Raw genomic sequence first — 144,179 nt, 5'->3', positions numbered from 1 at the left:
TTCAATCGGCAGATTAGGGGTTAATAATTGAAGTTAGGTGTCGGCGATGTTAGGGAGGGCAAATTAGGGGTTAATACTATTTATTATAGGGTTAGTGAGGCGGGAGTGAGGCAGATTAGGGGTTAATAACTTTATTATAGTATCGGTGCGTTCCGCTCGGCAGATTAGGGGTTAATAAGTGTAGGCAGGTGGAGGCGATGTTGTGGGGGGCAGGTTAGGGGTTAATAAATATAATATAGGGGTCGGCGGTGTTAGGGGCAGCAGATTAGGGGTACATAGGGATAATGAAGGTAGCGGCGGTTTACGGAGCGGCAGATTAGGGGTTAAAAAAAATATGCAGGTGTACGATAGCGGGGGCGGCAGATTAGGGGTTAATAAGTGTAAGGTTAGGGGTGTTTAGACTCGGGGTTCATGTTAGAGTGTTAGGTGCAGACGTAGGAAGTGTTTCCCCATAGAAAACAATGGGGCTGCGTTAGGAGCTGAACGCTGCTTTTTTGCAGGTGTTACAGCTCAAACTGCCCCATTGTTTTCTATGGGGGAATCGTGCACGAGCACGTTTTTGAAGCTGGCCGCGTCCGTAAGCACCGCTGGTATCTAGAGTTGCAGTGGCGTTAAATTATGCTCTACGCTCCCTTTTTGGAGCCTAACGCACTGAAAACCCAGCCATTCTGTGAACTCTAAATACCAGCGGTATTTAAAAGGTGAGGGGGAAAAAAAGCACGCGTAGCTAATGCACCCCTTTGGCTGCAGATCTCTAAATCTAGGCGCAAGGGTTTATTTTATCGGTAAGCATTTAGTTTTAAATAGGATTAATTTATTTAATTATTTTAAATTTATTTCATTTAATTTAAATTATATTTAAGTTAGGGGGGGTTAGACTTAGGTTTAGGGGTTAATAAATTTAATATAGTAGCGGCGACGTTGGGGTCAGAAGATTAGGGGTTAATAAATGTAGGTAGGTGTCGGCGATGTTAGGGACGGCAGATTAGGGGTTAATATATTTATTAAAGTGGCGGCGTTGTCCGGTCGGCAGATTAGGGGTTAAACATTTTAGTTAAGTGTTTCCGATGTGGGGGGGGGGGCTCAGTTTAGGGGTTAATAGGTAGTTTATGGGTGTTAGTGCACTTTTAGCACTTTAGTTAAGAGCTTTATGTTCCGGCGTTAGCCCATAAAACTCTTAACTACTGACTGTAAAATGCGGTATGAGTCTTGCCAGGAGAGGGTCTACCGCTCACTTTTTTAGGCGATCGTAATACCGGCGTTAGGCAAATCCCATTAAAAAGATAGGATACGCAATTGATGTAAGGGGATTTGCGGTAAGCTAAGCAGTAGACCCTTTCCTGCCTGACTCGTAATACCAGCGGGCATTAAAAAGCAACGTTGGAACCCCTCAATGCTGCTTTTTTAGGCTAACGCAATACTCGTAATCTAGCCGATAGGGTTTCCATAGTGCCGCTTTAAGGAAGGACATTTATGAAAAATACAACTGTCAGGGGCCTTTTAAAGAAATGTTTTAGAATAAGTTCCATTATAAGAACTGTGACAGATGTATTTTTTATTTGTGTCCTTTAAAGCGGCAATACGGTGACCCTATACCCACCAAATGTAGAATGTAGAGTACTATGTTTAGAAGAGAGTACAGTACTAGAGTCTGCCATTTTGGAACTCAGGTATTCTCACAGCCTGAGGTAGAAGCTGTGCACCCTCACAGATCAGTAATATCGTCTATTTTTAAATCATTTTTAGTTACAACTGTATAATGTGCTTCAGGTTGGGGTGCATGATACAAAGCAGGAGCTGCACATTTTTGCAGGGGCTGTATTGCTGTATAATTAAAATATTTTTTTGTATGACTGCAAAACCATGTAAAAAATGCAAAAATGTACAGCTCCTGCTTTTTATCATGCACCCTAACCTTAAGCACATTATACAGCTGTTACAAAATAGGCAATATTACTGATCTATGAGTGTGCACAGCTTCTGTCAAAGGCTCTGAGAAGACCTGAGCTTGAAGGTGGAAGCCCTCAGTACAAAGAGGCGGAGCTTCAGTAAATGGCACCTTTAAGCTATTAAAACAGGAAAACTAGTTTGAAAATAGCTACAGGAACAAGATGAAATGAAATAACATAAGGCTGGATTACGAGTTTGCACATTAAATTCACTAGAAGTAAGCCTTTTGCCCGTGTATTACAAGTTGAAATTTAAAAGGTTTCACACGAGTGCTAACTTGACACGCAAAAATATTGATCTTGGAATATTGCTACCGCGTTAACATATTCCCCCATAGACTTTAATGGAGCCTGAAAAGTGGAAAAACACCTAAAACCCTACTCGCAGGCAAACCTAATCAAGTTTAATAAAAGTGCATTTACCCAACATGAAATATGAATATTTCACATTCTAATGTTTTTCACATAGCCGAATATATGTATAGATATTTACAGATATATTTATTTAAAAATACTAAGAACATATTCCCCTATGGTAAGAACATTAGAATATGAAATATTTCTACTACATACATAGTTAAACTTTGTATTTAATATAAATATTGCATAACAATGTTTTTACATGTTTTCAGCTACTTGAATGCAAAGGGCTCCAGTGCACTTATATATGTCTTTATATGTATACATATGCATTAATGTGTTTATATGTGTATATATGTCTGTAAATGCACACACACATATATATATATATATATAAATAAAGGCAAAGTTCAGTATCTGTACTCTCATATATGTGTGTATTCTTTCCAAGCAATTTACTGTCCTTTTTTAGTAGTGCCATCTTCCCCCATTTCTCTTTCACAACATAGTGCCCTAAAACATTGCGGCTTGAACCCTAGTTGGTGGCGGATAAGTCACGCAAGTCATCCGGCATTCAGAGATAAAATACAGCAGCGTGTGGACCATTTTTAGCCCAAGGCAGCTCATCTCATCAGGCCTTTTTTAGTCGAATGTATCACCCACTGTCAGTCCCTTCGGGATCCATCCCTCATTCATCTTAATAAAGGTGAAGTATTCTAGACTTTTTGGACCTAGGCGACTTCTCTTCTCAGTGACAATACCTCCTGCTGCACTGAAGGTCCTTTCTGACAGGACACTTGAAGCGGGGCAGGCCAGAAGTTCTATCGCAAATTGGGATAGCTCAGGCCACAGGTCAAGCCTGCACACCCAGTAGTCAAGGGGTTCATCGCTCCTCAGAGTGTCGATATCTGCAGTTAAGGCAAGGTAGTCTGCTACCTGTCGGTCGAGTCGTTCTCTGAGGGTGGACCCCAAAGGGCTGTGGCGATGCGTAGGACTTAAAAAGCTCCACATGTCCTCCATCAACAACACATCTGTAAAGCATCCTGTCCTTGCCGGTGTGGTCGTGGGAGGAGGAGGATTACTTTCGCCTGTTAGATTCCCGTTGTGCTGTGACATCACCCTTATACGCTGTGTAAAGCATACTTTTTAATTTATTTTGGAACTGCTGCATCCTTTCCGACTTGTGGTAATTCGGTAACATTTCAGGCATTTTCTGCTTATACCGGGGGTCTAGTAGCGTGGACACCCAGTACAAGTCGTTCTCCTTCAGCCTTTTTATACGAGGGTCCCTCAACAGGAACGATGGCATGAATGACCCCATTTGCTCAAGGTTGGATGCCGAGCTACTCATGTCTCATTCCTCATCCTCAGTGATCTCACTGAAGCTATGTTCTTCCCCCCCAGCCACGTACAACACCACGGATACCAGATAGGTGACAACGAGCACCCTGGGATGCCTGTTGTGGTTGGTCTTCCTCCTCCTCCTCAAAGCCACATTCCTCCTCTGACTCCTCTTCCTCACAATCCTCTTCCAGCATTGCCGCAGGTCCAGCAAGCAATGCTGATAAGGCTGTTTCTGGTGGTGATGGTGAACACAACTCTTCCTCTTCCTCTTCATGCTCATCTACGGCCTGATCCAGCACTCTTCACAGGGCACGCTCCAGGAAGAAAACAAATGGTATGATGTCGCTGATGGTGCCTTCGGTGCCTTCGGTGCGACTGACTAGGTTTGTCACCTCCTCAAAAGGACACATGAGCCTACAGGCATTGCGCATGAGCGTCCAGTAATTTGGTAAAAAAATTCCCAGCTCCGCAGAGGCTGACCTAGCACCCCGGTCATACAAATAGTCGTTAACGGCTTTTTCTTGTTGGATCAGGCGGTTGAATATTAGGAGTGTTGAATTCCAACGTGTCGGGCTGTCGCAAATCAAGCGCCTCACTGGCATGTTGTTTCGCCGCTGGATATCTGAAAAGTGCGCCATGGCCATGTAGGAATGCCTGAAATGGCCACACACCTTCCTGGCCTGCTTCAGGACGTCCTGTAAGCCTGGGTACTTATGCACAAAGTGCTGTACGATCAGATTACACACATGTGCCATGCACGGCACATGTGTCAACTTGCCCAAATTCAATGCCACCAACAAATTTCTTCCGTTGTCACAAACCACTTTGCTGATGTCCAGTTGGTGCGGAGTCAGCCACTGATCCACCTGTGCGTTCAGGGTGGACAGGAGTGCTGGTCTGGTGTGACTCTGCTTTCAGGCAAGTCAACCCCAAGACGGCGTGACACTGCCGTATCCGGGATGTGGAATAGTACCTGGGGAGCTGGGGGGGTGCCGTTGATGTGGAGCAAGACACAGCAGCAGAAGAGGACTGAGCCGAGGAGGTTATGGAAGAGGATGGAGTAGGAGGAGTAGAGGAGGTGGCAGCAGGCCTGCCTGCAAGTCGTGGCGGTGTCACCAACTCCTCTGCAGAGCCATGCTTGGCAGCCGTCAGCAGGTTTGCCCAATGCGCAGTGTAGGTGATATACCTGCCCTGATCATGCTTTGCAGACCAGGTATCAGTGGTCAGATGGACCCTTGCCCCAACACTGTGTGCCAGACATGCCATTACTTCCTTTTGCACAATCGAGTACAGGTTGGGGATTGCCTTTTGTGCAAAGAAATTTTGGCCGGGTACCTTCCACTGCGGTGTCCCAATAGCTACAAATTTTTGGAATGCCTCAGACTCCACCAGCTTGTATGGTAAAAGCTGGCGGGCTAAGAGTTCAGACAAGCCAGCTGTCAGGGGTGACTTTGTGACATTGGCTTCTTATGCTCAAACATGTCCTTGACAGACACCTGACTGTGGGCTTTGAGTTTGTGTGCTGCTTGTACTCATGTGTTGATCCCATAGGCGTTTGTGATGTGCGATCATGTGCCTTCGCAAAGCAGTTGTACCTAGGTGGGTGTTGGAGTTCCCACGACTCAGTTTCTTTTGGCACAGGTTGCAAATGGCATTGCTGTTGTCAGAGGCAGACACACAAAAAAATGCCACACTGCTGAGCTCTGCAATGACGGCATTCTGGTGGTGGCAACAGCATGCGTTGATTGGCGTGCTGTCTGGCTGACCCCGGGTGCCGATGCATGCTGTCTGACTGTGCCACTAGCTCCTGGCGATGGCCTCCACCTGCTTCCAACTCGTCTCCTCCTCCTCTCTGTCTCCCCATCTGAACTTTCCCCCTCTTCTTCTTCTCTTCTAGTGGGTACCCACGTGACGTGACATCCACGGACGCATCGTCATCATCAACCGCTTCACTTGTATCTGACAACTCAGCAAAGGAAGCAGCAGCGGGTACAACATCATCATCATCATCACACCGTACTTCCATGTGTGTAATGCTGCCTGACTGAGACATATCCCTGTTATCTACATCCTCTGGCAATAATGGTTGCGCATCACTCATTTCTTCCAACTGATGTATAAATAACTCCTCTGACAGATCAAGTGAAGCGGCTGTGGTACTAGTGTTGGTGGTGGCGGCAGGCGGGCGAGTGGTAACTTGAGAGGTGCCTGAATCTAAGCTGGAGGAGGATGGTGCATCAAGGTTCTGAGCGGAAGCTGTAGAAGATTGGTTGTCCTGTGTTAGCCAGTCAACTATGTCCTCAGAACTTTTCGAGTTCAGGGTACGTGGCCTCTGAACACTGGGCATTATTCTAGGGCCAAAGGGAATCACAGCACCACGACCACGACGGCCCCTGCGGGGTGGCCTGCCTCTACCTGTCATTTTTTTTTCGATTAGTGGTACTATGCGTGCAAGCTACTGTGACAACAGATATGAGTGGCACTGTGCACTGGCAGAAGTTGGCAGAGTAGACGCTGTAGGCCTGACACACACGCTTGCAGACAACTAACTGCTATTCAATCTATTACAGTCAAAATTGTATTTTTATTTTAAATGTACACTACTGTTACACCAGATATGAGTTGCACTGGTGTGACACTGTGCCCTGGCAGGCCCTGAAACGCACACGTGTGAAGGAAACTGACTGCTATTATTTCACAGTCAAAAAAGTGTGTTTTTTTTTAAATGTACACTACTGTTACACCAGATATGAGTGGTGGCACTGGGCAAGTGGGCACAGTATACGCTGTGAGCCTGACACGTACGCTGGCAGGCAGGCAACTGCAATTAGATTACACAGGAAAAAAAAAGCAGACTGATGTTCTAGCCCTAAAAGGGCTTTTTGGGGTGCTGTCCTTACAGCAGAGATCAGGTGAATCCTTCAGGACTGTAGTGGATACTGAATACACTAGCCTAGCTATCGATTTCCCTATTAAATCAGCAGCAGCTACACTGTCCCTCCTCTCACTAAGAATGCAGCTTCAGAATGAATCTAAAATGAATGCTGTTCAGGAGGTGGGAGGGTCTGCTGCTGATTGGCTGGAATGTGTTCCTATATACAAACGGGTAGATTACGAGTTTTGCGTTAACAGGGGTGCAGTGCTAACGAGCAGTTTATGCTCACCGCTCACTTACAGACAACGCTGGTATTAGGGTTTTTTACAAACCCGGCGTTACCCGCAAAATAGTGAGCGTAGAGCAAAATTTTGCTTCACATCTCACCTCAATACCAGCGCTGCTTATGTTAGGATTCCGATAGGAATCAACGGGGGAGAGCTGGCTGAAAAAAAATCTAACACCTACAAAAAAGCAGCGTAAAGCTCCTAACGCAGCCCTATTGGGGAAATATTTTTTATGTCTACACCTAGCACCCTAACATGAACCCCAAGTCTAAACACCCCTAATCTTACACTTATTAACCCCTAATCTGCTGCCCCCAAGGTTGCCACCACTATAATAAAGTTATTAACCCCTAAACCTAACCCTAACACTCCCTAACTTAAATATAATTTAAATAAATCTAAATAAAATTACAACAATTAATTATATTATTGCTATTTAAAACTAAATTCTTACCTATAAAATAAACCCTAAGATAGCTACAATATTTACATTGTAGCTATCTTAGGGTTTATTTATATTTTACAAGCAAGTTTGTATTTATATTAACTAGGTATAATAGTTATTAAATAGTTATTAACTATTTAATAACTACTTAGTTAAAATAAAGACAAATTTACCTGTAAAATAAAACCTAACCTAAGTTACAATTACACCTAACACCACTACACTACAATTAAATTAATTACCTAAATTAAATACAATTAATTACAATTAAATAAATTTATCTAAAGTACGAACAAAAACAAACACTAAATTACAGAAAATAACGAAATTACAAGATTTTTAAACTAATTACACCTACTCTAATCCCCCTAACAAAATAAAAAATCCCCCCAAAATTAAAAAAAAGCCCTACCCTACACTAAATTACAAATAGCCCTTAAAAGGGCCTTTTGCGGGGCATTGCCCCAAAGTAATCAGCTCATTTACCTGTAAAAAAAAAATTACAATCCCCCCCAACATTAAAACCCACCACCACACAACCAACCCTACTCTAAAACCCACCCAATACCCCCTTAAAAAAAACTAACACTAACCCCCTGAAGATCACCTTACCAGGAGACGTCTTCACCCAACCAGGCAGAAGTGGTCCTCCAGACGGGCAGAAGTCTTCATCCAACCAGGCAGAAGTGGTCCTCCAGACAGCAGAAGTCTTCATCCAGATGGCATCTTCTTCATCAATCCTGCACGGAGCGGGTCCATCTTCAAGACATCCGATGCAGAGCATCCTCTTCATCCGATGGCCGACGACTGAATGAAGGTTCCTTTAAGTGACGTCATCCAAGATGGCGTCCCTTCAATTCCGATTGGCTGATAGAATTCTATCAGCCAATCGGAATTAAGGTAGAAAAAATCCTATTGGCTGTATGAAGACTTCTGCCCGTCTGGAGGACCACTTCTGCCCGGATGGGTGAAGATGTCTCCCGGTAAGGTGATCTTCAGGGGGTTAGTGTTAGGTTTTTTTAAGGGGGGGATTGGGTGGGTTTTGGAGTAGGGTTGGTTGTGTGGGTGGTGGGTTTTAATGTTGGGGGGGAATTGTAATTTTTTTTAACAGGTAAAAGAGCTGATTACTTTGGGGTAATGCCCCGCAAAAGGCCCTTTTAAGGGCTATTTGTGATTTAGTGTAGGGTAGGGCTTTTTTTATTTTGGGGGGCTTTTGTATTTTGTTAGGGGGATTAGAGTAGGTGTAATTAGTTTAAAAATCTTGTAATTTCTTTATTATTTTCTGTAATTTAGTGGTTTTTTTCGTACTTTAGATAATTTTATTTAATTGTAATTAATTGTATTTAATTAAGGTAATTCATTTAATTGTAGTGAAGTGTTAGGTGTAATTGTAACTTAGGTTAGGTTTTATTTTACAGGTAAATTTGTCTTTATTTTAAGTAGGTGGTTATTAAATAGTTAATAACTATTTAATAACTATTGTTCCTAGTTAAAATAAATACAAAATTGCCTGTAAAATAAAAATAAACCCTAAGCTAGCTACAATGTAACTATTAGTTATATTGTAGCTATCTTAGGGTTTATTTTACAGGTATTTAGTTTTAAATAGGAATAATTTATTTAATTGCAGTAATTTTATTTATATTTATTTAAATTATATTTAAGTAAGGGGGTGTTAGGGTTAGGGTTAGACTTAGGTTTAGGGGTTAATAACTTTATTATAGTGGCAATGACATTGGGGGCGGCAGATTAGGGGTTAATAAACGTAGATAGGTGGCGGCGATGTTAGGGCCGGCAGATTAGGGGTTAATAATATTTAACTAGTGTTTGCGATGCGGGAGTATGGCGGTTTAGGGGTTAATATATTTATTATAGTGGCAGCGATGTCCGGTTCGGCAGATTAGGGGTTAAAAAGTTTATTTTAGTGTTTGCAATGTGGGAGGGCCTCGGTTTAGGGGTTAATAGGTAGTTTATGGGTGTTAGTGTACTTTTTAGCACTTTAGTTAAGAGTTTTATGCTACGGCGTTGTAGTGTAAAACTCTTAACTACTGACTTTAAAATGCGGTACCATTCTTGACAGGAGAGGGTCTACCGCTCACTTTTGGTCAATACCGGCGATATGCAAGTCCCATTGAAAATATAGGATACGCAATTGACGTAAGTGGATTTGCTGTATTTCCGAGTCTGGCCAAAAAAAATAGCGGTACACCTGTACCTGCAAGACTCGTAATACCAGCGGGCATTAAAAAGCAGCATTGGCACCGGCCAACGCTGCTTTTTAAGGCTAACGCAAGACTCATAATCTAGCCGAAAGAGATTTAAAACAGAATATATAACTGTACAATATGAAAATAGCTTAGACTATTTAGTAAGTCTCTTGAATTAAAACAATTCTGTGAATCGAAATATCCTGATATGGAATTTATGAAATGACTACTCACAAGATATATCCTCAATCATATGAGGTAAGTATGAGGCTCCAGAGGTGGAACATAGGAAGTCCGGTCCTTCTCCGATCCAGAAAATACTTATTTCCACTTCATTTCCCTGTGGTTTTATTATCCTTGATTTGTCTTTATAATGGACTTCTTTCTCTGTTTATTAATTTATCAATAATTATTGAGGTTAACGAATGTAAGGAGGAATTTTATAGAAATCTTGTGTTTTATAATAAATTGTGTTTCAATGGTATAACACTATTGCGATTTGTTTTTCTGCTTTATTTACACACTATTCGACGAGGAAATACTGGATAAACGGGAGAACTAATCAAACTCCAGGAATCTACCATACCCCAGGAATCACTGGAGGGAAAATCCAATAAAAAAGGAGAAAGACCTAACATACCCCAAGAAACAGAGAAAGAAATCCATTATAATGACAAATCAAGGATAATAAAACCACAGGGAAAAGAAGTGGAAATAAGTATTTTCTGGATCGTAGAAGGACCGGACCCCCTATGTCCCCCCCTCTGGAGCCTCATACTTACCTCATATGATTGAGGATATATCTTGTGAGTAGTCATTTCATAAATTCCGTATCAGGATATTTCAATTCACAGAATTGTTTTAATTCAAGAGACTTACTAAATTGTCTAAGCTATTTTCATCTTGTACAGTTATATATTCTGTTTTAAATCACTTTGTATATAGAATCATCCCTCTCTAACGTATTGGAAAGTAAGTCCATACTAGCATTATACTGGTATATACAAAAAATACATACTCACATTCCAGGGCCTCTAGTTATCAACGTGTCTACTTACCTGCCATCGCCGGCCCCAATACGCCCGCCTAAGCTCGCCTCACATCGCCGCTGCGGACCTGAATAAGCTCGCCAAAGTTATCAATAAAGCTGTCCAAAAGCCGCGCACCAAGTACAGGGCGATGACTGTGATAGTTATCACTCATCCGATCTCGCTGCTCTTCGTCTTTTTCGCAGCTTTATTGATAAGCTGTCACTAAGCACCCACACTAAACTACACTGTTCTACCCCCTATACCGGAGCCCCCCGCAAGTAAATAAAGTTATTAACCCCTAAACCGCCACTCCTAGCCCCTGCCGCAACTATAATAAATGTATTAACCCCTAAACCGCCGCTCCTAGACCCCGCCGCAACTATAATGTATTAACCCCTAAACCACCGCTCCCGGAGCCCACCGCCACCTACATTATACCTAGTAACCCCTATCCTGCCCCCCCTATACTGCCACCACCTATAATAAATTTATTAACCCCTATCCTGACGATCCCGGACCCCGCCGCAACTAAATAAATTGTTTAACCCCTAATCCGCCGCTCCCGGACCCCGCCGCAACCTATATTAAACTTATTAACCCCTAATCTGCCCCCCCCACACCGTCGCCACCTATATTAAATTTATTAACCCCTAATTTGCCCCCCTACACCGTCGCCACCTATAATAAATTTGTTAACCCCTATCCTGCCCCCCCTATACCGCCGCCACTATAATAACATTATTAACCCCTAAACCTAAGTCTAACCCTAACCCTAACAGCCCCCTAACTTAAATATTAATTAAATACATCTAACTATTATAACTCTTATTAACTAAATTATTCCTATTTAAAACTAAATACTTACCTTTAAAATAAACCCTAATATAGCTACAATATAAATAATAATTATATTGTAGCTATTTTAGGATTTATTTTTATTTTACAGGCAAATTTCAATTTATTTTAACTAGGTACAATAGCTATTAAAAAGTTATTAACTATTTAATAGCTACCTAGTTAAAATAAAGAGAAATTTACCTGTAAAATAAAACTAACCTAAGTTACAATTACACCTATCACTACACTATCATTAAATAAATTATTCCTATTTAAAACTAAATACTTACCTGTAAAATAAACCCTAAGATAGCTACAATGTAATTAATAATTACATTGTAGCTATTTTAGGATTTATATTTATTTTACAGTTAACTTTGTATTTATTTTTAGCTAGTTAGAATAGTTATTAAATAGTTATTAACTATTTAATAACTACCTAGCTAAAAGAAATACAAAATTACCTGTAAAATAAATCCTAACCTAAGTTACAATTAAACCGAACTTTACAATATCATTAAATTAATTAAATAAATTACCTACAAATACCTACAATTAAATACAATTAAATAAACTAACTAAAGTACAAAAAATTAAAAAAAACTAAGTTACAAAAAATAAAAAATAAAAAGTTAAAAACATTTAAAATATATTACAACAATTTTAAGCTACTTACACCTAATCTAAGCCCCCTAATAAAATAACAAAGCCCCCCAAATAAGAAAAATGCCCTACCCTATTCTACGTTAAAAAGTTAACAGCTTTATTACCTTACCAGGGCCTTTTGCGGGGCATGCCCCAAAGAAATCTTCTCTTTTGCCTGTAAAATAAAAATACAACCCCCCCCTCGACATTAAAACCCACCACCCACATACCCCTACTCTAACCCAAACCCCCCTTAAATAAACCTAACACTACACCCCTGAAGATCATCCTACCTTTAGCCGTCTTCAGCCAGCCGACCACCGATGGAACAGAAGAGGACATCCGCAGCGGCAGAAGTCATCATCCAACCGGCGCTGAAGAAGTCTTCCATCCGATTGAAGTCATCATCCAAGGGGCGCTGAAGAAGTCTTCCATCCGATTGAAGTCATCATCCAAGGGGCGCTGAAGAAGTCTTCCATCCGATTGAAGTCATCATCCAGACTTCTTCAGCACCCCTTGGATGATGACTTCAATCGGATGGAAGACTTCTTCAGTTTACACACACACACACACATATATATATATATATATATATATATATATATATACACAAATAGATATTTAGACATGTGTATGTATCTCTGTTAAAGCCATTTGCAGTCTTTTGTTTTCTTACACCTGAGACCCCATATATTTGAGTCCTTATAACTTAATTATACTTTTTTAAAAAAATATTTTTATTTGACAGTGTTATTATAAGTGTTTACTTTAAACTTTTAATAAGCGCGCTACTTCGGATGCATGCAAAAAAAAAACAACGTGAAAAATCCCTTATAGTGCGCATGTAACAGTGCACCACTCATAATCTAGCCCATAAGGAGTAGTTACCATTCTAGGGTAGTTGTGCCCGGCAGTTTATTGTCCCTTTAATTTTCCTGTTTTATATCTATTATTTTACTAAAACCTAACCACCTCACCTTGCACCTTATACCCCCTGCCAAAAATCTTAAATTTTCCTTTCAAAAATGTTTTTGTGGCCTAACAAAGAAGATAATCTCGCAAGAGCATTAGATATTGCATATATGAAGTGTATCTAGGTTTACAGGTGAGGTATTTTTAGTGATTTAAATCTTTATGCATGAATATATATTAAAGGGATATGAAACCCAAATTTTTTTCTTTCATGATTCAGATAGAGCATGCAATTTTAAGCAACTTTTTAATTTACTCCTATTATCACATTTTCTTCCTTCTCTTGGTATCTTTATTTGAAAAGCAGGAATGTAAGCTTAGGAGCTGGCCCATTTTTAGTTCAGTACCTGGGTAGGGCTTGCTGATTGGTGTAAATTAGAAAGTTGCTAAAAAATACATGCTCTCTTTGAATCATGAAAGGAAAAAGATGGGTTTCATATCCCTTTAATACCAGGATGGAGAATAACCTGTGTATTTATTTCTAGAGCATTTGTGCAATTCAAGAAGTTGTTTTCCTAATTATTCAGTGCTATTGGTGTGAAAGCATGCTAATGTTAGATAGCTTATTAGTTTTTTATTATGAATAATAAATAATGTATATCAGAAGTATGATCAAAACAGTACACACATTAATTTATATTCTCTATTAGTTTAATGAATTGATAAAAACACTTTATTACAAATATTGTCAGTTGCAGTAGAAAACATTACTAATGTTGCATTAGGAGGGTCAATTTTGCAAACCTTTCCAGGATTATTGTGTAATATTGATGAACCTTTCATTAATTTGTTAAGAAGGACCAACAAACATCTGCATAATCTGTATTCTCTGTTAGGAGCCTGCATATTTATGAGTTATTTATCTGATGTTCTTATTCAACTGGTCTGCATTTCAGCCTCAAGTGACTTCAAATAGTCAAGCTATATGTTTTGCATCAATTTAAAAAGCAAATGATGTCCCCTTGTGGCATGACGCGTAGCCAAAACCAAAGAAAATATTTAATCTAGGACATTAATACTCGCCTTCTCCACATAGTGATAACTTGGTTATTTGCCACATGGGACAATTTGTTTAAACAGAGGCATGTTTTGCAATGATATCAAACCTGTGTTGCTTAAATTTAACTCTGTAAAGAAAATGATGGCTTGTTCATCAAGCAAATCATACAGGATGTATAATTTGAAAGATGTTTTGGACTATCAATGTTTTTCAGTCTGTGGTATAGATGAAGTGTTGAGTCTTTTCAAGTGAGAGATACCATTTTGACTCTTTTTTAAAAAGACATTAAGCTCAACATTCACAAGTGGTGTGCTATTGTGAGCCTAGTGCAGGATGCGATAAGCAGTATCGCTGGACTGCGTTAACATTAGCACACCAGGTCATGGTAAATCAGATTTTCCCGAGAAGGTTTAGCACAGCCAACATCACTCTAGCACACCCATTACATTCAATGGATATCACAACCTTGCTAAATATTGATGTTAGGGGTTGCATTTGAGCAAAAGTATTATATTCATATATACACATTTTTAGTAAAAAAATAAATATAACATTTATATTGATAAACATGTTTTAAAGTGTTAAAAGGGATATGGTTTATTGCAAGGTGATATCTTTGTTGCAAACCAGCAAGATTATAAATAAAATATTTGTGGACTTTTCTCGGTACAATCCAAGATTAAGTATTTTTCATCCCTGATTATTTTCTGGATTTATGAGGTAAGTAAAACCATTAGACGAATAGATAAAATATCATTCCATGTATATATGAAATCAAAATCAGACACATCAAAAGTCGGGAACTCATTAAAGTGAAGGTAAAGTTTGAACATTTTAAACACACTAATGAATATGTTAATATTTTCATAATCTAATCGCATACGGCTAGATTTAGAGTTTGGCGGTAGCCGTGAAAACCAGCGTTAGAGGCTCCTAACGCTGGTTTTAGGCTACCGCCGGTATTTGGAGTCAGTGATTAAAGGGTCTAACGCTCACTTTTCAGCCGCGACTTTTCCATACCGCAGATCCCCTTACGTCAATTGCGTATCCTATCTTTTCAATGGGATCTTTCTAACTCCGGTATTTAGAGTCGTTTCTGAAGTGAGCGTTAGAGCTCTAACGACAAAACTCCAGCCGCCGGAAAAAAGCAGGAGTTAAGAGCTTTCTGGGCTAACGCTGGTTCATAAAGCTCTTAACTACTGTACCCTAAAGTACACTAACACCCATAACCTACCTATGTACCCCTAAACCGAGGTCCCCCCACATCGCCGCCACTCGATTAAAATTTTTTAACCCCTAATCTGCCGACCGCCACCTACGTTATACTTATGTACCCCTAATCTGCTGCCCCTAACCCCGCCGACCCCTGTATTACATTTATTAACCCCTAACCTGCCCCCCACAACGTCGCCGCCAGCTACTTACAATAATTAACCCCTAATCTGCCGACCGCAAAGCGCCGCCACCTACGTTATCCTTATGTACCCCTAATCTGCTGCCCCTAACACCGCCGACCCCTATATTATATTTATTAACCCCTAATCTGCCCCCCTCAACGTTGCCGACACCTGCCTACACTTATTAACCCCTAATCTGCCGAGCGGACCTGAGCGCTACTATAATAAAGTTATTAACCCCTAATCCGCCTCACTAACCCTATCATAAATAGTATTAACCCCTAATCTGCCCTCCCTAACATCGCCGACACCTAACTTCAATTATTAACCACTAATCTGACGACCGGAGCTCACCGCTACTATAATAAATGGATTAACCCCTAAAGCTAAGTCTAACCCTAACACCCCCCTAACTTAAATATAATTTAAATCTAACGAAATTAATTAACTCTTATTAAATAAATTATTCCTATTTAAAGCTAAATACTTACCTGTAAAATACATCCTAATATAGCTACAATATAAATTATAATTATATTGTAGCTATTTTAGGATTAATATTTATTTAACAGGCAACTTGGTAATTATTTTAACCAGGTACAATAGCTATTAAATAGTTAAGAACTATTTAATAGCTAAAATAGTTAAAATAATTACAAATTTACCTGTAAAATAAATCCTAACCTAAGTTATAATTAAACCTAACACTACCCTATCAATAAATTAATTAAATAAAATACCTACAATTACCTACAATTAACCTAACACTACACTATCAATAAATTAATTAAATACAATTGCTACAAATAACTACAATTACATAAACTAACTAAAGTACAAAAAATAAAAAAGAACTAAGTTACAAAAAATAAAAAAATATTTACCAACATTAGAAAAATATTACAACAATTTTAAACTAATTACACCTACTCTAAGCCCCCTAATAAAATAACAAAGACCCCCAAAATAAAAAATTCCCTACCCTATTCTAAATTAATAAATGTAAAAGCTCTTTTACCTTACCAGCTCTGAACAGGGCCCTTTGCGGGGCATGCCCCAAGAAAATCAGCTCTTTTGCCTGTAAAAAAAACCATACAATACCCCCCCCCAACATTACAACCCACCACCCACATACCCCTAATCTAACCCAAACCCCCCTTAAATAAACCTAACACTAAGCCCCTGAAGATCTTCCTACCTTGTCTTCACCATCCAGGTATCACCGATCCGTCCTGGCATCCGGTGCTGAAGAGGTCCAGAAGAGGGTCCAAAGTCTTCCTCCTATCCGGCAAGAAGAGGACATCCGGACCGGCAAACATCTTCTCCAAGCGGCATCTTCGATCTTCTTCCATCCGGTGCGGAGCGGGTCCATCTTGAAGCAGCCGACGCGGATCCATCCTCTTCTTCCGTTGTCTCCCGACGAATGACGGTTCCTTTAAGGGACCTCATCCAAGATGGAGTCCCTCGAATTCCGATTGGCTGATAGGATTCTATCAGCCAATCGGAATTAAGGTAGGAATATTCTGATTGGCTGATGGAATCAGCCAATCAGAATCAAGCTCAATCCTATTGGCTGATCCAATCAGCCAATCAGATTGACCTCGCATTCTATTGGCTGTTCCGATCAGCCAATAGAATGCGAGCTCAATCTGATTGGCTGATTGGATCAGCCAATCGGATTGAACTTGATTCTGATTGGCTGATTCCATCAGCCAATCAGAATATTCCTACCTTAATTCCGATTGGCTGATAGAATCCTATCAGCCAATCGGAATTCGAGGGACGCCATCTTGGATGACGTCCCTTAAAGGAACCGTCATTCGTCGGGAGACAACGGAAGAAGAGGATGGATCCGCGTCGGCTGCTTCAAGATGGACCCGCTCCGCACCGGATGGAAGAAGATCGAAGATGCCGCTTAGAGAAGATGTTTGCCGGTCCGGATGTCCTCTTCTTGCCGGATAGGAGGAAGACTTTGGACCCTCTTCTGGACCTCTTCAGCACCGGATGCCAGGACGGATCGGTGATACCTGGATGGTGAAGACAAGGTAGGAAGATCTTCAGGGGCTTAGTGTTAGGTTTATTTAAGGGGGGTTTGGGTTAGATTAGGGGTATGTGGGTGGTGGGTTGTAATGTTGGGGGGGGGGTATTGTATGTTTTTTTTTACAGGCAAAAGAGCTGATTTTCTTGGGGCATGCCCCGCAAAGGGCCCTGTTCAGGGCTGGTAAGGTAAAAGAGCTTTTACATTTATTAATTTAGAATAGGGTAGGGAATTTTTTATTTTGGGGGTCTTTGTTATTTTATTAGGGGGCTTAGAGTAGGTGTAATTAGTTTAAAATTGTTGTAATATTTTTCTAATGTTGGTAAATATTTTTTTATTTTTTGTAACTTAGTTCTTTTTTATTTTTTGTACTTTAGTTAGTTTATGTAATTGTAGTTATTTGTAGCAATTGTATTTAATTTATTTATTGATAGTGTAGTGTTAGGTTAATTGTAGGTAATTGTAGGTATTTTATTTAATTAATTTATTGATAGGGTAGTGTTAGGTTTAATTACAACTTAGGTTAGGATTTATTTTACAGGTAATTTTGTTATTATTTTAACTAGTTAACTATTAAATAGTTCTTAACTATTTAATAGCTATTGTACCTGGTTAAAATAATTACCAAGTTGCCTGTAAAATAAATATTAATCCTAAAATAGCTACAATATAATTATAATTTATATTGTAGCTATATTAGGATGTATTTTACAGGTAAGTATTTAGCTTTAAATAGGAATAATTTATTTAATAAGAGTTAATTAATTTCGTTAGATGTAAATTATATTTAACTTAGGGGGGTGTTAGTTTTAGGGTTAGACTTAGCTTCAGGGGTTAATACATTTATTAGAATAGCGATGAGCTCCGGTCGTCAGATTAGGGGTTAATAATTGAAGTTAGGTGTCAGCGATGTTAGGGAGGGCAGATTAGGGGTTAATACTATTTATGATAGGGTTAGTGAGGCGGATTAGGGGTTAATAACTTTATTATAGTAGCGCTCAGGTCCGCTCGGCAGATTAGGGGTTAATTATTGTAAGTAGCTGGCAGCGACTTTGTGGGGGGCAGGTTAGGGGTTAATAAATATAATATAGGGGTCGGCGGTGTTAGGGGCAGCAGATTAGGGGTACATAGGGATAATGTAAGTTGCGGCGGTTTACGGAGCGGAAGATTAGGGGTTAATAATATAATGCAGGGGTCAGCGATAGCGGGGGCGGCCGATTAGGGGTTAATACGTGTAAGGGTAGGGGTGTTTAGACTCGGGGTACATGTTAGAGTGTTAGGTGCAGACGTAGGAAGTGTTTCCCCATAGGAAACAATGGGGCTGCGTTAGGAGCTGAACGCTGCTTTTTTGCAGGTGTTAGGTTTTTTTTCAGCTCAAACAGCCCCATTGTTTCCTATGGGAGAATCGTGCACGAGCACGTTTTTGAGGCTGGCCGCGTCCGTAAGCAACTCTGGTATCGAGAGTTGCATTTGCGGTAAAAATGCTCTACGCTCCTTTTTTGGAGCCTAACGCAGCATTTGTTTGAACTCTCGATACCAGAGTTAATTTTATGGTGCGGCCAGAAAAAAGCCCGCGGAGCGTTAACAGCCCATCTACCGCCAAACTCCAAATCTAGGCCTAAGTTTTTATCTCTGTTTCTTTTATATTTAGTAAGTAAAACAACAAATTTATATTTCCTTACCGTTTCTATTTTGACTCCTCCCAACCCCTATTTCCTTTTTTTCTGGTCTGATGTATATAGCGGTCTCACAAAAGCGCGTTCACAAGGCTCCATTTAACTGCACCTGCGCAAATCGGCAATTTCACTACCTACTGCCCATGTGCTAATAGGCAAATCCTCTCTCAAGCAGGCATAATACAAATATGCATGCGCGAAACGGGAGCGCAGGTTCCAACATAAACCCCCCAAAAATACACCGAATGCGCAGATCATCTAGGAGGCAGATGACGTGGAGTGACGGCCGTCTAATGGCCAGATTTTCAATTGGCTAATAAAAAAACGTGACAGAGACAGAAAAAAATAAATAAATAACTGGTTGAATTTGCGGACCTTTAATAAGTGATTGAAAAACGGCGATAACTTTATTTACAGTCAAATTGAAAAAAAGTGGTGAATGAAAGTCATACTGATTTCAAAGAATGAATAATATTCTAGATCAACATCAGGGTAACTTTACCTTCACTTTAAGGGGGGTAGTTATCAACGTGTCAACTTTCCTGCCTTCGCCGGCCCAATACGCCCGCCTAAGCTCGCCTACCATCGCCGCCGCGGACCTGAAAAAATTCGCCTAAGTTATGAATAAATCTGTCAAAAAGCCGCGCACCAAGTACGGGGCGATGAGCAGCGGATTGTGAGAGTTATCACTCATCCGATCTCGCTGCTCTTCGGCTTTTTTACAGCTTTCTTACTAGCCTGTCACTAAGCACCCACACTAAACTACACTGTTCTACCCCTATACCGGCACCACCGGAGCCCCCGCAGCTCAATAAAGTTACTAACCCCTAAACCGCCGCTCCTAGACTCTGCCGCAACTCTTATAAATGTATTAACCCCTAAACCGCCGCTCCCGGACACCGCCGCAACCTACATTATACCTAGTAACCCCTATCCTGCCCCCCCTATACCGCCGCCCTCTATAATAAAGTTATTAACCCCTATCCTGCCGATCCCACACCTCACCGCAACTAAATAAATAGTTTAACCCCTAAACCGCCGCTCCCGGAACCTGACACAACCTATATTAAACTTATTAACCCCTAATCTGCCCCCCCTACACCGTCGCCACCTAATACATTTATTAACCCCTATCCTGCCCCCCCTACACCGCCGCCACTGTAATAAATTTATTAACCCCTAAACCTAAGTCTAACACCCCCCCTAACTTAAATATTAATTAAATAAATCTAAAATATTTTTCTATTATTAACTAAATTAATCCTATTTAAAACTAAATACTTACCTTTAAAATAAACCCTAATATAGATACAATATAAATAATAATTATATTGTAGCTATCTTAGGATTTATTTTTATTTTATAGGTAACTTTCAATTTATTTTAACTAGGTACAATAGCTATTAAATAGTTATTAACTATTTAATATTTACCTAGCTAAAATAAAGAGAAATTTACCTGTAAAATAACAACTAACCTAAGTTACAATTACACCTAACACTACACTATCATTAAATAAATTATTCCTATTTAAAACTAAATACTTACCTGTAAAATAAACCCTAAGATAGCTACAATATAATTAATTATTAGATTGTAGCTATTTTAGGATTTATATTTATTTTACAGGTAACTTTGTATTTATTTTAGCTAGTTAGAATAGTTATTAAATAGTTATTAACTATTTAATAACTACCTAGCTAAAAGAAATACAAAATTACCTGTAAAATAAATCCTAACCTAAGTTACAATTAAACCTAACACTACACTATCATTATATTAATTAAATAAATTAACTACAAATAACTACAATTAAATACAATTACATAAACTAACTAAAGTACAAAAAATAAAAAAAGCTAAGTTACAAAAAATAAAAAAAATAAGTTACAAACATTTAACAAATATTACAACAATTTTAAGCTAATTACACCTAATCTAAGCCCCCTAATAAAATAACAAAGCCCCCCAAAATAAAAAAAATTCCCTACCCTATTCTACATTAAAAAAGTTCAAAGCTCTTTTACCTTACCAGCCCTTAAAAGGGCCTTTTGTGGGGCATGCCCCAAACAAAACTGCTCTTTTGCCTGTAAAAGAAAAATACAACCCCCCCAACATTAAAACCCACCACCCACATACCCCTAATCTAACCCAAACCCCCCTTAAAAAAACCTAACACTAATCCCCTGAAGATCATCCTACCTTGAGTCGTCTTCACTCAGCCGAGCCACCGATGGAACTGAAGAGGAGATCCGGAGCGGCAGAAGTGATCCTCCAAGGCGCGCTGAAGAAATCTTCCATCCGATGAAGTGATCCTCCAAGCGGCGCTGAAGAAGTCTTCCGTCCGGGCGATGTCATCTTCCAGGCGGCGCTGAAGAAGTCTTCCATCCTTCTTCCCCGACGGACTACCGACGAATGAAGGCTCCTTTAAGGGACGTCATCCAAGATGGCGTCCCTTTAATTCCGATTGGCTGATAGGATCAGCCAATCGGAATTAAGGTAGGAAAAATCTGATTGGCTGATTGAATCAGCCAATCAGATTGAGCTTGCATTCTATTGGCTGATTGGTACAGCCAATAGAATGCAAGCTCAATCTGATTGGCTGATTGGATCAGCCAATCGGATTGAACTTCAATCTGATTGGCTGATTCAATCAGCCAATCAGATTTTTCCTACCTTAATTCCGATTGGCTGATAGAATCCTATCAGCCAATCGGAATTGAAGGGACGCCATCTTGGATGACGTCCCTTAAAGGAGCCTTCATTCGTCGGTAGTCCGTCGGGAAAGAAGGATGTTCCGCGTCGGCGGAATGAAGATGGATCCTGAATAAGAAGATTGAAGACCCCGCTTGGAAGATGACATCGCCCGGATGGAAGACTTCTTCAGCGCCGCCTGGAAGATGACATCGCCCGGACGGAAGACTTCTTCAGCGCCGCTTGGAGGATCACTTCATCGGATGGAAGACTTCTTCAGCGCCGCCTGGAGGATCACTTCATCGGATGGAAGATTTCTTCAGCGCACCTTGGAGGATCACTTCTGCCGCTCCGGATCTCCTCTTCAGTTCCATCGGTGGCTCGGCTAAGTGAAGACGACTCAAGGTAGGATGATCTTCAGGGGATTAGTGTTAGGTTTTTTTAAGGGGGGTTTGGGTTAGATTAGGGGTATGTGAGTGGTGGGTTTTAATGTTGGGGGGGGTTGTATTTTTCTTTTACAGGCAAAAGAGCAGTTTTCTATGGGGCATGCCCCACAAAAGGCCCTTTTAAGGGCTGGTAAGGTAAAAGAGCTTTGAACTTTTTTAATGTAGAATAGGGTAGGGAATTTTTTTATTTTGGGGAGCTTTATTTTATTAGGGGGCTTAGATTAGGTATAATTAGCTTAAAATTGTTGTAATATTTGTTAAATGTTTGTAACTTATTTTTTATTTTTTGTAACTTAGCTTTTTTTATTTTTTGTGCTTTAGTTAGTTTATGTAATTGTATTTAATTGTAGTTATTTGTAGTCAATTTAACTTAGGTTAGGATTTATTTTACAGGTAATTTTGTATTTCTTTTAGCTAGGTAGTTATTAAATAGTTAATAACTATTTAATAACTATTCTAACTAGCTAAAATAAATACAAAGTTACCTGTAAAATAAATATAAATCCTAAAATAGCTACAATGTAATTATTAATTATATTGTAGCTATCTTAGGGTTTATTTTACAGGTAAGTATTTAGTTTTAAATAGGAATAATTTATTTAATGATAGTGTAGTGTTAGGTGTAATTGTAACTTAGGTTAGTTGTTATTTTACAGGTAAATTTCTCTTTATTTTAGCTAGGTAGCTATTAAATAGTTAATAACTATTTAATAGCTATTGTACTTAGTTAAAATAAATTGAAAGTTACCTATAAAATAAAAATAAATCCTAAGATAGCTACAATATAATTATTATTTATATTGTAGCTATATCAGGGTTTATTTTAAAGGTAAGTATTTAGTTTTAAATAGGATTAATTTAGTTAATAATAGAAATATTATTTAGATTTATGTAATTAATATTTAAGTTAGGGGGTTGTTAGGGTTAGTGTTAGACTTAGGTTTAGGGGTTAATAATTTTATTACAGTGGCGGCGGTGTAGTGGGAGGCAGGATAGGGGTTAATAAATGTATTATAGGTGGAGACGGTGTAGGGGGGGCAGATTAGGGGTTAATAAGTTTAATATAGGTTGCGGCGGTGTCCGGGAGCGGCAGTTTAGGGGTTAAACTATTTATTTAGTTGCGGCAAGGTGCGGGATCGGCAGGATAGGGGTTAATAACTTTATTATAAAGGGCGGCAGTATAGGGGGGCAGGATAGGGGTTACTAGGTATAATGTAGGTTGCGGCGGTGTCCGGGAGCGGTGGTTTAGGGGTTAATACATTTATTATAGTTGTGGCGGGGTCTAGGAGCGGCAGTTTAGGGGGTAATAACTTTATTTAGTTGCGGCGGTGTATGGGGGACAGCTTAGGGGTGTTTAGACTCGGGGTACATGTTAGGGTGTTAGGTGCAGACATTTCCCATAGAAATCAATGGGATGTCTGGCAGCAGCGAACTTGTACTTTCGCTATGGTCAGACTCCCATTGATTCCTATGGGATCCGCCACCTCCAGGGCGGCGGATTGAAAACCAGGTACGCTGGGCCGTAAAAGTGCAGAGCGTACCTGCTAGTTTTTTTATAACTAGCAAAAGTAGTCAGATTGTGCCGCACTTGTGTGCGGAACATCTGGAGTGACGTAAGAATCGATCTGTGTCGGACTGAGTCCGGCGGATCGAAGCTTACGTCACAAAATTCTACTTTTGCCGGTCTCTAGCCTTTGATAACTAAGGCGAATCAGCCTCGCAACAAATACGCTGCGGAATTCCAGCGTATTTGAGGTTGACGGCTTGATAACTACCCCCCTAAGTCTTAATCCCCGTGGTATAATTTTAAGTTTTACATATGTTTCCATAGTCCAAATGTCCCATTGGAGCTTATGTTCTTTTATGAGGAGTTTTTCCATTTCCTAAAACAAGGAAGATAATGAGTAATTGGACTTGTCTGTTGAGAATATTTTTTCAATTTCAGTGCAGTCCCACTCCTTGGTAGGCATAAGGGAATAAAATTGTGTGACTTCCATGGAATTATAGGTCAGCTCTTAGGTAGGTTGGAAAAGTAATGTGCAACTAGGCATACACCAAAATAATACAAATTCAAAATAAGGGTTAACAGTTCCTACCTAAAATAGTATCCTGGACAATATATTGTAGCAGATAAGGATACAATTATATGGTCAGAGTCACTTTGTAAGGAGACCCAGTGAGAGAGAAACTCGTTATACTTGTGGACAAAACAGTGTTTCATTGAAAAAAAAACCCTATACATGCCAAAATATTAATTCAGAGTGCCAAGGGATAAGGGATCAGAACTCAGTCCTTTCTTGAGCTTCACACAGAGTTTCTGATGGCACTAGCGGTAGTAAACTACAGAAATGTATTCCAGTGACCACACTGACCTACACTCACCACAATCCGGCCCAAGATCAGTCCTCCTTGGAATGAATCCTCTCGGATCTCACTCGTAAAGCATTCTCAGTCGGAGGTTGGCGTCCCGCTCTGCAGGAGGGGGGGTGTCCCAAAACGTAAAGCGTCACTCGGCTCTTTTTGTTAGCTAAGTACTAAGCATCAGAAGAAGGGAATCACTCACATTGAATTCCAGAGCTTGACTAATACCTTTTCTACAGCCCAGTAAACAATATATTCACGGTAAGAGAAAAGTGCAGATTGCAGTCAGCAAATTTAAAAGCAAAAAAGTCTTTATTCAATGGCATAGTAAAAAGACATCCATGGAGCACAAATGGAGTATCAGCAAAAACAAACAGTCTGCTAACATGTTTCAGCCCTCAGGCCGTAATCATAGCTATTAGACAATACACATGTGCACCTTTAAAAGCAAAAGGATAAACCCTGATTGGGTAAAAACAAAGGGGAGGATTTGTGATGCAATAGTACTCATATCGAGTTACAATATCAAGGCTCTATGCCCTCCTATGCCTGTTACACAAAGGGGAACAAAGTTTAATACCCACTGTGTACAATCAATAATTTGTTAATAGAAAGTAATATAGCAAATATATATTTGTGTACTGATGTTTTTATGTACATATATATATATATTTTTACATACATGTATACACACGTGTAGGTATATATATGCATATAACTGATATAGAATGTACATAAAATATGTGTGTCTGTATATATGTGTAACAAAGGTCTACATTCCATTGAAGGATGTGATTATTGACACAGGTAGATAAAAGTAACATCAAAGAAACAAGGTCTTTACATATGCAAAGTACTTCACCCTTTCCAAGAAAGTCAGTTTGTCCAAAGTAAAGAAATATTTCAGGATATAAGCAGGACAGCTGAGAGGGATAAGGGTAGTTGGGATGGAAGGTTGGTAGGTATACACACACTGACACTCTACACACACATGCATTCACATACACAAACACACACATGCAACCGCACAGTCATTCTAGATAGGAAGAAAGTGTTTTGGTATAAACACACACATACACACACACACACACAGAAACACCCACCCTGTAATAACTGTTAGATAGGATACATTGTGTGTTTGGGAGTATGACTGAAAACAGAATTTATGCTTACCTGATAAATTACTTTCTCCAACAGTGTGTCCGGTCCACGGCGTCATCCTTACTTGTGGGAATATCTCTTCCCCAACAGGAAATGGCAAAGAGCTGGCCATATAGTCCCTCCTAGGCTCCGCCCACCCCAGTCATTCGACCGACGGACAGGAGGAAAAATATAGGAGAAACCATATGGTACCGTGGTGACTGTAGTTAGAGAAAATAATTCATCAGACCTGATTAAAAAACCAGGGCGGGCCGTGGACCGGACACACCGTTGGAGAAAGTAATTTATCAGGTAAGCATAAATTCTGTTTTCTCCAACATTGGTGTGTCCGGTCCACGGCGTCATCCTTACTTGTGGGAACCAATACCAAAGCTTTAGGACACGGATGAAGGGAGGGAGCAAATCAGGTTACCTAAACGGAAAGCACCACGGCTTGCAAAACCTTTCTCCCAAAAATAGCCTCCGAAGAAGCAAAAGTATCAAATTTGTAAAATTTGGCAAAAGTGTGCAGTGAAGACCAAGTCGCTGCCTTACATATCTGATCAACAGAAGCCTCGTTCTTGAAGGCCCATGTGGAAGCCACAGCCCTAGTGGAGTGAGCTGTGATTCTTTCAGGAGGCTGCCGTCCGGCAGTCTCGTAAGCCAATCGGATGATGCTTTTAGGCCAAAAGGAAAGAGAGGTAGAAGTCGCTTTTTGACCTCTCCTTTTACCAGAATAGACGACAAACAGAGAAGATGTTTGTCTGAAATCTTTTATAGCTTCTAAATAGAATTTTAGAGCACGGACTACGTCCAAATTGTGAAACAAACGTTCCTTCTTTGAAACTGGATTCGGACACAAAGAAGGTACAACTATCTCCTGGTTAATATTTTTGTTAGAAACAACCTTTGGAAGAAAACCAGGCTTAGTACGCAAAACCACCTTATCTGCATGGAACACCAGATAGGGCGGAGCACACTGCAGAGCAGATAACTCTGAAACTCTTCTAGCAGAAGAAATAGCAACCAAAAACAAAACTTTCCAAGATAACAACTTAATATCTATGGAATGTAGAGGTTCAAACGGAACCCCTTGAAGAACTGAAAGAACTAAATTTAAACTCCAGGGAGGAGTCAAAGGTCTGTAAACAGGCTTGATCCTAACCAGAGCCTGAACAAATGCTTGAACATCTGGCATAGCTGCCAGTCGTTTGTGTAGTAAGACAGATAAAGCAGAAATCTGTCCCTTTAGAGAACTCGCAGATAATCCTTTATCCAAACCTTCTTGCAGAAAGGAAAGAATCTTAGGAATTTTTATCTTATTCCAAGGTAATCCCTTGGATTCACACCAGCAGATATATCTTTTCCATATCTTATGGTAAATCTTTCTAGTTACTGGTTTTCTGGCCTGAACCAGAGTATCAATCACAGAATCTGAAAACCAACGCTTTGATAGAATCAAGCGTTCAATCTCCAAGCCGTCAGCTGGAGGGAGACCAGATTTGGATGTTCGAATGGACCCTGAACAAGAAGGTCCCGTCTCAAAGGTAGCTTCCATGGTGGTACCGATGACATATTCACCAGGTCTGCATACCAAGTCCTGCGTGGCCACGCAGGGGCTATCAAGATCACCGAGGCCCTCTCCTGTTTGATCCTGGCTACCAGCCTGGGAATGAGAGGAAACGGTGGAAACACATAAGCTAGGTTGAAGGTCCAAGGCGCTACTAGTGCATCCACTAGAGTCGCCTTGGGATCCCTGGATCTGGACCCATAGCAAGGAACCTTGAAGTTCTGACGAGACGCCATCAGATCCATGTCTGGAATGCCCCATAATTGAGTCAATTGGGCAAAAATCTCCGGGTGGAGTTCCCACTCCCCGGATGGAATGTCTGACGACTCAGATAATCCGCTTCCCAGTTTTCCACACCTGGGATGTGGATCGCAGATAGATGGCAGGAGTGATTCTCCGCCCATTGTATTATTTTGGTTACTTCTTTCATCGCCAGGGAACTCCTTGTTCCCCCCTGATGATTGATATACGCAACAGTCGTCATGTTGTCTGATTGGAATCTTATGAATCTGGCCTTTGCAAGCTGAGGCCAAGCCCTGAGAGCATTGAATATCGCTCTTAGTTCCAGAATGTTTATCGGGAGAAGAGACTCTTCCCGAGACCATAGTCCCTGAGCTTTCAGGGATTCCCAGACCGCACCCCAGCCCACTAGACTGGCGTCGGTCGTGACAATGACCCACTCTGGTCTGCGGAAGCTCATTCCCTGGGATAGGTGGTCCAGGGATATCCACCAACGGAGTGAATCTCTGGTCTTCTGATCTACTTGAATCACTGGAGACAAGTTTGTATAGTCCCCATTCCACTGTTTCAGCATGCATAGTTGTAATGGTCTTAGATGAATTTGCGCAAAAGGAACTATGTCCATTGCTGCAACCATCAACCCTACTACTTCCATGCACTAAGCTATGGAAGGACGTGGAACAGAATGAAGAACTTGACAAGCGCTTAGAAGTTTTGACTTTCTGACATCTGTCAGAAAGATCCTCATTTCTAAGGAATCTATTATTGTTCCCAAGAAGGGAACTCTTATTGACGGAGACAGAGAACTTTTTTCTATGTTCACCTTCCATCCGTGAGATCTGAGAAAGGCCAGACCTATGTCTGTATGAGCCTTTGATTTTGAAAGGGACGACGCTTGTATTAGAATGTCGTCCAAGTATGGTACTACTGCAATGCCCCTCGGTCTTAGAACCGCTAGAAGGGACCCGAGTACCTTTGTGAAAATTCTTGGAGCAGTGGCTAATCCGAATGGGAGGGCCACAAACTGGTAATGTTTGTCCAGAAAGGCGAACCTTAGGAACTGATGATGTTCTTTGTGGATAGGAATATGTAGGTACGCATCCTTTAGATCCACGGTAGTCATAAATTGACCTTCCTGGATAGTGGGTAGAATCGTTCGAATGGTTTCCATTTTGAACGATGGTACCCTGAGAAATTTGTTTAGGATTTTTAAATCCAGAATTGGTCTGAAAGTTCCCTCTTTTTTGGGAACCACGAACAGATTTGAGTAAAATCCCATTCCTTGTTCCGTCATTGGAACTGGGTGTATCACTCCCATCTTTAACAGGTCTTCTACACAATGTAAGAACGCCTGTCTCTTTATTTGGTTTGAGGATAAGTGAGACATGTGGAACCTTCCCCTTGGGGGTAGTTCCTTGAATTCCAGAAGATAACCCTGAGAAACTATTTCTAGTGCCCAGGGATCCTGAACATCTCTTGCCCAAGCCTGAGCAAAGAGAGAGAGTCTGCCCCCCACTAGATCCGGTCCCGAATCGGGGGCTACTCCTTCATGCTGTTTTGTTAGCGGTAGCAGGCTTCTTGGTCTGCTTACCCTTGTTCCAGCCTTGCATCGGTTTCCAGGCTGTTTTGGACTGTGAGGCATTACCCTCTTGCTTAGAGGATGCAGAATTAGAGGCCGGTCCGTTCCTGAAATTACGAAAGGAACGAAAATTAGACTTATTCTTGGCCTTGAAAGGCCTATCTTGTGGGAGGGCGTGACCCTTTCCCCCAGTGATGTCTGAGATAATCTCTTTCAATTCTGGTCCAAAGAGAGTTTTACCCTTGAAGGGGATGTTAAGCAATTTTGTCTTGGATGATACATCCGCTGACCAAGACTTTAGCCAAAGCGCTCTGCGCGCCACAATTGCAAACCCTGAATTTTTCGCCGCTAATCTAGCTAATTGCAAAGCGGCATCTAAAATAAAAGAGTTAGCCAACTTAAGTGCGTGAACTCTGTCCATAACCTTCTCATATGGAGTCTCTCTACTGAGCGACTTTTCTAGTTCCTCGAACCAGAACCACGCTGCTGTAGTGACAGGAACAATGCACGAAATGGGTTGTAGAAGGTAACCTTGCTGCACAAAAATCTTTTTAAGCAAACCTTCCAATTTTTTATCCATAGGATCTGTGAAAGCACAACTATCCTCGATAGGAATAGTAGTGCGCTTGTTTAGAGTAGAAACTGCCCCCTCGACCTTAGGGACTGTCTGCCATAAGTCCTTTCTGGGGTCGACCATAGGAAATAATTTCTTAAATATAGGAGGGGGAACAAAAGGTATGCCGGGCTTCTCCCACTCCTTATTCACTATGTCCGCCACCCGCTTGGGTATAGGAAAAGCGTCGGGGTGCACCGGAACCTCTAGGAACTTGTCCATCTTGCATAATTTCTCTGGAATGACCAAGTTGTCACAATCATCCAGAGTAGATAATACCTCCTTAAGCAGTGCGCGGAGATGTTCTAATTTAAATTTAAATGTCACAACATCAGGTTCAGCCTGTTGAGAAATTTTTCCTGAATCTGAAATTTCCCCATCTGACAAAACCTCCCTCATGGCCCCTTCAGATTGGTGTGAGGGTATGACAGAACAATTATCATCAGCGCCCTCCTGCTCTTCGGTGTTTAAAACAGAGCAATCGCGCTTTCTCTGATATGCAGGCATTTTGGATAAAATATTTGCTATGGAGTTATCCATTACAGCCGTCAATTGTTGCATGGTAATAAGCATTGGCGCGCTAGAAGTACTAGGGGCCTCCTGCGTGGGCAAAACTGGCGTAGACACAGAAGGAGATGATGTAGAACCATGTCTACTCCCTTCATCTAAGGAATCATCTTGGGCAATTTCATTATCTGTGGCAGTACTGTCCTTACTTTGTTTGGACGCTTTGACACAATTATCACACAATTTTGAAGGGGGAGACACATTGGCTTTCATACATATAGAACATAGCTTATCTGAAGGCACAGACATGTTAAACAGGCTTAAACTTGTCAATAAGGCACAAAAACCATTTTAAAACAAAACCGTTACTGTCTCTTTAAATTTTAAACAGAGCACACTTTATTACTGAATATGTGAAAAAATATGAAGGAATTGTTCAAAATTTACCAAAATTTCACCACAGTGTCTTAAAGCATTAAAAGTATTGCACACCAATTTTCAGAGCTTTAACCCTTAAAATAACGAAACCGGAGTCGGTTACAGATTTAACCCCTATACAGTCCCAGCTACAGCCTTTGCTGTTACTTTACCAAGCCCAGAGGGGAATACGATACCAAATGACGCCTTTTAGGAACTTTTCCAACTACTTTCAGGTCCTCACACATGCATCTGCATGTCTTGCTCTCAAAAACAACTGCGCAGTAATGGCGCGAAAATGAGGCTCAGCCTACAACTGGGAAGGCCCTTCCTGACTGGAAAAGGTGTCTAACATAGTGCCTGATGTTAAAAAACGTTCCCCAAGTTTATAAGTGTGAAATATCAGCATAAACATGTATAAAATGTCCAAATAAAGCAATCGATTTAGCCCATAAAAGTGTCTACCAGTTTTATAGCCCATATTAAGCCCTTTATTCTGTTTGAGACTAAGAAAATGGCTTACCGGTCCCCATGAGGGGAAATGACAGCCTTCCAGCATTACACAGTCTTGTTAGAAATATGGCTAGTCATACCTTAAGCAGAAAAGTCTGCTAACTGTTTCCCCCAACTGAAGTTACTTCATCTCAACAGTCCTATGTGGAAACAGCAATCGATTTTAGTTACTGTCTGCTAAAATCATCTTCCTCTCATAAACAGAAATCTTCATCCTTTTCTGTTTCAGAGTAAATAGTACATACCAGCACTATTTTAAAATAACAAACTCTTGATAGTAGAATAAAAAAACTAAAACTAAACACCACATACTCTTAACCATCTCCGTGGAGATGTTGCCTGTGCAACGGCAAAGAGAATGACTGGGGTGGGCGGAGCCTAGGAGGGACTATATGGCCAGCTTTGCTGGGACTCTTTGCCATTTCCTGTTGGGGAAGAGATATTCCCACAAGTAAGGATGACGCCGTGGACCGGACACACCAATGTTGGAGAAAACCTTTTCATGTAACTGTCTCTGTAACCTTTCTGAAATTTGGGCAGATTCTAATTAAAGCTCTCTCTTTGGTAAAGAACTAAGTGTCTGAAAATCATTTAGCCTAGAATTACTATGAGTACAGTATAGTGGCTATATTTCGGTAGAACTACACATACGATATTTACCTGGGATTGTTGGTAAAAGTGAATAGTGTACTAGTGTGTAGTGAGGTGACACTAGGGGTTACTACATGTATTATACAGCGCAGAGGATATTATCCAGAGCATATCCAAAATGTATTTATTAAATGTGATCCTGGTGGATTCAAGGGATAATTGTGCAACAATTTGAACACATAAATACATATGTACACAATGTACACAAATAAAAACATAGTGATATCATACCCAAAACAATCTCTCCCAGAAGTAATCATGCCCACATCTGATATACGTCAGCGACATATTAACGTAAACATACAAGAACCAGGAAAAAAAGCAGAAACTTTGTACTAACTTTCTGGCTAATCATCATCAATGTTGCATCTTGTTCTAAAACATCATGCAAAGCAAAGGTCATGCAAAGCAACTGTAACTAAGGACGCCCCAAGTAACAACCAATCAAAACAACCATCTTCACCCTAATAAGAATATTAACTCGTCAGGTCACGGTTAGGATCCTATATATTGTCAGCTGATCGAGACTGCGAAAGAACTCATTATTGTAACGAACATTCAACCTCCAATAACCACCGGCAAAGAAGCCATGGTGACAAAGGTCTTCAATAGGACGCCGCCCTCAAATGAGCTTATAACAGTAGTGTCCATAAGCACAGCTAATGCTGTGCATAACGATAGCGAACTAGCTCAAAGGACAATCGATAGCCAACATTCATCAAAAGGATGACTGATAGAATTTCCTCATTTACAACGCATACAAATGCATAAACTCCACATAACAACAGCTGATTGCCACCGCACTAATCCGTGGCAGACATTCAGATTCTTATGTATATAAACAAGGCAACCATGGCAACAGAAGTGTTCTGATAGGTCGTTACTGAAAGGTGGGCGTGTATGAGGAGTGTCCACAAGCAGTATAGAGCGTAAGGCACACATCGCAACTTCAAAAGACCAACAGCTTCAAAAGGCAACCGTACCATAACACAGTTCACTCATTAGAAATGCCATAAAAAACATACTAATCCCAGCTGATTAATACTATAATGAACCATCATAAAAGAAACATAACAAAAAACATCTCCACCCTCAAATATAAACAAATAAGGTAACTATAGCGACAGAAGGTTATTATACGGTCGCAACCAAACAGTGGATATATGAAAATAGTATCCTCAAAATAATATAAAATAAAACATAAAACTTGCAAAGCAGCTCAAAAGGTAATAATACATAAATAAAGTGACACCACCTAGGACACCATGCAAACAAAGATTCAAATACTCTAAACATTGGTGTAATATCTATTGTGTAAAAGTAGTCAAGGCGACCGGATAGCTTATATCCCATGAAACACAACATTACAACAGCATTGCAACATGTAATGGGCATTAAGTGTGCTGTCAGATGTCAGCCCCACAAACCTAACCTCCATGCCTGGGCAAGATAATAATAAGGATACATCTTATTCACATCTGTAAGTAAAAATAAGCATGATCTCACGAGCACATTAAACCACATCACCGCAATGGAAATGTGTAGCCACATCATCGCATCAATCAATATATATAATGAATGTGTAATTAATAATCAGCTCCTATAAATAGCCACCAGGGACACAAAGCAAACCTCAAGGCACAAACAGCCAAATATATCAAAGGGGGGCAAAGAAACTCCTGGAGAGATTGAAAAATGGGTAACAACTATAGATATAGAACTGGTGATAAAACATGTGTGTTAAAATATTTACAAGTTAACATAATATAAAAAAATAAAAACAAACTAGCACATAGAGGACTGACAAAGACCAAATCTAAATGGGTGACATAATGTTTGACGTAAACATATTAACTAGATCATAAATAGCTCCTAGGGCTAGAGAAAAAACCACCAGAGAATAAAGAGGCATAGAGAAGAACAAAGCATCTAAAACCTCACATCATGAAAAAATCTTATTATAGAGAGAAATCTCATTATAAACATGGTTTCATAGACCAAATAGTTTCATTAATGAAAAAGTGACTTAAAGAGTATATAGACCCTCACAGAAGTCAAGAGAGGCTTCCAAATCTATCTCAAAAAAAGACTCTCATGTAAATGGATAGTGAACTCTCAAAAATTGGACAATGGGCTCCCAGAAAAACTAGCATATAATCATGCATGAACAGTGAACTTTCAAAGAAAGAAGGACCATGAGCTCTCATAAATTATCATAGATAGCATTGCCATCCTGTGTGTGTATTGAGACCTCTAGGGAGTAAAGTCCCAAGTTCATATATCCATCTTGATTCCTTGTGTAAAAGCATATTTCCTGTAACCTCCTCTTTTAGGGATTGGTACATGGTCAATAAATCTGAATCTCCGATCATTGACAGAGTGTCCCGCCTCCAAGAAGTGTCTCGCCACCGGCTGGTCTGCCTTACCACTTCGTATCGCCAATCGGATGCTCGATCTGTGATTGGCCATCCTTGTTCTAGCATCATCAGTTGTTTTGCCTGTGTAAAATTTACCGCAAGGGCAATTCAGGAGATACACCACATATTTAGTAGTGCAGGTAAGAAAGAATTTGATTTCATAGGATTTGTTGCTCTCCGGATGATGAAAATGTGTACCCGTTAACATCCCACTGCACGTCACACAACTAATACAGCAGGGACATCCTATATATGCATTGGAGCCCTTTGTAGTCAAAAACATCAAAAATAATTTGTATTCAATAGTAATAATGGTTTTTACTATGTATTTACTGTATGTATTTCGCATTCCAATTTACATACATATGTACACATATGCACACAGAAATACATATGTACACACATATATACTGTACTTTCCAATGTTCTTCACATAGGGTAATATGTTCTAAGTATATATATATATATATATATATATATATATATATATATATATATATATATACTTCGTAGTTGGGTGTTCCAAGCACTCCCTGTTTTGTTTGTATGCCTGGGTGCTCTCTAGGAAATGTACAATGCAGTTCAGGAGTTCAGATAATCTTAGTTAGCTTTAATAGTATACACTTATGAACAAAATATAAAAGCTAACTAAGATTATAAACGGTCTTGAGAAATGTCCCTATGAGGACCCGAAACGTTGACCCAAGGGCATATTTATCACGCTCTGTATGGAACTTGATGCCCAGTGTTTGGCTCGCTGGAAACAGAAGTAATGAAGCAGCGGTCTAAAGACCTGCTGTGAGGTGGCGGACAGAAATCAACCCGATCGAATATGATCGGGTTAATTGACACCCCCTGCTAGCAGCCAATTGGCCGCAAATCTGCAGGGGGCGGCATTGCATCAGCAGTTCACCAGAACTGCTGGTGCAATGATAAATGCCGACAGCATATGCTGTTGGCATTTATCAATGTGCAGCGGACATTATCCGCAATATCGGATCATGTCTGCTCGCACCATATTAAATAGGCCCCCTAATCTCATTTTGGATATTATAAGAATTAATAAAGTTGTGAATATTTAAAAATGTAGTTCCTGGGAGGGCCTTGTATTCTCCTGAACTGCATATTATATATATATATATATATATATATATATATATATATATATATATATATATATATATATATACTGTATATATACACACATATAGATATATATATATATTTTTTTAATTTTAAATTTTTTATTGTGTCAAGTTGAAACATATATTACACAATATCAGGTTGAAACATACTTTACACAGTATCTATGCAATTTGATCAATGTACATTAAAACAAACAATAGTTCAGTTATGGATTAGAGTGTTTCTTGAGATAAGATTTTTCTCGTAATACGGAGCTGGTAGAAAGCGCTCGTCAGTGGTCTTTGCATAACTCTTCCTTTTGATGAAGCACTCTGCATCGCATAAGTAACAACGTATCTTAATTTAACTTTCAACAATTCAAACAAAAAACATGTTCAGAATATTTCTTTATGGCTATGGGTATGAATAAGAAGGTCTAAAATGTTATGTGTGTATGTGCATTAGGACCTAATGATGAGCATGTAAAGCATCGGTGGGTTTCAGGGAATAAAGATATTCCTCCCAGAGCAAACGGATGGACAAGAAATCCTCTGTTTTATGCAGTTTTGTATAATGGTATTGTTCTAGGTCTATGGCAGTGGATACTCTTTCGCACCAGAATTGTATGGTTGGTAAGGTAGATTGTTTCCAGTAATACGGGATATATCTTTTGGCCGTATTGATCATTATAGTGAGGAGTTTAAGTCGTAGTGAACAAGATATATGTGGGGTAAAATTAAAAATATAGATCCATGGGGTAAATGGAAGAGAAATTCCTATCACTAGTTTTATTTCCTCTCTAATATCTGACCAGTATGTTTGTGCAATCGGGCATGACCACCATAGGTGGGTGAAGGTACCTCATTGTGTGCAACCTCTCCAACAGTTTGGAGTTTGGGAATAGCCTTCCTAATCTGTCTGGGGTATAATGCCACCTGCAGAGAAGTTTCATGTTCATTTCTGCGATATTCATGTAGGAGGCAGAGGAACTCATTTATTTATATATTATTTTCCATGTTTTAGGTGTTTGTTGCTCCTCAAGCTCTCTTTCCCAGCTAGTGGTATAGGATGGGGGATGGAGTGAGCGTTGTGCAAGTAGCAATTTATATGATATGGATAGGATGCCTGTTGTCGGAAAAGGTAGATAGCATAAGGATTCGAATGGAGTTAGAGGCCGGGTCAGTTTGTGTTTCTCTGTATGTGTGGCAAAGTAGTGTGTGAGCTGATGGTATGCAAGCCAATTATTTAGGGTGGGTCCCATTATTTCGGTCACTTCCTCTCTGGGTTTTAATTTACTGTTTTGTAAAAGTGAGTGATGGGATATCGCCTGAGTAAGTGTAAAATTATCAGTATAGCGGGGTAAAAGTTGAAACTGGGTTGTAGAATTATCTATGAAAGGTGTTAAGGGTGAGTAAGATGTGGAGATAGATTTATGTCCTCCCAAGATTTTCCCCCATACGTTAAACGTTCTATGCTTTTTCTTTCGCGTTTTGGTGTGAGCCAACACCTCCCTCCCAATTGAACCTCCTTTGCGTGTTCATGTTCCAAGCCTATCCACTCCTTGTGGTGAGCATGTCTACACCAGTCAACTATTCTGGTCATGAAGGTAGCATAACGGTACCATAATACATTGGGGACTCCTAGTCCTCCCTCAAGTTTAGGGCGGTACATAGTTTGTGTAGCAATCTGAGGGCGCTTTTGACCCCAAATATATGTATTAATACGTTTCTGTAAGGAATAGATAGTAGGATCAGGGACAGGGATGGGCAATGCCTGTAGGATATACAGAATTTTAGGGAGTATTACCATTTTGATGGCATTCCCTCTCCCTAGCCAGGAGATTGGTTTATTGGCCCATGATTGTAGTGTAGCACTAATGTGGTTTTTCAAAGGGCCAAAATTTAGTGGAGCTAACTCTTGAAGACGTGGTGAGATTTGAATCCCTAGGTATTTAAGTGCTGTTGATTGATGTTTAAATTTATGTGAGAGTAATATACGTAAATCTTCAGAAGGTGTTTCTAGATTAATGAATTCTGATTTTTTATTATTGATACGGAAATTGGACAACGTCCCATATCTCTGAAACAGAAGCATTAGTGAGGGGATAGAGGTGAGAATGTTCGTAAGTGTAAGTATAATATCATCCGCATATAGGGATACCTTATACTCCTGCTGACCTATGGTGACACCAGTAATCAAAGGTGTGGCTCTAATGTATGCTGCAAGGATTTCCATTGCTAGAATAAAAAATAGCGTTGGGGAAAGCGGACAACCCTGTCTAGTACCATTGTTTATATGAAAAGGGAGAGAGAAGGAGTCGTTTGGTTTTATTTTAGCCGTGGGGTTATTGTATAATGTAAAAATCATGTGAATACATTGATTGTCAAACCCAAATTTTCTCAAAGTCTGAATCAGGAAAGGCCAGCTAAGATGATCAAATGCCTTTTCGGCGTCTAGTGATAAGACTATAGAGGGGATATGGTTAGTTGTAGCATATTCAATAATATTAGTATTTTAATAGTATTATCTTGGGCCTCCCTGCGAGGAGTGAAACCTACTTGGTTAGTGTGTATAATGTCAGGGATAATTTTATTCAATCGAGTAGCTAGAATCTTCTCATAAAGTTTAATATCTAAATTTAGCAGTGAGATGGGGCGGAAATTAGAGGGTATTGTAGCTGGTTTACCCGGTTTTGGCAGTATCACCACATGCGCTTCTAGCATGGAAGGAGGGAATTGTTCCCCATCTTTTATGGAGTTGAAAAGTCCTGTTAAATGAGGTACTATGGTGTCCTTAAATGTCTGATAGTATCTTGCGGAGAATCCATCGTGGCCTGGACTTTTCCCCAATTTCAGCTCTTGGATTGCAAGTGTAACTTCTTGTGGGGTAATATGTGAGTTAAGGTCCTTTAATTGTATGTTATCAATGGATGAGAGCTGGCACCCCTGGAGAAATTGTAGGGTATCTTGCAAGAGTTGATCTGCGGGAATTTCATGGTGTATATTATATAGATTTGAGTAGTATGAGTGAAATACTTTAAGGATATCTGGGGTGGTTTTCTGAGGGGGTTTACCTGAAGTGTGTATATCATATATATATGATTTAAGTTTCCTTTTCTTTAGGGCTCTAGCTAGGTATTTACCAGCTCTGTTTCCTTCAAAATGAAACAAACTGTTTGTTTTAAAGTCTGATACTCTATCTGCAGGAAGTCATCTAGTGCTTTCCGTGTGGTTTCTATCTTGTCTAGGATAGAGGAGTTTGTCTGGAATAATTTATGTTGGAGGGTCAAGTGTGAGAGTTTGGAGGTAAGGTCTTGGTATTTTTGTTGTTATATCTTGTTAACCTTGGATTTCAATTTGATAAGTTCACCTCTGAGGAAACATTTATGGGCCTCTCAAACCGAGAACTGATTAGGCGTAGAAGGGGTGTTAATAAAAAAATATTCCTCCAAGGTTTTATTTAACTTTATAACATTGTCTATATTACACAGAAGGGTGTCATCTAGCACCCAGTGGTAGTGATTTGTGTTGTGCTCCGGCCAGTTAATGTGTAATTGAACTGCAGAGTGGTCAGACCACGGAGTGGGTGTGATCTCACATTTAGTGATTTGGGATAGGCCTAATTGATTAGTAAAAATATAGTCAATACGACTATAGGACTTATTAGGGTAAGAGTAAAATATATAAGCTTTGATTTCTGGGTGTATATACCGCCATGTATCATATAGGTTATGCAGTTTGAGGTGTTTCCAAAAGTATGTGAGGAATTTAGTATTAGGTTTTGTAAAGGGGTTAGTACTATCTAATTGTGGTTGGAGTGGAAAATTAAAATCACCTCCTAAGTAAACCGGACCTTTGGAGATATCTAACAATCTGTTGAACAGTTTAACAAAAAATGGTTTTGGATTAGCATTAGGTGCGTATACAGTAACAAGGGTTATGGGTTTACCATATAAGAGGCCTATCAAGCCTAAAAATCTACCTTCTGTATCAGCTATCTTATTCAGAAGTGTAAAAGGTAATGTCTTCTTGAGAAGGATACTAACCCCGCATTTTTTAGTAGGGCCTGAGTTATGAAAAGGTTGGGTGTACGTGCGACCGAAATATTTTGGACAGCAATTTTTTTAAATGAGTTTCCTGCAAATAAATTATGTCTGCTTCTCTCTTCACTAGATCTAAGATCGCTTTAGAACGTTTACAGGGGGAATTTAGTCCCTTTGCGTTTTGTGACAAAATAATCAGAGGGTGGTTTTCCCTTTTATTCCGATGAGCCATGTTTTAAAAGTGTACGTGTATGGGGTAAAGTGGTTAAAATATACATTATCTTAATAAGACATTGGATATGTTGATGGACCTCTTTTGCACAGGGAATACACAGTGTTCCGTAGCCTTCATGTTTTACAGAAAAAACAACAACACATTGAACATTATGAACATATTCTGAAAACAAGAACCTGAAAAGAAAAAATACAAACACATATCTAAGTCTAATAATAGACCTAAATTAGAGTAAAAGTTCTTTAGCGGGTCAAAACAAACGAATGGGTCTCTTATTGGTATCACATAGTCATCCCACTCCATCCCCTCATCTGGCGCTGGGGTAGGGAGAGTCATCTAGAAGAACCTGGAGATGATGTCTGACTATAGATAGGTGACCTGGGGAGTCACAGGACTGGATTTGTTCATGGAATTGGGAAGGGTAAAAGGTAAAGAGAAAGGCTCTGTGGTATTACTATAACAAAATCAACAGTACTTGTTCAAAGTTCTCCATCTCTCAGGTGTGGACAGTCAATAGGCCTATGCACTGTAGTAAGTAACTTACGAAAGTAATTGTCGGCTCGAAAGTTCTGGTATCAGTCTTCTTCAGAGTTAAGATGGCAGGGGGACTTCTGTGAAGTCATATCCTTCTGTCCTCCGGTGTATTTGTGGTCCTGGGTTTTGCGTGACATTTTGGTTTGCCATTTCATGTAGTTGGACTTGGGTGATGTTTGAGCAGAAGTAAGAGCAGGGAGTTCCATTGAAAGTTGGTCTATACCTAAATCCTTGCAAAAGGATGGGATGTCTTCCGGTTTGTGGCAAGTGTATCTCTGATCATTCTGTATCACTATTAAATGGACAGGGAAGTCCCATCTATATGGGATTTTCTTGTTTCTTAGTATAGACGTGAGTGGAAGGAATTCCTTTTGTATCTGCAGGGTACTGGTGGAGAGGTCCTGGTAAAATTGCACCACGTTGACCCTGAATTTTATGGGTTGGTGTCTGCGGGATTGGTTGAGCAACATCTCCTTTTCAAGGAAGTTTATGAATCTAATGATAATATCCCTGGGTGGGGCATAATCACTGGGTTTAGGCCTCAGGGCTCTGTGAGCTCTTACACATAATATGTCATTCGGATAGGCGGCTTCCTTTATAGAGGTAAATAACGATTGCAAATATTCATGAAAGTCTTTCGTAGGATAGACTCGGGAATACCTCTAAGCCTTAAATGTTTCCGTCTGCTCCTATTTTCTAGATCGTCGATCTTATCCATTAATGCAGTGATTGTTTCTTGATGTGTTGAAGTTCTTTCATCTATTCTTTGTATATCTTCTCTCACCTCTTCTGTCTCTGCTTCCAGCATATCCACTCTAGAACCTAGGTTGTGTAGTTCTTGTTTCATTTCCATTAGTTCTTCGCGTAGGCAGGTTCTAAAGATGGTAGATATTTCCTGCTTTGTCGCAAATTGGGACAGCAGCGAAGCAGGGATGTTGTCGGGCATAGAGGGTGAGGATGCGGGTTCGCCTGCATTTCCTTCTGGGCTTGGTGTAGAAATATGTTTGTTTTGGGAGATCATAGGAGGTGATGAATGCTCCGTGGCAAAAAATGATGGCATGGTATGAGATTTAGTAGTATTTTGTTTTAAGGTTTTCTCCGACTTTGTCTGTCTTCTGGCCGCCATCATTGTAAGGCTAGCTGAAGTGGGGCTTAGTGTAAATCAGCTGAGAAGAGTTTTGGCGTAGAAAAGAGATTAAAAAAACAAAACAGCCACTCAGGGATCAATGTATATTCTGGTCTTATTGTTTATGGGAAAAGCTGTTTACTCTGAAGTGTTAGCTCTCTCTATATGTGACCCTTTATGCTGCTCTTTTAAAGCTTTAATTTTTAATTAATTCTTCCTGAGGTGACATATACTGTTTGCATAACGTTCTTTATAAGCACTGTATACAGCTGGCTTTTAAATACACAATGGCAAGTGATTTAGCTGCCCCTAGGCTGCACCCTCTCTCTCTCTTGTCACTTATTTATTTATTTATTTCAGGGGACCGTAGAGCTTTTATATAATATCTGCACAGCAATCACAACAGCTCACAGACTCACCACACAACGTTTTCTGGATGTCAAGATAGATCGCAGTAAGGCAGGCCGTACCTGAAGGTCCTGTGGGCAGGTTAACTATTCCGTGACAGGTGGGTATTATAGACAGCGCAAAAAATAGGGGTATCGGCTAGTGAGTTCAAAGGGTCTTCCTCAACAAACCCCTGAGTGTCTAGGTAGAAATGATTTGGGAAGAACCCACAAGCGCCTTCAAAAGGCTAAATACCCACAAAAATGGAGACAGTCTGATATAATAAAAAAGATATATTTATTTGTGAAAACACAAAAAAGTTTTTTGTATTTTAGATAAAATAAGATAAGAACAGGTTTTCTTAATAAAACTTATATTTCACTCAATGCCCAAAACTAGACACTATAAGCATATTCAGGTTGGCCAACCTAGGTTAAAACTAAATCACTAGTATCATTCTATCTAAAAGCATAAGCATATAAATCCACAATATTGTTGAATCTCAATATCTCATATATAAAAGGTTCAATACAGCACGGAGATATCAATTTTTCAGCAGTATTTTGATTTGTGAGTAAAGTCTCTTTGACTATGACAATCAATTTCCTTTACTAATATTGCAGTTTTGGTACATGGATTACTGTTACATCGGTTTGTGTTATCGTAGTTCCTATGATAGTGGTGTCAGTAGCATTCAACAACAAATGCCAATTTAGAGCTTTAAGAAGGTAGCTTAGGTCCATGGACAAGTGCACTTGTTCCTTGGTTACCTTGTATGTTCCATGAATAAGGTAAAGAAGTCTGTCGGATAGATTTTCTCCTAGCCGGTTATGGAGCCGTCCGAATCATCTCAGCGTTCTCCCGCTGTGCGAGCAGAGACCGTGCCTTCTCCAGAAGGGGCTCTGATTGGCTCACTTGTTTGGGGGAGTCTCCTCTTTGGTGGATAATGACGGCTCTGCGGCTGTGTTCCCTCATCGGTCTGTTTACTCCTGATCGTATGAAGATGCAAGCAACGCGTTTCCGCTGAATCTAATCAGCCTTTGTCAAGCTAACTCTCCATACTATTAATCCAGTATAAATAGCCTTATCTGGCCTCCAATTGGTTCCCTCCAATTGACTGTTTCTTTAGTTTTGAAATGGTGTATAAGACATCAGATGAAATATTTAATAAAAAACACACAAAATTAATACATATATACATTGCTCTCTAAGTTTCGCTAATCGGACTATTTAACATTATAGAGTCTTTTAGTTTGGGCATTTAGATCATTTATATATTTAGTTGTATAGCAGTGTTTCTACACCTTAGGAATACACTAAAGCGCTTATTAGCACTTCTCTTGGGTTTAATTAGATACTTTACTTTGCTCCAATAGTTGGTGGGTATTTGTGCTTGATCACACTCATTTTTGTGAAAACGAACTTTGTTACAAAGAGCCATTATAATAAATAAAATAAAATAACATATGTGCAAATTGCACACTGTCACGAAATAATAGTTGGTTATGTATAATTCCCTCTAAAAACGGAGCTACAATCAAATAATCTGCTGTCACTAGATTTTATCACTGTGGCTGCATTACAATATAATATTTTTTGCTGTGCTATCTACTGTCATATTTTGAGCTTGTGAAATGTTCTTAACATATAACACTACAATAAAATTACCTAATAGATTTGAATTTTGCCAGAGAAACACTGCACCTTTGAAAATAAGTAAATTCTTATCATAGTTTTAATAGACCTTATATTAACACAGATCATGTACTGAACATCAACAATCTGCTAAAGAAAACATCAGGATATTTACAATAAACAAAATCATGCAAACAGGACTTTTTTTAGACTATATTATGTGTCCTTCAGCAAAGACAAAAAAAATTGCCAAATAATCATAGTCATGCATGGCTATCAGTTTTAAGATTTCCGATTAACTTTACGATTTTTCAGCTGAAGATGATTCCTGCTGTGAGAAGGGAAAATGACAGATGGTGTCTCTTGCTGCAATTCTTTTACTGACAAAATACTAAGCATGCTACAGAAGTCGTTCAGATCTATTCATCTGTTTTCTAATAAAGTTTAACACACACAACACTGCATTATACTGATAATTGTTTCACTAAGGCTAACATGAAAATGTGCATCAATGTTTGCGATTTTGTAGCTCTATTAAAGAGACAATACCAGCAAATAATTTGCTTGAAAATGAAACAATCTTTGATTTTATGACTTATTACATTTTATATTGTCAATATAAAATATTTAAGCATCTATTTTCAGAGTTTAAATTCTCACAGTAAAAAGTAACAGATTGCAAGGGCATATAAGCAACAAAAAAGTATAGCCTCATTCATAAGTAATTCTAAGGCAATAAACACAGATAGAATAAAATAATTAGAATCCACAAGGACCTACTAGGCCTGTGCCTACGGCAGCAGAATTTGAGGGGGCAGAAATTTTAAGGGGCAGTTTAAAATAAAGGATGCCTAGCTAATCTCATGTTTTATAATTGTTTTATATATTAACAATATTATTTATATTTATACATATATATATATATATATATATATATATATAAACATATATATATATATATATATATATATATATACATATATATTATTGAAAACATGCCATGTTTACAAGCATCTGGAAATGCTGAGACTTGCGTCATCAGCGCGCTGAGCCAACGCCCAGCGCCTCGCTTTGAAATCTTCTCAAAACGCTCCAAGCAAGCTCTGAGTTAGCTTGGAGCAATTGCCAAACGCGGCACTACAGTATCAGGATGGTTGGGAGGTCTGTTCCAGCTTCCAGCTGTGATAATTATATAAAGCAAATATAATCTAAAAAATTGTTAGGGTTTCTGGAGGATTTTCCAGTATTTACAGCAGCCCATAGAGTAAATACACCAATACTCCATATAGTTACAGGCTCACAGATTGTCCCTGCTTTCTACTGGCTCAGTCACTCACTCATAACACTTTTCAGGCACTTCCTGATATTTTCTAATGGTAATGTTTTTTTTGTTGTATATGTAAGTACTAGTACTTGTGCTAGTTTGCTAGCATGCTGCCTGTGAGTGCGTTACGGTATGTATATACCTTTTATCTATCTATCTATCTATCTATCTATCTATCTATCTATCTATCTATCTATATATATATATATCTATCTATCTATCTATATATCTATCTATATATCCATTTATCTATCCATTAATCTATCTATATTTTTTATTGTTTCCTATGCTCAGTTAAACAAAAATAATAATAATAATAAATATATATATATATATAGTGCATGGGCCCTCACAATATATGTATGTATGCTGCTGAATAACTATTTAGTAGAAGCATTTTTGTTAAAGTATAGTGTAAAAATACAACTATTTAAAATTGAATTGCACCCATGCACATTTAAATGTTGATCTTTCTGTCCCTTTCAGTTCTTAGCTAATCTAGTGCCCTGTGTCACTTTTAATATAGCTGTATTTGTTTTTGCTTTCTTTTAGCTTTATGTAAACTACAATATTAACTACTGTTATTGTATATTTGTAATAATACACGTTATTCATTATTAATGTTTATTGGGTTAGACCTTGCAGTTGGGGATTTACAAAACATATTGCGAGAATTACACTGTCTGTAGTAAAGGGCAAACCGTAAAATATATCATTAAGAAACAGAATAGTTCATTTTTGTAATAACAAGTGTCAAGGATGTGGTTTGATTTCAAGGTGCATAATATATCATGTGTTCTTAGCACTCTAATAACAATGTATATCTTTCCCTAGAAAAGTGTAAAAGACTCAGCATGTGTCTGCTCTCGGTCTCATTACTGTTGACAAAGCATGCATTTATATATTCAGAATCCACATGAGGCAAATTATCTGCAAGGGGGTCTTGGATCTTCTCAATTAGCTCACTCATATATTCTGCAGCCATTAAAATGTCACACTAAGGTAAATAAAACCCATATAGAAAATACTAATAAGATGAAAAAATTGCATTTGACATGTAACATACCATTTTATCCTATGTACAGTGCTAGGTTTCCAGTTCAAACCATGTTGTATGGAAGATTTAGGCACTTGGACTACACAAGCTGATATCTAAAGATTACATTTATGACTTTCTAACCAATTTCTAGTTGGCCATTTCAACTAGACCTGCATCGCCCTCATTCACTAGCCTTTTTATGCTCTAATTTAATATTATGATCATCTTACTTAAATGTAATAAACCATTTTCTTATTTATTAGAGTATTTTATTTGTAACCTAACTACAGTTTTTCTAAGTTGTGATTCTCAGCACACTCCCATTCCTGCATGTACTGCTACTGCTACTATAAATATATATTACTCATTTTATTGTAGGAGCGAATCCTCTAGGCAATCTACCACCAAGTCAATAGACAAGCAAAAATCATAGTGAGACTGACAAAGTGCAGCAAGAGCTTCTCATTGACCTTGTTTTTAGGTTCCCTAAGAATGATCATGAGAATTCAGTGACTGTTGACAGTGTTCCTAGAGGTATATAGCTGCAATTTCCTGAATAGGCCCATACAAGACCAAAATGTATGTCCAGTGCTGCCATGTCTCTCATTGAGACAGAGATGCCATGGTATTTTGTCTGGACGGTCTTTCTTGGGGCCTGATATAATGATACTATAGCAACATTGCATGCATAATGATATTGCTTATTGTGATGTCTATGTAGCAGTATTTTTTTTGCATAAAGGTTCAGTTACTTTTTGAGGAACTGTTGCAAGATTAAGAGAGCCAGTAGACTGTAAGCCAATTCAGAGGAAGGAAAGACTAACATAGACTTTCAGTTTTGTGAGAGGCAACAGCATTGTCTCATTGTTTGCAGAGGCTTCCACGAAACAATATAGACAACTGGATATATAGCTGTTGATATAAATCCTGGCAATAACAGTGGAATGTTTAATTATATCTTGTAATGTATTCTTAACTGTCTCTTATCTGATGTTACAAATGTGAGCTTATAATTAAACTGTGTCATCTAAACCAGCAGTCGCCAACCAGTGGTCTATGGACCACTGGTGGTCCACGATAAGATGTTGGTGGTCTTTGACACCATCAAGGAGGAATTAATTTTCTCTGATGGTGTCAACCCTGTCGTGCCGCAACTCCCTACAGTGCCTGGCTGGGCATCTGTGAAAACCGATGAAGGAAGAGTTAAATTACAATCTCCCTACCCACGTTTCGTAGTACTGCGTAACTTGTGTAGCTAGATTGTATTTTTAACTCCTCCCACCCAGCGCGCTGCTCAGAAGAAGATGCTTCCATTCTAAAGCCAGCAAAGTCTTGGCTTGAAATAGTGGAATTACAGTATATAAAAAAAGAAAATCTTAAAAAAAACTATTCTCATATTCCCTTTACATGTCTCTTTGTAGTAGTTTTCCTAATTCCTTCAGCTGGACTTCCATCCTTGTTTGTTTCTTCCCCTTCATCTTCTTTTTTTTTAATTAAATATTTATTATTTTTCATTCTAATAATGTACCCGCGCACAAAGCCATTCCACCTGAATTCCAGTAATTGCCATCCAGCAGATCAGCCATATCCCACCAGTATAATAGTAATTGCCAGTAACATCAGTCTTGGTTAGCTCACGTCCATATTGAGAGCTTTCTGATATAAACTTAATTTATTACTCCAATGTCTGTCCATGATCATAAATAGTTTTGAATAATTCCTAACTGGGGAGGTGCCTTGGAAGTCTTGATGTCCTTTTAAACATCATTATTTTTGTTTCCCACTTTGTCTCTCTGTCTCCAGCTCAAAAGTTGTCACTCACCCTTCATCTGTCATTTGGAAGTATTCTCTCAGTTCGGTCATTCAGTTAGTTAATTCCAAAGAATAATTCTTAAAAATGTGTCAATATATATACATAAATAAACTTAGCTCTGGTTATACTAGGTATGTACAGTATGTATGTGGGTTGGCAACCCCTGATCTAAACGACTGTAAGAGTATTTTGTTTCTTATGAGATATATATAATATATATACATTTTCTATGATAAACATTGTTTTATTTAAATGCCAACTAGTCCGTTATTAACCACTCATCTGTTAAGCATAAAATAATTGGTAAACCACACTTATCACTTATTACTTTTCATTAAAATTTGAATTAGGCTATGGTTAAGTGATTTACTGACCACTGTTGCTAAAATAAAAGATTAACAGTGCATGAGAAATTTCTGTCTTATTTTTTCTTTAGTGGTTTTAAACCATAGTGACCCTGTACTTATGTTTATGTCGGATTAATTTTACTTCTTCTCAAACACAGAAGAATTTTACAGTGGTATTGAATAGAATCCCCGTCTTGAAAATAATCACATTTTGTTGCTTAGAAGCCTGAAATAAAGACAGACACAGTTTTTGTTTATCCAGTTGTAATTACTCAGGGCAACTTATAACATCTAAGTTAAATATATAACACCAACAAGTCAGGCAAAAATAAAGACAATTCAAAAACAGAATCACTGAGTTGGAAAAAGGATCACCCCTTTGTGTCAGTATTTTGTTGAACCACCTTTTGCTTTAATTACAGCCTTTAGTCTTTTGGGATATGTCTCTACTAACTTTCCTCAAGAATTTGATGGTATTTTGCCCCATACATTATTCCTTCTATCCTGCTGTAGAGAACAACCCCCATAACAGGATATTACCATCTCCATGCTTTACTGTAGGCATGGTGTTATTTGGATAGTGAGATGTATTGGATTTCCTCCAGACATTTCATTTAGTGTTATGGTCTAAAAGGAATTTTTTGGCCTCAACACCTTTTTCAATGTGTCCTCAGAATCTCTTAGGTGATATTTGTGATATTGTTGTCACAAGCACACAATGGGGCCTATCTATCAAGCTCAGAAAGGAGCTTGACGGCCTGTGTTTCTGGCGAGTCTTCAGACTCACCAGAAACAGCAGTTATGAAGCAGCGGTCACAAAGACCGCTGCTCCATAACCTGTCCGCCTGCTCTGAGCAGGTGGACAGACATCGCCGGAAATCAACCTGATCGAGTACGATAGGGTTGATTGACACCCCCTGCTGGCGACCCATTGGCCGCGACTCTGCAGGGGGCGGCATTGCACCAGCAGCTCTTGTGAGCTGCTGGTGCAATGCTGAATACGGAGAGCGTATTGCTCTCCGTATTCAGCGAGGTCTGGCGGACCTGATCCGCACTGTCGGATCAGGTCTGCCAGACCTTGTTAAATAGAGGCCAATGACCACTCTTTTTATGCTCAGTGATTATGTATTTGAATTGTCTTTATTTTTGTCTGACATGTTGGTGTTATATCTTTTACTTGGATGTTATAAGTTGCACTTAGTAATTACAACTGGATAAACAAAAACTGTGTCTGTCTTTATTTCAGGCTGCAAAGCAACAAAATGTGATTATTTTCAAGAGGGTGATTCTTTTCAGTACCCACTGTATTTGGTAAAGATAGGCAATAGCCAATTCTCTTACTCAGCAATTTCCTAATTGACCAGGACCAAGCACAACTTTCCAAACTAACTTATTTTCCACAAACAAATTCAGCCTTCTTTTACTCAACTTCTCCTTTTGCACATCTTTCATATCTGCTTACATACACATACACACACACTGCTCACACACACACACTTCCAGGCCCGGACTGAGGGTCAGGCATACCGAGCAAATGCCCGGTAGGCTGCGCTGTATTTTGGCCCTGCCCACCGCCGTGACCGCATTGAACAATTTTCTTTTTATATATATATTTTTTAATTATGTATTAAATAACATTTTATTTTTATGTGTAACAGTACCAGTGACTTTTGATTTCCAATTTCAAAGCAAGCTGTCACGTCTACCTTAACCAGCCCAGCCATTATCATTCATTCCCTATTTAATATCGGCCCACCCAGCACGCACACACTCTCAGAGATCACAGATCCATCATCCGGCGATCACTGTCACTGACTGAGCAGCACCTGGGCTGGCACCACTGAGTGATGACAACATCCGGCACAAGCTTGCACTACACTGATGCTGCATGCCTGTCCACGTGACACTCACATTCACAGGGCAGCTGTCAGAGTGTCATCAGGAGGAGAGAGATTACTGTCTTGGAGGGAGAAGCGTAGGACTGAGCTGAGCACAGAAAAGATACCGGGTCCACAGCCGGGCCTAGCAGCCATGAGGAGGACTCAGCAGGTCATAGTTAACTGTGGGGGGCGGCCAGCCTGGACCAGGTAGTACATTGGCCCAGTTTTACTCCTCTGCCGCAGGTGGCTGACTATATGTGGTTGGGGATAGATTACACGTGCCATCATGTCAGGTCATGTGCCTTTGCAGCACATTTTCAAACAATCTCCTCTGCTGCTGGGGTGCTGGTGTGGTCACGGCGGGATTCGGGAAACAAGTCTGGCATTGCAGGCTTAGTTTGAGACAAACCTGGACTGGTGAGTGGTGACGATGCAGCTGCAGCACAAGAGAATTAATTAGCAGGTGAGGCTGAGCTGTTTGTTTCATCAAAAAATTAAAAAATTATTATTGCTGGGCCGGTTGACTCATTGGTGTTATTGTAAAATTTAAATAAGTGGTTGTTGAGGATGAGGAAAGTCTGTCTGACAGAACTATGTTTGAGAGTTGATAAAGGGAGTAGAGAACTTTTCTACTCCCTTCATCAACTTTCAAACATATTTCTAAGAAGAGGTAGAAAGTGGCTGTACAGTAACAGTTTAAAGAGATTTGTTTGTAGACAAGGACAAGGTGAGGCATGGAGGAAAAGGAGAAGATGCAGGGTTAAAAGATTGAGGGGTGAGAGTCTGTAGGAAGATAATGTAGGCACTGTCATGCAGCAACAAGGGATGAATGAATGAGAAGTGAAATGCACGAGTCTGACTAGGGTTGCCAAGTGTCCAGTATTCAACCGGACAGTCCAGTATTTTAACAGGCTGTCCAGTAAAATCTGTACAAAAATACTGGACACTTAAATGTCCAGTATTTTTAAAGACCCCTGTCAGCTAAATGTAAAGGACCTTCTAGGCCTTTATGCATTAGAAATATGGCTCAAAAAGAAGTTACAATGTGCATTTTCTATTATATGTGTTACAGGCAACCGTGAGGGTGGTCAATCATTGCTGGGTTGGTTACCTCTAGCATCCAAGGGGGTTACATCACTGCTCTGTACATGTGTTACTAAAGCGGATAAAATGACTGCTTAATTATTTTTTGCTCTCAGAGTTTCAGGCTGATATTACAAGTTGAAAGTAAAAAGTTTGCTCTCTCATGTTCATAACGTCACAGTAAAAAATAGACTTTGAGAAGTTGCGAATACAAAATCGCATTCCCCCATAGACTTCAATGTAGCTGAAAAATACCTAGCACCCACAAGTCACACAAAAACGATGGCGGTTATTTAAAAGCATAATATAAGAAGATAATATTGCATCTTTCATAATCTAATGTTCTGTGGATAGCAGAATATGTTCTATGTATTCTTAAAGAGACATTTAAATGTATATCTGATGGATATTTGCACAAATATATATTTATACATATATATATATATATATATATATATATATAAACTTGATTATATATAGGTCTAGATGTATACAGATATATAGGATTATCTATTTAAAAATACATAGAACATATTCCCCATTGTGCAAAAACATTGGAATGTGAAATTTATATAGTAAATACATAGTTAAACACTTATGAATATTGCATAAATATGTTTTTCATGTTTTCATCTACTTAACTGTAAAGGGCTCCAGTGCACTAATATATATGTGTATATATGTATGCATATGTATTTAAGTGTTTATATTCTGTAAATACGTATGTACAAATATAAATACATATGCACACACATACATACATATACATATTTAGCCATGTGTATGAATGTACAGTATCTGTATGTTAAAGCCATTTGCAGTCTTTTTTTTATATATAACACCTGAGAACTCATATCTTTGAGTCCTTATAACTTTTTAATGCAATATTTTTATTTATTATTTTTGTAGCAGATAGTGTTATAATGAGTGTAACTGTACATTTAAATGTTGATGTGTTTTGTAAATTCAGCAACATATATCAAGGGAAATAAGCACATTTGATAATAGGAGTAAATTGGAAAATCATTTAAAATTGCCTGTAATATTCTATCTGAATCCGGAAAGAACAAAAATGGGTTTTATATCCCTTTAGTAGGTCCCATACAATGTAACCTGTAGTGTACTGCAAATATTTAACAATAAATGCTCTCAAGAATTAGATTATATTTTTTTTATCAAGGCAAAGAATTTACTAGACATGCCTAAAAATGCATACTTTATTATTCAGTTTGTAAACAAATAATGTAGTTATCCTCTTTCTTTGGCAATTACTTTGATCTGACACCAGATAAAAGAGCAATTTAAAATATCTAAATAGCTGATTTCTAAGTTTTAATAGGGCTGTTTTTCAAGTTCTCAGTATACTGTAAATAAGCCTTCTTTACTGGGTGTGTTACAGTATGATGAGCTTGTAGGCAACTTGGTAAATGGAGGCCTGCACTGAATTAAGCATGGACATAACTGCTAGAGGTTTTCAGGTGATCCAGGGTGATCCAGTTGCTGCTGGGTGATTCGGGTGATCCAGTTGCTGCTATCATTAAGAGATATTCTTTGTGTCCTCCTATTTAAATATACAAACATATTTATTGCAGATATGTGCAGAACTGTAAGAATTTGGGAAGGGGAAATTAGGGCAAGAAGGGGTTTGGTAGCACTCATTCCCTATACTTAAGGTAGTAGTGTTGAAATCATTCAACTACTGTGTGTATGAATCAGTTAAAAAACTTTACTTTATTAATCACTATTTAAAACCTGAATAATTATAACACAAAAGCCCCTGAAAAATCGCTTGTGCACGATAGACTGCAACACCCAGAGATAGAATACAACTCAAACCACCCCCCTGTATTCCTGGCCGGTAACAGGATACGCCGGCTTCAGGTGCCAGGGATGGCTGAGTGATCCTGTTAAATCTCGTGCAGTCTATGTCTAAGCGTAGGAGCATTTGTATGCTTGGTGGGTAAACTACCTTTTCCTATTATTGTGCACGTGACCATTAATTGTAATCACTATACATTCCATACAATGGCAGCCTTTAATTTGGGGGCAGAAATGCTCCAGTGGTCTGAAGATATCAAAAAATTGACAGTTGAATAACAAAGTAAAAGCACTATAGATAATGCAAATTTTGGGGAATGGTTATTGTCTCTAAGAAATTTGAAACGTATTCGCAAACGTCAGATTAAAAGACAATGGAACATAGGAATGTTCAATTTTTATAATGACAACCAAGTAATACCTAGGGGTCTGAGACTCAAATTATTTCCAGCATTTCAAGATCTAAAACCCACGTTAAAATCTAAGTGGGAAGGGGCATTGACTGAATGTTCACTGAAACTTATAGGCTATCTCGTAGAGCATGAGAAAGATAAGTTAAACGAATTGAATGAGGAAATAACTAAAATTGGTGAAGAATTAAAACAGTATGAACTAAAGGAGGAGTTCCAAAAGTCTTATACAAAAACAAAAGAAGAAGTTGACAGGTTTGCAAAATACATTGCTAATAAAAAAGAAAAGAAAATAGAGAGGGACTTGACAGACTATGCAAACAAATCTGTGTATATGTGGAATACGAACAAATCCACTATTATAGATTCTGATTACTCTGATAAGGATTGTGATATTACAGATGGTGATAACTCAGAAGATGAGTTAAGACCTAAACCAATCCTTAAAAGAAGAATCATCCCACACAACATTAATGGAGACATCCCTTTAGGTGGAGAATCCGCAGAGGCAGGGGTAAACAAACCCAGAACAAGAAAACAAGTCCAGTTCCACCAAAAACCATTCACCAAAAAGAAACAAACCAAAAAGAACTGAATATTATTAATCTTTCAGACAGAGCTCTAACTGAAATACAAATTTCAGTATTGAAAAAAGGCTTGTCATTTGTCCCAACAGCCACACTAGACAAGTTTGAAACCATAAAAGACGTACACCTCTTTACACGTAAATTACTGCTTAAGAAATACTTTGCACCTAATAGAGAAATAGAAGGTTTAAATGCTGATGATGCTACTACTATCAGAAACCTAATATCTTTATTAGAGGATTCAGAAACTAATCCAAATGAGATAACAGAAAAGGATAACAAATGGCGTGAAATTTTAAAGACTAAATCTAGCTTTATACCACCAACAAGTACTTCTCACAATACCATTACATTCTTAGATTTAGTATGCAAGGATATATTAGCTATTTCTTCAGATATTGATAAATCACTGAATAATCTATCTGAACAAGAAAAACTTGCACTAAAATCAATAAATCAATGGACTGATGTCCAAATCAAACAGAGTGACAAGTGTGGGAATATTGTTATATGGCCTACCGAAATGTATATAGCTGAGGTTAAGAAACAACTCCATAATCCTAAAAACTACAAAAATCTCTTTGGGAATCCAACAGAAGATTTTTTTAAACAGTACAATAGATTAATTAAACAGGCGGCAGCTGAAGGCACAATTGATAAAAAGGAATTTCAATACTTAGATGTTAAAAACCCCAAGATAGCAACACTCTATCTATTACCTAAAATCCACAAAAAACAGAAATGCCCCCCAGGGAGACCCATTGTCTCTGGCATTGGGTCTTTAACGGAGAAGGCCTCTAAATATGTGGACGCAAGACTCAGGTACATTGTAGATTCATTGCCCTCCTACACGAAGGACACGATGCACATTCTCAATAAGATGAACACACTGACTATAACCCCTCAATCGATTCTCATCACTTGTGACGTGGAGTCACTGTATACAAGTATTGACAAACAATGGGGATGTAGAGCTGTTTCCCACTTTCTAACAAAGAATCAGACTTTATCCAATGAATCCAAACAATTCATTATGGATTTACTGGAATTCACTTTGGATCATAATTACTTTGTTTTTGTTTAAATATTTTTTATTGAGTTTTTCATGTCAAAACATCATAATACAAATAAACTTCAAACAAGAAGCAATATAAGTTCAGTGTAAAACAAAAACAAAAGAAAAGGAGTCACATTCATTATAGACCTATCGGGATTTTACTCCGAATAGTATTATTTTCGTATCCAACAAAGTATCTTATTCCATACAGGTAGAAACAATTCTCACACAATACTTCCTCTAACTCTGGACTTTTATATGTCGGTCCTTCCTATCCTTCTAGACCTTTCAATATGCATAATATAAGGTTCCCACATTTCAATGAACCGGTCTTTAGTGTTTAAGAGTTCTGCTGTGGCACTTGACATATTGTAGTGGTATTCTATTCTCTTTTCAATATACTCAAATGAAGGGGTAGCCGTCTTCCAATACTTAGCTATACACATGCGTGTGATAGTACAAATCATATTAACTAATTTAGAATGCCTCTTTAAATGTCCTTCTAGTGGGAAATGTAAAAGGGCTTGCTCTGGGGAAAGGGCTATATCTGCTTCTAATAGCATGCTTAAGTAATTTGAGATGTAATCCCATATCCGCTTGACTCCCCCACAGTGCCACCACATATGCAGATATGTCCCCACTTCGTTACATCCTCTGTAGCATTGATGATGCGCATGCTCTTCATCTTTAACCCCTCTAGTGGGGTAGATGTACCACCTATGTATTACTTTGAGGTAATTTTCTTTTAAATTAGCATTAGGGGAGAATTTAAGACCTCTCTGAATATTTTCTGTCCATGTTTCTACTGACCAAGATCTGTCTAAATCCCTTTCCCATTTTATCATGCTACAGTTTTTTTTATCTTTTTCTTTGACATTAAAAATTGGGTATAACATAGTAACTATGCCCCTCTTGTAGTCTTTAGATAGGCACAATGACTCATATGCGGTGTTATGCTCCCTCTTTGTGTTTCCTAGTATCTCTTGTACCCTTGATTTGAGTTGCAGGTATTGAAACCATAGATTTCTATCAGGTTCCCCTAGCCCTTCATACTGCTGAAAAGTTATTATCTTACCATTTACAAGTGTGTCTGCAATACGGTATAGACCTTTATTTTCCCATTTTCCCTGCAATTGTGAACTTATTAATGACTTGATGGGTATTAAGGGTGTAGCTTGAGATCGATTATTAATGATTGTATGAGTTCTGGTCAATTTGTCCCATAAAGTTATAGTGTGATGTATTGCTACATATTGTCTTAAAGATTGGGGTCTATCTTGTTTGTCTGCCCATAGTAGTCTGTCTAGTCTGCCTACCTCCATGATATCAGTTTCTAGTTGGACCCATTGTGGGGTCTTTGTCGTTTTATGCCATTGGATGGTTTGGGCCATTCTAGCTGCATAATAATAAGCTCTTAGGTCTGGAAGCCCCACTCCTCCCCCTGATTTATGTCTGGTCAGAGTGTTCTTATTAATTCTTGCCCTTTTCCCCTGCCATATAAATTTGAGGATTTCTGTCTGCGTCGTTAGTAACTCTGATATCGGCACGTTTATTGGGAGAGAGCGAAATAAATAGAGGATTTTAGGTAGTATCGTCATTTTGATGGACATAATCCTTCCATATAATGACAGTTTATGTTTAGCCCACTTGGTCAATAATGTCTTAACCTGATTAAATATAACTTTATAATTTTCTCTGTATAGATTGTGCATATTTCTTGTAAGGTAAATACCTAAATATTTGATGGACGTTTTTGCCCAGGAGAAGGCAAAGTTGATCTCCAGAAGTTTTTTCGTGTGATTAGGTAGGTGGATATCTAGGGCCTCACATTTACTCTTGTTCACCTTGTACCCTGATAGTAGGCCAAATTTACCTATCTCGGAGTATATTACTGGAAGGGAAAGCAATGGTTTAGTGACTGCGAGGATGACATCATCCGCAAATAGCGATATTTTATATTCATTTCCACCTAGCTTAATTCCTGATATGTTGGGGTTGTCCCTAATTCTCTGGGCTAATGGTTCAATACATAATGCGAATAATAATGGAGACAGTGGGCAGCCCTGTCTAGTCCCATTTCTGATTGCTATTTGCTTCGATTGATACCCCGACAGTCTTATAAACGCATCTGGGGTAGAATACAACTTTTTTAACCCAGTGTAAAATGAACCCCTTATCCCTACCTTATTGAGGACTGCTAGCATATACTCCCAATTGATTCTGTCGAATGCCTTCTCCGCATCCAGGGAGAGGAACAGAGAAGGCATTCCTTTATTTGATGCCAGATTTATCAGGTCTATAATCTTTCTTACATTATCTGGAGCCTCTCTCTGAGCTATAAATCCAACCTGGTCAGTATTTATTAAATTTTTGATGGGGATAGCCAAACGGTTTGACAAAATTTTGGTGAATAGCTTAAGGTCCTGATTTATCAGCGAAATTGGCCTATAGTTTTGACAATATTGTTTACATTTCCGGTTTTGGAATTACTGTCACCCTCGCAGTCAACAAATCCTGTGGTATATCTATGCCTTGCATAATATTGTTAAAAATAGTTACTAGATGTGGTATCACAGAATTTTGAAGGTCCTTATAGAAGGAGCCTGGGAACCCGTCCGGGCCTGGGGCTTTATTTCTCTTTAATCCTTTAATAGCTAGGTGTACCTCCTGTGATGTGACAGGCGCATTGAGCAAATCAAGATCTTCTTGGGATATTTTTTTTAATGTGCTATTCTCCAGGAAATTATCTAATTCTTTTCGTTTATCTACGCCTAGCTTGGGTTGTGGCAAATTATAAAGTAAACTGTAATAATTGGCAAATTCATTAGCTATCTGTCGAGGGTCATTGGTCACTGATCCATCTGCTAGCTGTATTTGTGGAATGGTGGAGGCTTTGGTCATATCTTTTAATTTATTTGCTAATAATTTGTCAGGCTTATTTCCGTATGTATAGTATCTCGTATCAATTGCTTTGAATGAGGTAATCGCCTCTTTGTCAAGTAGCAGATTGAGTTCCTCACTCTTCTTTTTTAATGCTTTAGATGGGCCTCCCTTGGGATTTCTCAGTACCTGTTCTCGAATTGTGGAGATCTCCTTCCTCAATTGTTCTATTGTGTAATTATATTGTTTTTTAACTTTGGAAGATTCAGCTATAATCAGGCCCCTAATGGAGGCCTTCAGAGCACTCCATATTACATTTGGGTTGGATGTAGAGCCCCCATTTATTTTCATGAATTCGTTGATATGTTGCTCAATTTGGTGTTTAAAAACTTCATTTTGGAATACTTTGGGATGCAAGGTCCAGGACCTCACTCTACCTGGGTTTAACACTCCTTCTAAATCTATTCTCATCATGTCATGATCTGACCATACGCAACTACTAATAGTAGCCTGTGTAACTAGGGGTAGTATAATTTGACTTATTAATATTAAGTCAATTCTAGAGCGTGTGCCATGTACCGACGAGTAATAGGTGTACTCTTGGGCTCCTCTATTTACTGCTCTCCAGCTGTCTAATAAATTGTGATCTAGTAATAAATCCCTTAAAATTTGCTGATCTGGGGTCTGTCGTCTGTGCTTTTGAGAGTCCGTCGATGTCCTGTCTAATTTATCATCTAGAGTCATATTAAAGTCGCCCCCCATGATTATTTTATATCTCTTCCAGGATAACAATAGCTTGCTTACTTTGGTAAAAAATGGCCCTTGGTGATCATTAGGGGCATAAATGTTCACTAACAGGATTGGTGTATTGTGTATCAAACCCCGCACTATGAGGTATCTCCCTTCCCTATCAGAGATTATTTCCTCCTCTTTAAAATTAAGGGAGGCATGTAAGAGTATGGAAACACCACATTTCTTCTTGTTATTGATAGCATGATATTTAGTGGGGAAGAGTTTATCCCAGTACTTAGGTGTCGTGGTGGAGGTAAAGTGAGTTTCCTGTATCATTACTATGTTAGCTTTTTGGGCCTTATACTCTAGAATGGCTTTCTTCCTCTTTATATTGGAATTAAGGCCTCTGGCATTATGTGAAATTACTCTAATCTGCATTTTTGATTTTTATTTCTAAGCTTAATGGTATTTGGGAAGCCTGTATACCTATAGTCTAATCGGACTGAAGTTGTGGAATCTTTGCATGATGTGAGGATACCTTCATATTTGGAGTCTATTAATAAACCTATTTTTCGTGACTGTAGTAACTTAACTTTTAAAACCAAACAATAAAGCATATAACAATTAAATATAACATTCAAACAGGGTGCCTTAAACTGCACCTGGGTAATTTTTGACCTTTTGGTCAGTGTTCAACTCTGGAGTAATCTTCTTATACATTTCTTACTTTCTATCATCTGATATTATATTGAGGGAGAAAATATATAGCAGCAAACGGGAAAACAATAGTAGATATAGACAAATAATAAATAAAGAAAAAACAATGGTTAGAGACTATACAGTTTATCATTACAACTCATAAACCCATGTCTCTTTCACATATACCTTACATTCAGTCCTGCAGTGGGAGGTAAAGTTCTTATTATTCTGATCCTTATCACCTTGGCTTGGAAGGATACCTTCCTCATGGAACAGGAGGATTCTCTTCGTTGTTGGAGTTCTGATCTTCGTTGGAGGATGTAGCTGGTTTTGATTTTTTTGCATTACTTTTTTTAGCGACTACAGACCACTCTCTCTGAGGTATTCTTCTCACTTTCTGCTGTGTGGCCTGCTTCATAGGTTCTTCCATCATTATTTCCAACTTGTTCAAAATTATCTGTCCTTCTTCCAGAGATGAGCAAGAATATAGGGTATTCTGGTGGGTGAAGATCAGCTTAAAGGGAAAGTTCCACCGGTACCTTAATTTCTCTCTGTTAAGCGCCTCCACAATCGGCTTCATTTCACGCCTCTTTCTCAATGTTATGGGGGATAAGTCAGTATAGATTTGGATGTTGTGACCTTCATATGTGATCGTTTTAGCTTGTCTTGCCGCTTGTAAGATCATTTCCTTGATATGAAAGTAATGTAGCTTAATTATAATGTCTCTGGCTTTGGATTGGGAGGGTCTGGTGAGGGCTCTGTGGATTCTATCAAATAGTAACATGTTGATTTCTGTATCTGGAATAAGTTGGTGAAATATCTCTGTGACATCCGCTTGGAGATTTTTGTAATCTTCTGGGAGATTCCTGATTCTCAAATTTGATCTTCTAGATCTGTTCTCTAGGTCTTCCACCTGTTCTTCAAGTTTTTTAATATATATAGCATGATCTAGCAGGGTGTGTTGAATTTGGGGGATTTCTTCCGTGATATCATCAATCTTGTTCTCTAGCTCTGTTGTCCTTCCTCCAATTTCTCTTATGTCCTTCTTGAGGTCATATATTGCTGTTTTCAATTCTTCATGGAAGAAGGCTTTAATCTGAGTTAACAGTTCGTTGTTTGGGATATCCTTTCCCACTTGGCTATCTTCCTCTGTTAGTTCTGCCTCAGGGGGTAGCTTTGTTGGAGAAGCTGCTTTATCTATGAGTTTAAGTTTAAGTTGCGACTTGGATAAGCAGTCCTTTACTGTTTGATTCCTGCTCTTCATCTTGAAAAGTGTCCCCCTTCAGCAGATATGTTACAAAATTCGTCAGAGAAGCAGATGAATTGAAAATGTTACACCTGTATTCTCCTTTGTTCACCTTGCCTCCCTTTCCTCTTTCAACAGCTTTATAAAAACATTAGTTTGCTGCTAGTTGGCATTATGTCAGCTTGTATCCTCAATGTCTCTTTAAGATCACTCCAGGTTGAATTTTAATATGTTTAGCCAAACATTGCACGCTTTAAATATCTCTCCAGAGTGTTGTTAATATTTCTTAGTGTCTCAGGGTCTGCCGTTCTAATGTCTACGTGACAGTGTTAACCACAGAAAGTCTCGCTAGAAGTGTCCCAATCTCGCCTTGTTGAGGTGCAGAATTTGGCTAGTGAGAGGTGAGATGTTATCTGCTGTGGCTTTATTAGAACTACTTAGGTTGAGAACCCTGAATCTGATGCTAGTGACTTCTCATGCTCTCTGCCTATTCAGGCATACAGTCAGTTAGTCTGCAGCTTTTAATTGCTTTCTGCTTTATAATCCTCCCCCAGTGTCTCTCCCCTGCATTGCAAGGATGCTAAGGTTATAATACAAACTCACTATCTAGGCAAGGATTAATGATAAAATTGTATAGTGAGTAGATGTATATTACAATCCCAATAATGCTAGTGCATCCAAGATGGCGACTTTTCCCGCCACTCACCCTTATGTTGCTGATCCCTGTAGCAGATTTCAAAGCATATATGTAGTTTCCAGATGGTGTTGTCACCTTCTTTTTTGCCTGATCTCCTCAGCCCTCACCTCCAGGCAAGGACTCCTGAGGCCTCCTCCACCTCCTCAATTATTATACCTTCCGGTAAGCTGCTCCACTTTAAATGATTATTTTCGGTCTGATAAAGCCAATCCTTGGGTCTACCTAGTATAAGCTGGCTGGTCGGATGGTAGGGATTTAAATTATATTGATTTCGACCCCTTGCTGCACTTTATCCGGCCCGGGGTAGGCCGCATCCACGGCCTTTCCTAGTTTCGGCCTGGTACTGGAATTCGGATCTCTCGAAAATGGCTCCAAAAGCTCCGGAATTTGCCCTGCTGCCTCCTAGTAGTGTCCAGAGGCACACAGGACTTAAAGTATAAAGTTGGCAGTGCCAAAACAGCCTTAAAATTCTCTGTTTTGTGATCTCTGTCTGGAGCTCCAGCTAAAAGCTTCCTCTCAGTTTGCTGGCTAGCTCCGCCCCCATAATTACTTTGTTTTTGATGGGAGATTTTATTTGCAGTTGTGTGGAACAGCAATGGGGACCTCTTGTGCCCCCACTTATGCGAATATATACCTTGTCTGGTGGGAGGAAACTGTAGTTTTTAACAGCAATCTTCTACAGTATACCAAATATATTACCCACTGGTCCAGGTATATAGATGATATTTTCTTCGTGTGGGAGGGATCAATAGAAACACTCAATGAGTTAATTTTGCTCCTTAACAACAATTCTTTTGGTCTATTTCTAACTATGACACAGGATGACCACAAGGTGGAGTTCCTGGATTTAGTTATTAAGAAAGTGAATGACCACTTAGAAACAGATTCCTTTAGGAAACCGACTGCAACAAATAACATTTTGCATGCGCAGAGCTTTCATCATCCAAACACAATAAAAAGCCTGCCAATAGGGGAATACCTAAGGATTCGCAGGAATAGTTCATCTATTGAATCATTCCAGAAAGCAGCAAATGAACTAAGAGATAGATTGCTACAACGAGGGTATTCAAGGAAATCCTTAAAGAGAGCCTATCAGCGAGCAATGAATAAGAATAGACAGGAATTATTAGAACCCAAAAGGCCAGAGGATAATCTCAACTCTTTGAGATTTATCTCAACATATTCCAGTCAAAGCAATCAAGTATCCAATATAATACTCAAACACTGGCATATTTTACAATCTGATGACCAGCTAAATTCTATAATCCCTACAAAACCCCAATTCACATACAGAAGAGCAGGCAACCTGAGTGACTAGCTAACCTAAAGCCATTTTGATAGAAATGCTAAAAAGCTCTCTTTACAAAGGTTCAATAGCATGTGGAAACTTTAAAATATGTACACACATGGTAAAAAAGAAAGTAATGATGGATAGATTCAATAAACGGTGGATCATCCAGAGCCACATAACTTGTAAAACTCCTAATGTCATATACTGTTTAACCTGCAGCTGTAATTTATTATATGTAGGTATGACCACAAGACCTATGGGAAAGAGGATGACTGAACATCTTAGTAATATTCGAAATGCTGCGAAAGATACTGAAAATGGAAAACAAATAACAAGTGTTGCGAGACATTTTCTATACCATCATAAGGGTAAAACCAGTACATTCAGATGTTGGGGTTTAGAAAGCCTACGCTCAGGCATTCGTGGAGGAAATATAGAAACAATTTTGCTCCAAAAAGAAGCAAAATGGATATTTAATTTGAATTGTGTGATGCCACAGGGCATGAATGAGAATAATAATTTTTGGGTCTTCCTGTGAAATTCGATACAACTGTAAATAATTTTGTAAATAATAGTGTACATATGTAAGAGTTTCAATAAAATATCTCTATCTAGACGTGCAACCAGAATTCCTAGGTAAATGCAATTTTTGGATCATAACGATATATGTTGAAAATCAGTGAGATAAGAATTATACATGAACTATTATGACACGCATTATGATATGTTTTGGTTTCAAACTTTAAATTAACCATAAAACATGAATAGATGAGAGATATATTTAAGTCTTCAAGGAATTGACCTAAGTATATAGAAGATGTTTTAGTTTTATAATATAACAAATACTCTGTATTTAATTTGTTTTATACTATAATAAACACAAATAATGTGTATCTAGGTGGTGTTTCTTAATCACAAGATAATACAAACATTGTTTGACTAACATCATAATACTATTAGGTTAATCATGTTTTCAGTTTGAACGATGGAAATTCATATTTTTAATTTTGTTCTACACGAGCAGTATAATAAAATCTTGTGACTAGTGCATATACAGGGAGTGCAGAATTATTAGGCAAATGAGTATTTTGACCACATCATCCTCTTTATGCATGTTGTCTTACTCCAAGCTGTATAGGCTCAAAAGCCTACTACCAATTAAGCATATTAGGTGATGTGCATCTCTGTAATGAGAAGGGGTGTGGTCTAATGACATCAACACCCTATATCAGGTGTGCATAATTATTAGGCAACTTCCTTTCCTTTGGCAAAATGGGTCAAAAGAAGGACTTGACAGGCTCAGAAAAGTCAAAAATAGTGAGATATCTTGCAGAGGGATGCAGCACTCTTAAAATTGCAAAGCTTCTGAAGCGTGATCATCGAACAATCAAGCGTTTCATTCAAAATAGTCAACAGGGTCGCAAGAAGCGTGTGGAAAAACCAAGGCGCAAAATAACTGCCCATGAACTGAGAAAAGTCAAGCGTGCAGCTGCCAAGATGCCACTTGCCACCAGTTTGCCCATATTTCAGAGCTGCAACATCACTGGAGTGTCCAAAAGCACAAGGTGTGCAATACTCAGAGACATGGCCAAGGTAAGAAAGGCTGAAAGACGACCGCCACTGAACAAGGCACACAAGCTGAAATGTCAAGACTGGGACAAGAAATATCTCAAGACTGATTTTTCTAAGGTTTTATGGACTGATGAAATGAGAGTGAGTCTTGATGGGCCAGATGGATGGGCCCGTGGCTGGATTGGTAAAGGGCAGAGAGCTCCAGTCCGACTCAGACGCCAGCAAGGTGGAGGTGGAGTACTGGTTTGGGCTGGTATCATCAAAGATGAGCTTGTGGGGCCTTTTCGGGTTGAGGATGGAGTCAAGCTCAACTCCCAGTCCTACTGCCAGTTTCTGGAAGACACCTTCTTCAAGCAGTGGTACAGGAAGAAGTCTGCATCCTTCAAGAAAAACATGATTTTCATGCAGGACAATGCTCCATCACACGCGTCCAAGTACTCCACAGCGTGGCTGGCAAGAAAGGGTATAAAAGAAGAAAATCTAATGACATGGCCTCCTTGTTCACCTGATCTGAACCCCATTGAGAACCTGTAGTCCATCATCAAATGTGAGATTTACAAGCAGGGAAAACAGTACACCTCTCTGAACAGTGTCTGGGAGGCTGTGGTTGCTGCTGCACGCAATGTTGATGGTGAACAGATCAAAACACTCACAGAATCCATGGATGGCAGGCTTTTGAGTGTCCTTGCAAAGAAAGGTGGCTATATTGGTCACTGATTTGTTTTTGTTTTGTTTTTGAATGTCAGAAATGTATATTTGTGAATGTTGAGATGTTATATTGGTTTCACTGGTAAACATAAATAATTGAAATGGGTATATATTTGTTTTTTGTTAAGTTGCCTAATAATTATGCACAGTAATAGTCACCTGCAAACACAGATATCCCCCTAAAATAGCTATAACTAAAACAAACTAAAAACTACTTCCAAAACTATTCAGCTTTGATATTAATGAGTTTTTTGGGTTAATTGAGAACATGGTTGTTGTTCAATAATAAAATTAATCCTCAAAAATACAACTTGCCTAATAATTCTGCACTCCCTGTATGTGAAAGTCATAGTATACACTGAGTCCATGCTAATAGTGCTCTGAATCACAGCTCATAATATCATGCTTGACTAACAATAATGATTTCTTAATATATAGTCTCCATAATGCTTTTTACTAACTGGGATGACAATAGGGTATCGAGTAGAACCAACAGAGAGTAGAACGGGTTAACATAGTCCATCTCTCAAAATTGCTGCCGTCTTGTACTCGATACCGGTATAAGTAGATAATTTCTTTAAATGGTGCACGCAAGTATAGTAGATATAGATGAGTGAAGTAAGCAAATCGCTATATTACCAGTCTATTCTGTAGTACAGTGCAACGCAGAACAACATATAGAATATGGGTGAATCCTGATTGGATATTGACAATGTTTTCACAGCCATTCCAGAATAACCTATCAATGAAATGTGTCTGAGCAGTACAGCACTGGTGATTGGCCCCAAAAGGGGCGTATGCAATAACCGCGTCCCCATTGGCCTCAGAAACACAGAACTGGGATATTTAAAGCATGTTCAGCTTCACACTCGGCTTGTCATTTTCAAGAAAACACATTGAGAAAGGCCGCTACTCGGCCGAAACGCGTTTGTGTGCTAATTTTAGCTTAACTGCTATAAGTTTGGCTTTTTGTTTTTAATACAAATTATTATATCGCTCCTACCCTTAGACATAGACTGCACGAGATTTAACAGGATCACTCAGCCATCCCTGGCACCTGAAGCCGGCGTATCCTGTTACCGGCCAGGAATACAGGGGGGTGGTTTGAGTTGTATTATATCTCTGGGTGTTGCAGTCTATCGTGCACAAGCGATTTTTCAGGGGCTTTTGTGTAATAATTATTCAGGTTTTAAATAGTGATTAATAAAGTAAAGTTTTTTTAACTGATTCATACACACAGTAGTTGAATGATTTCAACACTACTACCTTAAGTATAGGGAATGAGTGCTACCAAACCCCTTCTTGCCCTAATTTCCCCTTCCCAAATTCTTACATAACTATTTAAGGGTCAGCACCAGGGATTATTATATTCCTTTTTTTCCTATTATTATAGTCACAGTGCCAATTTAATAATTTCTTTTTCCACAAGATATGTGCAGAACATCTGACCATTTAATAGTTTTAGGTAGGAACATTTTTACTATGTCAAGGGCACTTGGCAATCAGGCAAAATTTTGAATCTTATGATATATGGAAGCCTTATTATTCTGTAATAGTTCTGCTTACATACAAACCCAGTACAAAAAGAGTGGTGTCTTGCAGGGGAATAATATATTGTAATACTACAAAGTGTTTTTTCACTATAGGCAGGTTGTTTCGCCCTCGTTGGGGCTCTTCAGTATGATGTAGGTGCTATATTATTGGACTCAAGCATTGATTTTAGGTTTATGGCTATATGCCAGTTTTGCTGATGATTACATTAATTTTCGTAACCACACTTACAAAGCGTGAAATTAATGCTTGAGCAGAACAGTAGCACCAACCATAGACAGCCTGTTTGGCCCATTTGGGGCTCATTCCTCCATTGTATTAATCCTATCAAAAAATAAATGTACTTATCTGTGCAAAATTGCAACACTTACAATTCAAAATCCATTTCAATATAACGGGCAGCCCTGTAGCAAAGGGTGGAAAGCTCGAGGACATCAGCATCAACCATAATGACTTGAGTGAGAAAGAGTCCCAAAGTAGCGAAACAGGCTGCCTATGGTTGATGCTGTGTTATTTAAGCCTCATGTATTTCCCAGTTTGCTATACTACTGGTTTAAACTGACAGAAGCATAAGGGGTGCCATATTGAAATGCATTTTGAATTAGTAATACTCTGTGGGATAATTTGTATATTCTATGCATTGTATATTTATTCCTTGCTGAACTAATTAAATGGAGGGTTTATCTCACTCTATTAACAACAATACATTTATTTGGTACAATGGGAGTCCCTGCTCTAAAGGATTTGCATGGGTGTAAGTGCAGACCTTGTCCCAAGGAGCTTACAATCTAGTGTTTCAGTGCTTTGCTCAAAGAGCTTACATGCTTGTATTTAAGGAGAACTTACCTCTGGTTACTTACAGTGTAGAGAAATAAAAGAAATCCCTGATGTAAGACTGCACTCAGCATGTTACATAACACTAGTCCCTCTGAAATCTTCAATCTTCCTGCCACTGCCATAGAGTATTCCAGTCTTCGTTATACTGTTGCCAGATATGAATCAGTCTATGCACATCTTGTAAGGATTTTTCATCCAATGCAAGAACATAGGTGCATGACACCCTGCACCTTATAATGCAGTTTTTTTTTCAATTTCTAATCTGAGGTATAAAATACAGGACCATCCCATGACCTATCAAATCTTGTGCTTCACTAGGACTCTCTGCTTCAAAAATCCAACAGTAGTACTTGTCCCACAGTGACTGTAGACATTCAAGTTTAGTTTCACAGATATAGTAGTCCTTGTTCCAGGTTGCTGCAGTTCTCAGATAAAATTGTAAACCAGCTGCAAGGTGCTTATTGGTGTCCCTACGTCAAGGCATTGCATTGAGGATATAAGTGCAAACATATTAAATATATCATTGTATTATCTTCACCAAGATCCTTAACATTATTACATTAGACAGATATGTGCAGTAAGAATGGATTTAAGCCATTCAATTTGATTTAATATAAGTTTATTAAAGTTATAGCAGTGTAAGTGTAATTATGCTTTATTGTTGGTGTTATGACTCAAGTTCTAGTGTCACAGAGATGATTTGTATATCGTATATCAACAAGCCTTGAAAAGTACAAAAAGCTTTAAACATACAGAACCAAATTAAAGCTAAGATTTCTATGAAATGGGAAAGTAAAGAAAAAAGCGTGACAGAAATGTGAGAAATTATCTGACCTCACTGCACATGTCTGTAGGCTCTGTAGCAGGATCTGTATTTACAATCTAATGTGGTAATGGGATGTCTTGCTCAAAGAGCTAACAAACTTGTTAATCTTAGAAAACCTTACCTTAGATACTTACAGTTTAGTAATATAAAAATCCTTGAAGGAAATCTGCCATCAGCGCGTATACTGCTGGCCAGATGCGCATCAGTCTGATCTGAATTTATCTCAGATTGCCAGTTGTCTTTTCTTCATCCGGGTCAAGCAGAACAAACAACTGCATCAGATGCTGCACCTTACAGTACAGTGTTTCATGAGGTTCGCGTGAGGACATCTGCCATCAGCGCGAATACCTCTGGCCAGATGCGCATCAGTCTGATCTGATTTTATTTGAGATCGCCGGTTGTCTTTTCTTCTTCCAGGTCAAGCAGAACAAACAGCTGCATCAAATACTGCACCTCACAGTACAGTGTATAATGAGGTTCCCAGCACCAGTGAGTTTGCAGCGTGAGGACATCTGCCAACAGCATGAATACTGCTGGCCAGATGCGCATCAGTCTGATCTGAATTTATTTCAGATCCCCAGTTGCCTTTTCTTCATCCGGGTCAAGCAGAACAAACAACTGCATCAGATGCTGCACCTTACAGTACAGTGTTTCATGAGGTTCGCGTGAGGACATCTGCCATCAGCGCGAATACCTCTGGCCAGATGCGCATCAGTCTGATCTGATTTTATTTGAGATCGCCGGTTGTCTTTTCTTCTTCCAGGTCAAGCAGAACAAACAGCTGCATCAAATACTGCACCTTACAGTACAGTGTTTAATGAGGGTCCCAGCACCAGAGAGTTTGCAGCGTGAGGACATCTGCCAACAGCGTGAATACTGCTGGCCAGATGCGCATCAGTCTGAGCTGAATTTATTTCAGATCCCCAGTTGCCTTTTCTTCATCCTCAAGCAGAAAAAAAACAGCTGCATCAGATGCAGCACCTTACAGTACAGTGTTTAATGAGGGTCCCAGTACGAGTGAGTGTGCAGTGTATAAATTGCAGACCCATGCCTTGGGGTTTCTATTCTAGGCCTTTACTAGAAGTCCTTGCTTTAGAGCATTTGCAGACTAATGATGCAGTAATTCTTACCATCCTTAAAGGTAAGGTAAAGTTGAGCACACAACTTAACGCTATCTTTCATAGATTTAAAAATTAGCATAAGTTTCATTCATCATTATAATAATATGTCTCCTAATTACATATTTTTCTACCTTAGAAGTACTGTTCTGACACCAATCTTTCGTCCGCCTGACATTTTCTAAACTTTGATTGACAGTTGCGAGCGATATTATAGTCCAATCAGCTGTTTCCCCTTCAGGGGTTTAGCCCATCCATTCCTACGTCACTCGATGACTGAGCGCATGCGTCGGACTAAACTTAACCTACTTCCACCCGTGCTCGTTCGTGAGTCGCGCATGCTCAGTGCTTGCTCTGTAGCGATTGCTTTGTTTTGTTTCATAATAACAATTGCAACGATCGGCGCAGCAAGTGAGTGTTATTAACGTAATATGTATTTACATCTGTAAGGTCTTTATTTATGAATAAATAGTTACTATTTAAACTTTGTATCGGGCAGTGGGGGAAGTGGCGCATGCGCATACGAAATCCACTCTGTGAACGCGCATTGAGCAGACGTAAGCAGAGGGGTGAGACCGCTCGCTGAAATAAGAGATAGAAACACGGAAGTTGCATGGGGGAGGAGAATTGAATAAAACGGTAGGAAATATAAACTTAGGATTGCATGTAAACTACATAATAAAACACAAAATAAAGTTAGCGACTACCTTCTGGTTAATTATTACATTGATTATATGATTTCAATAGCCCTAAACTTTACCTTACCTTTAAAGCTGGTTTAAAGCCTTTACTGCCAGCTGCAAGCCTTATAAAGATATGTAGAGGAAGCACAGAAAGGCATTGGTGTGCCCTACAGTTTTGGCTATAATACTTATAATGCTATAATATGTTTTAAAAAAATATATTTATAAATATTATATTTATTATATTATATTTAATAAATTATATTCATTGTTAAATAAAGGTGTGAAGATATTATTATTATGCAAGGTTTGTATGCTATGTTTTGTCTCAGAGTACTGGTGCCCATAGGAAGCTACAAAGTTTAAGCTATTACTTCTGTAATTCATCTGTATTATTTTATAGTGTATAAAAAGATGACTTAGCATTGTTCGGTTACTGCATTGGGGTGATCATGGTAACACTACCTGTAGTAATTGGTGTTCATACCTGCAGCTCCCACCGGATGCCATTTGCATTGTGTTGGAGGTAGTCACTGTTCTTCTCACCAGCACATATACAGAGCTGTAGTTGTAAAGTTTAGCCCAGTCAATACTGAAGCTCAGTCTGGCAACTCTAGTAAAGTGAGCAGCAGTCATGAGGGTGGTTGCTTTGTGTTGTCAGTTGGTTTTGTGACATAACTGCTGCATCACATAAGCCACTCCCCTAAGACTGTTACCATCACAACCAGGCATCACATTATACCATGACTGTCAGTTTAGCCTGTTATTAGTGTAGCTTTAACATAAGATATTTAATTATGCATAATAAAACAACTTTGGAATATACTCATTATTTATTTTGCCCCTTTTCATGTAATTAGCTCTGAAAATTGTACATTGAGTTGGAACTGCATCCTGCTGACTTTTCAGAGCTAACTCTGCAACAAATATTTTCCTAATTGGCTTTAATAGATAACAACTGCAAAACAATTCACTTTATACTAACTTAATGGCCATGATTATCCTTGTTGTCTGCCGACTCAAAGTTATTTGGCTCCTCCAAATAAGGTGAGTGTCGGGTGCAGTTTTTCTATTGAAAACCAATTGCAGTAAACAAGATTTTATTTTGATAAACAAATGTTTACCCTTGGCTGATATGTTATTCTATAGGACAGTAACAGAAATGTCTCCTAATTACAAGGTGTTTACTGTCCCTTTAAGTTCTAACAAAACTCCCATTATAAATCCTGAGTTTCCAGTGCTTATATGTTGGGAATAGATTATTAAAATGTCATGAACTGCTTTGGTCTGGTAATATCTACAGAGCTATGGCTGAGCTTCAGGATCATGTCATGTGATTACCTCTGGGGTTACCAGCCATACTAATTAGCATATGTAATTGTGCAGTGTAGCTAAGAAACTACAGGTGCTAGCTCTGTCATTACTTAATAGTAGAGTACCCACATTTAGAAGTCTTTATGTCTGTATCAATTTTATATTAATTATAGCTGATCTGAACCATACAAATAGGGTGTCCAGTATTTTAGCAGGCTGTCCAGTACAATCTGTACTAAAATACTGGACAGTTAAAGACCCCTGTCAGCTAAATGTAAAGGGCCTTCTAGGCCTTTATGCATTAGAAATATGGCTCAAAAAGAAGTTACACTGTGCATTTTCTTTTATATGTGTTTTAGGCAAACATGGGGTTTGTTCAATCATTGCTGGGTATTTAATTCTGGTAGCCAAAGGGGTCACATCACTACTACGTACATGTGTTACTGGCAACCAAGGGGATAAAATGACTGCTTAGTTGTAAAAAAAAATTATGTGGTGGTATCAAGGGTGGGGCCTAAGGTTGAGCTTTTGTGGGGACATTGTGTGAACCCAGCTACAACCCGTGTCCAGTCACCTATAGGTTGTCCGGTATTTTTATAGCGCAGAGCTGGCAACCCTAAGTCTGACTCCAGATGTTTAGAACAAATTGGAGTGATGATAGGTTAATATAGCATAGGAGGTACTACTGGTACACTACTCTAGCATTCTTGTTCTCCCAGGACCTCAGCACCCACTTTTACAGATCAGTGACACTGGTCTCAGATACCTTACATTCCCCATCGAAATTAAAGCTGGGAGATACTATTTTGTTTTCCCTTGTATGTTATACAAATGTGTATGCTATGCCTAGTACTTGAATGTGTGTGTTTTGTGTATATGTTGTGTGTCTGCATGTATGTGAATACTGTGTGTGTTGTGTGTCTGAATGTATGTGAATGCTGTGTGTGTTGTGTGCCTGCATGTATGTGAATGATGTGTGTGTTGTGTGCGTGCATGTATGTTAATGCTGTGTAGTGTGTGTGTGTGTTGTGTGCCTGCATGTATATGAATGCTGTGTAGTGTGTGTGTGTGTGTGTGTTGTGTACCTGCATGTATGTGAATGCTGTGTAGTGTGTGTGTTGTGTGCCTGCATGTATGTGAATGCTGTGTAGTGTGTGTGAGGGTGTTGTGTGCCTGCATGTATAAAAATGCTGTGTAGTGTGTGTGTGTTGTGTGTCTGCATGTATGTGAATGCTGTGTAGTGTGTGTGTGTGTTGTGTGCCTGCATGTATGTGAATGCTGTGCAGTGTGTGTGTTGCGTGCCTGCATGTATGTGAATGCTGTGTAGTGTGCGTGTGTGCCTGCATGTATGTGAATGCTGTGGTGTGTGTGTGTTGTGTGCCTGCATGTCTGTGAATGCTCTGTAGTGTGTGTGTTGTGTGTCTGCATGTATGTGAATGCTGTGTAGTGTGTGTGTTGTGTGCCTGCATGTATGCGAATACTGTGTAGTGTGTGTGTTGTGTGTCTGCATGTATGTAAATGCTCTGTAGTGTGTGTGTGTTTTGCGCCTGTATGTATGTAAATGCTGTGTAGTGTGTGTGTTGTGTGCATGCATATATGTAAATGCTGTGTAGTGTGTCTGCATGAATGTGAATGCTGTGTAGTGTGTGTGTGTTGTGTATGATGTGTGGCTGCATGTATTTGAATACTGTGTATTGTGTGTGTTGTGTATGATGTGTGCCTGCATGTATGTGAATAAGAAATGGTGAGGGGGGGGGGTCTTTTTGCCCTAAAATGCTTGGGCCTTTTTTTGGTCCCAGCCCGGCACTTCACACTTCTCACACACACACACACACTACTCACGCACTACACGCATACTACACACACACACAAACAGGCACAAACACACACACACCCCCCCCCACACAAACATACACTATACTCACACACACATTACACACACAAATATTACAAACACACACAAACACACATACTCATACACTACACAAATTGCACAATTTACACACACACTACACACACATACACAGTCACATGCTACACACACCCACACACACCATTAATATCTGCATATATACGCAGTATATATATATACTCAGAGTAGATTAAGGGATTAGAAGTAAGAGGAAATGGAGGTTCAGCAAGGTAGACTTTGACCATTTTCAATAGAATTTTCAACACCTTTTCAATACCATTTTTTATTTTTCAAATTCAGCGCCTCAAGGCACTTCATGAAATCTAAAAATGGCATTTTGGACAACTTTGCAACTTTTCCATGATTAGTGCAAGATAATAGACTGTTTCCAATTAATCTTGGACTGATGATGGAATTATTCCGTCATGGAAAAAGTGAGCAAACTGAGGCTGTGTCCTTAAGGGTTTAACATACCACAGTGGCCAGGGCACATATTTACATATGTATAGGTTAATTTACATATGTATATGTGTTGAGTACGTGATATCCTGTAAAGCTAAGGGGATCTGTAGGAAAATTCATATCAGGACCCCAATATCTACAAATGGCATGAAACAATCGTTTTATGTTAATGTTTAAATCTAAGTCACACTCGCACTGATTATCACTAACAGTACTAGTGTCTTCTTCATAACCAACCTGTAAAATAGGATAGTGTATTATTCAAAAATAACAATTTCAATCCTCACCAGTGCTAAAACATTTGAATATTATTTTTATCTTGGCATAATGGAAATACTGGACTTGATGGAAATGCTAAGAATAATTGCTCATTTTTAATCTCTGGCCTTCCAACTGACCTGGCGTTGTGTGGTGGAGTGGGCATGGCCGGACGGGTGCGGAGAGCTCTAAAGAGAGTGGATAGAGAGAGCAGAAGGGGGTGGATAGAGAGAGCAGAAGAGGGGGGATAGAGACAGGGAGAGAGAGACAGCAAAAGAGAGAGGGGGAGAGAGACAGCAAAAGAGAGAGGGGAGAGAGACAGCAAAAGAGAGAGGGGAGAGAGACAGCAAAAGAGAGGGGGGAGAGAGACAGCAAAAGAGAGGGGGGAGAGAGACAGCAAAAGAGAGGGGGAGAGAGACAACAAAAGAGAGGGGGGGAGAGAGACAGCAAAAGAGAGGGGGGAAAGAGCGCAACACAGAGGGGGGAGAAAGCGCAAAAAAGAGGGGGGAGAGAGCGCAAAAGAGGGGGGAGAGAGCACAAAAGAGGGGAGAGAGAGCACAAAACAGAGGGGGAGACAGTGCAAAAGAGAGGGGGAAGAGAGCGCAAAAGAGAGTGGGAAGACAGCACAAAAGAGAGGAGGGAGAGAGTGCAAAAGAGAGGAGGGAGAGAGCGCAAAAGAGAGGAGGGAGAGAGCGCAAAAGAGAGGGGGTTGAGAGCACAAAAGAGAGAGGGGGAGAGAGCACAAAAGAGAGGGGGGAGAGAGCGCAAAAGAGAGGGGGGAGAGAGAGCGCAAAAGAGAGGGGGAGAGAGAGCGCAAAAGAGAGGGGGAGAGAGAGCGCAAAAGAGAGGGGGAGAGAGAGCGCAAAAGAGAGGGGGAGAGAGAGCACAAGAGAGGGAGAGAGACAGCAAAAGAGAGGGGGAGAGAGAGCAAACAAGAGGAGAGAGAGCAAACGAGAGGGGGAAGAGAGAGAGCAAAAGAGAGAGAGAGCGACAGCAAAAGAGGGGGAGAGAGCAAAAGAGAGGGAGAGAGACAGCAAAAGAGAGGGGGGAGAGAGAGAGAGCAAAAGAGAAGGGGGAGAGAGAGATCAAAAGAGTGGGGGTAGAGAGAGATCAAAAGAGAGGGGGTAGAGAGAGATCAGAAGAGAGGGGGAGAGAGAGAGCAAAAGAGAGGGGGGAGAGAGAGAGTTAAAGAGAGGGGGGAGAGAGAGTAAAAGAGATGGGAGAGAGAGCAAAAGAGAGGGGAGAGAGAGAGCAAAAGAGAGGGGAGAGAGAGAGAGCAAAAGAGAGGGGAGAAAGAGAGGGGAGAAAGAGAGAGCAAAAGAGAGGGGGGGATAGAGAGAGAGCAAGGGGTGGGACCACTGTACTGCGAAAAATGGCCCATGTACACGGGCTTTAGGACTTGTACAATAATAAAAGAATACAGGATCATAAACCCTTATATATCATAAAACCTAAACTCAGTACTTCAGAACTGCCCTATGATGTATACTATGATATAACTTTATTTTTATTCTTGAATGTCAAAATATGTCTCAGCACCCTACCTAATCCATAAAAGTTGGAGGTCAAGGTCCACATTAAGCCCATGGGGGGAAAGGCTCCCTAATTTATCATTTCATTTTGTCTCACATTTGCTTAAATTTAACAACCTCTGTATACTATTCTTCATAAAGGGTATGGTTTCAATTACCATTACTCTCAATGAATTGGACTCATATCATGGAATCTACGAAAGTATTCTGACACTATGTTGTTTGAACCCTTTTTCAATATTTGGGATATGCTTATAAATGCGTTTTTTTTCTTTTTCTTTTGGTCCTACCAATATAAATTAAATCACAGCTGCAACTGAACATATATACAGCAAATGTGGTGTTACAGGTTGAACAAGTTTTTATCTCAAAATTTTGGGACCCATCCCAGTTATTGAACTAACCCTGATTTTATTAATGGGCACAAACAACAGTTTAATCTCCGACATTTAAATAAGCCATTACTCAGACATACCCATCCAGACAGAGTACCATCCTGTTTGGACCTGGGTTTGTGTTGTAAATCACTTGACTTTAATTTTGAGGGCGCTATTATGTTTTTTTAAGTTCTGATTTCTTTAAATACAACACTGTTTCCTAATGTTAATTCCTTACCCAAAATGAGATCTATCCCAATGCTTGCTTATTGCTGATTTATTTTTTTGTGCTCCTACACTATAGGTTGTAATACATTTGATTTTATCATGTTTATTGATTTTATTTTGAGTCTGTAACAGAACTTCTCTAGAAATGCCCTTTGTTTTCTTCCTAGCAGTCTCGACTAAATCCTGATCAAAACCCTTTTGTATGAATTTCCTCTCAAGGATATCTGCCTCTCTATTGAAGTCTCTATCTATGGTGCAGTTTCTCCGAATCTGCTGGAACTACCCATAGGGAATATTAGACTTCCAACTATGTAAATGGCTGCTATTTGCATTGAGGAAGCCATTACTATATATATATTTTTTTCTGCAACTGTGTTAGTATCTGAATTACAGAAGAGAGTGAGGTTCAAATAATCTATCTCTTCCCTCTCTATCCTATGAGTGAATGACAAGTTATATGTATTCTCATTGATGTATTCGAAAAACGTTTCATCTATAGAACTATCCCCTCTCCAAATTAAAATTACATCATCGATATACCGTTGATAAACCACAATATTCTCCTTAAAAGGATTGTTATCCCATATATATCTATCTTCGAAAGATGCCATGTAAATATTGGCATAGGATAGGGCCATAGTGGTCCTCATTGCAGTGCCCTGTAAATGTTTGAAAAAAAACCATAATTGAAATTCAAATAGTTATGGTCCAGGATAAAGAAGATACTATCAACCAAGAATTTTATTTGTGAGAAGATCACTTTTAGCACAAAATTCCTGAATTGCTTTAACACCAGTTCCATGTGGGATGCTGGTGAATAGTGCCGCCACATACCAGGGTAACCATTTAAATTCTTCATCCCATTCCATCCCCTCAAATAACTGAATAACTTCCCTGGTTTCCTTCAGATATGATTTAATATTTTTTACAATAGGTTGTAAGAACCAAACGATATACATTGATAAATTACTGTTGATGGAATTGATGCCGGAAACGATAGGTCTACCTGGCGGGTTGATATTATTTTTATGTAATTTGGGGAGGTGGTAAAATATTGAAATCTTAGGGCAAGGGGAATATATGTAATTATATTCATCCCAAGTCAGGATGCCCTCCTCTTTTGCTGTACTAATCAATCCAAATAAATCCTGATTAAATATATTAGTTGGATCCTCCTTCAATGTAGCATAAGTTGTCACATCATCCAGTCAGTAACCTATTTGCTTCCTGAACGTAAGATAACATAAGGTACCTGCCTTATCACAATGGTAGGGTACTTTTGGAGGTCCCTTAGGAAGGTCCTTTCTTGGGTGGTGAGATTGTCATTATATATATATTAATGGTAAATGTGTCCATTTTATAAGTACTTATTGAACTCTTCTGTAACCAATTTATTAAAAACAGGAAGATATTCCCCTTGTGCATGTAAAGGATAAAAAGAAGACGGCCTCTTTAAATTGCTATGTATAAACTTTGTACCATCCTCATGTATTCTAAGATCAAGAAGATCCTCTCCAAAGATGGTAATTAGTTGATCTACTATAGGGTCTGATTCATTTTCCAACTCCCTTAATTGTCTTAGTGTATTATAATCACTGGACTCCAAACAAGTATTCCTCTTAGTCTCTAATTACCTACTGATGCTATCTTTGAGGAAATATTAAGTGTTAACTTTCAAATGTATTTATGAAGGTCAATAAAGGTTTCAAATTTATTGGGTAATTTCTTAGTGGCGCACTTAAGCCCTTTACTGAGGAGACGATATTCATTGTGATTAAGTGGTTTACTTGATAGATTATATACATCTTTCTTACTTTCCTCTAATAACCCCATCTTGGCCTCTGCCTGTCTGATCCTTCTACCTCCCCTGACTCCTCGCTTTGTTCCCACTGTCTTTTTTTCCTTCTTTGATGTTGGTTCCCCCATGGGCTCTGTACTGGCAACTCCCACCTTTGCTGTTCTTGTTGCCACCTTAATCTCCCCTGGGGGGCGCTGATTGGGGCTAAAATATGTTGTGGTTGTTGTTCTCTGTACCCTCTATTGGGGTGTCTATGGTTATACCTATTGTCCCTCTGATAGGTATCCTTAGGCTTAGCACCCTCCCTTCTCCAATTATTCTGAGAATACTCTGGGGCTAAAGGTGCAAATCTATTGGAGGTCACTGTAGTGTTTGCTACTAAATTGGAGTCGATATTTCCATGCTGTTTTTGTCTCTCCATCCAAGATGGTAAAAGTTTATTCTCCTTTGGGTCCATATAACTTCCCTTAACTGTAATGGTAGATACAAACTCACTAGCCCTATCCAGGTCAGCGTTATTGGCCTTTTTGTTATAATGGCTCATTTTATTTTTGTTTTTATTATTATTGGTATTACTCCTATTACCGTTCTTTTTGGTATACACATTATTTGTTTTAAAATCCTCCATATCCCTCTTAAGGTTTGAGGCCTTAGCTAAAATCACAATTTTTTCCAAATTAGTGGTTCTTGAAATGATATCATCATTGATTTTTTTCCATTTTCCTCAACTAAATAGGGGCTTATTTTATCATTCAATGATATAATAGTTTTGCTTTATGAGGTATATCAATTCTCTTTAATGCAAAAAAAGGCCTGGTATTTCTTTTATATTTGTTTACTTTTTTATCTATTTAGGGCCAGATTACGAGGGGAGCGCTATCTCAATGAGCGCCCGTAAAAGGGGCAAATTTGCCCATTTACAGGTGCATATTAAATAACCAGCCATTACAAGTGGCTGGTTAATGCTAACGTGAGCTTGCGGTTTCACTTTGCGCTAAGCGCCATTTCCTAAAGGCCAGACCTCTAGTTAAAAAAAAAGTTGCCTCAATTGCCCCCAAAATAAAGAGGACAATACATTAACATAAGAGAAATAAATAGAGGCATAGCTCTGTCAGTCAATTTGAGTTGGTGCCATAAATTATCAGATTACCAGTTGTCAGTTCTCACCTAGCAATAATATTTTAGTTTATTGCATTATATTACTCATTAAGGGAATGATGATCGCCGGCATGTAGAGAAATCACCCAACATTAAAGGGATATGAAAGTAAAAAAAAACTTGCATGATTCAGATAGAGCATGTAATTTTAAGATACTTTTAACCTCACTTCTATTTGCAAATGTATTTTGTTCTCTTGATATCTGTTGTTGAAAAACAATATGTACATATCCTTCACTACTGGGAGATAGCTGGTGATTGGTGCCTGCACACATTTGGCTCTTGTGATTAACTGACCAGACGTATTCAGCTAGCTCCCAGTAGTGCATTGCTGTTCCTTTAGCAAAGGATAAAAAGAGAAAGAAGAAACATTTATAATAAATGTAAATTGGAATATTGTTTATAACTGAATGCTCTATCTGTGTCATGAAAGAAAACATTTGGGGTTTTATGTCCCTTGAAATTGTAATATTTGTGTCTCTCCTTCAGATCCCAATCCCTGCATAGCTAGATAAATTACTCTACTGACGAGACCTCTTAGATAAGCTTTAGATTACCAGGTGCAAAGTGCTAAATCATTAAATAATAATGTAAGCAACAGTGATTCCAGTTTTACATTAATATTCCAGAAAAGCAAAGCTGGAATTTTAAAATAATTTGGATTTATTTTGATTCTAACTTAGATTAATATTTGAGGTTTCAACTATTCTCTCCGAGGGCCTAACGATCTAAAGTTCTCCTCTCAGGTGAAATGATCTAAAATGATACATCAGTGCTATGAACTATATGACTGGATGATCTAAAGACACATTTTACACTGAGCTGTGAGCTATGTATCTTGTTAAGGGACATAACCTACATTTCTGTATGCAATGGTGAGATTTATATATATATATATATATATATATATATATATATATAAATATATATACACAGGACAGTGCTCATTAAACAAAGCATTTTCAAAGCATATTTATTGTACGCTGTTTAAACTGGTTTCATATAATGCAAAATAAATTGTACACATCTCTTAATAGGTGTTTAAAACCTGCTGCAAACCTTGAATTTACATAAATCCACACCAGTTGTTCTTAAATTATGCAGAAAAAAAACATTCAATTTAGATGGTAAACTCGTAACTAAGGTATACAGATGTTTACAAAAACAAAGTTAAAAAGGGTTCTATTTCTATTGTGAAATGAGTCTCGCATCATTGGTGAGTGGGCTGAACAAGGCATTCCTTGGGGGTCTATTAATATTCTTCGCAATTTAATACACTCCTGTACTTAACATGGATCACTGGCAAAGCATTAAAGGGATGGTAAACCCAAATTTTGTTTTATTTATTCAGATAGAGCATGCAATTTTCAGCAACTTTCTAATTCACTCTTAGGGGCCAAATATCTTAATACCGCTGCTTCTTAACTCCTGTTTCCGGTGAGCTTGAAAGCTTGCATTGAAACAGATTGATGGTTTACAAAATTGACAGACTAAATATACAAACGTTTTATGTATGGAAGAGAATACAAACCTTATATGTCTCCTTACACATCTAACATAATAATGTATCATGTGTATTCTATATCCAACATGAACTTGCACCTTTCCTAAAACCATCTGGCTTTGGTATAATAATGGGCATAATAAAGCCTCAACACTAAGTAATAGTGAAATAGGTATATTTCATGTCGTAGGTCAAAAGAGAAATATAGATCATTATATGAAAAGTGAGCGAATTCCAACATAACGTGTATAACCTACATTGAGAGAAATCACAACATAGAGATATTATTTAGGCTAAGAAGGATAGCCAGTGCCACTTGTGTCTAATAAGGATAAGTAGTTAGATGGCAAGATAAAGCTATTGATAAAGGCAATAATTACAAAACCCAAATCAGTAGGGAGGTACAACAGACATGATGACCATTAACTGAATATCGAGACCTAACGTTGCCAATGGTAAATTATATCATATTCTGAATTGACACCAATCGGAGTTAGGCTATTAAGTCTAAATATCCAGTAAATCTCTTGTCTGCAGAGCAAGGAAAATGTGTCTCACCCTCTTGTGTCTTTTGATCTGTTCAATGGCTCTCTATTTAAAACTGCTGACATCCTGACTATGCACTTCTAAGAAGTGTTTGGACAAAGCAGAACATGGTCGTTCCACAGATATATAGGACAAATGCTCCGTGATCCGGGTTCCTACCTCACGTGTAGTTCTACCCACATAGCTTCTGGAGCACTGAGTGCATTCAACTAAGTAGATAATGAAGGTACTCTTACAGTTGACACAACCTCTTGTGTAAAAAAACTTCTCCTGAGTGGAAAGAGGTGAACGTTCTGCCACATTTGATGTGGCCACACGAGGTACATGTACATCTCCTGCACCTATAGGTTCCATTGCATTGCAACCATGAGCTTTGAGAATCAACTTCCTTAAGCATGCTTGGAGCTAACATGTTACCTCGTGTGGCATTTCTCTTGGCAACCAACATGCATCCTCTCTCCACTGTATTCCTCAATTTCTTATCCCCCATCAATATTGGCAGATTCTTATTAACAATCTTACATATTTGATCATATTGGTTGGAGAATGAAGTATCAAATTTAGGCTTCACCTGTTGCAGGGATCCTTCCATTCTCCGATTCCTGGGAGTATATCTGAAAACCTCATGAAAAAACCTCATGAAAAACTTTAGCCACATTGGATTTGAATACCCCCTCTCTCTCAGCCTTTTGTTGAGGTGTTTACTCTCCTCAAGAAACTGCTGTCAAGGGTACAATTATGGTGTGCCCTCATAAACTGTTCCTTGGCTATGCTTTTAAAGACATGCCTGGAGTGACTGCTACTAGCATGTTGCAGGCTGTTGCCTGAAATTGGTTTTCGGAAGAGAGTAGACACCACCCTGCCTTCAATAGGTTGACCTCTGAGTGAGATGTCCAGAAATGTGATGGTATCTTTGTGCCATTCATAAGTGAATTTTAAATCCACATCATTGACATTCAAAAGCTTGACAAACTCATCTGCCCTGGTCACATTTCTGGACATCTCACTCAGAGGTCAACCTATTGAAGGCAGGGTGGTGTCTACTCTCTTCTGTAAACCAATTTCAGGCAACAGCCTGCTACATGCTAGTAGCAGTCACCCCAGGCATGTCTTTAAAGGCATAGCCAAGGGGCAGTTTATGAGGGTACATCGTAATTGTACCCTGAACAGCAGTTTTCTTGAGGAGATTAGACACCTCAACAAAAGACTGAGAGAGAGGGGGTATTCAAAATCCAATGTGGATAAAGCTTTTCATGAGGTAACCAAAATGGAGAGGGTTTCACTTCTCAGAAATACTCCCAGGAATCGGAGAATAGAAGGATCCCTGAAACAGGTGAAACCTAAATTTGTTACTTTGTTTTCTCAAACCAATAAGATCAAATGTGTAAGATTGTTAATAAGAATCTGCCAATATTGATGGGGGATAAGAAATTGAGGAATACAGTGGAGAGAGGATGCATGTTGGGTGCCAAAAGAAATGCCACACTAGGTAACATGTTATCTCCAAGCATGGAGGGAAGTTGATTCTCAAAGCTCATGGTTGCAATGCAATGGAACCTATAGGTGCGGGAGACGAACATGTACCCCGTGTGACCACATCAAAGTTGGCAGAACGTTCACCTCTTTCCACTCAGGAGAAGTTTTTTACACAAGAGGTTGTGTCAACTGTAAGAGTACCTTCATTATCTACTTAGTTGAGTGCACTCAGTGCTCTAGAAGCTATGTGGGTAGAACTACATGTGAGGTGTGGACCCGGATCATGGAGCATTTCTCCTATATATCTGGGGAACGACCATGTTCTGCTTTGTCCAGACACTTCTTAGAAGTACATAGTCAGGATGTCAGCAATTTAAATGGAGAGCCATTGAACAGATCAAAAGACCCCCCAGAGGGGGAGACAAATTTTCCTTGCTTTGCAGACAAGAGATTTACTGGATATTTAGACTTAATAGCCTAACTCTGATTGGTTTCAATTCAGAATATGATATTATTAACTATTGGCAACGTTAGGTCTCGATATTCAGATAATGGTTATCATGTCTATTGTACCTCCCTACTGATTTAGGTTTTGTAATTATTGCCTTTCATCAATATCTTTATCTTGCCATCTAACTACTTATCCTTATTAGAAACAAGTGGTTATCCTTCTTAGCCTAAATAATATCTCTATGTTGTGATTTCTCTTGACATGGGTTATACACGTTATGTTGGAATTCGCTCTCTTTTCATATAATGATCTATATTCCTCTTTTGACCTATGACATGAAATATACCTATTTCACTATTACTTAGCATTGAGGCTTTATTATGCCCATTATTATACCAAAGCCAGATGGTTTTAGGAAAGGTGCAAGTTTATATTGGATATAGAATACACATAAGATACATTATTATGTTAGATGTGTAAGAAGTCATGTAAGGTTTGTACTCTCTTCAATACATAAAAAGTTTGTATATTTAGTCTGTCAATTTTTTAAACCCTTTGTAAGCCTTAAAATAATTTTGTAAGAACAGTATTAAAGATGTCAGGTAAAGTTTGTTATCATTACTAGAAGATAATTTATAAAAGACTATTGTGTATATGTTGGTAGCTTCACACTTGTTATTACATATATATGCAGTGAGTATGTACGTGCTCTGTTACTTTTGTTCCCTCCTTGTATGTAAATATGCGTACCAATCTACCTATGTGACTGTTTCTTTAAATTTAGTTGCAGTCTTAAGCCAATGTTTTTAGTCCAATCAAATTGATGTTTACCTTTTAAATTGTGTGTACAGGTGTTACTATTTGTGTCTATGATTACCTTCCTTTGACCGAAACCGGTCAGACAAGCTCTTGGGCTTGGGCTTGGGATTGCATATCCTATTTCCTGTTCCATTTTTAATATGCTAGAATAAAGTTTGTACTTTTTACGCAAAGCTTTCTTACTGTGAGCTTCTCTTTTTGCATATTTAGCTTTTTTCGGAATTCAGGGGTCCATTTCTACCTATTGGAGCTGAGTCTTATACCTGCAGGATTCACACAGCCTATCATCTTTATACTTTGCCCTTCAGCTTCTTATGTCATGCCGGGAAAGCAATTGGGGATTGGTCCTACATGGGACGTAGATAGAAGAGAATGTAGGAGGAGCCTGTGAGTGCTCCAGTGAAGCTGCCAGCTTCAACATTGAATCCAGAGCTGTCTTTGTGTTTAAACATCAGAGAGGACCTAGTGTGGGACTGTCAGATGTCTGAGGATCTTTGCACGCATACCAGTGGGTGGGTGAGTGAACAAGAGGATATCTTAGTGGCGGATAGTGGCAGTGCTGATTTGAGCTATAATGCTGATATGTGTAAACAAGCAAGCAAGCAGCAGTTTATATTCAGCGCTTTAATTTGGGTCTCCCCATACTAATCCTTGATTTGTTTGGCTATACATCTAAGCATATAAGGGACAGAGCCCTTCTACCCATATCTGTTTTGAAAGTTTGTTTGCGATTTACTAGTCTCACTCACCCCTTGAAGGTTTATTTGTGTCTTTCTCCCAACGAGCGACTGCTGTTTGCCATCTGCTACTTTAGCTGGGTCTCAATTTACATATTGCTTGTTTCATCTAAATTAAAGTTACTATTATTAACTAAATAATACCTATTTAAAATTAAATACATACTTACATGTGAAATAAAACCTAAGCTAGCTAAAATATAACTAATAGTTATATTGTAGCTAGCTTCAGTTTTATTTTTATTTCAAAGGTAAGTTTGTAATAACTACCTAGTTAAAATAAATACAAACTTTCCTGTGAAATAAAACCTAACCTGCCTAGCACTAAAAACTAACTTTACAAAAAATAAAAAAATCTACCATTACAAAAAGTAACAAACACTAAAATTACAAAAAATAAAAAAAACTACCATTACAAAAAATAACAAATGAAATTATCCCAAAAAATAAAAATTATTCCTATTCTAATACTCTTTAAAAAAAAAACACACCAAAATAAAAAAGCCTAATCTAGAATAAACTACCAAGGGCCCTTTTGTAGGGCATTGCCCTAAAGTTAACAGCTCTTTTGCTACAAAACAAAACTAACACCCCCCTAACAGTATACAAACCCCCACCCCCAAACCCCCAAAATAAAAATAAAGTAAAACCTTATCTACCCATTGCCCTGAAAAGGGCATTTGTATGGGCATTGCCCTTAATGAAATGCCCAAGCCTAATCTAAAAATAAAAACCCACCCCAAAACGAAAACAAACATTACACAAAATAACAAACTATCCAAAATAATAAAAATTATTCCTATTCTAATACTCATTTTTTTTTAAAAAAAACACCCAAAAAGAAAAAAACTAATCTACAATAAACTACCAATGGCCCTTAAAAGGGCCTTTTTGTAGGAGATTGCCCCAAGTTAAACAGCTCTTTTACCTGGAAAAATAAATACAAACACCCACTAACATTACAAACCCCCACCCCCCTAAACCCACAAAATAAAAAAAAACCTAAGTTAACCATTGCCCTGAAAAGGGCATTTGTATGAGCATTGTCTTAAAGGGGCATTTAGCTCTTTTTCATTACCCGCAAAAGGGCATTTAGCTTGTTTACGAAAAACCCAAGCCCTAAACAAAAACAAAAAAACACCCAATAAAAACCTTAAAAAAATATATTATCACTAACCCCCGAAGATCCACTTACAGTTTTTGAAGTCCCGCTTGAACGATCTTCATCCAGGTGGCGAAGTCCTCACTCAGGCGGTGAGAAGTCTTCATCCAGGCGGCCTCTTCTATCTTCAGCCAGGTGGCATCATCTATCTTCATCCCGGCGGCGTGGAGTGGGTCCATCCTGAAGACATCCGGCACAGAGCATACTCTTCATATGGTTGCCACCGTACACTGAATATTCAATGCAAGGTACGCAATTCAAGATGGCGTCTCTTGCATTCCTATTGGCTTATTTGATTTTGGAAATTCAAATCAGCCAATAGTATGAGAGCTACTGAAAGCCTATTGGCTGTTCAAATCAGCCAATAGGATGAGAGCTACTGACACCAGACTATGTGTGTGAAAAGTGACCTATCAAACAAAGTTAGATTAAGAGCAAATAGTAAAAACAAATAATAAAAAAACAAATAACTAATAATTGCAAATATAAAAGCAAGTTATTTATTACAATTACTTGATCAAGCCAAACATAGGCAGATAAAATATGAACACATGTACATATAAGAATGTACTAAGTAAGCACCGCCTAAAGGTGCAAATGACAAGTGTTAAGTTCTAAATATAGTATGCGGTAGATATAAAGTAAGATGCAGATAATAGTGTATAAACAAATATGGTATAAACAAATGTGGTTGGGTACCCAAGTGAATATACACCCCTCCTGGGGTAAAACATAAAATGAAAAACAAAAAATAATAATGTTCAAATGACCAGTGTTCTTTAAGAAAAAATAAATAAATAAATAAATAAATAAATAAAATATATATATATATATATATATATATATATAAAAAGAAGGAAAAAAGCCTTGATTAGTGTCCTAAAAAGTGTCCTGGAAATTATATCCTTTGAGGGTGTTCTTAGTGGTGCTACAACAGCCTTTGTAGTGTGGAACAGCTATGGTGTAATAGCCAGTGGCCGTGGCTCAGCCTGTAAAAATAGAAATAAAAACAAATGCAAAAACCATCTAGCAAGGTGAGTGTAATGGGAAATTAGCTCACCTTATGTAATAGTCAACGCATTTCAGCCCTTAAAGGGCCTTTCTCAAGACATAAGGAGGTGTATAGTAGCGTGGCAATATAATTGTGTCACCTACCAATCAAATTTTGATAAGCAAGGGGAGGATTGTCGACAAACCTTTTTAGTTAGAACGCGTACCACGTGTTTGACGCAACAGTCATTTCCGGTTCCGTTTTGCAGACATCCTGTTTAGTGTAATCTTATCATTTCCGTTTCCAGTTTGCGGACTTCCGGATTTAGCGTAATCTTATCATTTCCGGTATGCGTACTTCCGGTTTAGCGCTATCATGCTACTTCCGGTTACGGGAATATGAGGGATTCCATGTTTAATGAGGGCAAAAATTGCCCATAAGGTAACGGTTATCTGTATAAATATTATGAAATGTTATTATGTGTGAACTAAGTAATAGACTAAATGATCCGAATGTTAATAGGCTCAAAAAATAGGCATTGCACTAAAATAATATTTGACATGGTGCCTTACCATTATACAGTATATCTCAAAGTGAAGTTTATGTAAGTGAACCTTACATAAAAACATGGGAATCCAAACCAAAAGGGAAAACCCATTAAAAAATGGGAATGGAAAAGTCAGTTTAAAATTAGTATATATAAAAAAATCAATTTAGAAATCCAATTTAAAAATTGATTATAGACCAGATTAAACAAGATAGAGGCCTGTATTCTTCACAATTTCACTTGTATAAAAATAAATAACACTAGAGTATGCTCAAAAGATAGCATAGTCTGTGACATTATTACCTTGGAACATTGAATGAATTTACACATCAGACTCATCTCAACTGTTGTATAAAATATCATGTATATACTACAACATTAATAATGAATGACACATAACATAATCAGTGCCCTATTTTACAAATTGGTACATAAGTCTGTGTCGTCTAGGAGTAATACCAGACTCATTAATTACATACAATATAATGATTAGTAACTAAATAAAATGATGTGGACTATTCATATTAGGGGTACTACTAATTACACTCTAAAATGGATATACACCTCAAATGTGTCTACAGAGATAATATAATCAACACCCAGCTATCACAGAATTGCAAAAGATAGGTCGTCTATCTGCTACTGTGGTCAACAGAGAATTGGACTAGATAATATCTCTATATTACAATAGGATCTAAAGACATATAGTACAAGTTAGTACAAACATACATTCAAGGTATATGTTTAGCCTAATGTGGCTAGAGGGTATTCGTTAGACTCATCCTAATGATATGTTACACCTTACATGTGATGTTAAGGATTCTAGATCCTGGCCCTTAAAACTTAATGTGGAGGTTAGATGTCCAAATTAATGGAAAGGATATAAGGACTTATACAGCTAACACCAATAACATGTGTTGTGGTGGTGTCATTGTTTTTAAAAAAACATGTACTACTTCAAAATTGGCATTCAGACCTTTAGGGTAAATGCAATCGAGATTAAAAATCCATTTTGATTCTATCCTGAGCATTTTTTGTTCAATGTCACCCCCTCTCCAGTCTTTCGATACCTAATACCCATATATTTGAGAGTGGCGTCATTGCCTTGATGTTTGTCTTTGAAGTGTCGGTAAATAGGTAAGTCAATTTTCCCCCATTTAATCTGGAGGACATGTTCCCTAATTCTGTTCTTCAAATGATGTGTAGTTTGTCCTACATGCTGCAGCCGCATTCTATCAAATAGATGACAAACTTATCTATACATCGGATAGTGTATTTAACTCTAAATGTCTCTTGGTTATTATTGGATTTGAAGGTGTCAGTTTTTTTTACCATGGGTACAGACTTTACAAAAATGACAGGGAAAGAATCCCCTTAGATTGTTACCCATTAGATCTAGGTCAATCTGACATTTTTTTATTTAGTATACTTGGGGCTAGAATCGTTTTGAGATTCTTGGCTTTACAATATATAAATTGGGGTTGGTTGGTCAGATGTTCCCCTATCACATCCTAGTCTTTTAGTAGATGCAAATGTCTTTTGATGATCTTTTCTATAGTGCCCCTTTTCTTGAGTAATAAATGGTATATCTAGTTCACTTTTTTGTATTGATCTTTTCTTAGTTTTATAACTCAACAAGGACTTTCTATTCATCCCACCGAACTTCTTTAATGGTCTTATCTATTAGTTCTCCATTATACCCTCTTTCTAGGATTCTCTCCTTGAGGTTGAGGGATTGTGTAATCTAAGTGCTATCATTCGAGCAATTCTTTCTAACTCACATGAATTGCCCTTTAGGGATGTTCATTATCCATCTGTTTATAGGTGACAGCTTGTATGGTAGATATAATTATTACAGTCGACATCTTTAAAGTATGTCGCTGTCTCAATGATTCCATCTTTCACTTGTATATCCAGATTTAAGAAGTTGATACGGTCCTTGCTTATTAAATATGTGAACTTCAAATTGGCCTGATTTTGATTCATGACTTCTAGAGTATGGGTAAGGTCCTCTAGACTTCCCCCCCAAATCATTATTAAATAATCAATATATATTTTGTATAGGACCAGGTCCGTGCTAGCCAGGCAGGAATCCCAGAAAATTGATTCCCATTCACCCATGTATAAATTAGCATAGCTAGGAGCAAACCTGGTCCCCATGGCTGTACCGCAAAGTTGTCTATAGAATTTGCCTTCATTATTAATTTAATTGTGGTTTAAAATATACTCTATGCCGTTTAAGATAAAGGGGGGTAGTTATCAAGCCGTCAACCTCAAATACGCTGGAATTCCGCAGCGTATTTGTGGCGAGGCTGATTCGCCTTAGTTATCAAAGGCTACAGACCGGCAAAAGTAGAATTTTGTGACGTAAACTTCAATCCGCCGGACTCCGTCCGACACAGATCGATTCTTACGTCACTCCAGATGTTCCGCACACAAGTACGGCACAATCTGACTACTTTTGCTAGTTATCAAAAAACTAGCAGGTACGCTCGGCACTTTTACGGCCCAGCGTACCTGGTTTTAAAACCGCCACCCTGGAGGCGGCAGATCCCATAGGAATCAATGGGAGTCTGACCATAGCGAAAGTACAAGTTCGCTGCTGACAGACATCCCATTGATTTCTATGGGAGCTGTCTACACCTAACACCCTAACATGTACCCCGAGTCTAAACACCTCTAATCTGTCCCCCCCTACACCGCCGCAACTAAATAAAATGATTAACCCCTAAACCGCCGCTCCCGGAGCCCACCGCAAGCTACTCTATACCTTTTAACCCCTAAACCGCCGCTCCCTGACCCTGCTGCAACTATAATAAGTGTATTAACCCCTAAACCGCCGCTCCCTGACCCTGCCGCAACCTATATTAAATTTATTAACCCCTATCCTGCCCCCCCTACACCGTCGCCACCTATAATAAATTTATTAACCCCTATCCTGCCCCCCACTACACCGCCGCCACTGTAATAAAATTATTAACCCCTAAACCTAAGTCTAACACTAACCCTAACACCCCCCTAACTTAAATATTAATTAAATAAATCTAAATAATATTTCTATTATTAACTAAGTTAATCCTATTTAAAACTAAATACTTACCTATAAAATAAACCCTAATATAGCTACAATATAAATAATAATTATATTGTAGCTATGTTAGGATTTATTTTTATTTTACAGGCACCTTTGTATTTATTTTAGCTAGTTAGAATAGTTATTAAATAGTTATTGACTATTTAATTACTACCTAGCTAAAAGAAATACAAAATTACCTGTAAAATAAATCCTAACCTAAGTTACAATTAAACCTAACACTACACTATCATTAAATAAATTAAATAAACTACCTACAAATAACTACAATTAAATACAATTACATAAACTAACTAAAGTACAAAAAATAAAAAAAGCTAAGTTACAAAAAATAAGTTACAAACATTTAAAAAAAATATTACAACAATTTTAAGCTACTTACACCTAATCTAAGCCCCCTAATAAAATAACAAACCCCCCAAAATAAAAAAATGCCCTACCCTATTCTACATTAAAAAAGTTCAAAGCTCTTTTACCTTACCAGCCCTTAAAAGGGCCTTTTGTGGGGGCATGCCCCAAAGAGTTCAGCTCTTTTGCCTGTAAAAGAAAAATACAACCCCCCCAACATTAAAACCCACCACCCACATACCCCTAATGTAACCCAAACCCCCCTTAAAATAACCTAACACTAATCCCCTGAAGATCATCCTACCTTTAGTTGTCTTCACTCAGCCGAGCCACCGATGGAACTGAAGAGGACATCCGGACCAGCAGAAGTGATCATCCAAGGGGCGCTGAAGAAATGTTCCATCCGATGAAGTGATCCTCCAAGAGGCACTGAAGAAGTCTTCTATCCGGGCGAGGTCATCTTCGAAGCCGGGTCCTGAATCTTCATCCCGCCGACGCGGAACATCCTTCTTTCCCGACGGACTACCGACGAATGAAGGCTCCTTTAAGGGATGTCATCCAAGATGGCGTCCCTTCAATTCCGATTGGCTGATAGGATTCTATTAGCCAATCGGAATTAAGGTAGGAAAAATCTGATTGGCTGATGGAATCAGCCAATCAGATTCAAGTTCAATCCGATTGGCTGATCCAATCAGCCAATCAGATTGAGCTCGCATTCTATTGGCTGATCGGAACAGCCAATAGAATGAGAGGTAAATCTGATTGGCTGATAGGATCAGCCAATCGGATTGAACTTGAATCTGATTGGCTGATTCCATCAGCCAATCAGATTTTTCCTACCTTAATTCCGATTGGCTGATAGAATCCTATCAGCCAATCGGAATTGAAGGGACGCCATCTTGGATGACGTCCCTTAAAGGAGCCTTCATTCGTCTGTAGTCCGTCGGGAAAGAAGGACGTTCCGCGTTGGCGGGATGAAGATTCAGGACCCGGCTTCGAAGATGACCTCGCCCGGATAGAAAACTTCTTCAGCGCCTCTTGGAAGATGACCTCACCCGGATGGAAGATTTCTTCAGCGCCGCTTGGAGGATCACTTCATCGGATGGAAGATTTCTTCAGCGCCCCTTGGATGATCACTTCTGCCGGTCCGGATGTCCTCTTCGGTTCCATCGGTGGCTCGGCTGAGTGAAGACAACTAAAGGTAGGATGATCTTCAGGGGATTAGTGTTAGGTTATTTTAAGGGGGGTTTGGGTTAGATTAGGGGTATGTGGGTGGTGGGTTTTAATGTTGGGGGGGGTTGTATTTTTCTTTTACAGGCAAAAGAGCTGAACTCTTTGGGGCATGCCCCCACAAAAGGCCCTTTTAAGGGCTGGTAAGGTAAAAGAGCTTTGAAATTTTTTAATGTAGAATAGGGTAGGGCATTTTTTTATTTTGGGGGGGGTTTGTTATTTTATTAGGGGGCTTAGCTTAGGTGTAAGTATCTTAAAATTGTTGCAATATTTTTTTAAATGTTTGTAACTTATTTTTTTTATTTTTTGTAACTTAGCTTTTTTTATTTTTTGTACTTTAGTTAGTTTATGTAATTGTATTTAATTGTAGTTATTTGTAGGTAGTTTATTTAATTTATTTAATGATAGTGTAGTGTTAGGTTTAATTGTTTAATTGTTATTTTACAGGTAATTTTGTATTCCTTTTAGCTAGGTAGTTATTAAATAGTTAATAACTATTTAATAACGATTCTAACTAGCTAAAATAAATACAAAGTTACCTGTAAAATAAATATAAATCCTAAGATAGCTACAATGTAATTATTAATTACATTGCATCTATCTTAGGGTTTATTTTACAGGTAAGTATTTAGTTTTAAATAGGAATAATTTATTTAAGTGTCGTGTAGTGTTAGGTGTAATTGTAACTTAGGTTAGTTTTTATTTTACAGGTATTTTACAGGTATTTCTCTTTATTTTAGCTACTGTAAGCTATTAAATAGTTAATAATTGTTTAATAGCTATTGTACCTAGTTAAAATAAATTGAAAGGTGCCTGTAAAATAAAAATAAATCCTAAGATAGCTACAATATAATTATTATTTATATTGTAGCTATATTAGGGTTTATTTTATAGGTAAGTATTTAGTTTTAAATAAGATTAACTTAGGCCTAGATTTGGAGTTTGGCGGTAGCCGTGAAAACCAGCGTTAGAGGCTCCTAACGCTGGTTTTAGGCTACCGCCGGTATTTTGAGTCATTCAAAAAAGGGTCTAACGCTCACTTTTCAGCCGCGACTTTTCCATACTGCTAATCCCCTTACGTCAATTGCGTATCCTATCTTTTCAATGGGATCTTTCTAACTCCGGTATTTAGAGTCGTGTCTGAAGTGAGCGTTAGAAATCTAACGACAAAACTCCAGCCGCAGAAAAAAGTCAGTAGTTAAGAGCTTTCTGGGCTAACGCCGGTTTATAAAGCTCTTAACTACTGTGCTCTAAAGTACACTAACACCCATAAACTACCTATGTACCCCTAAACCGAGGCCCCCCCACATCGCCGACACTCGATTAACTTTTTTTAACCCCTAATCTGCCGACCGCCACCTACGTTATACTTATGTACCCCTAATCTGCTGCCCCTAACACCGCCAACCCCTATATTATATTTATTAACCCCTAACCTGCCCCCCACAACGTCACAGCCATCTACCTACAATATTTAACCCCTAATCTGCCGACCGCAAAGAGCTGCCACCTACATTATAGCTATGTACCCCTAATCTGCTGCCCCTAACACCGCCGACCCCTATATTATATTTATTAACCCCTAATCTGCCCCCCTCAACGTCGCCTCCACCTGCCTACACTTATTAACCCCTATTCTGCCGAGCGGACCGCACCGCTACTATAATAAAGTTATTAACCCCTAATCCGCCTACTATAATAAATAGTATTAACCCCTAATCTGCCCTCCCTAACATCGCCGACACCTAACTTCAATTATTAACCCCTAATCTGCCGACTGGAGCTCACCGCTATTCTAATAAATGTATTAACCCCTAAAGCTAAGTCTAACACTAACACCCCCCTAAGTTAAATATAATTTTAATCTAACGAAATTAATTAACTCTTCTTAAATAAATTATTCCTATTTAAATCTAAATACTTACCTGTAAAATAAATCCTAATATAGCTACAATATAAATTATATTTATATTATAGCTATTTTAGGATTAATATTTATTTTACAGGTAACTTTGTATTTATTTTAACCAGGTACAATAGCTATTAAATAGTTAAGAACTATTTAATAGCTAAAATAGTTAAAATAATTACAAATTTACCTGTAAAATAAATCCTAACCTAAGTTACAATTAAACCTAACACTACACTATCAATAAATTAATTAAATAAAATACCTATAATTATCTACAATTAAACCTAACACTACACTATCAATAAATAAATTAATTAAATACAATTCCTACAAATAAATACAATGAAATAAAATAAATAAAGTACAAAAAATAAAAAAGAACTAAGTTACAAAAAAAAAATAAAAAAATATTTACAAACATTAGAAAAATATTACAACAATTTTAAACTAATTACACCTACTCTAAGCTCCCTAATAAAATAACAAAGACCCCCAAAATAAAAAAATGCCCTACCCTATTCTAAATTACTAAAGTTCAAAGCTCTTTTACCTTACCAGCCCTGAACAGGGCCCTTTGCGGGGCATGCCCCAAGAAATTCAGCTCTTTTGCCTGTAAAAAAAAACATACAATACCCCCCCCAACATTACAACCCACCACCCACATACCCCTAATCTAACCCAAACCCCCTTAAATAAACCTAACACTAAGCCCCTGAAGATCTTCCTATTTTTTCCCCCATAGACATCAATGGGGCTGCGTTATGAAGCTTTTTATTCTGTGATCGCAGATGTTAGGCTTTTTTCTGACCCACTCTCCCCATGATGGAGTCAGCCAAACAGAATCAAGTTCAATCCGATTGGCTGATCCAATCAGCCAATCAGATTGAGCTTGCATTCTATTGGCTGTTCCGATCAGCCAATAGAATGCGAGCTCAATCTGATTGGCTGATTGGATCAGCCAATCGGATTGAACTTGATTCTGATTGGCTGACTCCATCAGCCAATCAGAATATTCCTACCTTAATTCCGATTGGCTGATAGAATCCTATCAGCCAATCGGAATTTGAGGGACGCCATCTTGGATGACATCATTTAAAGGAACCGTCATTCGTCGTTCAGTCGTCGGCCAGGATGGATGTTCCGCGTCGGAGGTCTTCAGGATGCTGCCGCTCTGCTCCGGATGGATGACGATAGAAGATGCCGCTTGGATGAAGACTTCAATCGGATGGAAGACCTCTTCTGCCCCGCTTGGATGAAGACTTCTACCGGATGGAGGACCTCTTCTTGCTCCGCTTGGATGAAGAATTTGGCTCGGCTGGGTGAAGACGACTCAAGGTAGGGAGATCTTCAGGGGCTTAGTGTTAGGTTTATTTAAGGGGGGTTTGGGTTAGATTAGGGGTATGTGGGTGGTGGGTTGTAATGTTGGGGGGGTATTGTATGTTTTTTTTTACAGGCAAAAGAGCTGAACTTCTTGGGGCATGCCCCGCAAAGGGCCCTGTTCAGGGCTGGTAAGGTAAAAGAGCTTTGAACTTTAGAAATTTAGAATAGGGTAGGGCATTTTTTTATTTTGGGGGGCTTTGTTATTTTATTAGAGGGCTTAGAGTAGGTGTAATTAGTTTAAAATTGTTGTAATATATTTCTAATGTTTGTAAATATTTTTTTATTTTTTGTAGCTTAGTTCTTTTTTATTTTTTGTACTTTAGTTAGTTTATTTCATTGTATTTATTTGTAGGAATTGTATTTAATTTATTTATTGATAGTGTAGTGTTAGGTTTAATTGTAGATAATTATAGGTATTTTATTTAATTTATTTATTGATAGTGTAGTGTTAGGTTTAATTGTAACTTAGGTTAGGATTTATTTTACAGGTAAATTTGTAATTATTTTAACTATTTTAGCTATTAAATAGTTCTTAACTATTTAATAGCTATTGTACCTGGTTAAAATAAATACAAAGTTACCTGTAAAATAAATATTAATCCTAAAATAGCTATAATATCATTATAATTTATATTGTAGCTATATTAGGATTTATTTTACAGGTAAGTATTTAGCTTTAAATAGGAATAATTTATTTAATAAGAGTTAATTAATTTTGTTAGATTAAAATTATATTTAATTTAGGGGGGTGTTAGTGTTAGGGTTAGACTTAGCTTTAGGGGTTAATACATTTATTAGAATAGCGGTGAGCTCCAGTCGGCAGATTAAGGGTTAATAATTGAAGTTAGGTGTCGGCGATGTTAGGGAGGGCAGATTAGGGGTTAATACTATTTATTATAGGGTTAGTGAGGCGGATTAGGGGTTAATAACTTTATAATAATAGCGGTGCAGTCCGCTCGGCAGATTAGGGGTTAATAAGTGTAGGCAGGTGGAGGCGACGTTTTGGGGGGCAGATTAGGGGTTAATAAATATAATATAGGGGTCGGCGGTGTTAGGGGCAGCAGATTAGGGGTACATAGGGATAATGTAAGTAGTGGCGGTTTACGGAGCGGCAGATTAGGGGTTAATAATAATATGCAGGGGTCAGCGATAGCGGGGGCGGCAGAATAGGGGTTTATAAGTGTAAGGTTAGGGGTGTTTAGACTCGGGGTACATGTTAGAGTGTTAGGTGCAGACGTAGGAAGTATTTCCCCATAGGAAACAATGGGGCTGCGTTAGGAGCTGAACGCGGCTTTTTTGCAGGTGTTAGTTTTTTTTCAGCTCAAACAGCCCCATTGTTTCCTATGGGGGAATCGTGCACGAGCACGTTTTTGAGGCTGGCCGCATCCGTAAGCAACTCTGGTATCGAGAGTTGAAGTTGCGTTAAATATGCTATACGCTCCTTTTTTGGAGCCTAACGCAGCCATTCTGTGGACTCTCAATACCAGAGTTATTTTAAAGGTGCGGACAGAAAAAAGCCGGCATTAGATACGCAGGTCGTTACCAACAAAACTCTAAATCTAGCCGTTAGTTAATAATAGAAATATTATTTAGATTTATTTAATTAATATTTAAGTTAGGGGGATGTTAGGGTTAGTGTTAGACTTAGGTTTAGGGGTTGATAATTTTATTACAGTGGCGGCGGTGTAGTGAGGGGCAGGATAGGGGTTAATAAATTTATTATAGGTGGCGACGGTGTAGGGGGGCAGGATAGGGGTTAATAAATTTAATATAGGTTGCGGCGGGTTCAGGGAGCGGCGGTTTAGGGGTTAAACTATTTATTTATTTGCGGCGAGGTGCGGGATCAGCAGGATAGGGGTTAATAACTTTATTATAGAGGGCGACGGTATAGGGGGGGCAGGATAGGGGTTACTAGGTATAATGTAGGTGGCAGCGGTGTCCGGGAGCGGCGGTTTAGGGGTTAATACATTTATAAGACTTGCGGCGGGGTCTAGGAGCGGCGGTTTAGGGGTTAATACATTTATAAGACTTGCAGCAGGGTCTAGGAGCGGCGGTTTAGGGGTTAGTTGCGGGGGGCTCCGGGGGCGCCGGTATAGGGGGTAGAACAGTGTAGTTTATTGTGGTTGCTTAGTGACAGGCTAGCAAGAAAGCTGTCAAACAGCCGAAGAGCAGCGAGATCGGATGTGTGATAACTCTCACAGTCCGCTGCTCATCGCCCCGCGGCTTTTTGACAGCTTTATTTGATAACTTAGGCGTATTTTTTCAGGTCTGCGGCGGCGAAGGTAGGCGAGCTTAGGCGGGCGTATTGGGCCGGCGAAGGCAGGAAAGTTGACACGTTGATAACTACCCCCCAAAATCTTTCTGTTCTTGAGGCATATCTAGATCTTTATCTTGATAGTACTCTACTGAGTTCAAACCCTCTTTATGGGGGATGCATGTGTAAAGTGACGTCACGTCACATGTTACCCATGTGCAATTTTCTTCCCATTCTATGTTGTTTCGAATGTTGAAAATTTCAATGGAGTCACGCAAATAAGAAGGCAAATCTTTAACCAATTTCTTTAATTGTTTGTCAATGTAGTCTGACAAATTGCTAGACAGGGATCCAATACCAGAAATTATGGGTCTGCCGGGTGGATTTATTAAGGTCTTATGAATCTAAAGGGCCTTTATTTTTAGATTAGGGCTTGGCATTTCACAAAAGAGTATGCCCTTTTAAGGGCAGGAAACATAGCTAAATGCCCTTTTAAGGACAATGCCCATACAAATGCCCTTTTCAGAGCAATGGGGAGCTTAGTTTTTTTAGATAGGATTTTATTTGGGGGGTTTGGTAGTTTATTATAGATTAGGCTTTTTTATTTTGGGGTGTTTTTTTTTTTTAAAGGGTATTAGAATAGGAATAATTTTTATTATTTTGTATAATTTTGTTATTTTTTGTAATGGTATTTTTTTTATTTTTAGTAATTTTAGTGTTTGTTATTCTTTGTAATGGTAGGTTTTAATGTAAGGCAGCTTAGGTTTTATTTGGCAGGTAAGTTTGTATTTATTTTAACTACGTAGTTATTAAATAGTTAATAACTATTTACTAACTAGTCTACCTAGCTAACATAAATACAAACTTACCTGTGAAATAAAAATAAAACCAAGCTAGCTACAATATAACTATTAGTTATATTGTAGTTATATTGTAGCTAGCTTAGGTTTTATTTCACAGGTATTATTTATTATAATTATTTAGTTAATAATTGTAACTTTAATGTAGCTCTATTTTAATTATGTTAACGTTAGGGGGTGTTAGGGTTAGGTTTAGGGGTTAATATAGTTTCATTTAGGTTGTTGCGATGTGGGGGGCTGGTGGTTTAGGGGTTAATAGGTTTATTAAGTGGTAGGGATGTGTGAGGCCAGAGATTTAGGGATTAATAACTTTATTTAGTTGCAGCAATGTCGGGGACAGGCGGAATAGGGGTTAATAGATTTAATATAGTGTGGGCGATGTCGGGGAGCAGCGGAATAGGGGTTCATAGGCAGCAGATTAGAGGTGTTTAGACTTAGGGTTTATGTTAGGGTGTTAGGTTTAAACATATTTTTTTTTCCCCCATAGACATCAATGGGGCTGCGTTATGAAGCTTTTTATTCTGTGATCGCAGATGTTAGGCTTTTTTCTGACCCACTCTCCCCATTGATGTCTATGGGGAAAGCGTGCACGAGCACGTCAAAACAGCACTTGTATTCTGTGCGGTATGGAGCATAAAACCACCATATCACATGCACAAGTCGGCTGTTTGAAAACTTGTAATGGCTGCGCTATAGAGGGTTAAATAACGCATCTTTTGTTGCGTTAGTTAATTTCCCTATAGTGCGCATAACTCGTAATCTAGCTGATTGGTAATATGAGTAAATTAGAAAGTTGCTTAAAATTGCATGCTCTATCTAAGTCATGAAAGAAAAAAATTGTGTTTAGTATCCCTTTAAAGGAAAGGGAAAAAATTACAGTCAAAGGACCAGTAAATACAGTAGATTTGCATAATCAATAAATGATAAAAAAGACAATGCAATAGCACTTAGGGGCCGATTTATCATGTACGGGTGGAGATGATCCGCTAGCAGGGGGTGTCAATCATCCCGATCGTACCTCAGAGGTGGCGGATAAGTTAAAGGGACATGAAACCCAAAAAATTATTTCATGATTTAGGTAGAACATACAATTTTAAACAACTTTCCAGTTTACTATTATTATCTAAGTTGTTTCATTCTCTTGGTGTCATTTGTTGAAGCAGCAGCAATGCACTACTGGTGTTTGGTGAGACAATGACAATCGGTATATATATGCAGGCACCAATCAGCAGCTAGAACCTAGATTCTTTGATGCTTCTGAGATTAACTAGATAAACCTTTCAGCAAAAGATAACAAGAGAAGAAAGCAAATTAAATAATAGAAGTAAATTGGAAAGTTGTTTAAAATTGTATTATCTATCTAAATCCTGGGGCGCGATCCGATATAGATCGCAGTTTGCGGCGCAAGCGAGGGAACCGGCGTCGCCCGCAGTTTCAGCTTGCAACTCGAGCTATCCCATATAAGTCGCCGTCAGATGCTAACGTGCCGTAAGTCTGACAAACCAGCGATGTCCAGAAATCTGCGCAAGTACAAATTTCTGGCGTCGCCAGTGACTTGCGGCACGTTAGAAACTGCCGGCGCCTATAAAACCTGACTAAAGTCTAAAACACCCGCACTGTCTAACACGCCTCCCTAACATAGCCGACAAGTCTAACACGCCTCCCTAACAAAGCCCGACACGTCTAACCCTCTATCCGCTATCCCCCCTCACTATCCTAACAATAAAATATGTATTAACCCCTTAACCGTCGCTCCCGTACCCCGCCGCCAGCTATATTATATCTATAACCCCCTAAAGTGAGCCCCTAACACCGCCGCCATCTATATTAAAATTATTAACCCCTAATGTAAGCCATTCTATTGGCTGATCGGAACAGCCAATAGAATGCGAGCTCAATCTGATTGGCTGATTGGATCAGCCAATCGGATTGAACTTGAATCTGATTGGCTGATTCAATCAGCCAATCAGATTTTTCTAACTTAATTCCGATTGGCTGATAGAATCCTATCAGCCAATCGGAATTCGGCGGACGCCATCTTGGATGACGTCATTTAAAGGTACCTCATTCCAAGTTCAGTAGTCGTCCGGGATGGATGCTCCACGGCGGCGGAGCGAAGAAAGAAGATTGAAGATGCCGCCGGAAGAATGAAGACTTTGCTGCCGCTTGGAGGAAGAGGTCGCCGGAGGAAGAATTCTTCATTGCCGCTTGGAGGAAGACATCGCCCGGATCGGATCAGGAGTTCGACCCGGTGTGGTGAAGACAAGGTAGGGAGATCTTCAGGGGGGTAGTGTTAGGCTTTTTTAAGGGGGGTTTGGGTGGTTTTAGAATAGGGGTATGTGGGTGGTGGGTTGTAATGGGGGGGGGTATTGTATTTGTATGCAAAAGAGCTGAAATCTTTGGGGCATGCCCCACAAAAGGCCCTTTTAAGGGCTGGTAAGGTAAAGAGCTTTGAAATTTGTTGAATTTAGAATAGGGCAGGGAATTTTTTTTATTTTGGGGGTTTATTATTTTATTAGGGGGCTTAGAATAGGTGTAATTAGCTTAAAAATCTTGTAATCTTTTTTTATTTTTTGTAATTTAGTGGGTTTTTTTTTTGTAATTTAATTTAGTTAATTTAATTGTATTTTTAGATAGATGTTTGTAGTTTATTTAATTTATTGATAGTGTAGGTGTATTTGTAACTTAGGTTAGGATTTATTTTACAGGTAATTGGGTAATTATTTTAACTAGGTAGATATTAAATAGTTAATAACTATTTAATAGCTATTATACCTAGTTAAAATAATTAACAATTTACCTGTAAAATAAATATTAACCCTAACATAGCTACAATGTAATTATTAATTATATTGTAGCTATCTTAGGGTTTATTTTATAGGTAAGTATTTAGATTTAAATAGGAATATTTTAGTTTATACATGAATTAGATTCATTTAATATAAATTTAGTTAGGGGTGTTAGGGTTAGATAGAGTTAATATAGTTAATATAAATACTATAGTAACTATATTAACTATATTAACCCTAATATAATTAGGGTTAATATAGTTAATATATATAATGTAATACCTATATTAACTATTATATACTTAGGGTTAATATAGATAATATAGCTGGCGGCGGGGTAGGTAGATTAAATAAGGGGTTAATCATTTTAATAGAGATGGCGGCGGTGTAAGGGGCTTACATTAGGGGTTAATAATATTAATATATCTGGCGGCGGTATAGGGGGATTAGATTAGGGGTTAATAATTTTTATATAGGTGGCGGCGGTGTAAGGGGTCAGATTAGGGGATAGATAAGGTAGATGACAGTGGTGTAAGGGGTTCTAATTAGGGGATAGATAAGGTAGATGGCGGCGGTTTTAGGGGCTCACAGTAGGGGGTTAGTTTATGTAGATGGCGGCGGGGTCCGGGAGCGGCGGTTTATGGGGTTAATAACTTTATTAGGGATTTCGGGGCGGGGGGATCGCGGTTGACAGGTAGATAGACATTGCGCATGCGTTAGGTGTTAGGTTTATTTTAGCAGATCGCGGTTGACAGGGAGATAGACATTGCGCATGCGTTAGGTGTTAGGTTTATTTTAGCAGATCGCGGTTGACAGGGAGATAGACATTGCGCATGCGTTAGGTGTTAGGTTTATTTTAGCAGCCAGTTTAGGGAGTTACGGGGCTCCAATAGTCAGCGTAAGGCTTCTTACGGCTGCTTTTTGTGGCGAGGTGAAAATGGAGTAAGTTTTCTCCATTTTCGCCACGTAAGTCCTTACGCTGCATATTGGATACCAAACTGCGCGGGTTTGGTATACCTGCCTATGGCCCAAAAAACTACGGGCAACGGCAGAAATATACGCGCGTAACTTCTAGGTTACGCCGTATATGTGATACCAAACCCGCGCAAATATTGGCGTCGCCGGCTTTTGCGGGCGACGATTTTTATCGGATGGACCCCCTGAATGTCTAATTATGTCTTTACTGTCCTTTAAGGAGTTACACCGCTGCTTTTTACTTTTGTTTCCAGCGAGCCTAAAAGCTTGAGCGGAAACTGCTGCATTCGCAGCTTAATAATTTGGGCCCATAGTCTGAACTTCAAATGACAAATTTCAAATTTATGTATATTTGCACTACCACTGCATCATGTGATAGCAATCAGCCAATCACAAATACACATATGTATATTCTGTGAATTCTTGCACATGCAGGAACTGGAGACTTAAAAAGTGTAAATATAAATATACTGTGCACATTTTGTTAATGGAAGTAAATTGAAAGTTGTATAAAATTGCGATACCCGATGCGTGTTATGCATATTTTACTTTCCTATGTTCTTCACAATAGAAAATAAAGTACTTTTTATTATTAAATATAGTTTTTTTGTACATATCTGATAATGTTCACGTAAAATACATATCTATACCAATATATCTACAGAAATAGATAAACAGGTATATATATATATATATATATATATATATATATATATATATATATATATACTGTATGTATTTACAATAAAACGCACACTGTTCTGTATGTGAAGATTGTTGGAATGTGAACTATTAATAACTCCTGTCGGTTTAGCGAGCGAGTACAGTTGGGGAGTTTATCAGTTTGTGCTCTCCATTGACTTCTATGGGGAGATTAAATTAATGCTGTCACAATATTTGGTTAGAGCTCATTGTGTTTTGCTCTCGTGCTAACTTTTTACTTTCAACTTGTAATACAAACGCAACCTGATACGCGCAAAATGCCTCCCCTAGTAAAGTTAACGTGTGAGCGGGATAGCAAAATAACACTCCACTCATAACCTAACTGAAACAAATTTAGCGAAATGTAAGATTGTTACCACTGCAAAGAACTGTAAATTTGTAATATGTTTCGGTCATACAGGTAAAATTGTCTTCTAAGAGGTCAAGGTTGTATGATAAAAAATCTTGAGAGAAACTATTGTACAAAATGGTCTCATTTTTCTACAAATGCACTGGAAAAGCTTGTGATAATTGGGCTGTCTCTGTTTTCTTATGGATTGGAATAGTTTTTAATTTAAAACATATTTTGCAGGAATTCTGATGGATTAGAATGGAGGGCCTATGAGGAATCCTAAAATTAACAAGTTGTCAGCAATTTTAGAAGTTTTAAAAACTTTTTCTCTCTCTTATAGGTACATTATACCTTTCATGCTTCTGTATAAAGATTGTGCTTGTCCCACTTTCAAAAACTGTGTAACTTAATCTTTTTTGTAACAGTGGGAAACTCTTTTCTACAGCTACCCCTAATTGGCCAATATCAAATGACCTTTGTACTATAACAATTCCCCCTTTTAATGTGTCCATAATGATTAATTTATTTCCTAAGATATGGAGAGTCCACAACGTCATTCAATTACTAGTGGGAATATCACTCCTGGCCAGCAGGAGGAGGCAAAGAGCACCACAGCAAAGCTGTTAAATGTCACTCCCCTACCCATAATACCCAGTCATTCTCTTTGCCTCAATGAAGGAGCTGAAGTTTTTGGTGTCTGAAGAAAAATTGGATTTTGCTTCAAGCAAGATTTTGCGTTTAGCTGTAGACCACGTTAATGTCTTCAGTAGAGTAGTGGTGGCTTTAAGCAGTTAAGAAGTTGTGAGGTTGTGCTTACTTTGTTTCCTAACATATTGCTGCCCTAAGTATAGAAAGCCAAAGTTAGGTTACTCTGTTCTTTCTTTTTTCCACAGGTCTCTGTAAGGAGTTTATGTCCTTTCACACCTGATGAGCTGTCTCCCTGCTGGACAGCTGGATTGCAGGTAAGTGCCTTTTCTGTCTCTAGGTATTGGAGATTGGCACTTAGGAAATTTTAGCTGCATTTTTTCATGGGACATATATATCCTTTAATCAGGGTATTTTCTGGCAGAGGGAAGTCACTGTATATATGAGACAGGGAGACTAAGGGGTTAAATTCTTTTTATTGGAAATAAAGCATATCCCTTTATTTTGTGGCTCATGTGTTGTGGGTTATAATGTTGACAACTTTGATAGTGTGGGCTTATTTAAATGTTCCCCGGTTTTTCTCTAGAGAGGGCGATTTCTTTTTTCTCCTGCAACAGATATGTGCGCTTTTACTCTGCTACACTGTTTCTGGTCAGATATGTCATGTGACTTCTGCTCTTCCGCATTTAGTAAGCGGAGCGGCGTAACTGGCTGACTTGTTTTCTGTTTCCTTCATTCCGGGCTTAGTGTCTGTCGCAAGGGTCAGAATGAGAGTGTCTGGAACAGCCGGGGAATTCTCTGTTTTATTTGCTAATGTGTTTGTTGTGAGGTCAGGTAGGACACCTCAGTTCAGCTGAGGTATAGAGGTCCTGTCTTAGTTATTTTTCTGCTGAAAGTTTTTAAGCGTAAGGGTCACAGCAGGCTCTGTTTGATTATTTTCTCACTCTATGTTTCTTAAAGTGACAGTATCTACTTTAATTTATAATTACATTTTTGTTAAAAAAAATTGTTTATTATGGACATGGATCAATACTCTGTCTTTTTTAATAATTGTTTGTTATGCCTTAAGGAACAAATTGTTTTGACTATGCAATTCTGTGCTGCATGCTTAGCTAGACCTCTTGAATTTAAAGATAAGTTGTTGCCCTCTGAGCCTAATAAAGTCTCTCAGGATGATGCTCTTCAGGCAACGCTACAGCTTTCTCCTCAAACGTCGCAAGCTTTATTGGTGTCTCATGCAGTTCCCTTCGGTTCCTCTCATCCTCCTGGAGGAGTACATTTGCCTGCAGATTTTTCTACTCAGATATCTTCTGTGGTATCTGCAGCATTATCTGATTTTCCAGTTTTAGGGAAGAATAAAACATTTATCAGATGCTAAGGTGTTTGTTTCAGCTGCTAATACGCAGGTTGTCCTTCCTCATAAGTATGATGGGGAGGATACCTCAGTAGCTTCTGAGGGTGAGATTTCAGATTCAGACAGTGTAACTCATTTGCCTGACACTGAAGAAGTTAAATCTAGTAAACTTAATAAATACTATGATGTTCCTTCCTCTGTGGAAGTGTTTCCTGTTCCTGACCGTGTGATGGAGATTATTTCACAGGAATGGGAGAAGCCAGGGATTCCTTTTTCCCCTTCTTCTATCTTTTTAAAAGATGTTTCCTGTTGCTGATTCTATTAAGGATTCATGGCGCACGGTGCCTAAAGTAGTCTAGCTAAGAAAGAGAACTACGATCCCTGTAGAGGATAGTTGTTCTTTTAAGAATCCCATGGACAAGAAGTTGGAGACTTATTTGAAAAAGATGTATGTTCATCAGGGTCTTCAATGGTAACCTGCAGTTTGTATTGCCACTGTAGCAAGTGCAGCATCTTATTGGTGCAATGCCTTGTCTTGTCAAAGACATTGTTATCTCTTAAGCCTGTATATGAACTTGTTATATTAAAGTATTATTTGGTTTTACTCAAAATACTTTTGGTCTTCAATATACACGCTGAGAACAAGCAAGCCACTACCAGGAGTTGACGGTTTCCTGAATACCGGAGAAGAGCCAGCTGGTTTGCTCTGATTACCAGCCCGCTTCCACAAGCACACTGGTGTGCTTTGAAACTGTGTGAGTAGCCTGTACATATATTACCAGCAGCTTAGTGTGTTCCAGTACATACAGAGACACACATTTGTGCGCCTCTTTCTCATCCATTTCTAGAAGTCCTATTCCCAGCTGGGGACAGTGTTTGAAGAGTGCAGCCGTTAACATTGAAGCTCTACTATTTTATATTGGGGACGCATATGAATCCACATACACCTATTGGAATTGTCTAGGATGATTATGGACTATCCAACAGAGTTTGGCAACATTTAATGAGGTTCCCCTATCCATTTTATAATTACATTTTATATTTACACTTTTAAGTATCATTTTACTGTTATCAGATTGTTTTTATTGTTGAAGTAACACTGTCAATTTTTAGCCAATATTATATTGGTATATTTATGTTAATATTATTGTTAGTGCCCTCTGGGGACTTAGGTCTCGTTTAGGAGCCAAGATGTCTGGTTTCACTGTCTTAGCCCGCAGGACTTTGTGGCTTTAATCTTGGTCGGCTGATGTTACCTCCAAGTCTAAGCTTTTGGCACTTCCTTAAAAGGGTAAGACCTTGTTTGGACCTGGTCTGGCAGAAATTATTTCAGAGATTATGGGTGAGAAACGGTCTTTTCTTCCTCAAGATAAGAAGAATAGACCTAAAAGACGCCAAAGTAATTTTCATTCCTTTCATAACTTCAGAGGTCAGAAGTCTTACTCTTCCAAGCAGGAACAGTTCAAGCCTTCTTGGAAACCCAACCAGTCTTGGAACAAGGGAAATCAGTCTAAGAAGACCACAGCTGATTCTATGTCAGCATGAAGGCTCTGCCCCCGGTCTGGGATCAGATCAAGTGGGGGACAGACTTTCCCTTTTTTGTCAAGCCTGGATATGAGATGTCCCAAATCAATGGGCTGTGGACATAGTATCTCAGGCTTACAAAATATAATTCAAATCCTTTCTTCCCTTGGGCAGGTTCCACCTCTCAAGACTATCTACAGATCAGGTAAAAAAAGAGGCATTTTTGAACTGTGTTCAGGACCTTTTTTACCTGGTAGTGATTGTTTCAGTTCCAATAAGGGAACAGGGTCTAGGATTTTATTCAAACCTTTTTGTGGTTCTCAAAAAAGAGGGAGCTTCTCAACCTATTTTAGATCTAAAGTGTCTCAACAAGTTTCTCAGGGTGCTGTCCTTCAAAATGGAAACTATTCATTCCACTCTTCCTCTGGTCAAAGAGGGTCAGTTCATGATGACCACAGATTTAAAGGACGTGTATCTTTATGTTCCCATCCACAGGGATCATCAGAAATTCCTGAGATTAGCTTTTCTGGACAAACATTTTCAGTTTGTGGCTCTTCTGTTTGGCAGTGATCAGGTCTCAAGGAATTGCACTAGAGTCCTACCTGGACGACTTATTGGTTCAGGCGCCATCTTTTCAACAAGCAAACTCTCAGAGATCTTGTTGTCTTTTCTATGTTCCCACGGTTGGAAAGTGAATCTGGAAAAGAGTTTCCTTGTTCCAGCTACAAGGATGGATTTCTTAGGGACCATTATAGATTCCCTATCTATGAAGATTTTTCTGACAGAGGTCCCAGAGTTCCGTAGCCATGAAGGAGGTGGCTTGGATTATTCAGTGGGCGTAAGTTCACAATTGTTGCCTATTTTCTATCCACATTCCAGAGTGGACAACTGGGAAGCAGATTTTATGAGCAGATAGACATTTCATCCCAGGGATTGGGCTCTCCATCTGGAGGTGTTTTCCAGGTTAACCCTCAGATGGGGGGGGGAGTGTCAGAGTTGGATCTCATGGCATCTCGGCAGAACACCAAACTTCCAAAGTACGGTTCAAGGTCAAGAAATCCGCAGGTTGCTCTGATAGATGCTCTGGCGGTTCCTTGGATTTTTGGCCTAGCATATCTGTTTCCTCCGTTTGTGCTCCATCCATGAGTCATTGCTCATATCAAACAGGAGAGAGCATCCGTAGTTCTAATAGCTCCTGCGTGGCCTCACAGGATCTGGTATGCAGACCTAGTGAAAATGCCATCTTTGCCACCTTGGAGGTTACCTCTGAGGAAGGACCTTCTAGTTCAGGGTCCTTTCCTCCATCCAAATCTTGTTTTTCTGAAGCTGACTGCTTGGAGATTGAACGCTTAGTTCTGACTAAGCGTGGGTTTTCTGAGTCAGTCATTGAATCCATGCTGCAGGTTCGAAAGCCTGTAACTTGTAAGATTTACCATAAGGTATGGCATAAATACCTTTATTGGTGTGATTCAAAGGGCTTCTCTTGGAGAAGGTTCAGGATTCCTAGGATTTTTGTCTTTTCTCCAGGATGGTCTAGAAAAAGGTTTGTCAGTCAGTTCTCTGAAAGGTCAGATTTCTGCTTTATCTATTTTGCTTCAATCTTCATTCTTCGCTCCTCCGATGCGGAGCATCCATACCTTAATTCCGATTGGCTGATAGAATCCTATCAGCCAATCGGAATTCGACGGACGTCATCTTGGATGACGTCAATTAAAGGTACCTCATTCGTCGTTCTGTCGTCGGCCGGGATGGATGCTCCGGGTCGGAGGAGCGAATAATGAAGATTGAAGATGCCGCTTGATGGAAGATGCTGCCGGATGGAAGAAGACTTTGCTGCCGCTTGGATAAAGACATCGCCCGGATCGGATGAGGAGTTCGGCCCGGTGTGGTGAAGACAAGGTAGGGAAATCTTCAGGGGGGTAGTGTTAGGTTTATTTAAGGGGGGTGTGGGTTAGATTAAGGGTATGTGGGTGGTGGGTTGTAATGTTGGGGGGTGGTATTGTGTTTTTTTATTCAGGCAAAAGAGCAGTTTTCTTTGGGGCATGCCCCACAAATGGCCCTTTTAAGGGCTGGTAAGGTAAAAGAGCTTTGAACTTTTTTAAATTTAGAATAGGGTAGGGATTTTTTTTATTTTGGGGGGCTTTATTATTTTATTAGGGGGCTTAGAATAGGTGTAATTAGCTTAAAAATCTTGTAATCTTTTTTTTATTTTTCTGCAATTTAGTGTTTTGTTTTTTTTGTAATTTAGTTTAGTTTATTTAATTGTATTATTAGATAGATATTTGTAGTTTATTTAATTTATTGATAGTGTAGGTGCATTTGTAACTTAGGTTAGGATTTATTTTACAGGTAATTAGGTAATTATTTTAACTAGGTAGCTATTAAATAGTTAATAACTATTTAATAGCTATTATACCTAGTTAAAATAATTAACAATTTACCTGTAAAATAAATATAAACCCTAACATAGCTACAATGTAATTATTAATTATATTGTAGCTATCTTAGGGTTTATTTTATAGGTAAGTATTTAGATTTAACTAGGAATATTTTAATTAATAATATTAATATTAGATTTATTTTAATAAGAGTTTAGTTAGGGATGTTAGAGTTAGATAGGGTTATTATACTTAATATATATATATATATATGATAATAACGATATTAACTATATTTAACCCTAATATAATTAGGGTTAATATAGTTAATATATATAATATAATAATTATATTAACTATATTAACCCTAATATAATTAGGGTTAATATAGTTAATATAGCTGGCGGCGGTGTAGGGGGATTAGATTAGGGGTTAATACATTTATTATAGGTGGCAGCGGTGTAGGGGTATTTAGATTGTAGGTAGATTGTAGGTAAAAGAGCTGATTACTTTGTGACAAAGCCCCGCCAAAAGCTGTGGACATAGTATCTCAGGCTTACAAAATATAATTCAAATCCTTTCTTCCCTTGGGCAGGTTCCACCTCTCAAGACTATCTACAGATCAGGTAAAAAAAGAGGCATTCTTGAACTGTGTTCAGGACCTTTTTTACCTGGTAGTGATTGTTTCAGTTCCAATAAGGGAACAGGGTCTAGGATTTTATTCAAACCTGTTTGTGGTTCTCAAAAAAGAGGGAGCTTCTCAACCTATTTTAGATCTAAAGTGTCTCAACAAGTTTCTCAGGGTGCTGTCCTTCAAAATGGAAACTATTCATTCCACTCTTCCTCTGGTCAAAGAGGGTCAGTTCATGATGACCACAGATTTAAAGGACGTGTATCTTTATGTTCCCATCCACAGGGATCATCAGAAATTCCTGAGATTAGCTTTTCTGGACAAACATTTTCAGTTTGTGGCTCTTCTGTTTGGCAGTGATCAGGTCTCAAGGAATTGCACTAGAGTCCTACCTGGACGACTTATTGGTTCAGGCGCCATCTTTTCAACAAGCAAACTCTCAGAGATCTTGTTGTCTTTTCTATGTTCCCACGGTTGGAAAGTGAATCTGGAAAAGAGTTTCCTTGTTCCAGCTACAAGGATGGATTTCTTAGGGACCATTATAGATTCCCTATCTATGAAGATTTTTCTGACAGAGGTCCCAGAGTTCCGTAGCCATGAAGGAGGTGGCTTGGATTATTCAGTGGGCGTAAGTTCACAATTGTTGCCTATTTTCTATCCACATTCCAGAGTGGACAACTGGGAAGCAGATTTTATGAGCAGATAGACATTTCATCCCAGGGATTGGGCTCTCCATCTGGAGGTGTTTTCCAGGTTAACCCTCAGATGGGGGGGGAGTGTCAGAGTTGGATCTCATGGCATCTCGGCAGAACACCAAACTTCCAAAGTACGGTTCAAGGTCAAGAAATCCGCAGGTTGCTCTGATAGATGCTCTGGCGGTTCCTTGGATTTTTGGCCTAGCATATCTGTTTCCTCCGTTTGTGCTCCATCCATGAGTCATTGCTCATATCAAACAGGAGAGAGCATCCGTAGTTCTAATAGCTCCTGCGTGGCCTCACAGGATCTGGTATGCAGACCTAGTGAAAATGCCATCTTTGCCACCTTGGAGGTTACCTCTGAGGAAGGACCTTCTAGTTCAGGGTCCTTTCCTCCATCCAAATCTTGTTTTTCTGAAGCTGACTGCTTGGAGATTGAACGCTTAGTTCTGACTAAGCGTGGGTTTTCTGAGTCAGTCATTGAATCCATGCTGCAGGTTCGAAAGCCTGTAACTTGTAAGATTTACCATAAGGTATGGCATAAATACCTTTATTGGTGTGATTCAAAGGGCTTCTCTTGGAGAAGGTTCAGGATTCCTAGGATTTTTGTCTTTTCTCCAGGATGGTCTAGAAAAAGGTTTGTCAGTCAGTTCTCTGAAAGGTCAGATTTCTGCTTTATCTATTTTGCTTCAATCTTCATTCTTCGCTCCTCCGATGCGGAGCATCCATACCTTAATTCCGATTGGCTGATAGAATCCTATCAGCCAATCGGAATTCGACGGACGTCATCTTGGATGACGTCAATTAAAGGTACCTCATTCGTCGTTCTGTCGTCGGCCGGGATGGATGCTCCGGGTCGGAGGAGCGAATAATGAAGATTGAAGATGCCGCTTGATGGAAGATGCTGCCGGATGGAAGAAGACTTTGCTGCCGCTTGGATAAAGACATCGCCCGGATCGGATGAGGAGTTCGGCCCGGTGTGGTGAAGACAAGGTAGGGAAATCTTCAGGGGGGTAGTGTTAGGTTTATTTAAGGGGGGTGTGGGTTAGATTAAGGGTATGTGGGTGGTGGGTTGTAATGTTGGGGGGTGGTATTGTGTTTTTTTATTCAGGCAAAAGAGCAGTTTTCTTTGGGGCATGCCCCACAAATGGCCCTTTTAAGGGCTGGTAAGGTAAAAGAGCTTTGAACTTTTTTAAATTTAGAATAGGGTAGGGATTTTTTTTATTTTGGGGGGCTTTATTATTTTATTAGGGGGCTTAGAATAGGTGTAATTAGCTTAAAAATCTTGTAATCTTTTTTTTATTTTTCTGCAATTTAGTGTTTTGTTTTTTTTGTAATTTAGTTTAGTTTATTTAATTGTATTATTAGATAGATATTTGTAGTTTATTTAATTTATTGATAGTGTAGGTGCATTTGTAACTTAGGTTAGGATTTATTTTACAGGTAATTAGGTAATTATTTTAACTAGGTAGCTATTAAATAGTTAATAACTATTTAATAGCTATTATACCTAGTTAAAATAATTAACAATTTACCTGTAAAATAAATATAAACCCTAACATAGCTACAATGTAATTATTAATTATATTGTAGCTATCTTAGGGTTTATTTTATAGGTAAGTATTTAGATTTAACTAGGAATATTTTAATTAATAATATTAATATTAGATTTATTTTAATAAGAGTTTAGTTAGGGATGTTAAAGTTAGATAGGGTTATTATACTTAATATATATATATATATATGATAATAACGATATTAACTATATTTAACCCTAATATAATTAGGGTTAATATAGTTAATATATATAATATAATAATTATATTAACTATATTAACCCTAATATAATTAGGGTTAATATAGTTAATATAGCTGGCGGCGGTGTAGGGGGATTAGATTAGGGGTTAATACATTTATTATAGGTGGCAGCGGTGTAGGGGTATTTAGATTGTAGGTAGATTGTAGGTAAAAGAGCTGATTACTTTGTGACAAAGCCCCGCCAAAAGCTGTGGACATAGTATCTCAGGCTTACAAAATATAATTCAAATCCTTTCTTCCCTTGGGCAGGTTCCACCTCTCAAGACTATCTACAGATCAGGTAAAAAAAGAGGCATTCTTGAACTGTGTTCAGGACCTTTTTTACCTGGTAGTGATTGTTTCAGTTCCAATAAGGGAACAGGGTCTAGGATTTTATTCAAACCTGTTTGTGGTTCTCAAAAAAGAGGGAGCTTCTCAACCTATTTTAGATCTAAAGTGTCTCAACAAGTTTCTCAGGGTGCTGTCCTTCAAAATGGAAACTATTCATTCCACTCTTCCTCTGGTCAAAGAGGGTCAGTTCATGACGACCACAGATTTAAAGGACGTGTATCTTTATGTTCCCATCCACAGGGATCATCAGAAATTCCTGAGATTAGCTTTTCTGGACAAACATTTTCAGTTTGTGGCTCTTCTGTTTGGCAGTGATCAGGTCTCAAGGAATTGCACTAGAGTCCTACCTGGACGACTTATTGGTTCAGGCGCCATCTTTTCAACAAGCAAACTCTCAGAGATCTTGTTGTCTTTTCTATGTTCCCACGGTTGGAAAGTGAATCTGGAAAAGAGTTTCCTTGTTCCAGCTACAAGGATGGATTTCTTAGGGACCATTATAGATTCCCTATCTATGAAGATTTTTCTGACAGAGGTCCCAGAGTTCCGTAGCCATGAAGGAGGTGGCTTGGATTATTCAGTGGGCGTAAGTTCACAATTGTTGCCTATTTTCTATCCACATTCCAGAGTGGACAACTGGGAAGCAGATTTTATGAGCAGATAGACATTTCATCCCAGGGATTGGGCTCTCCATCTGGAGGTGTTTTCCAGGTTAACCCTCAGATGGGGGGGGGAGTGTCAGAGTTGGATCTCATGGCATCTCGGCAGAACACCAAACTTCCAAAGTACGGTTCAAGGTCAAGAAATCCGCAGGTTGCTCTGATAGATGCTCTGGCGGTTCCTTGGATTTTTGGCCTAGCATATCTGTTTCCTCCGTTTGTGCTCCATCCATGAGTCATTGCTCATATCAAACAGGAGAGAGCATCCGTAGTTCTAATAGCTCCTGCGTGGCCTCACAGGATCTGGTATGCAGACCTAGTGAAAATGCCATCTTTGCCACCTTGGAGGTTACCTCTGAGGAAGGACCTTCTAGTTCAGGGTCCTTTCCTCCATCCAAATCTTGTTTTTCTGAAGCTGACTGCTTGGAGATTGAACGCTTAGTTCTGACTAAGCGTGGGTTTTCTGAGTCAGTCATTGAATCCATGCTGCAGGTTCGAAAGCCTGTAACTTGTAAGATTTACCATAAGGTATGGCATAAATACCTTTATTGGTGTGATTCAAAGGGCTTCTCTTGGAGAAGGTTCAGGATTCCTAGGATTTTTGTCTTTTCTCCAGGATGGTCTAGAAAAAGGTTTGTCAGTCAGTTCTCTGAAAGGTCAGATTTCTGCTTTATCTATTTTGCTTCAATCTTCATTCTTCGCTCCTCCGATGCGGAGCATCCATACCTTAATTCCGATTGGCTGATAGAATCCTATCAGCCAATCGGAATTCGACAGACGTCATCTTGGATGACGTCAATTAAAGGTACCTCATTCGTCGTTCTGTCGTCGGCCGGGATGGATGCTCCGGGTCGGAGGAGCGAATAATGAAGATTGAAGATGCCGCTTGATGGAAGATGCTGCCGGATGGAAGAAGACTTTGCTGCCGCTTGGATAAAGACATCGCCCGGATCGGATGAGGAGTTCGGCCCGGTGTGGTGAAGACAAGGTAGGGAAATCTTCAGGGGGGTAGTGTTAGGTTTATTTAAGGGGGGTGTGGGTTAGATTAAGGGTATGTGGGTGGTGGGTTGTAATGTTGGGGGGTGGTATTGTGTTTTTTTATTCAGGCAAAAGAGCAGTTTTCTTTGGGGCATGCCCCACAAATGGCCCTTTTAAGGGCTGGTAAGGTAAAAGAGCTTTGAACTTTTTTAAATTTAGAATAGGGTAGGGATTTTTTTTATTTGGGGGGGCTTTATTATTTTATTAGGGGGCTTAGAATAGGTGTAATTAGCTTAAAAATCTTGTAATCTTTTTTTTATTTTTCTGCAATTTAGTGTTTTGTTTTTTTTGTAATTTAGTTTAGTTTATTTAATTGTATTATTAGATAGATATTTGTAGTTTATTTAATTTATTGATAGTGTAGGTGCATTTGTAACTTAGGTTAGGATTTATTTTACAGGTAATTAGGTAATTATTTTAACTAGGTAGCTATTAAATAGTTAATAACTATTTAATAGCTATTATACCTAGTTAAAATAATTAACAATTTACCTGTAAAATAAATATAAACCCTAACATAGCTACAATGTAATTATTAATTATATTGTAGCTATCTTAGGGTTTATTTTATAGGTAAGTATTTAGATTTAACTAGGAATATTTTAATTAATAATATTAATATTAGATTTATTTTAATAAGAGTTTAGTTAGGGATGTTAGAGTTAGATAGGGTTATTATACTTAATATATATATATATATATATATGATAATAACGATATTAACTATATTTAACCCTAATATAATTAGGGTTAATATAGTTAATATAGCTGGCGGCGGTGTAGGGGGATTAGATTAGGGGTTAATACATTTATTATAGGTGGCAGCGGTGTAGGGGTATTTAGATTGTAGGTAAAAGAGCTGATTACTTTGTGACAAAGCCCCGCCAAAAGCCCTTTTAAGGGCTGGCAAAAGAGCAGTTTACTTTGGGGTAATGTCACGCAAAAAGCCTTTTTCAGGGCTATTTGTAGGGTTAGACTTAGGTTTAGTGGTAGGGATAGTTTAGTATTTTAGGGGTTAAATAATTTAATATAGATGGCGGCGGGGTAGCGGCTCACTTTAGGGGGTTATAGATTTAATATAGCTGGTGGCGGGGTCCGGGAGCGGCGGTTTACGGGTTAATACATATTTTATTGTTAGGATAGTGAGGGGGGATAGCGGATAGAGGGTTAGACGTGTCAGGCTATGTTAGGGAGGCGTGTTAGACAGTGCAGGTGATTTCATACTTTAGTCAGGTTTTGTAGGCGCCGGCAGTTTCTAACGGGGCGTAAGTCACTGGCGACGCCAGAAATGTGTACTTGCGCAGATTTCTGGACATCGCTGGTTTATCCGACTTACGGCATGTTAGCAACTGATGGCGCCGTATATTGGATAGCTCGAGATGCGAGCTGAAACTGCGGGCAACGCGGGTTCCCTTGCTTGCGCCGCAAACTACGCCGTATATCGGATCGCGCCCCTGAACTTTAAATAAGTAGCAGATTTTGTTTTGCCAAATTTCAAAGTTATGCATATTTCCACTTTTCATGTATCATGTGACAGCCATCAGCCAATCATAAATGCATATATGTATATTCTATGGGGCTGATTTATCATGGCCCGAATGGGGCCAAATACCCCTGTTTCCGCGAGAGCCTTAAGGCTCGCCAGAAACAGGAGTTAAGAAGCAGCGGTCTTAAGACCGCTGCTCCTTAACTCGTCCGCCACCCCTGAGGCTGCTGACATCAATCCGCACGATCAAATACGATCGGGTTGATTGACATCCCCAGAACTGCTTGTGCAATGATAAATGACGACAGCGTATGCTACAGCGGATCATGTCCGCCAGACAAATGATAAATTGACCCCTATGAATTCTTGCATATGCTCAGGAGCTGGTAACTCAAAAAGTGTAAATAAAAGAAGACTGTGCACATTTTGTTAATGGAAGTAAATTGGAAAGTTATTTCAAATTGCATGTTCTATCTGAATAATGAAATTTCAATGTTGACTTGACTGTGCCTTTAAGTAGTTTAGAAATTATTTTTTTATGCAGATCTTGTGCAATGTAATACTTAAAGGGAAATTGACCACTAAATACATGTATAAGCATAGTTTTGAGGTTAATCCCCTCCTTTCTCTAGTCATGGGTGCATTCTAGTGCTGATGTGTTTGCAAATTTGTAGTAACTCCCATTCAGATACCTGCAGGGTAACCTAAGTTATGTTGTGGCAGCACCCATGATTAGAGTGAGATGCATAAAACGTCTTTAGTTTCCCTTTAATTGCTAATGTATACTGCTTCAGAAGGATCAAAAACAAGAAGAAAAAAGCCCTCATGCCAAATATTATTCTTTCAGAATGTTGTTGCCCTAATCTGTCTGTCAAGGTATTTTAAAGAAGCCCAACAGATAATATTCCCCACATTAGTTATGTAGCTAGTGCATCATTTTAATTGTTCACTCCTTTATGGAAAGCATTTGTAATTTTTGAAGAGCACTAACAATCATCCATCAATTTAATACCATTGTTTAATATAATTGCAATTTTATACTAGGGTATTCCATCATTTTGTTTTGACAGTGTCTGTCATCATCTGTTAAAGGTTAACTTCACTCTGCTCATATGTCAAAAGATAATTAGCCTTATTTGAATAAAGAATTGAGACTCATATTAATGCATTGTTATGTGTTTTACAGAAACCCACTTTTGCTAATTATCTTTCTTTTCTTTTTTGTTGTTGTTGTTGCTCTAAATAATAAAGCTTTCAATACTGCATAAGGTAGACAGGTTCATATTCCCAAAAGTTCAAGTAGTGCAGATTCATGTCACAAGAAATGAAATGGAGAGTGTAATAATGGAGAAATAGCTAGCTCTTCTACAGTCTAAATGATTGTGTCTTGAGTCCATCCATCTACTGATTTCTAAAGATAAATTGCAAGTTTCACTGTAAAACAACAATCTTCTAAAAAAATGGACATATGTTGTCCATCAACATGATACAAGTTTGACAACCCAGATGAATTAATGCTGACTTGGTGAGTGGAAGAATTTCTGAAATACTATAGCTCTGAGACTCAATACATACTTTTTTTTTTGTCACTACAAACCAAGATAGTGCTTAGTACTACAGAACTGACTTTACAGTGTATTTTCATATGCTTATTAAAGTCAAGGACAATATTGTTTCCCCCCCCTCCCCATTATTTTGATACAAGAAGAATTTGATCTCAATTAAATGAATAGTAAAATATATATTTTTTAATTTTTGTTTCAACTAAGATATTTTAAAATATATTATAGTTTTCACTAATATAGCTGTGGCCTTTGCAAATATTAGCTTTTAAGAAATGTTTCTCTGCCATTTCCAGTGCCAATTTAAACAATTATAACTTAAAGGTACAAAAAAAATCAATTAATTGTTAATAATGTGTAATGCTATTTTCATTATTTAATTTGCCTGTTTCTCCTGTAATTTAATCCTGAAAAGTATGTTTTCTCCATTGCCCCATAGAGATTGAAGGGAATATTGCAGATTTTAGAACACATCCTAAAACATTCTAGTTCATTTGGGTGTCATCCTTAATGCCAATCAGCATTAGTAGGAATTGTACGACTACTGTAATAGTTATTTAGTTTTTTCTTTCATGTAATTAGCAAGAGTCCATGAGCTAGTGACGTATGGGATATACATTCCTACCAGGAGGGGCAAAGTTCCCCAAACCTTAAAATGCCTATAAATACACCCCTCACCACACCCACAATTCAGTTTTACAAACTTTGCCTCCGATGGAGGTGGTGAAGTAAGTTTGTGCTAGATTCTACGTTGATATGCGCTCCGCAGCAAGTTGGAGCCCGGTTTTCCTCTCAGCGTGCAGTGAATGTCAGAGGGATGTGAGGAGAGTATTGCCTATTTGAATGCAGTGATCTCCTTCTACGGGGTCTATTTCATAGGTTCTCTGTTATCGGTCGTAGAGATTCATCTCTTACCTCCCTTTTCAGATCGACGATATACTCTTATATATACCATTACCTCTGCTGATTCTCGTTTCAGTACTGGTTTGGCTTTCTACAAACATGTAGATGAGTGTCCTGGGGTAAGTAAATCTTATTTTTTGTGACACTCTAAGCTATGGTTGGGCACTTTGTTTATAAAGTTCTAAATATATGTATTCAAACATTTATTTGCCTTGACTCAGAATGTTCAACATTCCTTATTTTTCAGACAGTCAGTTTCATATTTGGGATAAATGCATTTGTTTCAATCATTTTTTCTTACCTTAAAAAATTTGACTTTTTCCCTGTGGGCTGTTAGGCTCGCGGGGGCAGAAAATGCTTAATTTTATTGCGTCATTCTTGGCGCGGACTTTTTTGGCGCAAAATTTTTTTTCTGTTTCCGGCGTCATACGTGTCGCCGGAAGTTGCGTCATTTTTTGACGTTTTTTTTTTGCGTCAAAAATGTCAGCGTTCCGGATGTGGCGTCATTTTTGGCGCCATAAGCATTTAGGCGCCAAATAATGTGGGCGTCTTTTTTGGCGCTAAAAAATATGGGCGTCATTTTTGTCTCCACATTATTTAAGTCTCATTATTTATTGCTTCTGGTTGCTAGAAGCTTGTTCACTGGCATTTTTTCCCATTCCTGAAACTGTCATTTAAGGAATTTGATCAATTTTGCTTTATATGTTGTTTTTTTTTCTTTTACATATTGCAAGATGTTCTACGTTGCAACTGAGTCAGAAGATACTTCAGGAAAATCACTGCCCAGTGCTGGAGCTACCAAGCTAAGTGTATCTGCTATAAACTTTTGGTATCTGTTTCTCCAGCTGTTGTTTGTATTGCATGTCATGTCAAACTTATTAATGCAGATAAAATTTCCTTTAGTACTGTTACATTACCTGTTGCTGTTCCGTCAACATCTAATTTTCAGAGTGTTCCTGATAACATAAGAGATTTTATTTTTTTAAATCCATTAAGAAGGCTATGTCTGTTATTTCTCCTTCTAGTATACATAAAAGTCTTTTAAAACTTCTCTTTTTTCAGATGAATTTTTAAATGAACATCATCATTCTGATACTGATAATGGTTCTTCTGGTTCAGAGGTTTCTGTCTCAGAGGTTGATGCTGATAAATCTTTGTATTTGTTCAAGATGGAATTTATTCGTTCTTTACTTAAAGAAGTATTATTTGCATTAGAAATAGAGGATTCTGGTCCTCTTGATACTAAATGTAAACGTTTAAATAAGGTTTTAAATCTCCTGTAGTTATTCCAGAAGTGTTTAATCTCCCTGATGCTATTTCTGAAGTAATTTCCAGGGAATGGAATAATTTGGGTAATTTATTTACTCCTTCTAGACGTTTAAGCAATTATATCCTGTGCCATCTGACAGATTAGAGTTTTTTGGGACAAAAATCCCTAAGGTTATGGGGCTGTCTCTACTCCTGCTAATGTACTACTATTCCTACGGCAGATAGTACTTCATTTAAGGATCCTTTAGATAGGAAAATTGAATCTTTTCTAAGAAAAGCTTACTTATGTTCAGGTAATCTTCTTAGACCTGCTATATTTTTAGCGGATGTTGCTGCAGCTTCAACTTTTTGGTTAGAAGCTTTAGCGCAACAAGTAACAGATCATAATTTTATGGCATTATTATTATTCTATAACATGCTAATAATTTTATTGGTGATACCATCTTTTGATATCATTAGAGTTGATATCAGGTATATGTCTCTAGCTATTTTAGCTAGAAAAGCTTTATGGATTAAACTTGGAATGCTGATATGTCTTCTAAGTTAACTTTGCTTTCCCTTTCTTTCCAGGGTAAATAATCATTTTCGTTCCTTTCCTCGCAACAAGGAACAAAAGCCTGATCCTTCATCCTCAGGAGCGGTATCAGTTTGGAAACTATTTCCAGTTTGGAATATATCCAAGCCTTATAGGAACCTATAGCCAGCTCCTAAGTACCTATGAAGGTGCGGCCTTTATTCCAGCTCAGCTGGTATGGGGCAGATTACGTTTTCTTCAAAGAAATTTGGATCAATTCCGTTCTCAATCTCTGGTTTCAGAACATTGTTTCAGAAAGGTACAGAATTGGCTTCAAGTTAAGGCCTCCTGCTAAGAGATTTTTTTCTTTCCCGTGTCCCAGGTAACACAGCAAAGGCTCAGCATTTCTGAAATGTGTTTCAGATCTAGAGTTGGCTGGAGCAATTATGCCAGTTCCAGTTCTGGAACAGGGGCTGGGGTTTTATTTTATCTCTTCATTGTACCAAAGAAGGTCAATTCCTTCAGACCAGTTCCGGATCTATCATTATTGAATCGTTATGTTAGGATACCAACATTCAAGATGGTTACTGTAGGACTATCCTGCCTTTTGTTTAGCAAGGGCATTATATGTCTACAATAGATTTACAGGATGTGTATCTGCATATTCCGATTCATCCAGATCACTTTTAGTGTCTGAGATTCTCTTTTTAGACAAGCATTACCAGTTTTGTGGCTCTACCGTTTGGCCTAGCTTCAGTTCCAAGAATTTTTTTCAAAGGTTCTCGGTGCCCTTCTTTCTGTAATCAGAGAACAGGGTTTTGGTATTTCCTTATTTGGACGATATCTTGGTACTTGCTCAGTCTTCTCATTTCGAAGAATCTCATACGAATCGACTTGTGTTGTTTCTTCAAGTTCATGGTTGGAGGATCAATTTACTATTCAGTTCATTGATTCCTCAGACAAGGGTAACCTTTTTAGGTTTCTAGATAGATTCAGTGTCTATGACTCTGTCCTTGTCAGACAAGAGAAGTTTAACATTGATATCAGCTTGTCAAAACCTTCAGTCACAATCATTCCCTTTGGTAGCCTTATGCATGGAAATGTTAGGTCTTAGGACTGCCGCATCAGATGCGATCTCCTTTGCTCGTTTTCACATGCGACCTCTTCAGCTCTGTATGCTGAACCAATGGTGCAGGGATTACTCAAAGATATCTCAATTAATATCTTTAAACCGATTTTACGACACTCTCTGACATGGTGGACAGATCACCATCGTTTAGTTCAGGGGGCTTCTTTGTTCTTCCGACCTGGACTATAATCTCAACAGATGCAAGTCTTACAGGTTGGGGAGCTGTGTGGGGGTATCTGACGGCACAAGGGGTTTGGGAATCTCAGGAGGTGAGATTTCCGATCAATATTTTGGAACTCCGTGCAATTTTCAGAGCTCTTCAGTCTTGGCCTCTTCTGAAGAGAGAGTTGTTCATTTGTTTTCAGATAGACAATGTCACAACTGTGGCATACATCAATCATCAAGGAGGGACTCACAGTCCTCTGGCTATGAAAGAAGTATCTCGAATTTTGGTTTGGGCGGAATCCAGCTCCTGTCTAATCTCTGCGGTTCATATCCCAGGTATGGACAATTGGAAAGCGGATTATCTCAGTCGCCAAACGTTGCACCTGGGCAAATGGTCTCTTCACCCAGAGGTATTTCCTCAGATTGTTCAAATGTGGGAACTCCCAGAAATAGATCTGATGGCTTCTCATCTAAACAAGAAACTTCCCAGGTATCTGTCCGGATCCCGGGATCCTCGGGCGGAGGCAGTGGATGCATTATCACTTCCATGGAAGTATCATCCTGCCTATATCTTTCCGCCTCTAGTTTTTCTTCCAAGAGTAATCTCCAAGATTCTGAAGGAATGCTCGCTTGTTCTGCTGGTAGCTCCGGCATGGCCTCACAGGTTTTGGTATGCGGATCTGGTCCGGATGGCCTCTTGCCAACCGTGGACTCTTCCGTTAAGACCAGACCTTCTGTCGCAAGGTCCTTTTTTTCCATTAGGATCTGAAATCCTTAAATTTACTGGTATGGAGATTGAACGCTTGATTCTTGGTCAAAGAGGTTTCTCTGACTCTGTGATTAATACTATGTTTCAGGCGCGTAAATCTGTATCTAGAGAGATATATTATAGAGTCTGGAAGACTTATATTTCTTGGTATCTTTCTCATCATTTTTTGGCATTCTTTTAGAATACCGAGAATTTTACAGTTTCTTCAGGATGGTTTAGATAAGGGTTTGTCCGCAAGTTCCTTGAAAGGTCAAATCTCTGCTCTTTCTGTTCTTTTTCATAGAAAGATTGCTATTTTTCCTGATATTCATTGTTTTGTACAAGCTTTGGTTCGTATAAAAACCTGTCATTAAGTCAATTTCTCCTCTTTGGAGTTTGAATTTGGTTCTGGGGGCTCTTCAAGCTCCTCCGTTTGAACCTATGCATTCATTGGACATTAAATTACTTTCTTGGAAAGTTTTGTTCCTTTTGGCAATCTCTTCTTCCAGAAGAGTTTGTGAATTATCTGCTCTTTCTTGTGAGTCTCCTTTTCTGATTTTTCATCAGGATAAGGCGGTGTTTGCGAACTTCTTTTGATTTTTTTACCTAAAGTTGTGAATTCCAACAACATTAGTAGAGAAATTGTGGTTCCTTCATTATGTCCTAATCCTAAGAATTCTAGGGAGAGATCGTTGCATTCTTTGGATGTTGTTAGAGCTTTGTAATATTATGTTGAAGCTACTAAGTCTTTCCGTAAGACTTCTAGTTTATTTGTTATCTTTTCCGGTTCTAGAAAAGGCCAGAAAGCTTCTGCCATTTCTTTGGCATCTTGGTTGAAATCTTTATTTCATCATGCTTATGTCGAGTCGGGTAAAACTAGACATGTGCGACCGCAAATCGCCGCCACTATAATAAATGTATTAACCCCTAAACCGCCGCACTCCCGCCTCGCAAACACTATAATACATTTTATTAACCCCTAATCTGCCCTCCCTAACATCGCCGCCACCTACCTACAATTATTAACCCCTAATCTCCCCGCCCCCATCGTCGCCGCTACTATAATAAGGTTATTAACCCCTAAACCTAAGTCTAACCCTAACACTAACACCCCCTAACTTAAATATAATTTAAATAAAACGAAATAAGTTTACTATAGTTAAATAAATGAATCCTATTTAAAACTAAAGACTTACCTGTAAAATAAACCCTAAGATAGCTGCAATATAACTAATAGTTACTTTGTAGCTATTTTAGGATTTATATTTATTTTACAGGCAACTTTGTATTTATTTTAACTAGGTACAAAAGCTATTAAATATTTATTGACTAATTAATAGCTACCTAGTTAAAAATAATTACAAAATTACCTGTAAAATAAATCCTAACCTAAGTTACTATTAAACCTAACACTACACTATCATTAAATAAATTAACTACAAGTACCTACAATTATCTACAATTAAATAAACTAAAGTACAAAACCCCCCCACTAAATTACAAAAAAAAACAAACACTAAATTACAAAAAATAAAAAAATATTACAAGAATTTTAAACTAATTACACCTAATCTAAGCCCCCTAATAAAATAACAAAGCCCCCCAAAATAAAAAAAATGCCCTACCCTATACTAAATTACAAAAGTTAACAGCTCTATTACCTTACCAGCCCTGAACAGGGCCCTTTGCGGGGCATGCCCCAAAGAAAACAGCTCTTTTGCCTGTAAAAAAAAAAAACACAATCCCCCCCCCACATTACAACCCACCACCCACATACCCCTACTCTAACCCAAACCCCCCTTAAATAAACCTAACACTACCCCCCCTGAAGATCTCCCCTACCTTGAGTCGTGTTCACCCAGCCGGGCCGAAGTCTTCATCCGATGGGGCAGAAGAGGACATCCAGACCGGCAGAAGTCTTCATCCAAGCGGGGCAAGAAGAGGTCTTCCATCCATCATACAAGTACCAAAATACAAACAAACACTAAATTACAAAAAATAATAAAATATTACAATAATTTTAAACTAATTACACCTAATCTAAGCCCCCTACTAGCTATTAATATAGCTTCAATATAACTAATAGTTACATTGTAGCTATTTTAGGATTTATATTTATTTTACAGGCAACTTTGTATTTATTTTAACTAGGTACAATAGCTATTAAATAGTTAATAACTATTTAATAACTACCTAGCTAAAATAAATACAAATTTACCTGTAAAATAAATCATAACCTAAGTTACAATTACACCTAACACTACACTATCATTAAATTAACTAAATAAATGAATCCTATATAAAACTAAAGACTTACCTGTAAAATAAACCCTAATATAGCTGCAATATAACTAATAGTTACATTGTAGCTATTTTAGCATTTATATTTATTGTACAGGCAACTTTGTATTTATTTTAACTAGGTACAATAGCTATAAAAATAGATATTTACTGTTTAATAGCTACCTAGTTAAAATAATTACAAAATTACCTGTAAAATAAATCCTAACCTAAGTTACAATTAAACCTAACACTACACTATCATTAAATAAATTAACTACAAGTACCTACAATTAAATACAATTAAAAAACTAAACTAAAGTACAACCCCCCCCCCACTAAATTACAAAAAATTAAAAAAATATTACAAGAATTTTAAACTAATTACACCTAATCTAAGCCCCTAATAAAATAACAAAGCCCCCCAAAATAAAAAAAATGCCCTACCCTATACTAAATTACAAAAGTTAACAGCTCTATTACCTTACCAGCCCTGAACAGGGCCTTTTGCGGGGCATGCCCCAAAGAAAACAGCTCTTTTGCCTGTAAAAAAAAAACACAACCCCCCCCCCCACATTACAACCCACCACCCACATACCCCTACTCTAACCCAAACCCCCCTTAAATAAACCTAACACTACCCCCCTGAAGATCTCCCTACCTTGAGTCGTGTTCACCCAGCCGGGCCGAAGTCTTCATCCGATGGGGGCAGAAGAGGACATCCAGACTGGCAGAAGTCTTCATCCAAGCGGGGCAAGAAGAGGTCTTCCATCCATCAGAAAAGTACAAAAAAACAAACAAACACTAAATTAGCAAAAATAATAAAATATTGCAATAATTTTAAACTAATTACACCTAATCTAAGCCCCCTACTAGCTATTAATATAGCTACAATATAACTAATAGTTACATTGTAGCTATTTTAGGATTTATATTTATTTTACAGGCAACTTTGTATTTATTTTAACTAGGTACAATAGCTATTAAATAGTTAATAACTACCTAGCTAAAATAAATACAAATTTACCTGTAAAATAAACCCTAACCTAAGTTACAATTACACCTAACACTACACTGTCATTAAATTAACTAAATAAATTAATCCTATATAAAACTAAATACTTACCTGTAAAATAAACCCTAATATAGCTACAATATAACTAATAGTTACATTGTAGCTATTTTAGCATTTATATTTATTTTACAGGCAACTTTGTATTTATTTTAACTAGGTACAATAGCTATTAAATAGTTATTTACTATTTAATAGCTACCTAGTTAAAATAATTACAAAATTACCTGTAAAATAAATCCTAACCTAAGTTACTATTAAACCTAACTCTACACTATCATTAAATAAATTAACTACAAGTACCTACAATTAAATACAATGAAATAAACTACACAAAACCAAACACAGCCAATCAGATTGACCTCGCATTCTATTGGCTGATCGGAACAGCCAATAGAATGCGAGGTCAATCTGATTGGCTGATTCCATCAGCCAATCGGATTGAACTTGAATCTGATTGGCTGATTGAATCAGCCAATCAGATTTTTCCTACCTTAATTCCGATTGGCTGATAGAATCCTATCAGCCAATCGGAATTCAAGGGACGCCATCTTGGATGACGTCACTTAAAGGTACAGTCACTTAGTCGTCGGATCAAGAAAGAAGAGGATGCTCTGCGTGGGATGTCTTCAGGATGCTGCCGCTCAGCTCCGGATGGATGAACAGAGAAGATGCCGCCTGGATCAAGACTTCTGATGGATGGAAGACCTCTTCTTGCCCCGCTTTGGATGAAGACTTCTGCCTGTCTGGATGTCCTCTTCTGCCCGATCGGATGAAGACTTCGGCCCGCTGGGTGAAGGACACGGTAGAGAGATCTTCAGGGGGGTAGTGTTAGGTTTATTTAAGGGGGGTTTGGGTTAGAGTAGGGGGTATGTGGGTGGTGAGTTGTAATGTGGGGGGGGGTATTGTGTTTTTTTTTTACAGGCAAAAGAGCTGTTTTCTTTGGGGCATGCCCCCGCAAAAGGCCCTTTAAGGGCTGGTAAGGTAATAGAGCTGATTACTTTTTGTAATTTAGTATAGGGTAAGGGCATTTTTTTATTTTGGGGGGCTTTGTTATTTTATTAGGGGGCTTAGATTAGGTGTAATTAGTTTAAAATTCTTGTAATTTTTTTTTTATTTTTTGTAATTTAGTGTTTGTTTTTTTTGTACTTTAGTTTAGTTTATTTCATTGTATTTAATTGTAGGTACTTGTAGTTAATTTATTTAATGATAGTGTAGAGTTAGGTTTAATAGTAACTTAGGTTAGGATTTATTTTACAGGTAATTTTGTAATTATTTTAACTAGGTAGCTATTAATTAGTCAATAACTATTTAATAGCTATTGTACCTAGTTAAAAATAAATACAAAGTTGCCTGTAAAATAAATATAAATGCTAAAATAGCTACAATGTAACTATTAGTTATATTGTAGCTATATTAGGGTTTATTTTACAGGTAAGTATTTAGTTTTATATAGGATTAATTTATTTAGTTAATTTAATGACAGTGTAGTGTTAGGTGTAATTGTAACTTAGGTTAGGGTTTATTTTACAGGTAAATTTGTATTTATTTTAGCTAGGTAGTTATTAACTATTTAATAGCTATTGTACCTAGTTAAAATAAATACAAAGTTGCCTGTAAAATAAATATAAATCCTAAAATAGCTACAATGTAACTATTAGTTATATTGTAGCTATATAATAGCTAGTAGGGGGCTTAGATTAGGTGTAATTAGTTTTAAAATTATTGTAATATTTTATTATTTTTGCTAATTTAGTGTTTGTTTGTTTTTTTTGTACTTTTCTGATGGATGGAAGACCTCTTCTTGCCCCGCTTGGATGAAGACTTCTGCCGGTCTGGATGTCCTCTTCTGCCCCATCGGATGAAGACTTCGGCCCGGCTGGGTGAACACGACTCAAGGTAGGGAGATCTTCAGGGGGGGAGTGCTAGGGTTATTTAAGGGGGTTTGGGTTAGAGTAGGGGTATGTGGGTGGTGGGTTGTAATGTGGGGGGAGGGATTGTGTTTTTTTTTTACAGGCAAAAGAGCTGTTTTCTTTGGGGCATGCCCCGCAAAGGGCCCTGTTCAGGGCTGGTAAGGTAATAGAGCTGTTAACTTTTGTAATTTAGTATAGGTTAGGGCATTTTTTTTATTTTGGGGGGCTTTGTTATTTTATTAGGGGGCTTAGATTAGGTGTAATTAGTTTAAAATTCTTGTAATATTTTTTTATTTTTTGTAATTTAGTGTTTGTTTGTTTTTTGTAATTTAGTGGGGGGTTTTGTACTTTAGTTTATTTAATTGTAGATAATTGTAGGTACTTGTAGTTAATTTATTTAATGACAGTGTAGTGTTAGGTTTAATTGTAACTTAGGTTAGGATTTATTTTACAGGTAATTTTGTAATTATTTTAACTAGGTAGCTATTAATTAGTCAATAACTATTTAATAACTATTGTACCTAGTTAAAATAAATACAAAGTTTGCCTGTAAAATAAATATAAATCCTAAAATAGCTACAAAGTAACTATTAGTTATATTGCAGCTATCTTAGGGTTTATTTTACAGGTAAGTCTTTAGTTTTAAATAGGATTCATTATTTAACTATAGTAAACTTATTTCGTTTTATTTAAATTATATTTAAGTTAGGGGGTGTTAGGGTTAGGGTTAGATTTAGGTTTAGGGGTTAATAACCTTATTATAGTAGCGGCGACGTTGCGGGCGGGAGATTAGGGGTTAATAATTGTAGGTAGGTGGCGGCGATGTTAGGGAGGGCAGATAGGGGTTAATAAAATGTATTATAGTGTTTGCGAGGCGGGAGTGCGGCGGTTTAGGGGTTAATACATTTATTATAGTGGCGGCGATTTGCGGTCGGCAGATTAGGGGTTAATACTTGTAGTTAGATTGTGGCGACGTTGGGGGGGGGGCAGATTAGGGGTTAATAACTATAATGTAGGGGGTCGGCGGTGTTAGGGACAGCAGATTAGGGGTTAATAACTATAATGTAGGCGGCGGGCGGTGTTAGGGACAGCAGATTAGGGGTTAATAGCTATAATGTAGGCGGCGATATCGGGTCGGCAGATTAGGGGTTAATAACTATAATGTAGGGGTCGGGCGGTGTTAGGGACAGCAGGTAGGGGTTAATAGCTATTAATGTAGGCGGCGGCGATATCGGGTCGGCAGATTAGGGGTTAATACTTATAGTTAGATTGCGGCGACGTTGGGGGAGGCAGATTAGGGGTTAATAACTATAATGTAGGGGTCGGCGGTGTTAGGGACAGCATATTAGGGGGTTAATAGTTATAATGTAGGCGGCGGCGATATCGGTCGGCAGATTAGGGGTTAATACTTGTAGTTAGATTGCGGGCGACGTTGGGGGGAGGCAGATTAGGGGGTTAATAACTATAATGTAGGGGTCGGCGGTGTTAGGGACAGCAGATTAGGGGTTAATAGCTATAATGTAGGTGGCGGCGATATTCGGTCGGCAGATTAGGGGTTAATAAAATAATGCAGGTGTCAGCGATAGCGGAGGCAGCAGATTAGGGGTTAATAAGTGTTAGATTAGGGGTGTTTAGAGACTCGGGGTACATGTTAGGGTGTTAGGTGCAGACTTAGTGTTTCCCCATAGGAAACAATGGGGCTGCGGTGTTAGTTTTTTTTCAGCCGAAACTCCCATTGTTTCCTATGGGAAATGCCGAATCTTAACGAGCTAATTCGGATTTATTCGGAGATACGGCAGCTATTTCGGATTCATTCGGTAGATTCGGAAGTATTTTAATTCGGAAATCCGAATCGATCCGAATCTCCGAATTTACCGAATTTACCGAATTTCCGAATTAATCCGAAAACGAACCGCACATGTCTAGGTAAAACTCCGCCTCTAAGGATTACAGTTCCATTCTACTAGTTCAGTTTCTACTTCCTGGCGTTTAGGAATGAAGCTTCGATTGATCAGATTTGCAAAGCAGCAACTTGGTCCTCTTTGCATACTTTTACTAAATTCTACCATTTTGATGTATTTTCTTCTTCTGAAGAAGTTTTTGGTAGAAAAGTACTTCTGGCAGTGGTTTCAGTTTGAATCTTCTGCTTATGTTTTTCATTAAACTTTATTTTGGGTGTGGATTATTTTCAGCAGGAATTGGCTGTCTTTATTTTATCCCTCCCTCTCTAGTGACTCTTGTGTGGAAAGATCCACATCTTGGGTAGTCATTATCCCATACGTCACTAGCTCATGGACTCTTGCTAATTACATGAAAGAAAACATAATTTATGTAAGAACTTACCTGATAAAATTAATTTCTTTCATATTAGCAAGAGTCCATGAGGCCCGCCCTTTTTTGTGGTGGTTATGATTTTTTTGTATAAAGCACAATTATTCCAATTCCTTATTTTTATATGCTTTCGCACTTTTTTCTTATCACCCCACTTCTTGGCTATTCGTTAAACTGAATTGTGGGTGTGGTGAGGGGAGTATTTATAGGCATTTTAAGGTTTGGGAAACTTTGCCCCTCCTGGTAGGAATGTATATCCCATATGTCACTAGCTCATGGACTCTTGCTAATATGAAAGAAATGAATTTATCAGGTAAGTTCTTACATAAATTATGTTATTTTAATTGAACTTTTACAGGCATTTTTTTTTTAACGTTATGACAAATTCATGACTGCATTATTCAGCTTCCTTTAAATTTGAGACAGCAATTTATGCCTAGTAAATAGATTTCTGCAAACTTTATAAAACTTTTTTTATAATTATCCATTATACAACTATGCTGCAGTACAATTGCAATCTGGTGAACTCTAACAACTGCTTCTATTTTTCAAATACATATATATATACATATATATATATATATATATATACAGGTAGCCCTCAGTTTACGCTGGGGTTAGGTTCCAAAAGGAATGGTTGTAAATCGAAACTGATGTAAATTGAAACCCAGTTTATAATGCAAGTCAATGGGAAGTGAGGGAGATAGGTTCCAGCCCCTCTCAAAATTGCCATAAGTAACACCTAATACATTATTTTTAAAGCTTTGAAATGAAGACTTTAAATGCTAAACAGCATTATAAACCAAATAAAATAATTACACAACACAGAATATATAATTAAACTAAGTTAAGTGAACAAAAAAATTTGCTAAACAGCATTATAAACCTAATAAAATAATCACACAACACAGACTTCACTTGCATTTTTTCTATATATTCCAATCTGGACTGATTTATAGACAGGAAGATCTTGCTCCTTTGAAATCTGCTCGATAGCTCAGGTCTGGTTAAACTGATTAATTTCAGCTTGCTTGGCTTTGCTGCAACACAAGCGGACAGCTCCACCTACTTGCTATTCTAATAAATGCACTGCTTCTCAATGCTTTTCAATAGCAGTCACATGACTGGAAAAAAAGGTTGTTATTCTAAAAAGGTGTAAATTGAACCGTTGTAAAACGAGGGCCACCTGTGTGTGTGTGTATATATATATATATATATATATATATATATATATATATATATATATATATTTATGTAATAGAAGACAGCACTCACTGGTATTGAAAGAAGCAAAAGTAGCTTTATTTAAAGGGTCAGTCTACTCAAAATTAAACTTTCATTAATCAGATAGGGCATACAATTGTAAACAACTTTCCAATTTACTTTTATCATCAAATTTGCTTTGTTCCCTTTGGTGGTATTTTTGAAAAGCTAAACCTAGGTAGGCTCAAACTTATTTCTAAACCATTTAAAAACCACCTCCTAGCTCAGAGCATTTGAAAAGTTTTTCACAGTTAGACAGTACTAGTTCATGTGTGTCATATAGATAACATTGTGCTCACTCCCGTGGAGTTATTTAGGAGTCTGCATCTATTGGCTAAACTGCATGTCTGTCAAAAGCACTGAGATAAGGGAGCAGTCTGCAGAGGCTTAGATACAAGATAATCACAGAGGTAAAAAGTATATAAATATAAATATGTTAGTTATGCAAAACTGGAGAATGGGTAATAAAGGGATTATCTATCTTTTTAAACAATAAAAATGCTGGTGTAGACTGTCCTTTTAAGTGACATTTCGGGGACAGCTCCCCTTCATCCGACCAACAAACTACGAATGAATAACAAAACATTTGTACCCTCTAAGACCCACCCCCAGTGAGCAAAAAAGCACCAAAAATGATTGCCAGGGCAACCAACAACAGTTGTACGCAAATACACAAATAAATATACATACATAAATATGTACAATGTATCCTATATACAGTGTTTAAAGACAAAAAATGTACACAACAGAGACAATTAATACAAAACAATGCTGCAGATTTACAAGTGGTCATACTCAATGTCGCATATATGCGCTAATTTGCATCCCGTATGAACCATAAATAGAAGTGGTGCCTGCGATTTATGTGTCTGACATAATAAATATCATGTATAGCACCTGGTTAAACCAATTCATAGAGTAATGCTAACACCAAAGCTTAAAATTATATTAACACTATACCCCGTTGTATCCAGGTTCAAAAGCCCACATCCCAAAATAAAGAAAAAGACAAAAGGTGAACTGCTGGCCAGCATACAAATACAAAGTAAGGTAGAGACCTGGCTGTGTATTTACATGCAGCAGCGCTGCACGTACTAGCCAGCAAGAGCGCTTACGTTTCCGTCTAGAAATAGACAGACCATGATACAGTAAAGCCGGGGTGTTTGATTGGGCGGAAATGGACGCGCCTCCTGGGCCACCTATCTCATACTAGTATTATTACACAAGCACAAAATCATGCGGTAGCAAGAATTGTACTAACCCCTAAATAAGTAAGGTAACGCAGGGGGCAGCGAGTATGTGGAAAATACCACCACAAGGCAATAACGAGAATAGGACCGGTCACGGGGACAAATGACAATATGCCGCTACGGGGCTAACAAAAATAAACAAAGTCTCACTGCAGGGGGGTGAAGGGGAAATATATGCAGAACTAGCAGGGTAAAGGCATGATAGTCCCGGGTGTATGAGAGCATCCACAGTCTGCGGGCAAATGTGAATGTTGGATAAAAAGCAGCGCCTATAAAAATATGGATATATATATCTTTCACAAGTTCTTATGGTAATACAGGTTACGTAAGGAACAGGCATGTAGTCAGGGTGAATTAGAGAGGACAGATGGAGCATACCTGAAAGCAAAATAAGTCCTTTGTGTTGTTTACTATTGCAAGGTTTAGAAATAGGCTCCCCTCTAATGGAGGAGTTTGGAAGGGGAACAGGCTAGAATTCTCAGAATATCCCAACAGGGTAAGCCTATGTATCCCTGATGGGCAGTGTCTGGATACCGGGTTTAAAGTATCAAAAAAAAGGAGGAAAGGACAGAGGTATCATATGGCACAATAAGGGTGAGAATCTAGATTACCAAAATGGAGGTGAGCTAGAGGACCCGTAACATATAAAATATAACCTTTATTGTTTATTAATTAAAATAAAAAATAATACAAATTAAAATAGGGTATGCAACACATACATTCATAATATCTTGACTCAGTAACGTTAAGTTGGATTGGGGATGTTGGTCCTCTTAGGGTATCAACAATCAGTTCAGTATCTATAAACTACAAGAAAGTATCCTGTCATTACTATTCAAGTGTACAAATATAAGTTTTGGACACACTAAAGACAGTCTAGCATAAGACTTATAATTTTTCAAAATAGGATAACGTTGCTGGTTCTGGAGAATTGTAACCAGGTATGAATTACTATAGCGGTTCAAATTGGAAAAATTCAAAAATACTAGCACTACCTGACCTGGATATACATTAATTATATAGAGGTGTATAATCACCTGTGTAACCAGTCCCAATATTCTAGTGTCAGGTAGGGAATGTATAGGTAGCTTGTGGTCCACTGGGAACCCCTACAATGTTATTTATATTTCAAATAGAAAGTGTAGGTATATACAAAGGATGACAAAGTGTCACCTAATATTTAGATAGAGGAAACAAAAGTTTTAAAAATCGAAAGTGTGTTTAAAAGAGAAACACACTAGTAGGTACAAAATTAACGCTAGCTTCTCTCAGGACATTGAGGGATATGTTCCCTGTAGTTGCTATCAATAATAATATAAATATATACCTACACTTTCTATTTGAAATATAAATTACCTTGTAGGGGTTCCCGGTGGACCACAAGCTACCTATACATTCCCTACCTGACACTAGAATATTGGGACTGGTTACACAGGTGATTATACACCTCTATATAATTAATTTATATCCAAGTCAGGTAGTGCCAGTATTTTGGAATTTTGAGAAACTCACAATTTTGCGACAAAGGGACAAAAAAGAAACAGCCAGAAAGATCACCCCAGCACAGGATATCTGGGTGAAATCACTACTAGCGATACTTTCTATCTAAGTGGATCAGCTGTCATTCTTCCAAGGATTCTATCTCTGACCTCTGACGTCACGCAAGGAAATCACGTGTCTCCAATGACCTCAGGTAAACGGAGGATAAGAGACGCCAACTTAGGTTCCACCAACATCGCTGTCTCATAGAGACATACGCTAAAAGCACCAAAGATATCAGGTAACATCCCTACAGGTACAAAGCTCCCCCTCTGCTAAAAGGGGGGAACAAAATTTACATTGGAAAGATCCACACAGCACGGATGCCAGGACAACACCCTATAAGGTAACAAACCAATGTCTTTTTTGGAGATAGAGTGGTATTTCTCTATTACCACCACGGGACACTCTCTGACTGTGTTTTTACAGTAGCGGTATATACTCCATCAAGTTGCTATTTTGGTCTCCAACACTTATATAAGTTAACATTATTGTTACATTGCTAACTGTTTTATTGGCAACAGTGATTGTTTTAATATGTCTTATGTATTACCCCGAGAACTAATAAGAGCAGTATGTTTAGGGTAATTCCCTAGGATAGATTATCCATAAGATATAAGCTGTATATTTTTGCTTGTGAGACGTCCCAATATGTATACTTTTGTTATTTTATGATACCTACCTGTTTTAAATATATTGTTTTAGTTTTATATATATATAGCTTTCAGTTAGACGGCTTTTCTCTATTCTTTTTGCATTTGGAATTAGAGAGGACCACCACGTACTTTAAGGCCCAATAGATATACATAGGTATATATACATACAAAAAATATAAACACATCTAGCTCACAGTAACCGGAGACACAGTAGTAGATGCCAATGCTGTATAAATAATGTTTAAGCCGGGTACATAGACATACACAAATGCAACGATCCAGATATGGACAAAGTCCCAGTCACATTTGTCCACAGAATAGGGGAAAATTCACTACAAGAGGTTGATACCCCAGAGACAAAGTAGAGTCAAGTAGATAGTGCCTTAAAGAAAACAATGCCAATCATTGCCCGTGTTCAATCCTTTAGGTTGGGTTGTATCCAGCTTATAGATCCACTCTGCTTCCCTTCTTAATAAAAGTTTCTCTCTGTCCCCCATTGTCATTTGTCCAGGTGACCGGTTCCTGTTCTTGTTATTGCCTTGCGGTGGTAATTTCCACATAGTTCGTTCCCTCTGCGTTACCTTACTTTTTTAGGGGTTTGTACTATTCTTGCTGCCACATGATTTTGTGCTTGTGTGATAATACTAGTATGAGATAGGTGGCCAGGAGGTGCATCCATTTTGCCCTATCAGACACCGGGCTTTACTGTAACGTGATCTGTCTATTTCTGCATGTAAATACACAGCCATATCTCTACCTTACTTTGTATTTGTATGCTGGCCAGCGGTTCCCCTTTTGTCTTTTTCTTATTTTGGGATGTGGACTTTTGAACCTAGATACAACGGTGTATAGTGTTAATAAAAGTCTAAGCTTTGGTGTTAGCATAACTCTATGAATTGGTTTAACCAGGTGCAATACATGATTTTTATTTTGTCGGATCACAGCACCGCTTCAATTTATGGTTCATATGGGATGCAGATTAGCGCATATATGCGACATTGAGTATAACCACTTGTATATCTGCAGCATTGTTTTGTATTAATTGTCTTGTTGTGTACATTTTTTGTCTTTAAACACTGTATATAGGATACATTGTACATATTTATGCATGTATATTTATTTGTGTATTTGTGTACAACTGTTGTTGGTTGCCCCTGGCAACAATTTTTTGCGCTTTTTTTGCACACTGGGGGAGGGTCTTAGAGGGTATACATGTTTGTTATTCATTTATGGTTTGTTGGTCTGATGAAGGGGAGCTGTTCCCGAAATGTCACTTAATTAAAGCTACTTTTGCTTCTTTCAAGACCAGTGAGTGCTGTCTTCTATTACCTATATCATAACCTGCATTCAGCACCCTGGCAACAATACATCTGTTCGTGAGAGTGCACCTATCTCTGCAAGCGCAAAATTGTAAAAAGTAATACTGGCAATTCTCTCTCTCTCTCTCTCTCTCTCTCTCTCTCTCTCTCTTTCTCTCTCTCTTTCTCTCTTTCTCTTTCTCTCTCTCTCTCTCTCTCTCTCTCTTTTTCTTTCTTTCTCTATCTCTTTCTCTCTCTCTTTCTCTCTTTCTTTTTCTCTCTCCCCTGTGGCTAAGGGGGGGGGGGGGGGGGCTTCTGGCTGCCACTGCAGACAAAATCTGAGTGATAAATATGCATGCAGCGATTGTGCCTGAGACAATAGAGACCATTGTTTGTATTGCCCTTTATAGCAAATCCTTGCTTGTAGGCTTGTAAGTCCTGGGAACAAAGACAGAGTATTTAGCTCCTTTCTCTGACACCACTTGTTCAGTTGAGAAACTAATTTCCTGCTCACCTCATAACTGCCGCGCTAGGCATGATAAAAAGCGCGGGGGTTAAGAGGTGAGAGTAGGAAATTACTTTCTTACTGAACAAGTGGAAAGTCCATTTAATGGCGAGAAAAAGGGAATATAATATGTGTGGGTACAGTAAATGAGTAAGAGGAAAACTACCCATAACAGAGTGCAGTTTTGTACAATGACCAGCTAGGAATTTATGACAGAGGTTATACTAACAAACAGAATAAATGCTTTATGGGTTTTTTTTGTTTCTTAAAAGTGCAATGTTACTCAGCATTGATGATGAATTGATGTTGCTGATAGGCTGCTGTTTTATTTTTAATTGTGCAGATGAAAGCAGGAAGAGGGGCTAAATGGTAACTGCTCAGAGAACAGTTACTCTAGTGGGTTGATCGTAGTTTAAGTTAAAAAAAAGCCCAGGCAAAAATTATTCGATTCTCTTTTTCTTTCTCACTCTTGTATCAGGATAAAGGAGAATTTATGCTGAGCAATATGTCCCCTTTAACTTTGCTTACATAAGGTTTTGTTTTTGGATTTTACATAGTGATATCTGGGTTGTGAAATGAAAAGCATAAAGAACGCCTCATAATGCAGACTGTGTGGCAGATGTATAACAGCAGTGTAAAAAATACCAAAATGGGTAACTCACACTTTTAGTTTAGTTTCTCAGCTCATCAGCTGTTGATGCCTGATAAAACAGCTCCATTGATTAGCTGAGAAACTAGTTGCATGCTGTTTTGTAACTTGATTTTATTAAAAGTTTTTATTTATCCAGTTACAATTGTGTAAGATTGAATGCTCTGTTAAACCCTAGTGTGTCTAAACTTGCTTAAAGCCAAGAAGATATGGGATTGACAGGAATATGGAAAGAACTCACTGGAGGGTTAGTCAACTGGTGACTGTGATAACCAGCTTGCCTTGTATGCACTATTCATCATACAGTGCCAGCTAAAACTCTGAGTTACCCATTTGGAAGTTTTACACTTGTTATACATCTGCCACACAGTCTGCACTATGAGGTGCCATTAATGCTTTAAATTTTAGAATTCTTCTATTGATCCCTAACCTTTTGGAGGAGCCGCCCTAGGGGACTAGACCTCCATATTTGGATAAACTGTGATATTTTATATTTTATCTTGGACTGAGAAGTTTTGTGTTTGTGAGCCTTAGCTATAGGGTTGCCACCTCAGCCATGTTTTCCTGGACACTTATGAGTTATACATGCTGTAGGGTGTGCAGGTAGGAACATGCATTTCAACCCTGGAAAGCACACAAATAGTGACACTAAACAGCACTATTCATATGCTGGAAAGCACCTTGCCGTATGTATAACTCATGTGTCCAGCAAAACATGGCTGATGTGGCAACCCTTTTTGACACCCCCTAAAACTTTGTTTGCAAAGTATTTACAATATCTGGGTTTTGGTTATCTGTAAATGTTAGATTTACTAAGGCAGCAGGTAGCTCAAAATAAGCCCTAAAATGTTTAGGTAGAGATACTAGCTTATACATTACCACTATTCCATTTGCATACATGATCTACCACCCCATCTGTATGAGAGCATTCCACATTACTTCTGAGAGTAATCAGTATTTTAATTAAAGTGAAAATCAGCTCACAGCACATAAGCACATTTCTCCTACACAGGAATAGCATACATTAATGTGCCATCTTGTTAATGCCCCACTAGCAATGGATTGGGTTAAAGCACTGATTAGATTTCTTCTTGTAATTAAAACACATAAACATTTTTGTTTTAATGAGTAAGCAAGCAACATAATAACGTGAACCCATAATAACTGGATCCTCCGGTGTTGGATACAATTTGTAGGCAGGGAACAACACATGCTGCATTAATGGTTAAATACTGCATATAAATGACTTTGCACCATGTCTGTTTCTGTTTTTTTTTTTTTGCACAAAAATCCTGACAAAAGACAGATAGGTAACTAAAGCACATAGATAAAAAATAATATTCTGATATAATCAGCCAGAATTATGAAGATATACTGTGGTGTATGCACTGTTCGCTAGTAAGACACAAGCTTGGTGATTCAACTCCCAGATAGACCAATTACATTGAATGTAGTGCTGGGAACATAATGTATTCCCCTTGACTCACCTCACTGTTAATGAAATTTGTGGGTTTAGAAAGCAGTAAAGCATCTGAATGAGAAATACTAACTTTTAATACCATGCACAGCCTTTTCTGGTTATAATTCATACATTATCTTTCTTTAAGCTCAATATCCACTTAAAGGGGCAATAGAGCCTTTACCTATTCCAATAATCATCAATATCCATTGAAAACATATTACAATTTTTCAAGACATCTATTTTTTTTATTTCTTTTATCAAAATATTTTTTATTCTTCTTTTCTTTTCTGCTATATATTACCAAAGCAGCATTTTCTCCCTGTAGATTTCAATCACGTTTCTTTTCTGAAGTAACAGCTTGGACAAAAAAAAGGTATAGCTTTACAAAGTTAAGATAATCTTTAAATTAATACCAGAAGAATCAAACATGCTTTGCTAACAAAAGGCATCGTTGTTTTCTGATTTCCCTTTTCAAGGTCCCCATTCATTTGCCTGTGATTTTACAAAAGGAACAACCATTTGATCTTCAAACATTAAACTTATTATTTTTATTTTATTTTTAAAGTGACTGTTCAATGAATAGAAAATGAGATAAGTTAAAGGAACACTAAACCCACATTTTTTCCTTCATGATTCAGATATAGGGGGGTAGTTATCAAGCCGTCAACCTCAAATACGCAGGAATTCCGCAGCGTATTTGTGGCGAGGCCGATTCGCCTAAGTTATCAAGCCCTAGACACCGGCAAAAGTAGAATTTTGTGACGTAAGCTTCGATCCGCCGGACTCAGTCTGACACAGATCGATTCTTACGTCACTACAGATGTTCCGCACACAAGTTCGGCACAATCTGACTACTTTTGCTAGTTATAAAAAAACTAGCAGGTACGCTCTGCACTTTTCCGGCCCAGCGTACCTGGAGGCGGCGGATCCCATAGAAATCAATTGGAGTCTGACCATAGCGAAAGTTCATGTTCGCTGCTGCCAGACATCCCATTCCTATGGGAGATGTCTGCACCTAACACCCTAACATGTACCCGAGTCTAAACACCCCTAATCTGTCCCCCCCTACACCACAGCAACTAAATAAATGTATTACCCCCTAAACCACCGCTCCCAGAGCCCACCACCACTATAATAAACATGTTAACCCCTAAACCGCTGCTCCCTGACCCCGTCGCAACTATAATATATGTATTAACCCCTAAACCACCGCTCCCAGGCCCCACCGCCACCTACATGATACCTATTAACCCCTATCCTGCCCCCCTATACCGTCGCCACCTATAATAAAGTTATTAACCCCTATCCTGCCGATCCCGGACCTTGCTCCAACTAAATAAATAGTTTAACCCCTAAACCGCCGCTCCCGGACCCCGTCGCAACCTATATTAAACTTTTTAACCCCTATCCTGCCCCCCCTACAACCGCTGCCACTGTAATAAAATTATTAACCCCCTAAACCTAAGTCTAATCCTAACCCTAACACCCCCCTAACTTAAATATTAATTAAATAAATCTAAATAATATTTCTCTTCTTAACTAAATTAATCCTATTTAAAACTAAATACTTACCTTTAAAAATAAACCCTAATAATAATTATATTGTAGCTATTTTAGGATTTATTTTATTTTACAGGCAAATTTCAATTTATTTAACTAGGTACAATAGCTATTAAATAGTTATTAACTATTTAATAGCTAACCTAGCTAAAATAAAGAGAAATTTACCTGTAAAATAAATCCCTAACCTAAGTTACAATTACACCTAACACTACACTATACTTTAATAAATTATTCCTATTTAAAACTAAATACTTACCTGTAAAATAACCCTAAGATAGCTACAATGTAATTAATAATTACATTGTAGCTATTATAGGATTTAGATTTATTTTACAGGTAATTTTGTATTTATTTTAGCTAGGTAGTTATTAAATAGTTAATAACTATTTAATAACTACCTAGCTAAAAGAAATACAAAATTACCTGTAAATTAAATCCTAACCTAAGTTACAATTAAACCTAACACTACACTATCATTAAATTAATTAAATAAATTACCTACAAATAACTACAATTAAATACAATTACATAAACTAACTAAAGTAAAAAAAATAAAAAAAGCTAAGTTACAAAAAATAAAAAAAATAAGTTACAAACATTTAAAAAATATTACAACAATTTTAAGCTAATTACACCTAATCTAAGCTCGCTAATAAAATAACAAAGCCCCCACAAAATAAAAAAAATGCCCTACCCTATTCTAAATTAAAAAAAGTTCAAAGCTCTTTTACCTTACCAGCCCTTAAAAGGGCCTTTTTGCGGGGCATGCCCCCAAAGAAAACTGCTCTTTTGCCTGTAAAAGAAAAATTAAACCCCCACAACATTAAAACCCACCACCTACATACCCCTAATCTAACCCAAACCCCCCTTAAATAAACCTAACACTACCCCCTGAAGATCATCCTACCTTTAGCCATCTTCAGCCAGCCGACCCACCGATGGAACCGGAGCGGCAGAAGTGATCCTCCAAGGGGCGCTGAAGAAGTCCTTCCATCCGATGAAGTCATCATCCAGGCGGCGCTGAAGAAGTCTTCCATCCGGGCGATGTCATCTTCCAAGCGGCGCTGAAGAAGTCTTCCATCCAGCGCGATGTCATCTTCCAAGTGGGGTCTTCAATCTTCTTTCTTCAGGATCCATCTTCATCCCGCCCACGCAGAACATCCTTCTTCCCCGATGGACTAACGACGAATGAAGGCTCCTTTAAGGGACGTCATCCAAGATGGCGTCCCTTCAATTCCTATTGGCTGATAGGATTCTATCAGCCAATCGGAATTAAGGTATGAAAAATCTGATTGGCTGATTGAATCAGCCAATCAGATTGAAGTTCAATCCGATTGGCTGATCCAATCAGCCAATCCAGATTGAGCTCCCATTCTATTGGCTGTTCCGATCATCCAATAGAATGCAAGCTCAATCTGATTGGCTGATTCAATCAGCCAATCAGATTTTTCCTACCTTAATACCGATTGGCTGATAGAATCCTATCAGCCAATCGGAATTGAAGGGACGCCATCTTGGATGACGTCCCTTAAAGGAGCCTTCATTCGTCGTTAGTCCGTCGGGGAAGAAGGATGTTCCGCGTCGGCGGGAAGAAGATGGATCCTGAAGAAAGAAGATTGAAGACCCCGCTTGCAAGATGACATCGCCCGGATGGAAGACTTCTTCAGCGCCGCTTGGAAGATGACATCGCCCGGATGGAAGACTTCTTCAGCGCTGCCTGGATGATGACTTCATTGGATGGAAGACTTCTTCAGCACCCCTTGGAGGATCACTTCTGCCGCTCCGGATCTCCTCTTCGGTTCCATCGGTGGGTCGGCTGGCTGAAGACGGCTAAAGGTAGGATGATCTTCAGGGGGGTAGTGTAAGGTTTATTTAAGGGGGGTTTGGGTTAGATTAGGGGTATGTGGGTGGTGGGTTTTAATGTGGGGGGGGGGTGGTATTTTTCTTTTACAGGCAAAAGAGCAGTTTTCTTTGGGGCATGCCCCGCAAAAGGCCCTTTTAAGGGCTGGTAAGGTAAAAGAGCTTTGAACTTTTTTAATGTAGAATAGGGTAGGGCATTTTTTTATTTTGGGGGGCTTTGTTATTTTATTAGGGGGCTTAGATTAGGTGTAATTAGCTTAAAATTGTTGTAATATTTTTTAATGTTTGTAACTTATTTTTTTTATTTTTTGTAACTTAGCTTTTTTTATTCTTTGTACTTTAGTTAGTTTATGTAATTGTATTTAATTGTAGTATTTGTAGGTAATTTTATTTAATTAATTTAATGATAGTGTAGTGTTAGGTTTAATTGTAACTTAGGTTAGGATTATTTTACAGGTAATTTTGTATTTCTTTTAGCTAGGTAGTTATTAAATAATTAATAACTATTTAATAACTATTCTAACTAGCTAAAAAAAAATACAAAGTTACCTGTAAAATAAATATAAATCCTACGATAGCTACAACGTAATTATTAATTATATTGTAGCTATCTAACGGCTAGATTTAGAGTTTTGTCGGTAACGACCCGCGTAGCTAACGCTGGCTTTTTTTTGGCCGCACCTTTTAAATAGCTCTGGTATTGAGAGTTCACAGAATGGCTGCGTTAGGCTCCCAAAAAGGGAGGTACAGGCATATTTAATGCCACTGCAACTCTCTATACCAGAGTTGCTTACGGACGCAAGCCAGCTTCAAAAACGTGCCTCGTGCACGATTCCCCCATAGAAAACAATGGGGGCTGTTTGAGCTGAAAAAAAAACTAACACCTGCAAAAAAGCCGCGTTCAGCTCCTAACGCCAGCCCCATTGTTTCCTATAAGGAAAAACTTCCTACGTCTGCACCTAACACTCTAACATGTACCCCGAGTCTAAACACCCCTAACCTTACACTTATTAACCCCTATTCTGCTGCCCCCGCTATCGCTGACCCCTGCATATTGTTATTAACCCCTAATCTGCCGCTCCGTAAACCGCCTGCTACTTACATTATCCCTATGTACCCCCTTAATCTGCTGCCCCTAACACCGCCGACCCCTATATTATATTTATTAACCCCTAATCTGCCCCCCCACAATGTCGCCTCCACCTGCCTACACTTATTAAACCCCTAATCTGCCGAGCGGACCGCACCGTTATTATAATAAAGTTATTAACCCTAATCCGCTCTCACTAACCCTATAATAAATAGTATTAACCCCCTAATCGGCCCTCCCTAACATCGCCGACACCTAACTTCAAAACATTAACCCCTAATCTGCCGACTGGAGCTCACCGACTATTCTAATAAATGTATTAACCCCTAAAGCTAAGTCTAAGACCTAACACTAACACCACCCCCTAAGTTAAATATAATTTTAATCTAACTAAATTAATTAACTCTTTATTAAATAAATTATTCCTATTTAAAGCTAAATACTTACATGTAAATAAATCCTAATATAGCTCAATATAAATTATATTTATATATAGCTATTTTTAGGATTTATATTTATTTAACAGGTAACTTTGTATTTATTTTAACCAGGTACAATAGCTATTAAATAATTAAGAACTATTTAATAGCTAAAATAGTTAAAATAATTACAAAATTACCCTTTAAAATAAATCCTAACCTAAGTTACAATTAAACCTAACACTACACTATTAATAAATTAATTAAATAAAATACCTACAATTACCTACAATTAAACCTAACACTACACTATCAATAAATGAATTAAATACAATATCTACAAATAAATACAATTAAATAAACTAAATAAAGTACTAAAAAAGAACTAAGTTACAAAAATAAAAAAATATTTACAAACATTAGAAAAATATTAAAATTTTAAACTAATTACACCTACTCTAAGCCCCCTAATAAAATAACAAAGCCCCCCAAAATAAAAAAATGCCCTACCCTATTCTAAATTACAAAAGTTCAAAGCTCTTTTACCTTACCAGCCCTGAATAGGGCCCTTTGCGGGGCATGCCCCAAGAAATTCAGCTCTTTTGCCTGTAAAAAAACACATACAATACCCCCCCAACATTACAACCCACCACCCACATACCCCCTAATCTAACCCAAACCCCCTTAAATAAACCTAACACTAAGCCCCTGAAGATCTTCCTACCTTGTCTTCACCATGCCAGGTTTCACCGATCGTTCCAGGCTCTGAAAATCTTCATCCAAGCCCAAGCGGGGCTAGACATCCATCATCCGACGGCTGAAGAAGTCCAGAAGAGGGTCCAAAGTCTTCATCCTATCCGGGAAGAAGAGTAGATACAGGACCGGCAACCATCTTCTTCCAAGCGGCATCTTCTATCTTCATCCGATGAGGACCCGGCTCCATCGTGAAGACCTCCAGCGCGGAACCTATCTTCTTCTAGCGATGTCCAACTGAAGAATGACGGTTCCTTTAAGGGACGTCATCCAAAGATGGCGTCCCTCGAATTCTGACTTGGCTGATAGGATTCTATCAGCCAATCGGAATTAAGGTAGGAAAATTCTGATTGGCTGATGGAATCAGCCAATCAGAATCAAGTTCAATCCGATTGGCTGATCCCATCAGCAATCAGATTGAGCTCTCATTCTATTGGCTGTTCCGATCAGCCAATAGAATGCAAGGCTCAATCTGATTGGCTGATTGGATCAGCCAATCGGATTGAACTTGATTCTGATTGGCTGATTCCATCAGCCAATCAGAATTTTCCTAACTTATTTCGATTGGCTGATAGAATCCTATCAGCCAATCGGAATTCGAGGGACGCCATCTTGGATGACGTCCCTTAAAGGAACCGTCATTCTTCAGTTGGACGTCGCTTTAGGGGTTAATACATTTATTAGAATAGCGGTGAGCTCCAGTCAGCAGATTAGGGGTTAATGTTTGAAGTTAGGTGTCGGCGATGTTAGGGAGGGCCGATTAGGGGTTA

The sequence above is a fragment of the Bombina bombina genome, chromosome 1, assembly GCF_027579735.1.
Source record: "Bombina bombina isolate aBomBom1 chromosome 1, aBomBom1.pri, whole genome shotgun sequence".
NCBI classification, from domain to species: Eukaryota; Metazoa; Chordata; class Amphibia; order Anura; family Bombinatoridae; genus Bombina; species Bombina bombina.
This window is presented reverse-complemented; position numbering follows the sequence as displayed.